At 33.1% G+C, this 112,966-nt stretch overlaps 12 protein-coding genes and 1 non-coding gene across 22 annotated transcripts; 6 read left to right on the top strand and 7 right to left on the bottom strand.

The window, feature by feature from the left end:
* Positions 1–3,360: 3,360 nt before the first annotated feature.
* LOC101207187 (B3 domain-containing protein At2g31420) lies at positions 3,361–4,633 on the bottom strand. Its single transcript, XM_004147508.3, has one exon. It carries the CDS (start codon positions 4,345–4,347, stop codon positions 3,523–3,525), a length of 825 nt encoding a protein of 274 aa, XP_004147556.1. The 5' UTR covers positions 4,348–4,633; the 3' UTR covers positions 3,361–3,522.
* A 156-nt stretch (positions 4,634–4,789) lies between these two features.
* Positions 4,790–5,797, bottom strand: LOC101221009 (NADPH-dependent aldehyde reductase-like protein, chloroplastic). Its single transcript, XM_004147483.3, has one exon. The coding sequence runs from the start codon at positions 5,670–5,672 to the stop codon at positions 4,896–4,898; it is 777 nt and encodes a 258-aa protein (XP_004147531.1). The 5' UTR covers positions 5,673–5,797; the 3' UTR covers positions 4,790–4,895.
* Positions 5,798–6,257: 460 nt separating this feature from the next.
* LOC101221243 (PHD finger protein ING2) lies at positions 6,258–13,377 on the top strand. Its single transcript, XM_004147484.3, has 7 exons — positions 6,258–6,417; positions 6,500–6,571; positions 6,682–6,884; positions 7,298–7,361; positions 7,601–7,857; positions 11,782–11,820; positions 12,769–13,377. Exons 1-7 carry the CDS (start codon positions 6,372–6,374, stop codon positions 12,877–12,879), a joined length of 792 nt encoding a protein of 263 aa, XP_004147532.1. The 5' UTR covers positions 6,258–6,371; the 3' UTR covers positions 12,880–13,377.
* Positions 13,378–15,847: 2,470 nt separating this feature from the next.
* Positions 15,848–19,042, top strand: LOC101207432 (protein SINE1). Its single transcript, XM_004147509.3, has 3 exons — positions 15,848–16,156; positions 16,651–17,998; positions 18,251–19,042. Exons 1-3 carry the CDS (start codon positions 16,131–16,133, stop codon positions 18,749–18,751), a joined length of 1,875 nt encoding a protein of 624 aa, XP_004147557.1. The 5' UTR covers positions 15,848–16,130; the 3' UTR covers positions 18,752–19,042.
* Positions 19,043–19,210: 168 nt separating this feature from the next.
* On the bottom strand, positions 19,211–22,692 carry LOC101207678 (protein NDH-DEPENDENT CYCLIC ELECTRON FLOW 5). 3 transcript variants are annotated; one of them, XM_004147510.3, is made up of 3 exons: positions 22,105–22,690; positions 20,508–20,933; positions 19,211–19,623 (listed from the first exon to the last, which is right to left on the bottom strand). In XM_004147510.3, the coding sequence occupies exons 1-3, from the start codon at positions 22,606–22,608 to the stop codon at positions 19,429–19,431; spliced, it is 1,125 nt and encodes a 374-aa protein (XP_004147558.1). In that variant the 5' UTR covers positions 22,609–22,690; the 3' UTR covers positions 19,211–19,428. The 3 variants fall into 3 exon arrangements, with proteins under 3 accessions (XP_004147558.1, XP_011653472.1, XP_031740206.1); XM_011655170.2 differs by having other exon boundaries at positions 19,503–19,638; positions 22,105–22,692; XM_031884346.1 differs by lacking the exon at positions 19,211–19,623 and adding an exon at positions 20,088–20,406 and having other exon boundaries at positions 22,105–22,692.
* Positions 22,693–30,505: 7,813 nt separating this feature from the next.
* Positions 30,506–38,274, top strand: LOC101221479 (casein kinase 1-like protein HD16). Of its 5 annotated transcripts, none has more exons than XM_031884206.1 (18): positions 30,506–30,881; positions 31,218–31,276; positions 31,636–32,072; positions 32,331–32,456; positions 32,544–32,617; positions 32,718–32,787; positions 32,870–32,925; positions 33,020–33,091; positions 33,385–33,479; positions 33,612–33,678; positions 33,757–33,886; positions 34,239–34,457; positions 34,606–34,736; positions 35,732–35,906; positions 36,004–36,094; positions 36,607–36,764; positions 36,902–37,090; positions 37,635–38,274. In XM_031884206.1, the coding sequence occupies exons 3-18, from the start codon at positions 31,659–31,661 to the stop codon at positions 37,692–37,694; spliced, it is 2,127 nt and encodes a 708-aa protein (XP_031740066.1). In that variant the 5' UTR covers positions 30,506–30,881; positions 31,218–31,276; positions 31,636–31,658; the 3' UTR covers positions 37,695–38,274. The 5 variants fall into 5 exon arrangements, with proteins under 5 accessions (XP_031740066.1, XP_031740067.1, XP_011653470.1 ...); XM_031884207.1 differs by having other exon boundaries at positions 31,188–31,276; positions 31,633–32,072; XM_004147485.3 differs by having other exon boundaries at positions 30,507–30,881; positions 31,188–31,276.
* Positions 38,275–46,669: 8,395 nt separating this feature from the next.
* Positions 46,670–48,692, top strand: LOC101221716 (putative H/ACA ribonucleoprotein complex subunit 1-like protein 1). The gene is made up of 4 exons (XM_004147486.3): positions 46,670–46,919; positions 47,202–47,350; positions 47,461–47,576; positions 48,295–48,692. Exons 1-4 carry the CDS (start codon positions 46,769–46,771, stop codon positions 48,461–48,463), a joined length of 585 nt encoding a protein of 194 aa, XP_004147534.1. The 5' UTR covers positions 46,670–46,768; the 3' UTR covers positions 48,464–48,692.
* A 348-nt stretch (positions 48,693–49,040) lies between these two features.
* Positions 49,041–53,009, bottom strand: LOC101221948 (glutamate dehydrogenase 1). 4 transcript variants are annotated; one of them, XM_004147487.3, is made up of 10 exons: positions 52,813–53,009; positions 52,577–52,644; positions 51,527–51,672; positions 51,017–51,130; positions 50,553–50,774; positions 50,379–50,453; positions 50,180–50,296; positions 49,760–50,086; positions 49,599–49,685; positions 49,041–49,491 (listed from the first exon to the last, which is right to left on the bottom strand). In XM_004147487.3, exons 3-10 carry the CDS (start codon positions 51,632–51,634, stop codon positions 49,306–49,308), a joined length of 1,236 nt encoding a protein of 411 aa, XP_004147535.1. In that variant the 5' UTR covers positions 51,635–51,672; positions 52,577–52,644; positions 52,813–53,009; the 3' UTR covers positions 49,041–49,305. The 4 variants fall into 4 exon arrangements, with proteins under 4 accessions (XP_004147535.1, XP_031740155.1, XP_011653469.1 ...); XM_031884295.1 differs by having other exon boundaries at positions 52,929–52,946; XM_011655167.2 differs by lacking the exon at positions 52,813–53,009 and having other exon boundaries at positions 52,577–52,786.
* Positions 53,010–68,136: 15,127 nt separating this feature from the next.
* On the top strand, positions 68,137–74,041 carry LOC101222185 (glutamyl-tRNA reductase-binding protein, chloroplastic). The gene is made up of 12 exons (XM_004147488.3): positions 68,137–68,385; positions 68,534–68,596; positions 68,753–68,839; positions 69,010–69,108; positions 69,218–69,313; positions 69,494–69,559; positions 69,654–69,744; positions 69,942–70,009; positions 70,110–70,175; positions 72,227–72,277; positions 72,707–72,771; positions 73,674–74,041. The coding sequence occupies exons 1-12, from the start codon at positions 68,218–68,220 to the stop codon at positions 73,726–73,728; spliced, it is 975 nt and encodes a 324-aa protein (XP_004147536.1). The 5' UTR covers positions 68,137–68,217; the 3' UTR covers positions 73,729–74,041.
* A 1,543-nt stretch (positions 74,042–75,584) lies between these two features.
* LOC116403589 lies at positions 75,585–75,754 on the top strand. Its single transcript, XR_004216394.1, has one exon. It is a non-coding gene; the product is annotated as a small nucleolar RNA snoR138 (small nucleolar RNA).
* Positions 75,755–77,180: 1,426 nt separating this feature from the next.
* Positions 77,181–79,067, bottom strand: LOC101222422 (hypothetical protein). The gene is made up of 2 exons (XM_004147489.3): positions 77,771–79,067; positions 77,181–77,627 (listed from the first exon to the last, which is right to left on the bottom strand). The coding sequence occupies exons 1-2, from the start codon at positions 78,524–78,526 to the stop codon at positions 77,511–77,513; spliced, it is 873 nt and encodes a 290-aa protein (XP_004147537.1). The 5' UTR covers positions 78,527–79,067; the 3' UTR covers positions 77,181–77,510.
* An 8,894-nt stretch (positions 79,068–87,961) lies between these two features.
* LOC101222660 (5'-adenylylsulfate reductase-like 5) lies at positions 87,962–96,513 on the bottom strand. Its single transcript, XM_004147490.3, has 4 exons — positions 95,809–96,513; positions 89,136–89,317; positions 88,714–88,838; positions 87,962–88,623 (listed from the first exon to the last, which is right to left on the bottom strand). The coding sequence occupies exons 1-4, from the start codon at positions 95,974–95,976 to the stop codon at positions 88,202–88,204; spliced, it is 897 nt and encodes a 298-aa protein (XP_004147538.1). The 5' UTR covers positions 95,977–96,513; the 3' UTR covers positions 87,962–88,201.
* An 8,287-nt stretch (positions 96,514–104,800) lies between these two features.
* Positions 104,801–110,530, bottom strand: LOC101222901 (superoxide dismutase [Cu-Zn] 2). Its single transcript, XM_004147491.3, has 7 exons — positions 110,294–110,530; positions 110,033–110,134; positions 109,838–109,933; positions 109,447–109,478; positions 109,163–109,238; positions 108,843–108,896; positions 104,801–105,057 (listed from the first exon to the last, which is right to left on the bottom strand). Exons 1-7 carry the CDS (start codon positions 110,376–110,378, stop codon positions 105,029–105,031), a joined length of 474 nt encoding a protein of 157 aa, XP_004147539.1. The 5' UTR covers positions 110,379–110,530; the 3' UTR covers positions 104,801–105,028.
* Between the last annotated feature and the right edge of the window lie 2,436 nt (positions 110,531–112,966).

Raw genomic sequence — 112,966 nt, 5'->3', positions numbered from 1 at the left:
AATGAAAAATACAAAAATTGTCTCCGTGATTATTTGACACCTAGTGCGCGTAATATATTTAGTAAACAATCTTTTAGATCTGACTATTCTTTGCTACATGATTTGGCTACTCAAATCTAAACGGTTCTTTTTATGATTCTTTGGTACACGATCTTTAGATTTTCCTATTCTTTGGTACACGATTGTTTAGATTTTATCGTTTAAATTTAAGTAGTCAAATCTAAACGATTTTTTTAAAAACAAACAATTGTACATGATCATTTAAATTTGGTACGCGATCATTTAGATTTGGAACGATCTTTTTAAGATTCTTTGTGCACAGTCGTTTAGATTTGGCTATTTTTGGTACACGAACGTTTAGATTTGGCTACCCAATATCCCGACGATTTTTTTTGCCAATCTTGAAAAACCAAATAACAATTTGAAGAAAAAAAGAAGAAAGATGGCAGAAGAAGGAAGATAGAAAGGAATGCAAACTTGAAATATTTTTAAAAAATAACCGACTTCATGGAATTTTTTATTTTGTAACATGGACAGTAAATATTTTAGTGTTTTGTTATATTTGTGAAAATTAACATAATTAATTTTACTTCAGTTACAAACACCTTATACATGTCAAAAGCATCACTTTTATTTTTAAGCAAGTAAATAAAAGTAAAATCAGAAAAATCATTTATAAAGGTTATAAAATAACTCTTACTATTCCTAGTCAGCGTGTCATCAAAGCCACATAAATTAGAATGAATCAATTCTAGAGGCTCAATTAGCCTAGTTACATATTTATGCAAAGTCTTAGTTATCTTAGTTTGACTACAACATTCACATTTTTCAAATTCATGCAAAGATAAGTTAGGAATCATGTTTAACCTACTCATATTGCTAATTAATCTTTCATTTACATGACAAAACCTAGCATGTCAAATATTAAAAGAAGACAACATGTAAGCATTAGACAAGTTCTTCATTTCTAAGTTTAATTTAAATATGTTATCAGTTGCATATCCCTTCTCCATAAATACATTGTTTTTAGTTAAGGTAAATAAGTATGATCCTATTGTTCGAGTGAAGCGTGCTTTGTTGAGAAGATAGTCCAAGACTAGGTTCTTCCAAATTTTAGGAGTGTGCAGGACTTCCTTTAGGATGAGAGTTTGGCCAAATGTGAACTTCAGCTCCAGTTCTCCAATGTCACTACTTTGGTTGTATGGCGATCCCCCAAAAGAATGTTCTTGTCCTTAGTTTTGTTATATTTCTTAAACAATCTAAGGTCATAACAGATATGGCATGACACACCAATGTATAGTTGTCACCAACCTTCAAACCCCCCACTCACATTTGTCTTTGTGATCATAGCTATTAAATCCTCTTCTACCAGGTTCGCTTGCACAACATAACGATTTTTGTTTCTACAGTTTCTAGCTAAGTGTCAAGGTTTATTACAATTATAGTTCACAATATGTATCGTACTTTGGACTGGAGTTTCTAAGAATTCTTCTGGTTGTTAGGACTTTGGTTCTGAACCTTCATTTGGTTCCCTTTCGTTTTCAGGTATGGTTTCAAAAGTGGGCTTCCTCATGGGAACAACGTTCACCTCCTCCTTTTGGTCATGCTTATGGGTCTCATCCTCAATCATTAGTCTGGTGATCATACTCTTCAGTGAGAACTTGTTCGACTTGTGCCTTAGAGTATTCTTAAAATCCTTCCACAGTGAAGGTAACTTGTCAATAATAACAACAATTTAGAACTGCTCATTAAGGGGGCATACTTTCAGTAATTATTTCATGAGAAATTTTTTGAAACTCATGTGATTAGCCCTCCACATGTATATCGTCAGTCAATTGGTACCACAAATATCGACTTACTGCATATACTTTTTAGATCTGGCCTCTTTGGTGTCATACTTCTTTTGCAATGCATCTCAAACTTCTTTTGCGGTTGACATGGTACTGTAGTAGTCATAAAATTCATCAGCAAGTCCATTCAAAATTAAATTCTTACATATGAAATATGAATCTATCCATGCGTCACGGCTTCAGATTTGCTCCTCAAATGAATTTTTGGTTGAAATTGTTAGTTGTACAATAGTGCAAGTGACGATAACTTTCTTCAATATTTGGAAGAAGAACATCTTTTGTTTCCATTGCTTGAAATCAGCTCCTCCAAAGCGAAATTGTCAGTTGAGATTTGAGGTCATCATGACCTTGAATTGTATTGGTCATGGCAGCACAAGAAATGTCTTAAAGTTGTTGTTGCACTTTTATGGGGTAAACATCGTAGTAGGAAAACCTACAAACAGAAGTGCATTAACAAAATGGTTGAGTCATGAATCTCGCTCTCTTTATGAGGTTTCGCAGCTCTACTCGGATGTGCAAACATATGTGAAGTGTCTCATCGTCCCCATGATAAAACAACCTCTACCAACACTCATTAGATACTTAGTTGCTCGAAGACAAAAGTAGAACAAAAAATGCAAGGGAGGGAGATAACACAAGGTAGAAAGTGAGAGGAGAGAAATTTGTTGATCATTTTTTATATAGAAAAATGAGAAGGAGGTGTGTCATATATATATTGAAGCAAAATCTAACGATTCAACATGATAAGTGGTGTAACAGTCAACACGCTAATTAACAATCGTAATAATTGAAACGGTCGAAACGATATGGTAATAGTTGAAATGTTTGTAACACATGTAACGGTAAAAAATATTTCACTAACAATTACTCATAGTAATTTTACGTTTCTAAGAGCATTTTAAGTTCAAATCAAACATTTTCAAAAAGTTTTTGGGTTTTTTTCATTAGAACAAATGCAAATATTTCCTCTAAAAATGAGAAATGACCACAATACATTTTGGTGAATCCCTCGATTACTGAAATTAGAAAAGCTTTTCATCACAAACACATTCTTCCTAATCTAGTTGAATTATGACCGTTTTGTCAATTTTATCTCTAAAGACATTTTGCGTTAAAAACAAACGAATTGATGTATTATGTATATTATTCTTTGCTTTTTTTTCATTAAAGCAACACATGAATATTTTGACTCTAAATACTTCAAATTTATCATACTATCTAAAGGGAAAAAAAAAAAAAAAAGAATCTTCAACTATTAGGATGAAGAGGAAGTAAATTTATCATGTTCTTTTTAGTTTCAATCCAAAATCTAAATTCTATAACGATTACTTTTGAGTGTTTAATTAGAAATTCCCTTGAAACATTTATTATGTGTTCAAAATATTCTTACATTGTTTCATTTCAATAGCATATCATCGTTCGCTACATATAATTGCTATCAGTCATTAGGTTCTTAATGAAAATTAATTGTAATCACAGATTTTGATTATGAATATTAGTAAACATCAGGTATGCCCGATTTCATCCATTTTAGCTCAGAAGAAACGTATGAAAATGTACTTATTATATACAATTAGTTTCAATGAAAACAAACACCAATAGTCTTTAAAAAAGAACTAGAAAAAATTACCAAAATACCCCTCCAAAAGGGGAAAAAAAAATCTCCTAACCACTAAGATTCAGCGGCAGCAATTTCACCACCGTCTTCTCGGATTTCTTCCACCTCCAGAAGCATAAAACAGAGCCGTCCACGGTCGCCGCCGGCACGAAAACTCCATAGCTGCATCAAATCACCTTCCTTCAAATCATTCCTCTCCACCAATCCATTCCACTCCGTTATCAAAACATACGCCACTCCCTTCCACGTTTCCCATTTACTCAGCGTAATCAAACTCACCGTACAATCAGGCTCAATAATCTCCACCATCCACCAAACATCTCTGTTCAACTGCTCTTCTTCTTCAACATCCAGAAAATTCGTTCTCGTCTTCCTTTGTGGAATCAACAGCCGATTTCTTCGTTCCTCCACATCCCCTTTCTTCAGTCGTTTCTCCATCACCAAACTAGGGCAAAAATTCCACGATCCTCCCATGAAAATCATCAGATTCTTGTATTCGTCAGGTATGATTTCGAGGGAATCTTTTTCTGATTCGACCATTTCTGCCAAAACCCTAAATATTAGGGTTTCTTGATTTGGATCTGTATCGCTCTCGCTTTCGGTTTCTGAGTCGAATACGAAGTCCTTGCCTCGTGGTTCTTCTTTGGACTTGGGAATTGGATCGTCGACTGGGTGGATGAGTTGGCGTTTTAGTCTTTTTTCTCTAAAGAGTTTGTGTCGCCTTGCGAGTTGTTTCATTCTGGTTCTCTTTCTCTTTATTAGTGGAAGGTGATCGTCCTGGTCGCTCGGGTTTTGATCGCTGATTTCTTCATTTGTAGAGAGTGTGGTTTCTTGTTCTTTTGGGGGGTCGGCGGTGGAAGTTGAAGGGCGGGAATCCATATATTTTCACAGGCCGAACCGAGGAAGAAGATAAAAAGAAAGGGGGGGTTCTTGAGATTTTGGGGTTTTAGAGAAAATATAATAGGATTGACTCACCCCTCTTTCTCTCTTAATCAAATTTAGATTTAAATCCTTCTTTCCCCCTTTTCGACTTCTTATAGTTTGTGTTTTAGATTTTCCTTCACACCTCTTTCTTTTTCTATTATTTTTAAAACTCCCAATTACAAATTTTGTTATAAACTCTAACATGCCTCTTCTTTATCTAAAACATATATATATTTTTAAATCATGCATTTGAATGACACGTGGGATTCGTTACCATTTTTTAGAATCTCATTTTAAAAGCCTACCCTTGTACTCTTCACCACCAAAACACCAAAGTTTAGTTTGAATCTCAAATCAAAGGGAGGACATTCACTACCTCGATTGAATCTTATCAATGTATGTTGAAATTAAGAATTACGGTATTCATATTTCTATTAAATCATTGTTCAAAAGTTGAGTCATTTTAATTGCACTCCTCGCGGTAGAAAAAGAAGAAAAGAAAATCAAATTACAAGTCCCCCGTTGACCCGGACCACCTGCCCATTCACCCACTCACCGGCATCAGTAACTAAGAACCCCACCACTTTAGCCAAATCATCGGGCTGCCCGAGCCGCCCCATCGGGCAAGCCTCCGCCATCCTCGCCACCGTCTCCTCTGATTTCCCAGCGTAAAAAAGCTCCGTCGCCACCGGTCCCGGTGCCACGCAGTTCACCGTGATTCCCGTCCCCTTAAGCTCCTTCGCCGCAATTTTCGCCATCGCCTCCACCGCTGCCTTCGACGCCGCATAAGCACCGTACCCTGGCGGCAGAGACAAAACGATCGACGTCGTAATCAACACAATACGCCCTCCGCCGCCGCGCTTGATCCGATTCTCCGCCTCTTTGCAGACCAAAAACGCGCCTCTGCAATTCACTCGAAACGTCTCATCCCAATCCTCCACAGTGGTTTCAACCAGACTCGGGTACTTCGAATCGAGAATCCCAGCGGAGTTCACAAGTATGTGAATCTCAGATCCAAATTCCTTTTCGGCCGAATCGAACAGCCGCTTTACGTGGTCTGGGTCGGACACGTCGGCTTGGACAGCGACGGCTCGTCGGAGTGGCGCCGATGACTGGTTGAGTTCCGATGCGAGGAGATCGGCTTGTGTGGAGTTGGAAGCATAGTTGAGGACGAGATTTGCGCCGAGGGAGTGGAGGTGGATGGCTATTGCGCGGCCAATGCCGCGGGAAGCGCCAGTGACGATTGCAGTTCGGCCATCGAGCGGCAGGGCAGTGGCCATGGGTTGAATCAGAAAATTGAGGGGGTTGATTTGATGTGGGTTTAGTGTGAGTGAGGATTGAGGAGCGTCATTGCCCGTTTTTATGGAGGTGGAGGATGAAAGCGATGTTTCAGTGAGTTGAAGACGATGATAATGCGTCACTGCTTATGTAAAATCATCACTTCGCCCTTCACAATAATTTTATTGATTTTTTCTTCCAAATTTTAAATTACTGTTTTTTTCTTTACTTTAACTCTAAATTGTTTCTTTTGAAGATTGGAATTATAAATCAGTACAATTTTAATTTGATAGAATTGTAATATTTTAAACAAAATTTTCAAATATAATAAAATAGACAAAAATATTTATAAATTAGACCAAAATTTTGAAAAAAAAAAGTGAAAACCGAACAAAATACAAATAGAAAGGGTAGAAACAAAATGAAAAAGTAAATACTAATCGAAATCATACGTTTCCTTTTTTCATATATAACGAGACGACGCCGTTTTTTCACTAATCTGTTTTCACAAAATCAGAACCAACCAATCAAACCATTGAAGCCATTATTTCAAAATTTCCCACTTCAATAAAAAGAAAAATAAATAAATAAAAGTTTTATAAACAAAGAAGAGTGGGCGCGCGAAGCCAAGGGCAAAAACTCAACGAAAAACTCCCTTAATCAAGCCCTAGAAATCACACAGCTTCTCTCTTATCTCAACCATGGCGATTGCTCGTACAGGAGTATACGTCGATGACTATTTGGAATGTACGTTCCCTTTTCTCTTCCTCTTTTCCCTCCCTTTCTTTCCCTCTCTAATTTCCTTCTTCTTTTCTTTCTATCTTCATAGACGCCAGCACATTGCCTGCTGAACTTCAGAGGCTACTCAATACAATCAGAGAACTCGATGATCGATCGCAGTGTAAATAAAACCCTCGTTTTCTGCTTTCTTCTTTTTCTTTTACAGATCCTGTGTTTGGATGGATTTATTGCTCTCAATTTTCCTTTCCTTTTTTTTTTTTTTTTTTATAGCCATGATTGATCAGACGCGGCAGCAAACCAAATATTGCTTGGGATTGTCGACGCAGAGTTCGAAGAAAGGATATGGTAATAGTAATACTGACGATGAGGAGTCTGCTTTTGAGAAACTGCGGAAGGATATTGAGGCTAATCAGGATAACGCGTTGAGTTTGTGTACTGAAAAGGTCTTGTTGGCACGTCAAGCAGGCGACCTGGTATCATGCTTTTTGTTTCTTTCGTTATCTCTCAATTATTATCCATGATTTCAGATAGCCTGGTTCAAATTGCTGTTTGTTTCTATCTCCTCTATTAGTTTCTCATTGTTTCTTTCATCTGTTTTTACAATGAGCGATCTTGAATTGCATGATTGTCTGGCTAGAATATATGGATTTTGATTTGGATTATTGTTATTTTTCTATTGTGTAACGAGTCTAGGGGGTTGCAATACTTCAGAGGAGATTTCGTTTAAAATGGGATTGATATCAATTTCTTACAATTTCAGAGAGCTGTTTGCTCTTTGAAATGTTGTACTGAAGAATTTATTCATTAAGTAGCTACATGCCATTGTATTTTAGAATAAATTTTCTAGACTTATCTTATAGGTCTTCATGTGCTCTTACTTGTCCAGATAGATAGCCATATTAAACGACTTGATGAGGATCTAAACAACTTTGCAGAAGATCTGAAACAAGGTACAGAGACTTTAGAAGCCTGGCTATTTCTGGGAAATGCAAGTTATTTTACTATGTAATGTTTGAAGGTTAATTTCTTTGTTATCTGAAGAGTTGATGGTTAGCAAATTATCAATAAACCTCGAAGTCATTTTTTATGTTTAACCAAACAAACAAGTGATATGTATTACTTACCTTTTCGGCTTTTCCTTCCATGCAGTTTGTCTGTATAGATAATTTAACCTTTTACTACTTTTCAGAGGGAAAAATTTCACCAGACGAACCGGCAATTCTTCCACCATTGCCACTAGTTTCGAAGAATGAAAGACGTCGACCAGTATTTATAACACCTCAATCTAAGAGGCCGGATTACAGGGACCGAGATTGGGATAGGGAGCGTGATCGAGATTTTGAGCTCATGCCTCCTCCAGGAAGCCATAAGAAGGACTTTGCACCTTCACTCGATGTGGATCAGCCCATTGATCCAAATGAACCAACGTATTGCATTTGCCATCAGGTTTGATTCATACATGTCTTTCAAAGGATATATTCGTTGTATCATTTTCATGGTTACTTAGTGGGTATGTGAGATGATAAGAGTTGTTTAGGGGGGAAATCAGGGCAAGTGGTTATGATTAGAGGAAGAGGGAAGGGAAAACCTTATTCACGTAATGTGTGAGAAAAAAGTAGCCCTCGTTAGAAGCTTTAATCCTCAACCCTCTCATCTAACCACAACCTTGGAGATGAGAAAGAAAAAGTGACTAAACTGAAAGCTTCAATCTCATGGAACCACTCCACACGAGAGACAGTTTAATAGATAAAAGCAGACTATGCTATGTAAAAAGAAAATTTTATTTCTGGTCTAATATATTTAATAGCATAGAAATTGAATCTTTATTGAATAAAGAAATATAGCTGTACGTTAGAAAACATTTCAGTAGAAAATTCAGTGAGAAGCAAAGGAAATAGGCTGGTTTATCCGTATCAGAAAATATTACACTTTGGAAGTTGGAAGCTAAGCCTATCTCTCAAGATTGAAATTCTGGAGAGGGATAATTTTAGCTTTAGTTTATCTTGAGTGGTGCAAGAAATCATGGAGTGAAGAGACGTGAACAAAAAGGTCAAAGCAAAAGGAAAAAACTAGTTTCAAAGATCAATAATAAAAAGTGAAAACAGAAAGACTATTAGTTTTTTTTTCATCTTCATTCATCATCTTCTTCCTCCTTCAGCTTTTGTTTGATGGAGCTTGTACAATGGAGCAACAAATTCGCTCTACAGTCTAAACAATTTGATACTTTTGACGGTGGGTAGTGCTAGGTATGATTATGGAATAGTTAGTAGGTATATGAGATAGAGTTGGCTTGATGAATTGTTAGCAGCATGGGGTTATTATTAAAAGCGGTAAAAGAGAATAGACACCGAATTATGTGGAAACCCGAGTACCAAGAGAAAGATCATGATCTAACTTTCTTATTATTATCTCTTATTCACAAAAGATACAAAGGGGAAAATTAAAAAGACAACAAGCTAATGATAAAACAAGAAAGTCAATTAGGGTAAATCTTTCCTTGGGCCAAGCCCACTAATTCTAACACTCTCCTTGAAGTTGAGACGTAGATATCAATGAGACCCAACTTGCTAACACATGAATCAAAGCTCTATATGAAAATCCCCTTGATAAGAACATCAACAACTTAGCTAAGGGTATGTAGGGAATGTATATGCTACCATTGTTCAATTTTTCTTTAATAGAGTGTTGATCAATCTCAACATATTTAGTTCTATCATGTTGAACTGGATTGTTGATGATGCTAATAGCTGCCTTATTATTACAAAATAACTTCATCAGCATCTCATGTTCTGATGAAGGTCAGATAAAACCTTCTAAAGCCAAATTTCCTCATGTATCCCTAAACTCGTAGCCCTGCACTCAGTTTCAACACTGCTTCTAGTCACAACCCCTTGCTTCTTGCTCCTTTAGGTTACAAGATTGCCTCAGACAAAGATTCAATAGTCAGAGGTCGATTTTTTGTCAACAACTGACCCTGCCTAGTTAGAATCAGCATAGGCCTCAATAGCTCTCCTGTCAGTCGTCCTGAACATCAACCCTTTACCAAGAGTTGCCTTTAAGTACCTCGGAGTTCTGTTAACTGCCTCCATGTGTTCTTCATAGGGAGCCTCCATAAATTGGCTAATGGCACTCACAACATAGGAGATATATGGTCTAGTGCATGACAAATAACTCAACTTTCCCACAAGGCACTAATATTTTTATTTCTCAACAGGAACTTTATCACCTGAATTCCCAGTTTACAGTTGAATTCAATAAGAGTATCAGTAGGATAACATCCCAAAACACTTGTTTCGGTCACTCCATCCAAGGAAATACTTCAGATTCCCCGAGCCTTCATCACCCATCTTCTTCTTCAGTTGGATGATCTTAGCGGTGTCATCCCAAAATAAAACAATGTCATCAACATAAACAATCAACACGACAATCTTTCCGACATTTAGACTTTCGTAAACAAAGTGTCATTTGAGTGTCACTAACTATATCCTTGGGACTTGACAAAGGTAGTAAACTATGAAACCATGCTCTCGGTGACTGTTTTAGCTCATACAAGAATTTCTAGAGTTTGCAAATCCAATGATCAAATTGGGCTTCAAACCCTGGAGGGGGCTCATATAGACTTCCTCTTCCAAGTCTCCATATAAGAACACATTCTTAACATCTAGTTGGTATAAGGGACAATATTTATTCACAACAACAGATAACAGAACTCTATTTAGTTTTGCAACGGGAGAAAAAGTTTTAGAGTAATTGACACCATAGGTTTGAGCAAACCCTTTTGCAACTAACCTAGCCTTCTGTCTGTCAAGAGTTTCATTTGTCTTGTATTTAAGTGTGCACACTCACTTACATCCCATGGTTTTATGTCCCTTAGAGAGAGTACAGATCTCCCAAGTCTTATTCTTTTCCACTCATAGGACTCTAAAGTACTGTGGATATTTTTAGGTGTCATGGTGAGTTAAGGTAGGTACCACTGTTTCTTACAATGCTCACAGATAAGGATCGGTTTCCTGTTCTTCTTCTCACTATCATGGGTAGAGGATCTAACATCGAAGGCAATGGAGTTAGTAGCAGTTGTAAGAACCTTGTAAGAACCTCATGGCATTCGTACGATCTTCTTCAAGACGGACTTCATAACACACTTCAATTAAGGAGGAAAGGGGTATCTCGCAAAGTATATGACCATAAACAATGTCAAACTTAGGGTTGAGATTTGCAAGAAAGTCATAAATCCGATCAGCTTCTTCAAGTCTAACATACTGCGTGCCATCATTTGGAGTATCCCATACTGTCTCTCTGCGTAGGCTCATCTCTTGCCAAAGTGGTGAAAGTTTATTGAAGTAGGATGTTACATCCAAAGTTCCTTGCATGCAATCATGGACGTGTTTCCTCAATGTATACAAACGAGAGGGGTTTTAACGCTTTCGAATAGAGTTTCTGAGTAGTGACCCATAGATCCTTTGCAGTTGCTGCATAAAGCAAAGACTTGCTAATTTGTGGTTCCATACTATTAATCAACATTGACCGAATAAGAGAGTCCTCCTTTCTCCAGAGACGTTCCTGGACATCACCAGGTGGAGGCCAAAGAGTCTCCCCTATCAGAAAACCGAATTGGTGACGTCTTGCAAGAAACATTTTGACCGATTGAGACTAGGAAAAGTAGTTATGGCATTCAGCTTCTCTCTTGGAAAGACATCTGCCGATGTTGCCAGAGAACTTGTAATATAATTTGAGGATAAAGTAGTGAGCGAAGTTATCGGGTTCTTAGATTCATCGGCAAGTCAGTTGGTTTGGATTGTGCCGAAGATTTACCAACTTCAAATCTTGATTTATCATGGAGTTGAGAAATCAGGTGGAAGTAAGTCGGGTGAACGACAGAGGAATTGGACAGCGGTGCTTGGGCGCTAGCGACAGCTGTCTTGTGGTCAGCTTGGGTTTCACCAAGTTTGGTGTCTAGGGTTTCATATTTTTTCTGCTCTAATACCATATTAAAAGTGGTAAAAGAAAATAGACACCGAGTTACATTGAAATCGGAGTACTGGGAGAAAACCAAGATCTAACTTTCTTATCACTATCTTTTATTCATAAAAGATACAATGGAAAAAAATTAAATAGACAACAAGCTAATGATAAAAAAGGAAAGACAATTAGTTTAGATCTTTCCTTCGGACAAGATCACTAATTCTATCGGTTATAAATTAAAAGGGAAGTCGGTGGGGAGGAAGAATAATTAGATTTAGTGTGGACAAGTTTATCATCCTTTTTTTTCTTTAAGAAGCATTACAAAACAGTCTAAATTTTCGTAATTTCTCTAACTTGATTTCCTGTTACCAACCTATTGACCGGTGCCTCAATTATTCTCTTTTGTAGGTGTCATTTGGAGATATGATTGCTTGTGACAATGAGAATGTAAGTCCCTCCTCTTTTCTATGTTGTGGATTCTTCACATTCTGCTATTTTAGTTGTTTGTTTATCTACAATGCTGTTGTTCTTTCCCCCTCCCCAGTCCCCTCATGGTTGTCTCCGTAGTACCAAAGTTTTCCTGTATGGTAAGAGTAAGTTTTGAGGCTGTGCAGTTTCTACAAATTTTTGGATATTGTCCGTCTTGTGTCCTCTGAACTCGGAAAATATCTTCACGTATTTGATCCCATAGTTTTGTGTGTGTATAATGTGTAATTGTATGTAATGTAGCTGGTCCTTTTCAGTATGATTGTGCATATGCTCTTAAAATTTCTTGAATTCGTTGCTTGTGGGTTAGAAAGGTTCGTCTTTAGTTTGTGGTGTGTTACTTTAGAAAATCTTTTATATATATATAAAAGTAAACAAACAGAAATAAGGATGTACTCTATAGTTAACCTTATCATTGATATAAAATTTACCCGTTGGTTAGGACTTGTCCATACTGGAATTCAGCATGAGCATTTAAAAAAAAAAGAAAAAATCAACTGAGCCCATATTAGACAATGGTTTTAGTTTTTAGTTGAGGATTTGCTAACCATTTGGTTTTTTGTTTTCTGTTTTCTGTTTTTGATAATTAAGACTATGAACATTGTTACTTGTATGTTTTGTTGCCTACATTTTAGGAGTTTTCCAAACCAAAGCCCAAAATTTCAAAACTAAAAGTAGTTCTTCTCAAAAACTTGTTTTGTTTTTCTAAGAAATCAAATGTCTACATAATTCTTATATGAAAATCATGATTAGAAAATGGGAAGAAAAAAAAAAAAGCACAATCTTCAAAAAACCGAAAACTAAATGGTTACCAAATGTTGTCTAAACTACTGAAAGTGCATTCTATGTTATGGATTTCATGACAACCCTTTGCCTTCTTCTTTCTGCTGCTTTTTATGCCATTGACAGTGTCAAGGAGGTGAATGGTTTCATTATTCCTGCGTTGGACTGACACCAGAAACAAGATTTAAAGGAAAGTGGTATTGTCCAACCTGCAGAGACGTATCGCCAAGTCAATAACATACGCTTTCTTTTCCTTTCATTTTGACTTTTCTCTCAATCCCCAAACAAATTGGCTTGTAATTGTACCGTGTAACAATGGTAGTCTAGTAACCAACCTAGACGTAGGCCAATTGGTTGATCATTGATTAAAGTATATATTCTCTCGATCAAGCAATCAGAAGTTTGAATTTTCCCACTTCACACTTATAGTGCATTTGAATGATTTTTTCATTCATTTAGCTTAGGCGTCGATTCATCAACCTTTGTTTTGACATTCCTCTAAAACTAAAATTGGCTTGTAATTGTTATGTGTAATACGGTGGTAGGGTTGTTAGCCAACTGAACATAGGTCTACCGATGGAGTTCTAGTTAGGGTATATACTCTCTTGTTCGAGAGGTTAGAAGTTTGAAATGAAGAGGGGTTAGAAGTTTGAAATCTTCCCACCTCAAGTGTGTTTAAACTTCAAAAAATAAAAAGGCCAATGGCATTGTAGTGGCAAATGAATTCTTGAGTCATCATACTTTGCCCTTTTCGTACTTTTTCCTTTTGTATTTTTGGGATGTGTTTCAATTTGGAACCATTTAAAGCTAAAGATAAAGTACTACAATATTGGTTACAAATGGAAAAAAAAAAGTGTTGAATTGTTACTTTAGTCCTTTTTACTTCTCTTCATCATTACTTTCATTAAAGTGTGTTATGTTTAGTAACAAAGATCTATTGTGTTATTTGGATGGTTATGGATTTTATGGTGTGACATCTATTTTTTATTGTGTTATTTGGATGGTTATGGATTGATAAGTTGGAGTTTGTTCGGATTGACTTTAGAAGTAGAAAACAAAAACGAAGTAGAAAAGGAAAAAATGTATCTAACGACTTTGAAACTTAATTCACATAAGTCCTAGTGTAATTAGGATGAATTTTGATCCTTTTAAGTGATTTGGGATTTGAGTTTCGTTAATTAGATAAATTATACTAATTTGAGGACCCTCCATCTTATATCTCAAATATTGATTTTGATCTTAAACTTTTGTTATAATGATAATAATGATAATAATATGTAGCAAAATATAATTCTATATTATTTAAAACATCTAATTCATAGTGTTGGATTAGAAGTAGATAAAGAGATGTAAAATCTACACATTCATATTTAGGTCCGTCTATTTATAAAAAAGAAAAGGTATGTGAGGTGAAAAAATGGAAAAAAAAAATGAAACAATATTAGTTAATTTGAAAATAATATATTAACATATGGAGGTGGATAGAAGGAAAATTATATGGGTTCATATAATAGAGGTTATTTGGAAGAAGGAGTGTTTTTTTTAAAAAAAGGAAAAATTTGGTGTTTTCAAAACTATTTAGGTAAAAGGAGTGGATTTTTTTGTCATTTTGTGTGGTGGCCCCGTTTCTATAAATTATTCTTTTTAAATATGCATAAATAAGTTACTATAGGGCAAAATTTCTACCCGCATTTGGTTTAAAAGTTATGTCTTTACAGAGTCATCGAAAGTTTTCTTATTCGCCGTCGAAATCTCAATAAACCCTACACTCAAAACTACATTTTCGTTTATTTGCTTACTTAATTGAATATCTATAATATACTTAATATACATATACAGTACTAACCACGAAATTTCTACCTAGATTTTGTTTGAGAAGTTTTGTATTTGTCAGTCGTTGAAATTTTTCTTCTTCATTGGCGAAATCTCAATAAACCATAGAGTGATTCACACTCAAAACTACATTTTTCGTTTAATTACCTATTTAATTGAATATCTAAAATATACATAATGTTTCGTATATTTTAAATATATACCATACTAACCTCAAACTTTCTATCCAGATTTTGTCTGATAAGTTTTGTATTTGTCGGTCGTCGAAGATTTTATTTTTCACCTCCGAACTCTCTAAAAGTTCTCTGTAAAAATTGTAACTCGCGCTTTGGTATCCCACGTCGAAGGAGTAGATGACCGTTTTCGTAGAATGAAAGCATTAAATGGTTTTCCGCTTCTTTCCAAAATAATATCCCACGATTTTTTCTTTTAAATATTTATTATAAATCAATTACATAATAGAAATGAGTATTAAAGTAGTTTGGATGCCCATGTCCTAATTTATTAAAAAATTAAGTTTTTTTTATGTAATTTCATATAACAATTTAGGCCATATGAGTCAAAGACCAGACCCATACCATGGTAAATATCATAAATCTTTATTTTGGAAAATGATTCAAATTTTATCTTTTAAAATAAAATTTAGTATTTTCTTAAAAATATAAAATAACATTTTTTTAAAAAAAATCCATTACGCTTAAGCGTGTATAATTTGTTTATAATAATTTTCTATAAAAATTTAAGTCATCCGAAATGAAAATCTAAAAGGATTAAAGACATAATTGGATTAATATATATATATATATATAAAATGGATTTAAGAGTTTAATTTGAATGAATTTATTGTTGATTGTGAATATTCAAATACATAAAAGAGAAATGTGAGAATATTTGATTTGATTTATTATTGTTTGATAATTAAGTAAAAAGGTGAGAGAAAATGAAAAATGTATTTATTTGAAATGGAGAGAGTGGCGCCAAGAACCGCATCCACCTAATAACCCTAAACTTTGGAGGGAACCGACTAAACTATTCAATCCAAAATTACTTACTTACCCTTCTCTCTCTCTCTCTCTCTCTCTCCCACAACCTTCATCAATTTTTCTTCTTTGGACTTTGTGGAGGAACACTCTCTTCTTCATTCTTTTATACAAAGGTATTGTAATGAAAGTAAATAGTCAGTATCAACTACCAAAACTTTTAATTCACCAAACTAAATCAAAAGTAGAAAAAGGAAAGAAGGAAAGAGCAAAATTGAAGGATTTTGATGAGGAAAAGAAAAAGATAATAAATTTGTTGTTATTTGGAAGGGTCATAATGGTCCATTATCTTTTTTTTAAAAAAGGGATCCACTAGGAGAAGAAGGGATAGCGGCGGAATTTCAAGAAAAGATTTTGAATTCATAGTAACACAGCGCTTTCCATTTTGCATAAACAAAACCCCCACAAAAGGAAAAACAAAATCCCTCAAATCAAAACCCCAAAATCAGACACCACCAAATCCATATATTCAAATCCCTCAACAATCCCTAATCCTTCACTCTCTTTCTCTTTTTCTTCTTCTTCTTCTTCTTCTTCTTCTTCTTCTTCGTCTTCCTCCTCCTCCTTATCTTCTTCTTTCCATTTCTGCTCATACTTCTCTCAAGTCTCAACGCCATGAAAGCAATCTCAGAAACTCAAAGGTATTCTTTCCTTTTTCTCTTGTTCATTCGATTTTCTGCCTTTTTTTCCTCACAACCCAAAACCCATTTCATATTTTGCTTCCCTTTTATGTTTCTTCAGCTCTTTTGTGCACATTTAGTATTGGGTTTTTATTTCTTTCATTTTCTGCTCTTTTTCTGATACCCTTTTGCTCAGAAACCTAAACCATTTCATATTTTGCTTCCATCTTATGTTTCTTCAATCTCTTGTACAGATTTATAATTGGTTTTTTTTCTCTTCTTCTTCGATTTTCTCCTTTTTTTCCGATACCCTTTTGCTCTGATGAAACCAAAACCCCTTTAATTTTTTTGCTTCTATTTTCTGTTTCTTCAACTCGTCTGTTCAGATTTAGTATTGGGTTTTTGCATCTTTGAGGTGCCCATCAGCTGTTCGTTTAAATTCTTGAGTGATACTGTCTGGTAGTTCTTTTAATCTGAACCGTTTGGTTTTTTTTTGTTGTTTTGATTTCTTTCAGATCTTTTATGAGCAAAAATTTGAGTCCAATGCTTCGGCGGGAGTTTGCTAATCTTGATAAAGATGCTGATAGTCGCAGATCCGCGATGAAGGCATTGAAAACTTATGTGAAGGAATTAGATTCCAAGGCTATCCCTGTTTTTCTTGCTCAAGTTTCTGAAAACAAAGAAACTGGTGCTTTAAATGGGGAATGTACAATTTCTCTTTATGAAGTTCTAGCTCGTGTTCACGGTGTCAATATTGTGCCGCAGATTGATCGGATTATGACTTCCATTATCAAGACTTTGGCTTCAAGTGCTGGCTCTTTCCCTCTTCAACAAGCTTGCTCTAAAGTTGTTCCGGCGATTGCAAGATACGGGATCGATCCCACCACTCCTGATGATAAGAAGAAGCATGTGATTTATTCTCTTTGTAATCCGCTCTCGGAATCTTTGTTGGGTTCTCAAGAGAGCCTCACTGCTGGTGCTGCCCTCTGCTTGAAGGCTCTGGTGGACTCGGATAACTGGCGGTTTGCTTCCGATGAGATGGTTAATAAGGTTTGCCAGAATGTTGCTGGAGCTTTGGAGGAGAAATCTACACAAACGAATTCACACATGGGGCTTGTTATGACACTAGCTAAGCGGAATCCTCGGATTGTTGAACCGTATGCTAGATTGTTGCTGCAGGCTGGGCTGCGAATATTGAAGTGTGGGGTTGTGGAGAAAAATTCTCAGAAAAGACTGTCTGCCATTCAAATGATTAACTTCTTGATGAGATGTCTTGATCCTTGGAGTATATTTTCGGAGCTTCAGTCTATAATTGAGGAGATGGAGAATTGTCAGTCTGATCAAATGCCTTATGTCAAAGGTGCAGCTTTTGAAACTTTGCAAACAGCTAAGAAAATATTGGCTGATAAAGGGTCGAAAATGGACAAATCTCCAAGCTCCGTGACGGGATCGAACTTCCTTGATCATAGGAGAAGAAGTCCATGGAGGAATGGTGGAAGCCGAACTCCCTCATCTGAATCTCCAGAATCCCAGACCCTTGATTCGTTCTTCGATTACGGCTCGCTTGTAGGATCACCTTTTTCATCAAGACAAGCTTCACGTAACTCAGGATTTGATCGTAGGAGTGTGAATCGTAAACTTTGGAGTTACGAGAATGGTGGGGTTGATATATCACTCAAGGATGGCTTGTCTTTGTTCTCGGAAGTTACTCGTGGAACTGACGTTTCCGACACCATGTCTATGTACTCTGGAAGTCACAAATTTGGCCATAATGGTGAAGAATATGCAGATGATTTTTCAGGGTTTTTTCAAATGAGTCCTCCTAGACGCAGACTTTCAAGAAGCACTACAACCAGCCCCCTTGTAAGTTCTCTTAGCTAACTATCCATATATGCCTATTTTCTCAGTATTCTTATACATTTAAACCACATTGCTAAGTCTTTTAGGCTCGTCCTTGTAGAATGAAGTTCCTTTCGGTTTCATTTATATCTCGATGGGGATTTGGTTCATATCAATTCCTTTACATTGACGATATTAATGCTTGGACACAAACTCTGGTTTAGTCCTATAATATTAGATAGCTTATTCCAATTTTTCCTATCTTGTGTACTTCAGCGGTCTCGTAGTTACATTAATGTTGAAGATATGATCTTCAAAACGCCTCGGAAGCTTGTCCATTCCCTTCAGGATCTAAACGAGGGGAAATCTGACTATGCTAGCGGAAGTAGCCGATGTAGGCATAGGAGTTTGTCATCAGGGAATTTGGAGTGGAGTCCTCCAAGAGCATTTCTAAATCAAAACGGTTTTGCCGATGAACCAAAACTCAGCAAAGAGGATGAAGATGGCTTAGGCAACGGTAATGGTGAGCAATCACAAGGTAGTTACGAATCGATCTCTTCAGCCGATGGTGCCCCTACCCATGTTGATGTCCAAGCTATACCTGTGGCAGTGGCTTGTCAAAGTAAAATGAAACCTCAATATTATGGCATGGAGATGGCATATAAGAAGACTGCTTTGAAATTGGTATGTGGCTTTTCATTTTTGCTTTTTACAATATTCACTTCATTGCTATGGATTGATGATCACGACCAAGGTTCCTATCTTGTACCAACATAATGTTCTTGTTGTGCTTCAACTAAAATTGGGTTGAAGCTGTTTGTTGTAAGTTTTGTTGAGTTCAAATGTTGTGTCAAGTAGCAAGAAAGGCATATAGAAGTTTGAAGCAAAAGCAAATGTATTAGATTAGATGGATTTAGACAATGACTCAATGTAAGAATCCCAGTGTGGTCAATGAAGTTCTTGACTACAATAGGTATCTTTCTACCTTTGCAAATTATAGAATATGCTCGCTTTCTAGATTGATGTTGTAACATTTAGTTTGAATAGAGTACTTAGCTCAACCAAAAAGTTTTTTTTAGTTATTATTATTATTTTTGATTTGAACAACAAATGAAGTACACAAACTTAGAAGCTTGGCTATGGCCATGCAACTTGTTTGTACAATGTAACTTTGAGGCTTAATTTCTTTGTTATCTGAAGAGTTGAAGGGTTGGCAAATTATTAATATGTGAAAAGTATCGAAGGAAGTATCGAGATAATGAAAATTGAATAGTATGATTACAAGAATGATTGGACTTCAAGGGTAGTTTATACCATTCAGCCTGAAATGAAATGAGGTCAAAATTACAAAAACTAATAATGTTATTATTTATATAAAAAGAAAAAGATGTTTTCAATGAATGAGAATATGGAGATATCCATGGGAGGAAGTTTTTGGAATGAAGATAAAAGGACTAGAGATTTGGGTTGTACAAATATTGAGATCCTCTCCATAGTTGTTGAGGTTGCAAGAGTATTGGTTTAAGCATGGCTGAATGGCCAATGCATACATATGAATATTCTCCATAGTACACATGATTTGATCCTGGACTCAACATGTACACTTCATCAAATCCTTCTCTCCCTACCACCACTGAGTTTCTCCTTCCCTATTTCATCTCAATCTCATCACATAAATTACTCAATTACTGCCAACCATACATCAAAATATATCTTTTGAACGAACAAGAACCCAAATGAATCAAAGCTAAATATATAGACCGAAATAGGATTTAAATCCTTTTTCTAGAAAAAATTATTTAAAATGCTCCTTTACGGTCCTCAAACTTTCTATTTTTAAATATCTATTTTTTTGGATTTCAAACTGAGAATCACGAACACGTACACGACACAACAAGGAAACTTTTATTAAAATATTCATTTTATATATATATATATATATACATTTTCATAGTAAAAGAAAATTGATTCATTTATATGCTTAAAAGAATTAGCTTGATATATTCTATGTTCATAAGTTATTATTATTGTCATATATGTGTCTTTTTAGTCTACTCAACGGGTGTTTCAAGCATGTCTAATACATTTGTTGCACTAGCAAGTATCCAAGAGATTTCCACCAAGTGTCAAAGTGTTCAAGTGTTGGACACGGACATGAACACGAACACACTATCCAAACCGAACTGTCTATGCTTCTTATCTTTCAAGTTTAAAAAATTTTAAAATATCTTTTTTGTCTTGAAAATATTAAAAGTTAAATCACAACTTTAGTCTTCATAACTAAAGATTAGAAACCGAAAAGGAAGAAACCGATTAGTTGAAAAAAACAGCAAAAGTGAGCTCAACTCTCTTAGTGCAACGGTACTTGGAATGACCTTCCATCCTAGAGATTGAGAAAGTATCCAACTTGTACTAAAAAGAGTTCATAAAACCTAAACCAACAATTTAAGAGTTTAGTAATAAAAAATGAAGAAAATCTCAAAAGTGGAGAAACTACCCAACATAGATTATAGTAGAAGAAGAATGTTCTTACCCTGTCTATGATTGTGAAGTTCCTGGGAGCATTAGTGTAGATTCTACTCATTTGGTCCATCAATTGCTTGTAGTTGTCCATCTCTTCACCCTCAATCTCCTCTCCACTCTCTCTTTCCCTGCTTTTTCCCCAACCAGAAACAATCCCTTTGAGTCTTTGAGTCAACCCAGAGCTACAATCTGGAGGAATAATGGCATGATTTGATGAAAATGGTGGCACGCTATGGAAATTTGAACCTTCCAAACCAATAGCAAAAGTTGCCTCAGGAGTACTCAAAGTCATATGACTTAAAATATAGCCTTTCAATTCAAGAGATGTTTGGTTATTGTTGCACACTGTTAATTCTGATGTTAACACATCTTCTCCAAGTGTTACTGTGTATTTCAACTCTACCATGCCTTCTAAAGCTCTGCTTATCAATTCAATCTGTGAGGTAAGTGAAAAAATAAATGTCAGTAAACATGATCGTTTAGGTTTGGTTTGAAAAGACTTTTTACGTGTTTAAAAAAAGAAGAGAAATATACCCTTTCGATTCTTCATTCTTAGTTTTGAGTGTAGTTTCTATAGTTAGTCTCAATATCTCAAAATGGATAGTTTTACTATTCAGTTTTTATTTTAATTTTCCATTTAGTTACTAGGTTTCATAATGTTGCATTTTTATATTTGAGTTTTGAGTTTTGTTTCCATTTGGTTATTGGGTTTCTAGATTTATATTTTTACCCTTGATTTTTCACTCAATAATCACTTGCATTCCTATATTAATGTCTATTAATTAATTGGAAAAGAATTTCATTAATTTTCACTAGTTTTTCTCAAGTATAAAATTTTACACCATAGTTTTTAAAATATAATTGGAAATTAATTTTTAAAAATAAAAAAGATAAAAAAGTGAGCATTAGTGGTAAAAGTGTAAAATAATTGAAACCAAGAAACCAAATAACAATTAAATTCAAAGATGAAAGGTAAAATTATAATATTATGAAATTTAGGAATCAAATGGAAAGTAACTCAAGGCTCAGGAAAGAAATGTAACGTTATGGTTTATGAAACCAAAGAGCCAAATGGAAAATAGATTCAAAATGTAAGAACGAAAAGGAATAATTTTTTAGCTTTTTAAACCAAACTACTTTCTAAGGAGGCGTTTGGTAACTAAGTTGGGTAGAAAAAATCCACCAATGTTGGAGTTCACCAATAATTCAACAAATTTATTTCACCTTAGCTCACATTTATCATCTCAGTTATTTGCTTTACAATTAAGCTTTATTATATATTCATCATTTCAAACATGTCCTAAATCTAATTTTCAATCCTAAAACTTTTTAAGTTTGTTCCATTTAGATCAATCAAATCATTTTCCGTTCGTTTAGAGTATTTGTTTCAACAAACTTATATAATTTCAAAACTGAATGTGGAAAGTTCGTCATGGAACAAATTCATACTTCAAAAAGTTGAAATCAAAGATCAAGGTCAACTCAAGAGTTCAAAACGAAGAACAATCAGACAGGAAGTAAGATCATAAGATGAGATGTGACTAAATCAATCAGAAGAGAGCATTAAGTTTCTGAATGCATAAAAACAATTAAACCATGATCAAAACCTGAATCGATTCGCGAGGATTTCCTTCAACATTATGAAGATCCCAAGAAACATCCTCCAGTCGATGAGTCCCATAGTCTAGGGCAACGGATACGCCTCCTTGAACAACAACATCGCCATTTTTATCCTCAGATACCGAAGAATGAAGCAGCTCTAGAGATCCTCCATGCCACATAGGAGATTTATAGGAGGTAATTAATCCGCTCGGGAACATAAGAATCGCAGAACCACCATTTTCTAATCGCAATTTGGCAAGACACTCATCGCCGATTCCTTCGAATGTTACTCCATGCCCTTGACCGTTGAATTCTTCTTCCAAATAATCGACATTGATGGGTTGATACGGGAGGGAGGCCACTCCGGGAAGTGGGAACGCTCTTCCTCCTCCGCGGCTGCTTGGGGTGGATGGATGAAGACAATGACAGAAAAATGGGCGGGGGGAGGTGGATAGACGCGTGTAGGGAATAGTTGGGGGAGGTTGGAGAAGCTTTGAAGGTAGGCTCATGGCGGTGGGCGGTGGGCGGGTGTCTGAACTTCGCGATGTAGTGGAAGTGGATAAAGTGATCAATTAAATGGATACGTGTTGCCTTTCCAATTATTTCCATTTTATTTTTTTTATAACAATCTTTTAGATGATTTAAATCATAAGATATTTTAAATTTAATTTTTATAAAATTGATTAAATAATAATTATAATTTTATATAGGAATGTATTTTCAAATTTTATAATCAAAATCTATAGATAAAAAAAAATGACACACCAATTAATCTGGACAACAAAATATCGGTAAATAAATCAAATATATAAAAGTATAATTTAAATTTAATTGAAATAATTATAAGTAATTTACAAGAAACAACTATTCACTCTTAAATATATAAAAAGTATATATTTAATCTATTTAGTTAAACTATATTAAAGAGATTGTAGATTATTTGAATTTCTAGTAATTTAAGTCGAATTAAAGGATGAATTGATAAATTGCACTTTAATTTAATAAGATAGTTGTAGATGATCCGATTAAGAAAAGAAAAAATTATGATTAATGTAAACAACTTGTTATCATTAATTTTATTTTAAAAAAAAGAAAAGAAAAACTTGATACAAAATAAAGAGCATAATCCTACTTTATCTCTACCTTTTTTAGTTGGCCCATAAATTATGAGATGATAAAATATTATTCATATGATGTGTGCAACTATTTCCACTTAAAATTGGCTTCTAATTATAACCTAAAAATCTTTAAAAAGGATTTTCACAATCTATAACTCATTGATTTGTAAACGATTGTATTTAATACAAAATGCAACCCATGTTTGGTTGGAAATGACTAAAGACTTAGATAGTGATGGCCACCCAAAGGGTATATATATACAAACAATTCCTCATTTGTTTCGCCAAAATTCGAACCACAAGTTATGTAGTTTATTAACACTTAAAAGTTAATGAATTTTGTTATGTTTAAGTTGGACAAAATTTTCTTCTTCGTTATGTTGTCTTATTCATAACAAATTAAATCACTTTTTGTCATATCTCCTCAAAATGCTAAATATTTGTTGGGTGGACAAAAATTGATAATGAATGTATCCTATTTAGTGTTTGGAAAAACTTCTCGTTACTACGACAAATATCAAACACAAAATAATCGAGATATTAAAAGAAACTAACAAAAATCATGAAACAAAAGAATTTACTTGAAAAGCAAAAATGTATAATTTACTCTGAAAAATCAAACCAAATTTATAATTCACTGTAGTTTTGATCATTTTCATATACTAATTTGTTGTTTTCCTTTTTATTTTGTTTGGTTTGTGAGTTTGTTCTCGATGGATATAGAAGTTTTCTGTCTTATGACTTCAATGACTTGTTGAAGGCATAATTTTCAAGTTTTTAGTACTCCCTCGTCTCAATTCTCATATCCTATTAGATGAGTTTTGTATTTGGTATTGTCAATTAATTGGAAAACAATTACTGAGAAACATGATAATCCTCTCCTCAAATAAGTGTGAATGGAGGTCTTTCCTTCTCTTTGTTTCTTCAAAAGTGAATATGACTACCATTGATGTTGATGGGAGTTTTTGAGCTATTGTTCGTGACTTTAAAGATGACGCTTCTTGCTATCGAAAGTCACAATTTCTTGATTGAATCAACTGAACTTCTCGAGGTCACATAACTCGTATGTGAAAGCATTTCTAAAGTCCTTGAAGTTGACATATACCCTCTTTTTACAAAAGTATATTCCTACATCATTTGCAATACCTCTCGATAAGAAAAGCAAGATATGTTAATGGTGTTCATGAATTTGTTGATTTCATTCATGATATTATGCATCACAATAGTTTTATCCAAAGCATCTCTCTTTGTTAGGCACAAGTTTAACTCAATTGTTCCGACTTTCATGATTGTAAACATAAATTCTCATGGTCGAAACGCTCTATATATGAAGTCATCTCTTGTTACTAATTTTAAGTAGAATGGACACCTGATTTGAAGCCAAATCCTCACAAGATAAGTTTGACCCAAGCCCAATTATCTGCCATTATGTTATAAGTTATCTTAAAGTTTGTTTGAACATTAATTATTATTTCTTTCTTGGTTTAAGTAAGTTCAAAGATGAGTATTGATTCTTTTAATATTTAGTTATAAGCTTATGAACACTTTTTACTTAATTGACTTTATTGCTTCTGGCAAGGTTTAATATATAGTTGGATTTGGGCATTTATATGGCAGAGTTTGAGTGTTTTGTTGATTAATTCATAGGAAATCTTCTAATTGTTTAGCTTAAAAAGATAGGTAATTGGTTTAATTTCACCACTCTGTAATATAATTCAGTCACATGTTTTTGGAAATCTAGGATTAAAATTAATATTTTTCATTAACATTTTTTTTTTGTCAAATTACCATTTATGGATTTTGTACTTTCAAGTTTGTTTTACGAGTTTTTTAGACTCTTAAATGACCTACAAATCTTTAAATTAGTTATCATTATTCACTTCAAGTTTATCTTCCATTCACTTTGGTAAAATGACTATATACGCTATTTTATTTCTTTAAAGAAAACCATAACTTAGGTTTAGAGATAAATTTTAAGACTTATTAAGAATTAAATACTTTTAGTGACAATAGGAGATATAATACACAAACCAAAAGTACTAGTAACCATAAAACGTTTTAGAAAATTTCTCGAAATATATTAGTGGTAGAAATCTACAAACAAAAGAGCCCATAATTGATATATTTTACTACATGTAAAATTCTTTAAAAAATTGTTATTATACCTAACAATGCTACCTAATATAATCATCCAATTTATTTTTATTATGAAATAATATTTATTTCGAGAGAGAGGGGGAGAACCTATTTGTGAAAATATTAATGAAGTTTTTTCAAAATAGAAAAAAAATCAAAGACTCATTCATCGTAGAATAGCTATCATATTATCATATTGCACAATATAAATGATTTAAAATTCCCTCATTGAATAAGGCAGGGAGAGACTCATCCCACCTATTCACTCTATTTTAGAATAGCTTTCGACTCTAATTAACATAGTTAATTTGTCCTAAAATTTATACTACACTACTTATTTCAAATGTTGATGATTCAATCTTTTAAATCAAGGCCTAAAATAGGTAAATTAAATTATTATAAAAAAATTATTCACTCACACCCAATATTCAAAATAAAATCATAAAAAGAATGAAACATTGTGATATGATCCAAAAGTGCAAGAATTGAACGATGACTTTCACAGTCTTTTCTTTTAGCTGAATACTATAGGGTGAGAGAGATGAAAGCATCAGACTTGAGAAGGTTAACTTTAGTGGTAATAAGCTATACATCTTTTTGAAAGATAGAAACCTAACTAATTAATTAAGCACATTAATTTGTAAATATAAATATAAATTTATTTTCCATGAAAAGAGAGGTTAGGTAGCTATATATTTAAATTCAATTTTCAACAATGCAAATTAATGACTCCCTTGTGAATAATGTATGATAGAATAATGAGTCTACCTCTCTATTTTCACATTTCATTGAATAACTTTCTTTCTTTTTCTTTTTCTTTTTCTTTTTCTTTTTTTTTTTTAAATTTTAATTCAAATTGTAAGTTTGCAAAAACTATAAAAGAAAACTTTACTATTTTTACCTAATTAAAATATACAATATATCTTTCCAATAATAATGGAAAAATTCATCATTTAAACATTTTAAAAATAAATATGTTCCTCCCTTCTAAATTTCAATTTTTATCTTTAAGTTATATAAGTTCCAACATATATAGATTGGTTTTTACGCCTTAATTTAAAATTATTTTATCTCTATTTGAAATCATTAAACTTAAGTAATTATTTTCAAATTTGACAATAAAAGGATTTGATTTTTTTTTTTTTTTGATATGAAGAGTTTTAATTAAAAATTACTACTAGAAAAATTAAATATAGGAAGGTTAAATGAGTAATTCAACACTAAATCTAATAAAATCCTTCCAAATTTGAATATTTTGGTCAATAAATTTAAGAAATCAGTTAAGATTTCCAAGGATTATGTTCTCATTGAAATAACAAACAACAAAATTAACAACAAAATTCATTTGAAACATCTCTCAAGAGCGTATAAGGAAGGAATATTTTTTACCATTTCTAAATTCATTTTTAATTGGAAGTTCATTTATTTTCTGTTTTTTTTGTTTTTTAAAATTAATTTTAAAAATATGTATTGGATAATTAATTCTTTTTTAAAAAAAACAAGAAACTGATTTTTAAAATTATGAAGGAAAACTGTAAATAAAAAAAATCTTTAGTATTTGCATTTAACAAACAGAAAACAAAATCACTTACAAATATAAAAAAAAAAAATTGAAAGGGTTACTAAGTAAGGTTGCAAATTATTGATTTTTGAAGAAGTTGAAAACTCTTAATTTATTTAAAATATATTTGAGATTGAGATTGTTATGATTCGTAAACTTCTATGTTAGATTGTTTATTTCGGACTCGAATCTTGAAAATATTTCGTATATTTTAAAGAGTAATTTTGAAATTGTGGAAACCACTTGAGTGAGTTGGTGAATAATTTCAAAACATCTCTTTAGTCACTCAAAATTAATTCAATATTTAACGTTACACTTAAATGTCCTTTTTATATCACTATAATTAATTTTCAACTTTTAACAATACGTTTTGGAATAAAAATTATTTTAATCATTGTTCACTCCCAAAATTACTTTCCACTAGCATTGAGTCTTAAAAATAATAAGAATAATAAGATGATCTTTAGTTGATTTGTCATTAATATTCACCCAATATTTCAATACTCAATTCATCTAAAGAGTTTGAGATTTTAGGTTTGAGCTCACACATTTGGTGGATGTGATGTAATGCTTTAAAAAAAATCTCATTATTTATGAGGAATCATTTAATTTTTTAAATTTGATGTATAAAAAAGAAATGCAACAATATCTCAAAATTGTATTAGTAGTTGTAACTTACATTTTATTTTAATCGAAATCAAACAAATATTAAAACTACAACTACATGATAACAACTTCATTAAATAATCTTTCATCATCTTAACCTATTATTATAGGCAAGTGCCAACACATAGGACGACCGAGGTAGAAATTTTGTGGAAAATAATTCCTAAGAAAAGTTTAAAGTTAAAACTTCACTTTGGTGGTAGAGGAGAGTGAAAGACTTATTTACTATCAAACGAATCGATAATATTGATATGGAGTAGATTATATAAACATCATTTTCTCCCAAATTTACATTAAATTCGTTAAATTAAAAATAGAAAAAAGAGAGATGAAGGTAAAATCATATGTTGTAGATTTATATATTATTCGCAAAATCCAAACAATCGTTTTTTAAATATTTTTCAAATATATTAGGCAGTCAATTAATCGAGGATATTTTTGGTATTTTATTTGGACACGTGGACTTTAATTTTGCTGTTATATCTTTTTTGAAAAGATCACTATTTTTTCTTTAATTTTTGTATTCTTCATTAAATTTTCAATTTCTGGATTAATACGATGAAATCTGCTTTTATTATTATTTTTTTCTCTTTCTTTAATGTGGCGGAGACAAATACATTTATTTTTTAAATATGATTTTATAAAATATTATAAAATTGGATAGATATTTTTTGTTTTAAAAATATTTACACAGATTTTGTAGTTTTAAAATTATTTATACAAATATTGTAGTTTAAATCATTTCAAAATTTTGGTAGTTTTAAAGATACAAAAAATAAAAACTAAATAATAGTGAAAAATCTCTAACTATTTTTTTATTTTCACCTTTTTTGTATTAAAATAATCATATTTTATCTATAGATTCTCACGTCAAAATTGTTAAATAAAAAAATTATTGATAATAAAATCAAATATATTTTGTAAATAATTTTAATTTGTTGCTATCAAATTTACGAATTAAATAAAAAAATCACCGAAACTGATATTAGAAAAAAACATATATATTTGATCTCTAAAAATCTCAAAATCTTAAACCTATAGATATTAAAAGATTTACCAAAATATTTTCCACGAAGAAATTGGTAGATCTTTAACAAAAATAAATTTAAACTTTTTAATATTTGAAATTTGAATAATATATATTTGCACCTTCTAACAATTTGGTCAAAAATAATATAAAAATTTATCTAAATTACCCACAGATAAAAAGAAATAAACATAAAATAAAATTTGTTAAAAAAATTAAAATTTTATCCTAATTTATTTCTACAAAATGATTTTAAATCTAAATTACAGTTAAATTAAGCTAAATTTTGGGTTGATTAGACATCTTCTTGTTTTCTTTTTTCTTTTTATTTTGTTGTTTAAATTTTGTTAACCATTTTTTTTGTTGCATATGATCTCTAAACTTTGCATATTGTTCTATTTTAGTCCCTAAAATTTTAAAAGGGTTTGTTTTCATCATATTAATTAAATTAATATAAATTAGTAGGTTCTAGGTTATCGTATTAATTAAATTTATATATAACAAAAAAATGTTTAATTTATTCTATAAATCATTTATGCCTTAACACTGAGTTCGTCCATAAAACATTAATTTATTACTTAGTCTTTAATTAAAAATTAAAACAAATTATTTGCATCATAGTCCTCTAAATATGGAAGCCATTAATGAGATAGGCATAATAACCACATTTTTTTTAGTTTGAAAATTAAAACAAACCCTTTAAATTCACGAGTAAAAATAGAACAATTTACAAAGTTTAAAAACCAAAATAGAATTTAAAAGCATATATATTAATTTCTTTGAGAATTGTGGACACAATATGCGTTTTCCTATTCTTTAAGATCCTAATTTTTTTCAGCTCCTACCATCATCCACAATTTTTTTACTTCTATATCTTTACGTTTTCTTTTAAATTATTATTTAAGGACTAAAAGTAGCCGAGTGATAACTTGTTTTTTGTCACGATGAATATGAAGTATAAGACTTTTACTTCCACTTATGACGTATATTTCATTTTAAAATGTTATGAAATATATGTGTGAATATAGAGAGGAGTAGGTCTAATTCACTAGACTATTATGAGTTGGTCTAGTAGTGAAAAGTAAAATTAGTCTATTGACATCTAAGTTGGCTCTGAGACCGTTAAAGGAAGTCTCTAGACCTATACTAAATCTATCGGTGTCAATAATGTATTAACATATTTTTTAATGCAATAACTATAAGGAGGAGAGATTGAACTTTCATGTTAGAGTAAGATTATGTTGATTACTATTAAACAAAATTCACTTTAGCATGTATCAATACATTTGCTTGAAACTAAGTCATGTGACTTTTGAAAACATAACTAGAGTTGACACCATAGCTTGAAGATAACTCAAACAATTAAAATTTATCTATTATATTGTCGATCAAAAGATTAGAGGTTTGAATTTTCGATATTTTAAACTTAAAAAAGGTGAGAAACTAAAAGGAATATTTGAAAAAGTTAGAAATTTGGAGATGGAATTGAGATATAAAACTTTTGAAATAGAAGACAAACAAAAAAGGAAAAAGAAGAGATTAAATATGAAGTGTTTAAGAACAAGAATAGAAAGTAAAATTGAGACATTAAATGAGACCTAAAGAACTAAAATTTGAGATATTGAGAAGGAATAACCAAAATAGAAAGTTATGGTAAAAAAAAGATGTTGAAGGACCAAAATTCAAAATTTAAAAAGTATGAGGACCAAAGTGAAAATAAATAAAAGTTAAAGGACTAAAAGTTTATTTTATACTTTTAAAAATGAAAAGAAAATTACAATATTGGAAAGATAGACATATTTGAAGTGGAAAACATGAATGTAGCAGCATCATCATCATTCACAATCTCAATTTTTTTTTTTTTTTCATTTCTAGAATTTCCTTTTTCTTCTTAAATTTTACCTTTTGGACAAATTAGAAAAAAAAAAAAAAGAAAAGAAAACTAAATCTTGAAAATCTCAATCTCCACTTGATAATAATATTAAAAGAAAAAAAAAAATAACAAAGTTTAGGGCAAGCAAAGATAAATTTCTTACAGCGTTTTCCATGTCCAGAGCTTATCTTTGATTCCAACCCCATAACTCTAAAATACACAGGAACAATCGAAAAAGCAAGTTTTGTGTTTCTGCCTGACTCTTTCCTTTCAGTCACCCAACATCAAAGACTCCAATCATACCTTTTTTTTTTTTTTTTCCTTTTGTTGGGGGTAAATCTTCGATCAGATCCAATTTTGTTCATCTCCGATCATCAGTCTCTCTGTTACCGGATCTATTTGTAAGTTTTTTCTATGATTTTCTTGGTTTTTTTAAGACCCTTTTGTCCATTTTTGTTACTTTCATCGTAATCGGATCATTACTGCTTTTGGGTTTGTCTGTTTATCTGTGGATGATCGGTTTCTTTTTAATATCTTAGTTTGTTTGTGATGAATTTTTTTTTTTTTTTTTTTTTTTTTTTTTTTTTTTTTGTGTTGGGTTCATTTACTTTCATGTATGATCGCTTGACGAAACTTGTTTTCTTTGTAATTTTTACTCTTGCTTGGATGTTTAGTCTGATTCGTGTTGTTGTTATTTTTCTTATCAGACTTTGTTTATGATTTATCAACTTATGAAGGGTCAAGAAAGCGTAAGGACCTTTAACATTTTGCAACGGAATCAAGCAATATTTTTTAGGTACATTTTGCTACTACTCTTTGGTGTTTAAATGAACAGAACTTTTCAACTGTTTTTACTCTTGAATGTGTTCTTCCCCCATTTTTTTTTGATAGTTTTCTTTTTTACTATGTGGTTTTTGTTTCTTTGCTTGATATTTGGATACTTGTAATCGTCAAAAGTAGAGAGTTTCTTTCTCTTTGTTTTTGTTTTATCAGATTCTTTTTGAAATTTATATCATTGGTCTCAAAATATAAGGGGATGGTGTGCAACATGTTTGTTTTTATGCCCAGCCCGGTAAGGGCTCTATCTTTGTTTTCCAATATTATTGGATTTGAAATTTTTTGGATATAATCTAATTTTTTGGGTGCATAAAGCAGGATGTGATGTGTATGGGTTGACAATGCCTGAGTTGCGAAGTGGAGCCAGGAGATCTAGACGGCTTGATGATCTTCAGCCTTGTACACAACCACTCGATCAAGGAGAAAATTTGGCAGTGCCTGCCCCTAATAGAACCAGAAGAAGGGTTGCTGGTGGAAGAGGAAGAGGTGGTAATGCGCAAGCCGTAGCAAAAGGTCCCTCAGTGGCTATTCCTGCAAGACCAACAGCTGCTCGGAGAGGACGTGGAATCAGATTGATAGACTTAGATCCCGAACCTTGTGAGGTTCTTCCTGAAGCTGGTGCCATTGGGGCAGCAGAGCCTGTTTTCAATCGAGTTGAGGCCGTTGCAAATAAAGATATGGCCATAGAGGGTGGAAGTGCAGATAAAGTAATGGGAGTTGAAGAGGAAGCAGGCACAGCCCCTGTTCCTGATAGGGTATCTCTTGTCTTCTTATGACCTTATTCATTTGTTGCTGTATATCATTTTTAGAATAGTTACATCAATATGGAGGCTTCATTATCAGTTACATTAACATATTCGTTTTATTCTATCATCATTTTTTTTCAAAAAAAGTTTCTCCGAAGTCCAAGGATTCAATCACGGCATACTTGTCCTCTCCCTTCAAATAAAACAAAATCCCAATATGGTTGGGCTGTACAAGTATTCGACTGATGTGTTTCATTTGATCCGTAGGTACAAGTGGGCAATTCTCCTGTATATAAGGTTGAAAAAAAACTTGGCAAGGGTGGTTTTGGCCAAGTTTTTGTTGGTAGAAGAGTCAGTGGTGGAACTGATCAGACAGGTCCTGATGCAATTGAGGTATCACTCACTACATTAATCTTCATTGTTATTATTTGATCAATAGATCATGTGGGAGCATGTTTCCTGATTAGAATGAACTTACAGGTTGCTCTGAAGTTTGAGCATCACAATAGTAAAGGTTGCAGTTATGGACCTCCATATGAATGGCAAGTGTATAGGTAAGAGTCATTGGATAAACATTTTTAAGGTTTAGAATTAAGGTAATGATGTTTGACGTTGCTGAACTTCCGTGGCTTCCTCTTGTTTTTCTTTGTTAAGTGCTTTAAATGGATGCTATGGAATTCCTTGGGTTCATTTCAAAGGTCGCCAGGGTGATTTCTATATTTTGGTGAGGCTTGAACTAGACTGCTCCTTAATGGCTTGCCTTTCAAATTTGTTTATATGTCTGACCTTTCTTAACTGGATACCAGGTCATGGACATGCTTGGACCGAGCCTATGGGATGTCTGGAACACTCTTGGCCAATCGTAAGATAAATGACGTTTCTGTCTTGAATATTACTTTGTGTGCATGCAGATTTGACATATTGTTCAACGTTCTTATTTTTGGCATCTTTAACAGGATGTCACCACCTATGGTAGCTTGCATTGCGGTAGAGGCGATATCAATTCTTGAGAAGCTTCACATGAAGGGGTGGGTTCCCTTAATTCCATTCGTTTACTTCGACATTTTCTATGATACATAAAACTTTTTTTTTTTTATTAAAGAACAATATATTCAGTTAAGAAACAATTGAGAAAAGAAAATCCAAAGGATTACAGAAAATGTTTTACACTTGGATATAGTCATGGAGTAAATTACAGTACTCTCTGGGCAATGAGCTCCAAAGGGAAGCCACAAATACAGTTTATTCTCAATTAAGCCTCAATCATTCATTCTCTCGTTTAAACTTCTAATTATTTATGTCTGTTTTCTTGTAAATAAAGGTTTGTGCATGGAGATGTGAAGCCAGAGAACTTTCTACTTGGTCAAGCGGGGACAGCAGATGAGAAAAAACTGTATCTTATTGATCTTGGTCTAGGTATGCTCTCACTAATGACATAGCATCAACTTATTTTCACAGTATAAGTCTCTTGTTCTTGACCGGGAGTCCCCCACTTGATAATTGACTTTCTCTTTTTTGTTGCTTGTTTTACAATCATATTTGGTCCAGCTTCTAAATGGAAAGATATAGCTAGTGGTCAACATGTTGAATATGATCAAAGGCCTGACATATTCAGGTTTGTGGGACTTCTCACGTTTGTATATATTTTCTTAAAGTATTTATATGTTTTAATATTATATATCTTTTCCACCAGGGGGACAATAAGGTATGCAAGTGTACATGCACATTTAGGTAGAACTGGAAGTCGGAGAGATGATCTCGAATCATTGGCTTACACGTTAATATTCCTTATAAAAGGAAGATTACCTTGGCAAGGATATCAGGTTGATCAGCTTTTTTATTGTAGTAGTAAAATATAGTAACACTTTAATTTCAGGTGTTTCAATCTACTTTAAGTTTAAAGATCAAAATAGTTTGTTTATCAAATTTTGGAACAATGGTTCATTTTTCTTGTTTTGATTTGTTTATTTCTTTATATAAAATATAGAGCAGGTAAATAGGCAAATCACATTTTTAAAGTTTCCAAATTAAAGAACAGACATAATTATCTAAAAATGTTTCATCCTCATCCTACCTTGAAATGTAGTTATTGCCTTTTATGAAATTTTATTAAACTTATCTCCCTCCCTCTCTCTCTAACGAACCACTCTTCTCTTTATGGACTAATAAATGCAGGGTGATAACAAGAGTTTTTTAGTATGTAAGAAAAAAATGGCCACTTCTCCAGAGTTGATGTGCTGCTTTTGTCCAGCACCATTCAAGCAGTTTCTTGAAGCTGTAATAAATATGAAATTTGATGAGGAGCCAAATTATTCGAAACTAATATCCTTTTTTGAAGGCTTGATTGATCCATGCATACCACTGAGGCCAATTCGAATTGATGGAGCATTGAAGGTATCTTCTATTTTCATCCTGCCTGAACTTCCTTTTTCTATCTTCTTCCAACCTGAACAGTAATGTTTTAGTTTGCTCGACTTAAGTTGGGATTTAATTTTTTGTGAAGTGCCTTCCTCATTTTATATGGTTTTCTTGCTATAAATAGGTTGGGCAAAAGCGTGGTAGGCTGCTCATAAATTTGGAAGAAGATGAGCAACCAAAGAAGAAAGTGAGGTTAGGCAGTCCTGCTACTCAATGGATTTCGGTTTATAATGCACGTCGGCCCATGAAGCAAAGGTGCGTCTCATGTCCTTATTTGCTGATTATTTTCAATGTTCTGTGGTCTGCTGTTTTTTTATTGCTTAATGATCACACTCTTTTGTTTTTGCTGCTTTTTATTGAATTTACCTCAGTGGTATAGTGGTTTGACTTTTGAACACCGAAGCTGTGCATTGAGCCAGTTAGCTTTTATGATCGTGTCAATTCATGAATGTTGAAAGTAGAAAGATGGTCATCATTTGGAAAACAACATTAGAAATACTCTTGATAATCAAAATGAGCTTAGCTTAATTGACATTTGTATCTTTCCAAGGACAAGGTATTTCGGGTTCAAATCCCTCTCCCCCAAGTTGTACTTAAAAGATATTTAATATATATATACAAAAATAATTCAAGTTAATATCCAGAGAGTGGAATGTTGAGGTAGTTTGGCATTTTCTTTGGTTCGTAACTAGGAACTAAGTTGCATTTGAAAGAACGAAATTGATGAAATGAAACTTCCCTTCGAAAATAGCATCGCACAATCCATTCTTCATTCATGATCATGATCATGATCATCCAAGGAAATTACATAGTTGGTTTCAATTGGCTCTGACAGAAAAAGGAGAATGGAGATTTTTTTGTTACAATGTTATTATGATAGAACTTATTTCTTTTGTTTTTAATATCATTTCAATGCAAAAGAAGACGATTATTTTTTGGATTCTATGTCTTGATCTTTGCCTCTGATTGAGAGGAAAAGATTTAACACCAACTATTAGTAATATGAGAAGATGAGTGCACTGATTCATCAATTCTTCATTATAAATTAAATTAATGAACTACAATTTGTATTCATTATTCTTTCCTCATGAACAGATATATACAATTTATAATGATCACCTGCTTCTATCATTTGAATGTTCCAAATATTACTGAAACTTCATTAGTGTGTTTTTGTTTTGCAAGAGAATAATCTAAAGATACAATGTGTTTATTCATTATACCTATAAAGGAAGTTACTGGACGTGTAGGTACCACTACAATGTTGCAGACTCAAGGTTGCGCCAACATATAGAAAAGGGTAACGAAGATGGATTGCTTATAAGCTGTGTGGCCTCAGCATCAAATCTCTGGGCTCTAATCATGGATGCTGGAACAGGGTTCTCTTCCCAGGTTTACGAGTTGTCATCTGTGTTCCTTCACAAGGTTGCATTCATCACAGAGCTTTATTTTCTGATTACTATAGTGTTTCCATATAATTTTATTGTGTTAAATCATCTTGATTTAATTGGATTCTTATCAGGATTGGATTATGGAGCAGTGGGAAAAGAACTTTTATATTAGTTCGATTGCTGGAGCAGCTAATGGAAGTTCCCTGGTTGTTATGTCAAAAGGTCAGTGGCTTGGTACTCGAGTTTTAGCATTTCAAATTCAGATATAGTGATATATGGAATTGTATGATTCCTCTATTTCTTCTCGTCATGCCAACTAGTTTACACGTAATTTTTTACTTAACTCGTATGGTGGTTTTGACCGCAAGAATACTAGACCTTTTTTATGATAGTCCTTTTAACTGGGTGTTTCAACTGATTCTATTGTTGTAAGTTTATTGAGAAGTCCTTTTTACCTCCAGTGAAAAGCTTCCCCTCTTTATTTAGCAGCAATACACTTACGTCTCAATGGGTTCTCAAAATTATTGTCCAGGTCATCATTATACAGACTTCTCATGTTTGTCTCCAAGTGCTGCTAATCTTGTTTTATAATAAAATATAATTTAGCAGCTGGATTATTCATGATATGAACTCCAAAATTTATCTTTCTGCTTGGTTTTTGATTGTTTATTTATGATCCAATAATAGGCATTTACGATCTTTTGTTCTTATTTAGTTTCGGCATTATCTTGTAGGAACACCTTATACTCAGCAATCCTATAAAGTTAGTGAATCTTTCCCTTTCAAGTGGATAAACAAGAAATGGAAAGAAGGATTCCATGTCACTTCCATGACCACTGCAGGAAGTCGTTGGGGTGTGGTTATGTCTAGAAATGCTGGCTTTTCTGATCAGGTATTACTTCTTCCTAATTTACGAATTGTTGGTTTATTCAAACTTTTGCTGTTTTTTCTTTTTTATACAGCTATTTGCTGCCTTCTGAAAACTATTTCTTGGGTTCTTCTTGTCCTGTATGGAATCGATTATTCAAGGTTGTGGAGCTTGATTTTTTGTACCCAAGTGAAGGCATTCATCGTAGATGGGAAAGTGGTTATAGGATAACATGCATGGCAGCAACTGCAGATCAGGCTGCCTTCATATTAAGCATACCGAAACGAAAATTGATGGACGAAACTCAGGAAACCTTGCGAACATCTGCATTTCCCAGCACACACGTGAAGGTATGAACACACCTTCATAATGAAATTTATCCAACACTTACGTGCATCCCCATGCTGCATTTATCTTCATAATGAAATTTATCCAACACTTACGTGCATCCCCACGTTGCATTTATCTTTGTGCATTCTAGGCTGCAACTATCTTTATTCATCCCCACTATATTGTCCAATTATAACTTATCAAGTAATAATTTGTTATCTTTTTTGTGAAATGTTTTTTTATTGTTTTTTGAGTGAGATGCATAAAGATGGGGCATCTCCATCTTGGATGCACTCAAAAATTGCTCAATTGGACTTTCTACCTTATCTTGAGTTTCTTGCATTGAACTTTTACCGATCGTATGAAAATGGAAAATTCTTGCTGAAAATGAAATGCTCATGCATAACATTGATAAAAATCTGAACATGAAATCGATTATACCTTATTGAAACCTGATTTATTCAAACAACTTTTGTGGTACTGCTGAACACCATGTTTTCAATTTTGGCAAAAGTTTACGACTTACTGTAGTAATGGTTGGTTTCTACAACATATGTTTTGCAGGAGAAATGGTCGAAGAATCTCTACATCGCATCGATATGTTATGGGCGGACGGTTTGCTAATTTATGATTCATGAACAGTGTAATTTGTATGTATATTCTGGCAATGCCCCAGCAGAAGGAGGGGGCAAAAAGTGAACAGAACAAACCTTTTTTTTTGAAATGTGGAAGCTGAGAGAGTTGAGTTGATTCAAGATGTGGGATTTGAGAGAGAGGAGGGGGATGAGGGTAAATGGTGGAGAAGAGAATATGAATTATATTTTTAATTCTATTCTCATGGGCTTGAAAATGCAACGTGTCTCCATTCCATTAGTTAAAGAACTTGTAATGGTGGTGGAAAGCAATGGAAGAGAGGATGGATTGTGATGGAAAGGGCAAGAGAAACAAAGAATGTTTGTGGAGAGGTACTTGCATTTGTGGCCAAAATTATGGTCATAATGCCAAACCTCCATAATGGGATTCTAAATTGAAAAAATGAAAAGAAAAAGAAGAAAAAGAAAAGGAGACGAGTTTTGTACAACTTGATTGCAACCTCTCTAGTCTTTTACCATGTAAAGTCTTCAAAACTAACATTCAAAAAATTGAGCTTCTCATTCTTCTATCCAATATTTGATTAAACCATTTTTAACAATGGTTAATCCAATTCTTGCTCATTTATTTTATAAGGATGGTAACACTTTGAAATTCTAGGGACGAGGATAACGATAACGGTGATAGTATTGTATTTTTTTGGGTTACGTTTGCTATTCTAATGACATTGGAGTCCTATGCATTATTATTTGGTAACGGAAAATATATATAATATGTAAAATGATAACATATGGAATCTTTAAAACTTAGAAACTAGTAATAAGGTGTAATATCATTAGTTTGATAAGTAAGGATTTGGGTTGATCTAAAAATTATCCATTTGGGATTGGATTTCAAGGTAGGAAAATCGTATGAATTATTGAGAACTATTTCAAGGAATTATTTAAAAATGTTGTAAAAAATGATAAGTAAGGAGGTTACCAAATCAGTTTCGAAGAAAAGAAAATTAGGACTAATTCCCACTTAGAGGGTAATCAATAATTTATTGGCGTGATTAGGCAACAGTTTGATGATTATTGCTTTATGTTTATGTTTAAAAATAAAAAGTTCAATAAGCTTTTAGTCACCTGCCTTGTTTGATTTTCTGACTAAGGTTGCTCAACCATTTGACTCATTGAGAGGCCGTTTGAGCTCTAGTTAAGGTTGGCTGACTTGTTCGACGAAGCGTTATCATAACGCTACTTTAGAGTTTCATAAAAACCTCCTCAACCTGTCTCACATTTTCCATTTTGCCTTCTCAATCTCTCCTCAACTCCCCTGTGACACTACCTTTCTCTCCCCTTCACTGTCCATTTTTGGGTTTCATTGACTAGCTTCATTTCCACGATTGAGACCTTCGAAGCCCTTCTAGTTTGTTGTATGATTGGTCTTCTAATCTTGTCACTCCAACATTTTCTTACTGCTTAGACTTTCACTTTACTGAAAATTGATAGATGCTATATCTAGAGTGGCAGTGGATCGTTCCGAGCAAAGTAGGGATGAAGGTCAACGTTTTCACTATTTTTTAAATTGTTGATGGTGAGGTCCTCTGAACGGAGCATTTTATGATTTCTTTTCATACGTGTTATTTTTTCATGCTCATTTTATGTTATGTGAATTCGTTACATTTGGATTACTGTTCGGTTTTCATATTTACATGCTTATATATGTTGTTTTGTTCTTGTGTTCACTTTGACTACACAATCTACATTTTTTGATGCTGTTGTAATGACTTTTTATTTTCGTAATTTCTATGCCATTCTTCATGCTTCTGTCTTTTAATACCCGTGCATACCATTTGATAAACTATTTTCGTAATATTTTTTCTCTGTTACTGATGCTTCTGTTTCTTCATATCTGTGCATATCCATCCTGTATTTTTTGTGGTAGGATTGGTGGATTAAAGTTTTAACTATCTTTTCTGTTTCTTAAAGTTTTGACTATCTTTTATGTTTCTGAAATATATCATTTCCCCCTTCCTTGTGTTATCTACTATCATTATCACAATGCTTGTTCATATTTGTTTGTTTATGGGTCTTGAATGCATCATTAATTTAGCCCATCCCCACCTATATATACATGCTTCTACATCCTGCCTTTTGTGTGCCTCCTTCGTTTCTCATCCTACAACTTCATTTCATGATATGTTATTATGTAGTCAAGCTAATGGAGTCGTGTATGTCTGTGAATGCATTCATTCCTTTGCGTGTATGAAGAAGTATGAAAATGTATTATTTCTTTTCCAAAGTCCATATTCTTCCTTCTTATAATTTGCGGTGTCACTGTCATTTTCTCTTCAAATGCGAGTTTGCAAATTATCTCTTCTTCTATAACGTCATTGATTTCTTTGCAATTCAACGTAGAAGAACATTTTTTCCATTACTTGTTATTCATTTCCATGCCTACAATGTTCTTCATTTCGTAACATTGCATATTTGAAGACACTTTTTCCACTATATGAAATTCAAGTTCAAATTCTTGAACGAATTTCATTCCTCTAAAGCACCAAAATTTTTTCTTTTATTTATTTGCTTTTTCCTGATTACCGTTAATAGTTTTGTTTTTTTTTTTTTTGTTTTTTCTATCATACGGATACATTGCGGATAGGAAACGATATGTACTCGAAACCTTTTTTTCTCTTCTTCTAGCAACAATGTGTGTAACCAACGTACTTTTCTTCTTCATTTTTGCAATATGCCCAAGATTTTTGTAACTTTGTATATGGACTGCCATCAATTTTCTAATATAGTTTACAAGTTTCTTTTTCATGCGTTTTATGCAATTTCAATTCTTATGTCTAATTTTGTAGTACGTATCCAAACACATCGAGTTTAGCTGATTTTTTTTGAAAATTATTTAATTAATAAAATATGGATGAAATTTGAGAGATTTTATCCAAAAACATAACATGTTAGCCTATTTTGTTGGAAAAAAATTAACTTTTAAAAATAAATTAAATTAAGAGCTTAATAAGAAAACTAATTTTAATTTTCAAAATAAAATTCAAATTTTAAAAATAAATTAAGATCTAATACTAAATCTAATTTTAATTTCTAAATTATTAAGGATTGAAAGATTAATAATTTAATAATTAAGAATATATGTATTCATTATGGACGTCTATAATTCATTATGGACCAACATCTCACACAATCCACTTTTTCTATTAGGTTTTATGTATTCATCAAATGACAACACCTAGCCCACTTTAGTTACTGAGATTATCAAACAAAATGTTGGATTTTCTCACTAACTTAGGTCAAAGGGCGAAAAGGTCATAAAGTCAAAGTCAAACTTTGGCTTTTAAAACCGAAAATATGTCTATCTTGACTAATTTTGACCTTCTGAGAATGAATCCACATTCATTTTCTCAAGATTCAAATCATATTTGAATATATTTCTGGTCAAAGTTTGACTTTTCAAAATCAAAAGTCAACATTTTGATCTTTTACAACTTTGACTATTTCCATCATTTTTGAGCTTTTGAGTATGATTCTGTATTCAAATCTTTAATATTTAAATTCATTTAAACATAAAGCTCTATCTCTAATCTGATTACTGATGACTATATCATATATACTTATCATTTTCTTTCTCCTCACTTAAGTTGAACAATTTGACTTTTTCTATCATACTGTTCTAAGTTTATTCCATATGAGCTAGCAGGAGAACCTATAGATCATGAGTTCGAACAATATGAGATTTACTGGCTAAATTCTTTTAGACCGAGCTAATCAACATTTGTTAATTAACAATTATTTTCAAAGTCCCATAGTTGCACTCCCCTCATTTGATATAACCATGATCAGTAAGTTAATCCTTTACAGGTTCTTCATAACCTAGACTAGATCAAATTACAGTTTTATCCATGAGACTACATCTTGCTCTTTAAGTCTCATTCATCCACTATTGAACAATTGGTTTAAGTTTCAATCTATAAACTGAATCCCTCTCGAGCAAATGAGAGAGTAAGACCCCTTGTTCAACACTTGGATTAAGTCCTTAAGAGAACAACTTATCTACTAACCCTTAAGTGAGTAGGAGTGAATTTCGTCTTGCACCCTATGTCCCCAAGTTCCAACTATTTAACGAGTCTTACCCCTAAAATGAGAGGCTTATTGGGCCAGCGTTGAAGCGATGCCCTCACCTATAGAAACCTAAGGATAATCTCGTGTGAACAGGAGTGCGTAGTTAGCCCAGGATTAAGATTAAGTTGCCTAGGTCATCAATAATCGAAATAGTTAGTTTTAAACAGTAAACGATGTTGTAACGTAAAAGTGACTATTTCATGGTTAAGTCTTATGTAAACTCTTTACATAGGATGCTCCAACTTTCATGTCTTTACATGAACGATTCAGGATTACATCGTTTAAACTAATTACAAAGTGGGTCGCATCTATAGTATCCCCAAACTAAGGTGTCTAACTTTATTCATATACTATAGACTATTTAGGCTATATACTCGAACTTGATCCATATTTATGTTTTTACATAAAATTCAAGTTTACTAAAAAATGGTCTTGGGACCTTAGTTTATTGGATTTAAGTCTATAGTATTTAATTTCACTAATAAATTCTCAATAACGACTTATTAAATAGAATATGATTACAAACTACAAGTTTTATGACATAAATTCTAACATGCGTATGGCCGATTAATCGCGTGTTGACTGACGCATTTTTAGTATTTTCCATTGTGGGCCTGTGAGCATTTTTCATTTTCAAAATTGTTCTATACAGTGTAAATATTTTGCCGATTTGGTATATTTTTGAAAAAACCCTAAAAAAATTATATGCTCTAGATTAATTGTAATTGTTAAAGAAAATAACTTTAATTTTCTAAAAATATTATTATGGTATACTTTAAAAGAAAATATTGCATTCATCTTATGAAAAATAATGAAATGTATTTTGTAGGGGTGTAATCGAGTTGGGTTGAGAGACATTCTCAACCCAACCCATGTTTTCGGGTTGTTTTGATTGACAATTCGAATAACTCGAATTAAGTTTTCAACCCAATCTTTAAAATATGGATTGAGTTGGGTTGTCGGGTTGGAAGACGGACGACAAGGAGAGGGAGGTGACGGACGACCAAGATGAACGACAAAGACAGAAGATAAGGGATGGATGGTGAGGAGAGGGACGAATGGCGAAGATAATAGATGGGGGAAAATCGACGAAAATAGTAGATGAGAGACGAACGACGAGGAGAGGGACAAACGACAAAGAGGGGAGGAGATCCGAGAAGACGAACGACGAAGAGAGAGGAGATCTAAGAAAACGAACAGTTGGTGATATCTGAGAAGATGAACAATCGACTAAGATGGAGGAGATCTGAGAAGACGAAGGACCGACGAAGAGGGATGAGATTTGAGAAGATGAACGATGAAGAGGGACGAGATATGAGAAGACGAACGACAAATGAAGAAGGAGGAGATTTGAGAAGACGAACGCACAAGGAAGAGAATGAAGGAAAGGAAAGCGCATGATCTGATTTCTTAACCTATTTTTTTTTTTGATCTTATTAAATAAATATTAAAATATATAATATAAATATATTTATATATATTATATGAATTCGAGTTGGGTTGGGTTGAACTAAAATTTTCAACCCTCCAACCCGAGACCTAACCCAACCCAAAAAATTCAATTTCTTCAACCTAACCTAACCCACATTTTAACTTAACTCCATCCAACCCATATAGTATAGGTTGGATAGTCTGAGTTGTCAGATTACTCGGGGTTATTCTTACACTCCTAGGGTGTGTTTGGAGGAAGGGTTGGGGTATGAAAGGGTTAGGGTTATGATAAAACTAGTGTTATGATAAAACTAATTTTATGATAAGATGTGTTTGAGGGAATGATTATTTAAGTAGTGTTATGATAAAATGTGTTTGGGGGAATTGTTATGTTGGTAGTGATGTGATAGATTTATTTTTTAATTAATTTTTTTTTATCAAATTCATATTTAAAATCCAATAGTGAAAGTAAATAATTTTTTTTTACCAAATCATCCAATGTCGCTTGAAGTAATTGACTTAGTTTATGGATTGGTAACGTCCATATTAAACATGTTGTCGATTAGTTGTTGATTACATTTACAATTTCAATTATTTATTGTGACGCAACATGTAAAAGTGGAATAAAGAGTGCAAATATGCATATATATGTATATACATATATACATATATACATTTATATATAAATAAATATGTTCCCACTGGGATTTGTTCAATATGATTATACTGATTTGTTCTCACTCCGATTTGTTCAATATAAATATACTCCTACCAAAGTTTAGGTTGTCTCCTCAACTGAGATTTGTTCAACATGATTATCTTTGGTATGAGTTAAATATTTTGTTTGCTTTAGCCATAGAATTCTCAACAATGCCTTTGCCATTATTTAAGTAAATAAACAATAATATTTTGAATTATATTAAAATTAAAAATAATTCCATTTGGAAGAACAAACAAAAACTAAGAAAGCCCCTCACTTCTTTTGTGTTCTTTTTTTTTTTTTTTTCCTTCTCTTCTTCTTCAATAATGACTCCTCCTCATCTCTTTTCAATTTTCCATCCATTTTCTTCCCCAATTATAAACCCTAATCTCAATTTCACTCATACATTCCCTCTTCCTCTACGCCCTCAAACTCTACATTTCATTTCCAATTCTTCTTCTTCTCCACCACCCCCACCTTCTCCTCCTCCACCCGATCCCATTCCGGAGAAGAGGTCCATCGTCGTAGCTACTGGAGAGCTCGTCGTAGCCACCGGGGAGCTCTTTTTGGGTATGCCTGTGAGGTTGATTAAGCACTCTTCCGACCAAACCTCCAACTTCGTTTCTATGTTTGATAATCGCAGTGGGAACGTATATATGTATGTTTGAACTCCTGTGAGCGAAGCCTTCAACGAAACTATGGAGGACGAAGAGTGGGAGAGAAACAAAATTACAGGAAGAGAGATTTTTTTTACCCAGAAGAAAACGAAGGCCAAAGAACAATTGAAATAGGTTGAAGTTGAGTTGAGGTAAAAAGGGATTTATTTTTTTGGGCCATTAAACCCAAATCAGTGTGGTTGACAAGGATTGAAGAGACGGGATGATTTCGTTTGAAAATTGGAAAAAGGATTAAACATATTAAGAAAAGGATGAAGTGAAGGTTGAGAGATTGAAGACGAGTGGAGAAGGGATGAATACGAGGTGAGAGGGAGAAAACCGGGAAGAGTTGAGAATGAAAGACGATGGATTAAGGGAAAAAACGGGATAATGGAAACCCTAAAACTATGATTTCCATTACAAGGGCTCCAAACGTGAGTTATGGTTATTATAACCCAAGTCCACACTGATAACATGGGGTCCAAACACACTCCTAGTATTTTGGTCATGTAAGAAATATAAATCTTAATGTTTTAAAGAATAAATAGAAGATTGACATTTGATTTGCTCGTAGTTTAAAACTCACTGCAAACTAATTTTAAAAATAATGTGGAGCTATTGTGTGATTTAAAAGTGGTTTTAATAAAATTACTTGTAATCTCTTATACCAAACACAAAAAATCACTTTAATTATTCCAAAATTAGTTCCAAATGTAATTCAACTTTCATTCAAACTACTAACACGAATGTTATGTCCTACCTACTTTTATTATTCATATTTTGTTCGTTCACATATTATCCTTAGAAGATATTATTAACTTTTTTTTTTTAATGTTAGACTATTAATGCAACTTCGAGGTGGTGTTTGGACAAGAAGTGAATTATTATAGTCCTAAAAACTTATTGTAAATCTTTAAAATATAGTAATAAAAAATTAGAAAAATACATTTGTCATTGGAGAATGGGTAAATCGTTAGCACGTTTTTAAAATTCTAACATTGAACATTCAGAGGCCATTTGGGACAAAGATTATCTAGGGTTATAATATCTCACCTCTTGCTATGATAAATACTGTTTAAAAATCTTCAATTAGCTACAATAAACACTGTTTCAAAACTTCCAATTTGCTACCATATGTACTACTTCCTAAACTTTTTACTATTCAACCTTCATCATTTTTTTCTATTCCTTTCTACATTGTTTACTATTTTCTTATCAAACTAAAATAGTTTACATACCAAATACATACTATCATAACCAAAACTAAAATGATCTACACCCCAAACACAAATTAGAATAAACTAACATGTAGATTAAACTAACACTAAACCAACACTGCTCGTGCAGTTATTGCTAACTTATAGGTTACCTTATTCCCCTAAATACAAAATTATCATAGATGGTTACTTTACTTTTCTAATTTAGGCATCAACATAGTACATGATTTATAAGATTCAAAGAAAACTATACTATAACTTTTTCTTGGTGGTGAAATATGTGTTATTACAAAATTATGCAATGGTTAATTTACCAAACCTAACGAGTTTACAAAGTCTTTTAAGTGGTTATTTTCAATTGAGTGAGAGAGGAAGCTTCGTTAGCCATCCAAAGTGGAGTTGGGGATGAGCATTTAGTATAGTAAACAATCAGTCAACTTAGCTCAGTTTAAACTTTTGAAAATTTTAAAAAAATGTTGTTACCGCAAAGTCAAATCCATGATGGTTACTACGTCATTTCTTATTCAAAAATTCAAAAGACAAGATTGTTATAACGTGATAGTATAAGAAATAAATCACTATCAAATGAATAATTATTCAATCCAGATGGTTACTTTGACAAAAGTTACCAAAAGGGATTTTCTACCCAAATAAGAACAAATAAACAATAAATAAAAAAATTATTTTAAATGACAATCTTTTTAAAAATTAACAAAAATATCATGTCTATTACACAATAATCTATTTTTTTTTTATTATATATATAGACTTCAATAATTTAATTTACGATAGAATTTGAGTTTTTTTTTTTTTAATAGAATAAAAAGAAAAGAGGTAAAGAAATAAAATGGGCAATTGGGTCAATTTAAGAAGACCCATAAAACCCTAAAAACCCTAAGCGAGAATTTTGCAATGAGCCTCCGATAAACAAAAGCTCACTCCTTTTTTCTCCTTTCCCCACATCAAGAGCAGAAGAATGAGACCTCCAAGAGGCGGCGGCGGCTTCAGAGGAGGCCGTGATGGTGGTAGAGGAGGTGGACGTGGCGGCGGTGGCAGGGGAGGTGGCCGCTTTGGTGGTCGTGGAGGCGGAGGCTTCCGTGATGAGGGTCCTCCATCTGAAGTCGTTGGTTCGTATCTACCATTATTTGCTTTTTCCTTCACCTTTCGCTTCTTTTCTTGCTACCTTGATGTTTTCAGAAAACAGTTTTTGTTACAATGCGATGTTCACTTGGGCTCCTTAAGGCAGACTAGTTATCGGTTTTTGCGTTTGTATAATCGGAAATAACGATGGATTCTGCTTTTGAACTTTCCCTCTCTCTAGCTGTTTGAACTTTGATGTTTCATGTCTATGAATGAATCACACAAGTTCACCTATATTCGTCACTAAAAATTTTTTTTCCTTGCTACAGAGGTTTCTACTTTCCTTCATGCGTGTGAGGGAGATGCAGTCACAAAGCTCACAAATGAGAAGATTCCTTTCTTTAATGCTCCTATTTATCTTCAGAACAAGACTCAGATAGGGAAAGTTGATGAAATTTTCGGCCCCATCAATGAATCTGTGAGTTCACTGGCCTTGATTTTTGTTGTTGTTTAGTTTTGATATATGATGAATGGTGTTGTTTTCATTAAAATAATGATAAATCATTGCTTTTGTTAATCTGATTCCAGTACTTCTCGATCAAAATGATGGAAGGAATTGTCGCAACCTCTTACGCTTCTGGGGATAAATTTTATATTGATCCAGCTAAACTCCTACCACTTGCTAGATTTCTCCCACAACCAAAGTACGTAACCCATCTCTTTCCTTTTTCCCACCTCAAATGAGGTCTAGAATTTGAGTTTGATCATCGAGATGTTTATTAGCATCAATTTCCAAGTTATTGCTTATGTTCATTTGTCTTGAGAGGTTTCATAGTGGCTTTTATGGTACCGCAATAAAAAAGAAGAGCTTTTTTGGTGCCCATTGCACATAGCTTTAGGTTTATTGTTCAGGAGTATGGTTTGGATAGAATTTCAGGGGTTTTTTTTTTTTGCATTTTTCTTTGTTTTTGTTGAATCTTGAACAGAGGTGGGGTAATTAGTAAAACAATCTATTATAGTTGAAACTTTGGCCTCCGAATTGAGTATAATCACGAGTAACTTGAAATACTGGTGCCATCCTGAATAGAATTTTGTCAGTTTTATTTTATTTTATTTTTTAATCTTTTTTGTTTAGATAGTAGATACATCGTTCTCTATAGTTTCCAAATTCTCGTAATTTAAACTAACAATGTAGGTTCATATTATGGGTCTGATGTGACGATGAAAAATTCCAAAACCTGTCTTTTGTGCTTCTAATATCTTATTGCTTCATTACGCGGATGTTATACTTCAGTGGCCCTATTTTGTGTTGAGAAAAACAAATTTTTAAAATTGAAAAAATCAAGGAACAAGTGAGCAATGCTTCACAATGTTTGTGTTAGATTCAGTATAGAAATAACATTTGTCTGTTGATTATTTCAGGGGACAGTTTCCCTCTAGAGGCGGAGGTCGTGGAGGGGGCAGAGGTGGCGGCAGAGGTGGCCGCGGAGGTGGCGGTTTTCGTGGCAGAGGTGGCCCAAGAGGTGGCAGAGGTGGCCCTCCAAGAGGTGGTGGCCGTGGTGGTGGCTTTAGGGGTAGAGGAAGATTCTAGATTAGCATTATGTAACATCATAGTTTTACCAATTTTCCATTTGCAATGTTTTGAGAAGCGCTTGCAAGAGTCTTTTGTTTGCACTGTATTTTATTTGGAATTGAACCTCTTAGTACTGAAGCTACTACCTAATTTAATTCTGCTCCAAATTTTAATGTTTTACCAACCACCTCTAATTTTGCAATTTGTTCCTGAATATATACATGGATCAAGGTTGTGGAAGATGAAATTTAGTTTGTCATATTTCTCATACAGCTGAATTTCTGATTGCTGCGCTTTTTGAACAGAATAAGACCAATGTCCATAGGCTTTGAAACTGGTATTTTGTAGTTATGCCATTAGATATTGTACTCAGTCCTTGATGTATTTAGTGTTATCTTTCGGACTGGAGTTAGTATTAGACTCGTCATTTTTTTGAATGAAGGTTTGGTTTCTTATATAAAGGAACTATCATCATATGGTACTTTAAAAAAACCACTTCTTTGTATGAAATTTGTATGCGTTGGACTGACCTTTTGAACTAAAGAAGGACAAGAATTCATGAGCGGGAAAGGCTAAAAGCTTGGAAGCAAGTGGGTGGCTGAAGCCTATAGAGGAATCCTTCTCATCCAAAATCAATTCATAAATTTCCTCTCAATATGTATTGGGAGGAAGCAAAACCATACCATGTACTTGACATTTTTAGGCAGAGATAATAATGGTTGCATGTGTGTTCAATAAAAATAACTACTGCTATGAAATGGAGAGTTTTGTATGCAGAAAATACAGCAGAAAAAGAAGCAACAATATGGTGAGGGAGTGGAGCGTCTCCCCATTTATTTAGAGCTGAGAGAAGCAGCTACTCAGGCTTCCCAACCCCTCAGCACTGTGGCTCTGGCAACTCGGTTAACTCCAAGTGTAAAAGCTCCCATTCGAAGGTCACAATTATGGTTCTTGCACATCTCCTTCACATCTTTGAAGCCCTTTGTCATGTATGTCTTCAGCTCATTGTTTACTTTTTCTTCCTCCCACATGAAACCTTGGATGTTCTGCATTTGTATTGTTTGTTTCAATTGAGTTATATTATCATGTGTGTATCCGTTGTCCCTTTGTCAAAGGAGTTGGTAAATGAATGAACAAAGGGTGGGGGGTGTACCTGAACCCACTCGAAGTAGCTAACTGTAACGCCCCCTGAATTTGCATAAATATCTGGTAGAATAACAACTCCTTTTCTTGCCAATATCTACAGATGACAAAATATAATGAATAGCTTTTGTGATTATCTTAATTTGGTTCGATGTTCGTTTATGGGCTCACCTCATCAGCCTCTGGGTCTGTTGGGTGATTGGCTGCTTCTATTATGAAGTTGGCTCTGATTTCATTAGCATTTTCCTTGTTAATGACGCCTCCAAGGGCTGCTGGTATTAGTATGTCACAATCTTCAACCAGAATAGATCTGGGGTCAATTGGATTTCCTCCTTCAAAACCTTTCACACCTTTGTGTTCTTTTGCATGCTTTAGTAAGCTTGGAATATCTATTCCATTGGTGTTCTTTATTGCACCTGTTACATCACTTATTGCTACAATCTTCCCTCCACTTTCACTTATCAGTCGGGCTGCCCATGACCCCACATTGCCAAAACCCTAACATATCAGTCCATATTTGTAGTTAGCATATAATGGTATATATAATTGTTAGCTTGACTGAGAAATTTTAGCAGCAAGGTAAAGGTGTGCCTGAATGACAAATCTTTGGCCGGATATGCTCTTTCCATACTCATTTAGTAGGGCCTCTGTTGCATACAGCACGCCTCGTCCCGTTGCTGCATCTCTGCCCAGAGATCCACCTAGATCCTAGTATGGGGAAAGTCAATTTTGATTAGTTTTTGTTTTATTAGTAATACATGAAGCGGAGTTGAGCCTTATATAGACTTACAATAGGTTTCCCTGTTACCACTGCTGGTGAGTAGCCATGAAACTTAGAATATTCATCTAGTATCCATGCCATTGTCTATTCAAAGCAACAAACTCAATTATGAAGAAGCAAAGCTGAACCTTGAAGAATTAAACTAGACTTGAAACTATGTGTGATTGTGTATGTGTAGTCAACCTGTGGACCTGTTCCCATATCTGGTGCGGGAACATCAGTGTGGACGCCAATAAGATCATGTATCTTTTGAGTAAAAACTCTTGTAAGACGCTCCAATTCCGATATACTTAATTCTCCAGGATTGCATCCTATCCCTCCCTTGGCTCCACCATAAGGTATATTTGCAACCGCTGTCTTCCATGTCATCAATTGTGCTAAAGCATTTACCTCATCAGGGTCAACCTGCATTGATATGCATATTGCTTTCATAAATATGACTACAAATATGACTTCGGATCATCCAATGTGTCACAAGTTCAAACACCAAGTAAATTTTTTTGTTATCTCCCAGTGTTTGACATAAGAGTGTGTTAGGACTTCCCGGATATTGGTGTAGAGTTGGGCCATTAGTAAAATACAAGGAGGAGCCCTCAAATCTTCGATTATTGTAAAAAGAAGACTGGATAAGAAGAAAAACAACCAACCTCAGGATGATATCTGATCCCTCCCTTCATGGGGCCTCTTGCATTGTCATGCTGGACCCTGAAACCAACAAAGGATGCCAATGTGCCATCATCTTTGGGTATGGTACACTCAACCTGTCATATCCAGAAGGCTGATTAACGCTACTTTCCAAAGATAAAAACTTACGAAGAAACTATAAATTTTTTGAAAAGAAAAATCACATAGCAAGAACTGGAATATATTGAAATATAAAAATAGCGACTACGTGATAAATCAAGTACAAGACACTTAGATCCTCCCTGGAATTACTCAGCAATTGCTTGCTTTCTAACCAAAGAAGCTAACTCACTCCTTAGCTAAACTACATTTATGCCCTTACTAATACCATTCCAATATTCCCAACTAAACTACCTAACACCCTTACAGATGCATTTCCCTTTGCGCTGTTGAATTAGTATATTTCTGTTTCTGATTGTATCAAGTGAATAGAACAAACAAACAGTTATAAATAGTCACCAGAAGAATCAAACCTTGATTTCTCTAAATGGGATGAGCAAGCTCTTTTCGAGCTTTGAGTCGAGACCGAGAAGCCTAGCAGCAAGCTTGAAGTTTCTGTTTGTAGCTGCTAGTGCGTTCATGGTTGTATCCCAGGATTCTTTAAAAGAGTAATCTGCAGCTGTTTTGTATAAAACAGAGTAAGTTTTCTTTGGTATGTATAACAAACTACTCACTGTAATGGAATCTAGTAAGTTTTCTTTGGTATGTATAACAAACTACTCACTGTAATGGAATCTTTGACTTACAACAAAACGAAAAAGGAAAAAGGAAAAAACAGAGAAGAAAGATCGAGGCAAAGTTCGTTCAAATCTATCCTTAGAACCATTCAATGAGAAGCTTTGAGGACTTATCCTTTAAGAATTATAGAAAATGTAGAAAATAAATTGAACAGAAATGATAGTTCCAAAGTACAAGGACGATAATTTAACATAAATCTATATTAGTTATTAAAAGATGTACAAACATTACAAGTTCCTACCCATAATGTTTAACAAGAGTCTTATTTAAAAAAAGAAAATTACAACCACGCGGGCTCGATCTAGTTTCAAGTTTTTAAAGTTAGTATCAAATAAATCTAAACGAGAACTGCCCTTAAAGTACAAATGTTAGAGAAATTAGGTGATAAGGTAATGATTTGGAATAGAAATTGAGACTCGAGCATTGTTAGGGCTCAGTTAGAATTTATCCAAAATTCTAAAGGATTTCTACTTTGATGGTCCTTTATAAAAAGGTTCTATTGTAATACTGTAAATTCAAAATGAGAGCATTTTTTAAACAAAGGGGAAAGCATAGAGGGTATTTTGTAATTTAGCGTAGAAAACAGTGAGTCTGAAAATATAATTTACAATAAAATTTTGAAGTAAAGTGAAAGTTAAGAGATCATAGTATAATAAGGATTTAAACTAAATAGAGAAACCTTTACTATTTGTTTACTAATACTTTATGGGAAACTCTGTTTCTCATTTGGAGAGAGAGAGAGAGAAGAGAGAGAGAGTGTATTGTATAAAGATCGAGTTATTTACCTTAAGAGTAAAGAAAGACAAAAATGGAGAGCTGAAGCCTAGGCCCTTCACAGAAAGGAGAAACTGTGCTGAAAAAGTTGAAATACAGAAGAAGAAGAAGATCAGAACATTAATTTTTCCTTGATGAATAACGAGGTACACTCCAAGGTATCCATTTATAAACACAAAAAACCCAACACAAGAACAAGAACACAACAAATGGTAGAATCAGATTCCAATTCCCCCAAAAGAGTTACCCTTCTCTATTCCAAGTCTCCACCAATCTTTCCTAAACCCCTATCAAATTGCAGTTCCAACATGCAAAATTTCAGCGAAGCGAATGTGAATATGAGAATATAATGCCAAAACTCACACTCTGACTCACACACCCATTTGTCACTCTGCACTCACTGACTTTCTTTCTGTTTTATCTTTATATAGCTTACTTAGGCCAGGGCTATGTTGTTGAGTGTATTCCAAATCAGATTCCCACTATTCTTTTTTTTTTTTTCCTTCTCTTGTGGCTGCTCTCATTTTTTTTCTTCTTGCTGATGTGATTATTATTAGCAACTATGATTGCTTTTGTAAAGGTATTTACCACTTCCTCTCTTACTCATGTCTCAATTAGATACATCATCATCTGATTGTTCTGCTTCTTCACCTTTATTTTTTTTTGGTTTCTAATGTAGTGCCTAAATGCACCATTAACCTAAGAGGTATGGACCTTCTAGCTTAGCTAGCGTATCTGTCTGACACCTGAGCATTCCAATATTTATTGGACACATATTAGACATTTGATTGTACATAGTTGATATAGGTTCAGTTTTTGTAGACATGCTTTAAAAATACAGTAAACTAGTCTTTTATTCATGTAAATATATAAACTCATTCACCTTGAAGTTCCCTCTTGTACAAAAACTATACATATATTTTAAAATGTATATTTTAGTCACCGTGTTTTTGTTGTTTCCATGTTCTTGATTTAAAAAATATGGTGTCTCGTCGTGTCGTATTCATGTCTTGTATTTACATATGTGCTTTTTAAACATTAACCTAATAATATGATATTGTCTTCTTTTTAGTTTAAGAGAATATATTCTTGAGCTTACACTAGTATGTTGAAACAACGTTGACACTTGAGGCTAAAACGTTAAAGTAGGAACAAGTTTAACTAGGGGACCAGGTTACTTCAAAGATTTTCAAGATCTATAGCATTTTGTGATTTTGTTAAATTGAAGGGGAGGTTAATTTAGGGGTAGAAATGTTTCTTATTAATGAATCAATCTAAGATAAGCTAAAAAAAGTGTACACTTTGAAGAAGGCTTTGTAAGTCATTTAGAAGTATAGATTCTTTATAAGTTGCATTAGAATGTATTATTATATTTCATCCATTTATACCTTCGTATCACTCAATTGGTTATAACATATAGAATTAAATGTCTTCAAATATTCGAACTAATACTCTACACAGATAAATCTAAGAGTTTGGGAGTTCCATCCAAGGTCGAAGGAAGTTTGTGTCCTACGACTAAAAATCACCCATTTTATGTATTGTCTCAATAACTTATTAAATTGTGGGATCAAGAGTTCACAACTTCACTTTCTTATTCCAAATATCTTTAATATAAATCTTTCGTATATTTTAGTATTCATTGTTATCAATTAAATTAGAATTCAACAATTACAGTAATGACGCAGAATTAAGTTGTTCACAATTTTCTTTTTTATATGATAATGAAACAACCACAATTACCACATCCATTCACATCATAATATCATTGATTTGGATGATATCCAATTATTTGTCTACCTTTTGGCTCTATATATGGGGAGCAACTTAAGGTGGATGATATGTGTGCATCAATTCATGTGAAATTTTGATTATATATTCATATATATATATATATATTTGGAATAAGTTCCCCATTTGAATAGAGACAGCTATTGTGTTATTTATTTTTTTTTAAAAAAAATTATTTTAACATCATACCAAAAAGCTGCTAAAAAGAATAAGAATATGTTCATCAGCTACCTTGTCCAATTTGGCCTATCTTTAACTTTATATTACAACATTAATTTTCCTTTCTCCAATTGCACTTAAAGTTGGAACCAACCAATCTCATAGGAGATTTGTAAATCAATTGGTATTGTGTTACAAAAAGGATATGCTTCAAACATTCAAAAGATGTACCATTATTAACTCCACTTATTAAAGATAGTTAGTTACCTAATTGGTTTTCACTCTACAATTACAATTCATGTATTTTTTTTAATATACCATAAACGATAAAAAATGCTTGGGATTGATTAAAAAATAGTTAGCCCGACCTTATTTTTATGTTTAAAATCATTCTAAAAGATGTGTTGATAGGTTTGGGAGTGATTTTAAAATAATTAAAATAAACCAATTTTGATGATGTAAAAATTGCATTTAAATGTATAAAATTAAATATTAAAATAATTTTAAATAATTGTGAGTATATTTTGAAAATGACACATTGATTTTAACATTCTAGAATTACTTACAAATGGTGTATTATAGGATTTTTGTTTGGTCATTTTTAAAGATTGTTTTAAAAGAAAGAAGAAGAAGAAGAAGCAAAACACTTTAAAAAAGGGTTCATATGAAAGGTTATGAGGTGTAAACAACTTTTGAGTCTTCCGTTTCAAATGAACATTAAATGCTTTTCAACTTAAGGTCAAATTGTCAAAGATCATTGGTATTGATTAGATGAGCACTAGACATGAGTCCAAAAAATTCAAATTTCACTCTCATTGAACTCGACAAAAAAAATAAAAAAAAAAAGAAAAGAAAAGAGATTATTAAAAGGTTTAAAGCCTATTGATGATGGTTCAAATTTATAGCATATTAGAAAGGAACAAGGGAGTGCACGTTTCGAAAGTCGGTACTAGTAAATATACACTAACAAAAAAACAACAAATTAGAATAAAGATCAACACTTTACAAGTTCTAAGCATGTCTAACATCATAACTATTACACATGACGAGAGGAGTGTTAGAGAAAGACCTATAAATAGTTTCTTGTGCGATTAACTAAACTTTTCTATATTAATTTAGATGTCATAAGGTGGTGGTAGTAAGCTCAACATCATAAATTTGTTAAACATATCTAACTCAAAATAAATTGAAATAAGATAAAGAAAAAAAAGGAAGTGAAAGGTAAATTGAGACATCATCCAACAAAAAGAATCCTACTAGCATCATAATATTTGCCTATAATTCATAAACTGAATATATAGATTCCTTTTGAGGTTCCAATTAAGTGCAAACAATGGTATGATCCACTCAACAATGTTTTAGATGATTGAAATTCATGAATCCACCCAACATTCAATGATTCATTTATAATTAGAACTCAATAATATAATCATATATAATTAATGTGGTTGAACCTTATTATTGGAATAAAATATTCTAACAAATGAGAAAAGCACTTTAATTTTGGTTTATAATTATGGCCACTATGATCCAAAATGTTAGGTCAAAGTTCACTAACCAAAGTTATAAGCTTTTCCCCGTGTTATTTCACTATCTTCCCTTTAGTATTGCATAAGCAATGCAAATTGATGCATTGGGTAAAAAGGAATATCAACTTTAGTAAATTGCAAATAAAAAAAGACTTCTTTTATATTTTTAAAAAATAGTTTCTAAAAATTTTCTATTTTTAAAAAATCTCCTAGAAAAGAAACTATATATATAATTTTATTTATGTTTAAAATTGTTTATTATTAATAATTATTTAAAATTTGAATGGTTGGTTTGGTCTCCATCACACACACACACATGTAGAATCTTGGTACAATTTGAAGTGACCCAAAATGAAGCTCATGTCACCAATAACCCAAGGAAATTACATAAAAGGCTTAAAATATTTCCCCCTACTTATTCAAAAATCTACACCATTAATTTTATTCTATGTTTAAATTTTGGATTTAAATGCATATTTGAATACATTTTTAGGGTATAAATGTTGATGTTTATGTGAACTTTTCAAAATTAAAAATTTAGTTTCTAATAAATATTTCAATATTAATAAAGCTTAACTTACTTTAGCAACCATGTGATGATTCCACGTTTGTTGCTAGGAGAAGTGTTAACGAACCTTTAGTAGTGAATCAAACATGCTAGTTATAGTGTTAAGGTGATTGTTCACATTGACTACTCATAGGTTCAAATCCGACCTAGAGAGGATGGTTATCTTAGATCATGAACGTCACTCTTATTGTATGAAATATATCATGCCCCCGTCCAAAATACGACCCTAGCAAGTGACATTTTTGGAGAACCTTTTGGAAAATACAAGTACATGCATAAAATCATTTTACGAGTTCAACGCCTTAACACGCACTGAGATTAAGAAATATTGCATTAGCCTTTACTTATTCCTTCAGCTTGGACATTGAACCTTCTCAACGCATATACTACTGTCATAATTCTCATTTTACTACTAGCATCTTTGTGAACCCTCATTCAATTCTAGTTGCTTCGACGTCAGCTCGAATGCAAATCGCTCAATGCACCCAGCGACCTTTTCAACATGCAAACCACTTAACGTATGGTTGGCACTACTCTTATGTGCACATAGCAACTAGCTCATGGTAGGAATAAAACTAAAGGTTTATTAACATACAAGCAACATAAGAACACATACTTTAACTCAAATAAACCTTCAAACATTCATGGTTTTCATGTAAATCATAAACAAGGTTATAACATGCATTACATTATTCATAAAATTAACATGACTTCGAAAGAAAGGCTTTAGAAAACTTTGCTTGATCTCTTTTCTTTAAAAGGGTCACCCACCAAGCTAATACGTTTCCTCCTAACCCCCTTCTTAACGCCTCACTTACTCCTCTTGTTGTCTGAATTCTCTTGGCAGAACTTAAACACTTTTCATATGTGAGACTCGTGTTTGGAATAAAATGATCAAATATTTAACTAAAAGTGTTGAATGGAAATTTTGAGTAGAAGCTTGCGTTTTGAAGTTTGTGTTAGGATGACGTGAGACAAGTAGGCGTCAGAAGATGTCTAAATTGACTTGACAATGGTTACATGTTAAGTTGGAAGTTAAGTAAGATTAAGTGAAATATTATGCTTACATGTGTAATACCTTAAGTAGAAGCTGAGAATATTTTAGAAGCTTTGCGATGACTAACACAACTTAAGAATTATTATAAATAGAGGACGAAGACATAATGTTTTAAGAGTTTACTCTAAGAATTTGTGAAGTGAAGTGTTACTCCGCTGAGTTGCTTCGAAGAAGAAGTGAAGCTACGCGTTCTGCGAGAAGGGATAAACCAAGTTTTTGTGAGTGATATTTCAAAGTGTTTGTATATTTTAAGCTTTTCTTTATGCTTTGAGGTTTGTAAAGAATGATTTCAAAGTATTTGAAATGAAAGATTATGTTTTAAACCTAATGTTCTAACATTAAGATAATTGCTATGTGCACATAAGGTTAAAGACAATCATGTAGAAAAGGCCTGCATGGTGGAGTGAAGTCGACCAATGTATAAAGATGTGCATTGTGTAAGGCAGTCTGAACAACGAGAAAAGAACCCATAAATTTTCGAATGTTGTTGATGAAAATGTCATCATAGTAGTCTAAACACAAGGCGATGACTCTTGGAGTGGGGAATGGTTCATATTCTCGGTAAAAGAGATGCAAGACTAATGTGTGTTTATGCAACATGATATGTTTACGCAATTTGTTATGAAGTGATGATTATAAAATGTATTTTCAAAGGGTTCCTCTTAAAACCTCACTAAGTCTCTTGACTTACATTTTATGTTTTCACTTCCTAGGTGACCAGACGTTAAGGCCAAAGTAAGGAAGAGTTGAGAAGCTGTTAGACGAAGAGAAGCTGCTAGGCGTTTTATTTAAGTTTTTGTAATCAAGTTTTGTATGTAAATTGTATTGTAGAACTCATGGTTTAAGTTAATAAAATTTAAGTTTTTGTTCTTCCGGTGTGTTATGATTCTTAATTGTGAGTAAGGAAAGATCTCAAAGTAATGTTTTATCGCCTAAAGTGTAGTTCAAGTTTGATATTTAAGGTACTAGGTGATTAAACAAAGCTTAAGGACCTAAGCTGGGCTTTCTGGCGTTTAATCATGTCAGAAATACTCAAGTCATACTACGTAAGCAAAGTGTTGAGGTGCTTGCGGGGCAGGGCGTGACATCAGAACTTCCTTGTAGTTTTCCTTTTGAACTCATTAGCTATTTATGCTAATCTCAAACTGAATTAGTCACCCTTAAACTCATCTTTGCTCGCCAGCGCCCACTTAGTGCTTTACACATGGTAGCTTAGTATCCTTCTTAATCCATGCTTAACTTAAACTTAACGTGTGTTTAGCTAACTAATCATTCAAATTTAACACATAACCGACTCCTCCTCGCCTAGTTCGTCACTTGATAATTGATTAAGTGTTTGTTACCACCTTTCCTTCTCTCGTTATCTTGTTTTAGCGTGTCACCTAGCTTCTTTACACATACTATCTTTCCTCGCATCGCCTAGCTATAACACATGCTTCTTTTTCAAAATGCCTAATTCTTACCCTTTTCAACTTCCATCTTTACAGAAATCCTTCTTCATAGTCCCTCTACTTCAGAATGTGGGCTTCACAAAATGAGTCCTACAAAGCAAATAGAACATCAAAGTAGGATGATAGTTAGACTATTCTCCTATAAGTATACCAAAAAGACAACGATAGAAAGTTATGTATATTTATAAAAGATATTGAAGGTATCAATTAGTTCTTAATAGCAATGAAGAACCCTTAATTTACGGATATACCGATGTACCGACATATATTTAATCCTTCTAAGCATAAGCAATTCCCTAGTTAAGTAAAGTAGTAACATACTACCTTACTGGGCGAAAGGCAACTCACAATAGTCTATCATTTTAGATCAGCCTCTTAAACAATTTTTTGTAACGCTAAATGTTTAGCCATTAATAATCTGTGGGCAATTAAAATGGGTAACAATTTTAGAGATAATAAGCAAGAGAGTATACAGTAACATTACAAAATTAAATAAATATAGCAAAATCTATTACTCTTAGTCTATCAGTGAACTCCTATCACTCATAAACTTTGCTATAATTATATATTTTTAAAACTATTATTATATATACCAATACTTTGAATCTAATTACTATATTTGCAATTATCTCAAAATTTAATGTGGTGACACGTGGACGCAGAACTTATGGCTAGAGATGTTCACACGCTCGATACGGATGAAGTTTGTTTATTGGCATTGGCCTTCATTTAATTATATTCATTCTAAAAAAAAAAACTATCCATTAAATTGTACATCAAATTAGTGTGAAGATTAGCAAAAGTTAAACTAAGTGTTAAAAGCATCGCTAACATTGGTTAGATTTAAAAGTTTAATTAGGATCTAAATTGATACATTACCATAAAATTTGAGTCAAATTAATTTAATTATTCTTTCCAAAAGGTTATATACATGTGCAACATACATTAAAATTATACACGATAACAATTTGTTATATTCAAAAACAACTTTTTGAAATTATTTTGGAGGGCAGGTAAGATCCCACCTCACTTTGCCTTGCTTTTTTATATGTGTTTAAATTAATGGCTATGATCCTTCTTTTACACATATTCTTATGAATATACTTAAAGTAGTATCTCTTTGTTTTCTTTTTCTATAAAAACAATAACCTAATTAAATGCATTCCAAGATTGATTAAATAATCTCATTTACTTTCTGGGTCCCTCTAATTGGAGAAGAGATTATTGGGTGTTAGGTTTAAGCTGGAGCATATACTTAGTAGGAAAGTTAATGTGTTTAATTATAAAGATTACTATAATTTTTTCCCAAAAGTTACTGTAATAAATTGATTTATTTAATATATTTGAAAACAGTTCTACTGTAATTTAATTATAGTCAATAAGTCAAGTATTAGCTATTAGGTACCATCTTAGGGATCGAATATTTCTCGGCCTCCATCCTTATTGAACCAAAAGGTCTAGAGAATTATACTTCGTTCGAAAACGATTTTGCTTTTAGTTTTCTATTTCGAAATTTATGTTTTGTTCTACCTAAATTTCATTGTTTTTGCATTAAAAAATTCATAAGTTTTTATGTTATTTTATTTAATTTTTAAAGTTTGACTTAATTTTTGTAGACACCAGCAGTACAAAATCAAGAACTTCTAAATGGAACCATTAGAAATTGTATTTATAAAAGCTTAATTTTTAAAATAAAATGTATATTTTTCAAACGTCTTATATTATCCAATCTGATCATTTTTCAAATTTTAAAATGTTAATTTGAATTTTTGATTTAACTTTTTTACCAACTTAATATCCATTGCAGCTATGGGCTGCCACCCTATGTGATTATTATTACATTCTTAATTAACATGTTTAAATCATGCCATCAATTTACTAAACAATTGTTCACACAACAAAATCCATTAATTCATTCATTTAAAGAAAAAAAAAAACTAGAAAACAAGTCATTTAAAATTTAATAACTCAATTAATAATAACAATAATATATAAAATTTTATGTTTTTTATTTTTTATTTTTATCAAAAGTCACGATCTCAAAAGAAGGATAAAATTGAAACAATGATAGCTGAATGGCTAAAGGAGAATGGTAATTTTAATGATAATTATACTACAATTACCTTATTAGTTTGACATTAAAGATTGAATATTTTAAAATGAAAGAATTTAAACTTGAAAGTAGGCGTTAAGTGGCGTATCCAAAAATCATATGATGAGTTTTGAACCCAAATCTTAGGATTTCAAAGGGGGACACAATCACTGTACGAAAGACATAATATAATAAAAAAATGTATTTTTAAAAATATATTATAATTTGACACTTAAAATACAAAAATCGAAAATGTGAAGCCCCTCAATAAATCGGCCCATGGGTTAATTTTGACATCTCACGTTGGTTTTCCAAGGTTTGTTAATTTTACTACATACAAATTGTTTTATGTGCAACCTTAATTTTAATTTTTAGGACATGAAATATACAAACCTCTAGTTTTTTTCCTTTCTATATATATAAAACAATAGTTTGTTTGAAGGGTCAAATTTAAAATTTATTAAAAGAAAGTATATCACTCAAAAGCATAATAAAATCTGAAGTATAGACTAAAATAACATTTTCTAGAACTTTTATCGATTATTTGGTAAGATTTGCTTTTAAAAGAAAAATGTCTCAAGAAAGCAGCAATTTTTTTTTGCATGAATGACATAAATTTAACGAAGAAAAAAGATATTTGACCTAGATTTTGGAGATAAATACATATAACATTTTGCTTCCATCACTGTCTTGTTTTTAGGCTTAACTAGTAGAGCCACTTGTTAACTCACTCTCAAGGCGATAAAAGAAGTTAGCAAGCAATTTAACTTAACAAAATGTTTTTCGTTTTAGACGTGAAAAATAGATATCAAATTAAAACAAATAAGTTTCATTTAAAAAAATAGGAGGAGATACAATTCATTTTTATTTTTGTATAAAAAAAGAACCGGAACCAAACCGAATGGTTCAAACAAATCGGATCCATGTAGAAAGAAAGCTCACCTACTCCCCAATTTCCGAAATTAATTACATCACCACAAGAAACGAAGCACAAAAAAGTATGGAAGTAGTCAACCATGGCGCACAACACAAAGTCAATTAAATAACAATACTCAATACCATTCCCAAACCTCATCAATTCAATTACGCGTTCTTCCCCATTTTCAATTCAACATTATAAAAACTCAAATACACCCTAAATCCACTAATCTTCCAATTTCTACCCCCAAATTTTCACTTCTCCAATGTGTCCTCTCAGATTCATCCTCCTTTTCCTCTCTGCAATTCTCGCCGGATACTTCGCCTGGAGATCCGCTTCTTCTTCTTCCTCCTCCTCCGATATCTTTCAAGCGACTGAAGCTTCCGATAAATCCGCGCCAGAAAACGAGAATCGGAGCGGGACGGAGGACCGACTTGGAGTGAACAGGATGGTTGAGAAGGGATTCTGGACGTTCGTGGACATGGCGAGCGGGAGATTCTTGTGGAGAAATTTGAACGGTTCGATTCTCAACAAGAACAAGCAGGTTAAGGAAGATTGAGAGTAATTACATTATGTTCATTCTTTTAATTTGATTATGTTGTTGGATTTGGATATATCGCTGTTTCTTGATCTGATGGAGATTGAAATGTTCATCACATAGAGAAACATAAAAGAAGATTTTAATGAAATGTAAATGTTTGATGTTTATATTTTCTTTTTTGAATAACCAATTATATATTGTTCATTTAATAATAAATAGAGAAAACGAAAATTATGATATATTTAATGGACAAAAATTAATTATTGACTTTAATCACTTCTTAACGAAATTGTTATTTGTTTTTCAAGAGCTTGTTAATTATTGATTGTTAGACTTTTAATTTTTTTAATACAATCTTTCGGGTGCATGTCCTGTGCCATGTTTACTATTGACCTTTTTTTTTTTAAGTCTTCAACACTATATGGGTTATGAATTTTTCATTCAAGATAGTCATTTTATGAGTTGTAGGAATAATGGTGCCTAATTAGTTATATTCAATGTGTGAATATAAAAACAAACAATGAAAAGAATTAGTTTAGGGTGTGCATTCCACATATTTTGATTTTCTTCCTATTTTTCGCTGAAAGGAAACTTTATAATAAACGTGTATAATAAGGGCTATAATTATTGATATTATCGTAGAAACTACTAAATACAAATTCAAAATAAAAGAATAAAACACTCGATGTGAAGAGATTATTAGAAACAAGACGATCAAAGATTATTTGTCATGCCACTCGATGTAGGAGACCATTATGATATAATTGATATTCAAACTCAAAAAATCTATTTTCGAAAAGACTCGGACATAATGACATCGTTGTTCTCATAGTTGCATTCCTAAGAAAAAACTAAAACAATAAAATTTAAAGAGTAAGTTTGAGTTTATTTAGTATTGTTGGAAATAACTTGTGGGTTTAGGAACCTAAGCAAAGAACAAGATCCATAAGTAAACTTCAATGCTTCGGTCCTATATTGGAGAGTTTAGCATTGTAGGGTATAAACACCAAGGTATGCCAATTGTAACGAGAAAATGTGTCGGTGGTGATAACATTATTAACTATGCTATTACAAGTGTGCCATTGTTGTTTGTTTGGTCAGACGAGGAAGGTTGAGTTTTATTTCCTATTTGTTTAATTTGTATTTATTATTTTCTTACAATTTTTCTTCCGTTGAAAAATCCTAGTCGAACGTTTCTCTTTCTCTTGATTCTATTTCTTATTCTGATGAGTGCACGTTTGAATAGTTGTCACGTCACAACAATTCCTTTCGACATCCATTTACAACAAGTACAACTACAAATAACTTAGACTAGTTTTTAACCAATAAAACTTGAGTTCCATAGCATTTAGGTTTCTTCCCTTAATTTTGGATGGATTCAAGATTGGGATAGTTGTAAGGAAGAATTTTGGATGATATTCGGTTTGCCAAGGTTGCTTCAACTCTGGTCACGTAATGATTGAAGCTACTAAAGCTTATGGGGTTGTTGAAGGGATTCAATGGGAGAAGGAAAAAGGGTTGGATGTTGTTTGGTTGGAGATGGGTGCTAAAACCATTGTCGCCAAAGTCCTTAAATTTAAATTTTCATTGGCTACCAGTTCAGAGTCATTGATGTCAAAGTTGTTGAACTAATTTGCTAAAGGAGAGTGTAATAGAGTGGCTTATAAGTATTTTGGCTCATGGTTTGTCTTTGGGGTCTTCCTGTCTTTGGACTTGTGATTTCAATTGAATTATCCCTTTAATATCCACATTATAAGGAATCCATTGGTTTTCAATTAATTACTTAATGAATTTTTCCCTTTCTAAAAACGAAGTATTGTACTATCCATGAGTTACCATTGTAATCAATTTATAACCATACATGTTTTGGAAAAAACTATCGTATGACCACTTATTTAAAATTATGTATATAAAAATGATAGACTTTAAGTTTCTATTTTTTTTTCTTCTTTTATTTTTGTCTAACAAGTTTTGTTCACTAGGTTCATCTAGTTTTCCATTATTTTTATAAAATTTATACACACGAACATGCACACACACACGCACATGACATGTATGTATATATTATGTGTGTGTACATGCATATGTACAACCTTGCGTGCATGCCACGTCTCTCCCTCTCCTGCTGCCTAGCTATGCGTTTGGTCATCTCATATGACACACCAAGGCTAAAAAATAACATCTTTCGCTTACCTTGCGTGATCAACAAAACCTTCCACCTTGATGCTTGACCAATCTCAACAATAACCCAGAACACTGAAATTTTCCAAAAAAAAAAAACTACTATCAACTATAAATGTTCATAACCTTTAAACTAGAACTTCATTCCTCAAACTTGCTTAGAAATGAGTTAATTATTTTACCTCAAAATCTCAGCTTCAAATTCGAAGAATTGAGTTCTGTAGCTTACAGAAACTCAACCTTGCTCAAAATTCGACCTTCAAATATTCTTGATCTTCAAACTCAAGCTTCCCTAAATCTTTTTCATATGGCATCCTCATACTAGAAAATACTCACGAAGGAAGCTTCTCCAACTTGAATCACACTCAATTTTCAGAAGATAATTGTGAGAACTTTGATTCTAAAGTGAGCCTATTTATAAAGTTTTTTTAAAAGTGGACTTTGCCACCTCCTCCTTGCATGAAACCACCATTTGCATGCTTAAGAACACTTGGAAACCACTTCACCGTCTACCCAAAACGCGTAAAAGTAACCTTCATCGCATAGCAATCAAACTTCTCATCAAGAACATGTCTTCTCACCTAAGCCTCATCCCCAAACGTATGGTCATGAAACTCTTCACTTACAACCTCTTTGGCCGCAAGTCATCGTCTCGCCTATGTTTGCATAACACATCCTCGCAAGCCTATGACTTCCTCTCAAACTAGCCCTTTCTCGCGTAGATAAGATCTTCTCCCCAAGCTCACATTCACGAACCACACATAACAAATCATGTCTCCTACTAGCCTTCAGCACCTAGATAACCTCTAAAAGAGGTTATCTCGCCTAGCCTTATCGTCCAAAGCCAAGCAACTTCCACACCCAACCTTGTCTCTTAGAGATTCTTCATGCCACATCTTCTTCTCGCCTAGGCCTTCATCAAAACGCATAATCCTTTACAAAATAACCTCTCAACACTTAGTCAATTTTCAATCATCAAACCTTCTTTCTTTTTTGGCTACCAACTACACCTGTCATACTTAGCTAAATTTCCTTTCTTCTTCCCACCTAACAAAGAACAATAAACAACTTAACTTCTCATAGTACTTAACACTTAAAAGAAAACCATTCTATAAGAAAATTAAGGAGTAATAACTATCAATTTTTTGTAATCCAAGACTAGCCTCTCATGTTATTCCCCATTAACCTTGGCTACACCATTAATCATTTCCTTTAGAACTACTCCATAACGTTATGTTGCTTGGTTCTTCACAAGGTTCCAACCAAGTCCGAATCCCTTAAGAAGCTAGTAAGGTACATTCATCAGGAAAGAGGAAATTTGGCTTGAGCGACAGAACATAAGACGAAGCATTAGCCTTTAATATATGTGTGTATATATATGAACGCAAACAAAGAAAATATTTTATAGTCAATGTTCACACTTTTTATAGTTAGTGAAAACAACTCTGTGCAAATGTATGACAACTAACATTTCAATATTAATTATAAATGTGCTAAATGGAAAAGAAAAAAGAGAGAGGGAAGATTAAAAACCACCATAAACTTATCCTTAGAAATACCAATTAAACAATTTATAAAAATAAATATATTATTTATGAGTTTAATAATGGTAATATAAGGATCAACAATGGTGACTTGTGAAATGGTAATTATTGATGATATGTCTCTCGAACTTAGCAAAACCTTATGGAGATGTTTGCCCAAGGATTGAGGAATTAGGGTTATTACTATTCTCTACCCATCCCTAACTCTATGCGACATTATTCCCTAATCTTCCCGACTCCATGTAGCACCGTTCCCTACTTCTCCAACTCCACGCCAGTTCTTCTAAATCTTCTCTCCCTTGTCGAAGGATCCCTCCCCCTCTCAACTCCACGTGGCACCGTTTCTTACTCCTCCCACAACTTCACGTCGGTTCTTCTCCATCTTCTCTCCCTCGTCCAAGAATCTCTCGCCCTTACAACTCCACACCCATCCTTCTCCATCTTCTCTCTCGCCGGTCTTTTCTTTCTCTAAAGTCCTCCATCTCCCTTCTTTGTTTTGCTTCCTCGAATCCTTCCAGAGGTTTGTTCTTAGAAAGAGTGTAGTTTAGCAAGTCCACCAAGCTAAGGTGAAAAAAGTAAGGAAAATGTTTTAAAATTGGGACAATAAATCCTTCGATTACACGACAAGGTGATTTGATTTTGTTTGTTTTATGCCATTGTCGTTCTCACGTTTGCATTGTTAAGGGCATGTGCCAATTTTATGGGAAACTATACAAAACTATGGAGCTTGGAAATGCCAAATTTTGTAGGCATTTAATTTATGGCTTGGTGGTTTGAACAAAGAGAGATTGAGATTCTGCCCCACTTTTGTTGGTGGTTTTACCAAATTTTGGAATATAGAGATCAATGTGTTGCAATTTGTAATAGACATATTAGTAGTTAGGAAGCTTAAATTGTATATTATATTCTCTCACTTCTTTGTTTTGCCCTAAACCCAACTCAACCTACATTTTAACCTTAATCCAACCCAACCTATATAATATGAGTTAGGTAGTTTGAGTTATCGGATTCTACCCGTATCTTACACTTCTACCCTAGTGTGCTGTTGTTTTTTCTTTTTTTCTGTGTGTCTTGACTTTGAGTCATGACGTCCCTCTCTCTTTTAGCAATTCAGCGTATTTGCAAAAAAAAGAAAAAAGAAAAAACACAGGTTGACATAACCTCTCCACTCCGTAATTATTGTGCTAAAAAAATGTTTTTTAATATAAAAATAATTTTAAAAAAGAAATATAAATTAAAAATATAAATTTTATTATTTTCAAATAAGTAAGCAGGTGTATTATTTAGAAGTTTTAAAAAATTTATTTTTTTATAAAATATAAATATTTAGTCTATTTTACCATTTCTTCTAAGGTGAAACTTATTTTCTCTATTTCATAATTTTTATACTGAACTAGAAATATTAATTCACTTACCAAAATTATGAATATTATTGGAAATGGTAAAACATTTAAAAATATCTATAAAATATAATAGTTTCTAATTCTATTCATAATAGACACCTGCCAACATATGTTCATGTGGACAAGAAGTTTCGTGTTAAAATCTTTACCTAATCATTTATTACAATATATTTGCAAAAAAAACACCCTTAAATCTATCGTAAATTTGAACTTAAAAATCAAATATCTACAAAAACCATGAAAAATTGGAGACATAGATGGAAGTTTCAACACATAAATTCTATATTTTTATTTGTTTATTTTTTCATAATATAAAATGAAAATATTATTATTTTCTTTTATTTGGTAAATCTTCAATTTTGGAAATCAAGCCGCGTGGAGTTGCTTGAGCCGGCGGACGAGGGAGTCCGGTGAACAATGGCGACGGTGACGCCACCTACCTTAACCTTCCGAATTCCTTCTCCAACTGCCTTAAATGGCCGAATCTCCTTTCACTTTTCTCGGTCTTTGACCTCTTCGTTCAATCTTCGTCTTCGTCTTCCACTTCCGCTTTCTATGGCTGCTTCAACCGACTCCACTTCTCAGGTACTTCCTTCTCTCTTTTTTTTCCAGCAATCAATTCGCTGTTTAATTTCTTGTTTCTTGTTGATTCCATTCCTGCGGGAACAAATTTGAATCATTGGCAATAGATTTACCATCTTTCCTTTCCTTTTGTTTTCATTTTTGTTATTAGGCTCCGTCTGGCTATGCTAATAGCGACGACATTGATGTATCGAAGTTGATTCAAGCTCATCAGGTATTTCTTTCTTTTGATATTATCTTTGATGTTTCCCCAGTGGTAGTTTGATTATGCTTATATTTTCAATCTCGAGATTTGAAGATTGTGCGGAGTTATTTGTTGTGTTTTGTGTGTTTATCAAGTTATTGCTGTGTGTGAATGATGGTGTTTTAGGAAAAGGCGGCTCGGCTTTCGCCAGTTGAAGAGATTCGAACATTGCTGGATCAGAGTGTGCGCGGGACGCTCTCCACCTTTTCCCGGGTTTTCACTCTCTTTTGATCTTTAGTCCTCTTGTCTTTAGTGACTTTGGAATTTGCTGCATAATTATGAACATGTGACTTTGACTACTTGTGTAGATCTGATTTCTCCATTAGTCATTTGCATTTTGGTTGGTTTTTTAGTTCTTAGTAATAATGTATGCACCTTTGCAGAGCTTTGAAGGTTATCCGTCTGGATCTTTTGTCGACTTTGCATGCGATGCTGATGGTACTCCTATACTTGCTGTAAGCAGTCTAGCAGAGCACGCTAAGGTATCATTCATCTTTATGCTCCTAGTCCAGAATTTTGGTAGCAATTGAAAATTTTGTGTGTCAAGTGATTGTTAATCATTTGTAAGTTTGGTGTTTCTTTTCTGTGTAGAACTTGGAAACTAATCCAAAATGCTCATTGCTTGTGGCAAAAGAACCCGAGGATAGGGGAACTTTAGTGGTCACTCTTCATGGTGATGCTGTGGCTGTAAGATATATAGCTTATGTTCACTATTTATTTCTTCTTTTCATGTGTCAGTCTATCTCTTTGCCTGTATTCAATCATCAGAAGGGATAGATATGTTTCTCGTTCTTGTGTCTTATATGATAACTGTTATTGTTAGAATGTTATGGCATGGCAATCTGAATTATGCTCTTCGCAATTTAGGTTTCAGAAGAGGATAGACCTGCTGTTCGTGCTGCATACTTGTCCAAGCATCCAAATGCATTTTGGGTAGTAACCAATCCTCAGAATACTTAAGTTTATCATTGAAGGTTTCTTCAATTTATGCATAAAAGATGAGTGAATATTTCCTCTCTATGTGAAGGTTGACTTTGGCGACTTCAACTTTGTGTATATCAAACCAAAAGTGATACGATACGTGTCTGGGATTGCAACAGCTTCTTTGGGTTCAGGAGGTTTGTCTTTTTTGAGATTTCCCTTTTCGTTTGCTTTTGCACATAAAGGTTTGGTCATATCTTACGTCATAAACAAAAACAAAGAGGGAACTTGAAGCTGGTCTTTCACCTTCTGTTTAACTCTAAACTGTCTTATTCTTTATATCAGGCTTGTTCTTGTCAAGCTGACTTCTTAATTTTCTACCTTTTTATCCAAGAACTAAGCAGTGAAGAGTACATGGCAGCACAAGTTGATCCAATAGCTCAATTTGCAAAGCCTGTGACGGTGATAACATAATCTTAAGATCTTGCTTATTATTTGAACATATTTTTTAACTGTGAATAACCTATTTTCTGAATCAGTTTTTTTCCCTCTTAATCTTTAGTCTCACATGAATAGAGATCATGCTGAAGATACAAAGAACATTGTGAGACACTGGACATCCATTCCGGTAAAATTAATATTTTCTAGATAAATGTTTTGTATAATTCATCTTTACGTGAAATGATTTAATATTTTATTGGTTTAGTTTTTTTATCAGATTCTGGGCTATATGATCGGGAGTGAGTGACTGGGTCTAAATTGGACCAAGTACTTGGGTAGCTTTTGTGAATAATTTATACCCTGATATACTTTTATATCAGTTTTAAGATTTTAACCATTTCAATTTTAGTAACCGACCCCATAACTACAAAATAGCTATTACTTCGCTTGGTGTTAGACCCTTATTCCATGACCATCACCATAGCTTTTTTACACTCCTTTCCATTTTCCAATTGGAAAGACCTTTTGTAGTTTTCTTGCTAGGATTTCTCATTCTTTTGTAATTTCGGTTAGATTTTAACCAGTTTGGTCATTGAGTTTGTAAACTTCAGAATCATTGTATGGGCTAAAACAGTCACCAAGAGCATGGTTTGATAGATTTACTACATTTGTCAAAGTCCCAAGGGTACAAGGGGCACTCATATCAAACCTTGTTTACAAAAGTCTCCAAGACTGGGAGGATTGCCGTGTTGATTGTTTATGTTGATGACATTGTTTTATTTGAGGATGACCCCGCTGAAATCATCCAATGAGAAAGAAGATGGGTGATGAGTTTGAAATTAAAGGCTTAGGGAATTTGAAATATTTCCTTGGGTGGAGGTAGCTAGATCAAAAGAAGGTAGCTCCGTATCTCAGAGGAAGTATATCCTTGATTTGTTGGCTGAGACAAGTATGCTGGGATGTCGTTTTGTTGATACTCCTATTGAATTCAACTGTAAACTAGAAAATTCAGGTGATAAAGTTCTAGTTGAGAGAGAAAAATATTGGTGCCTTGTGGGAAAGTTGATTTGCTTGTCACAAACTAGATTGGATATCTCCTTGATGTGACTATCATTAACCAGTTCATGCAGGCTCCTTGTGAGGAACACATGGAGGCAGTTAATAGAATCCTAAGGTACTTAAAAACAACTCCTGGTAAAGGGTCGATGTCCAGGAAGACTAACGGAGAGCTGTTAAGTCCTATACTGATTCTGACTAGGTAGGGTTTATTGTTGATAGGAAATCCATCTCCAGCTCCTGTACCGTTGTATGGGGAAATCTCATAACATGGAGGAGTAAGAAGCAATGGGTTGTGGCCAGAAGCAGTCCTGAAGCTGAGTACCGGGCCATGAGTTCGAGGATATGTGAAGAAATTTGGCTTCAGAAAGTTTTATCTGACCTTCATCAAGACTGTGAGATGCTAATGAAATTATTATATGATAATAAGGTAACTATTAGCATTGCCAAAAATCCAGTTCAACATGATAAAACTAAACATGTGAAAATTGATCAACACTTCATTAAAGAAAGACTGGACAACGGTAGCATATGCATTCCTTACATCCCTTCGAGCCAACAGGTTGCTAATGTTTTTACTAAGTGGCTTCTCAGACAAAGCTTTGACTCGTGTTAGCAAGTTGAGTCTCATTCACATCTACGTCACAACTTGAGGGGAGCCTTAAAATTAGTGTGCCTGGTCCAATGAAGGATTTACCCTAATTTCCTTTCTTTTTTATCATAAGATTGTTGTGAGTTTATTTTGCCCGATCTTTTGTTAATATGATAAATTGATAAGAAAGTTAGGCAGTGGTTTTTCTCCTCTTTCGAATTCCCACCTAACTTGGTGTCTGTTTTACTGCTTTTCACAATTTCATACCATGAATGAAATTGTATCTTATCAAAGTATAGTTTTATCTAGAGAGAGAGAGAGGATGCCCCACCTATTAGAGTAATTGAGTAATTAAATATTTTACTAAATTACCCTTACTCATCTTAAAGTGGTTAGTTTGTTACGGGTTTGTTACAAGTGTAGTCTATAAATAACCACAGCTGTATCGATTATGAGTGAGAATATTCAGTTTCTTAAAATACAGTTTTATAACCACCCTGCTCTTTTTCTGATGCCTTTTCTGTATATAATTAATATGTACATATATTAATGAGGGATCCTGTGGGACTGTGCTTCTATTCTATCTGCAGGTTGATTCTGCCATCATGCTGGATTTGGATAGCCTTGGTTTTAATGTTAAGGTATTGTTACTATTAATTAAATTATTTATTAGACCTTGTTGACTTGTATTATTTCACAAAAAGTTAATTATTTAAGTTCTCTAATTCTTTTCTAAAATATGTCGGAACATGTTAGGGTAATTAGTAATTTATTACGTCAAAAGCTTACGTGTTAGGTTAGCAATAGTCGGCTCATACCTGATCATGATATTGTGGACCATTAATCTTGACCGGAGGAAATGGCGATATGGATAATTGGACGCGGACTGGCATTTATGCTAATGTTATATTCAATGAATTTACTTCCAATCTATCGAGCTATTAAATTAAGATTTGCCGGTGATATATACTTTACAAAGGATGTATTGACTTCAGTTCTACTTTCTAAAGGGCATATCTTGTTTTATTTGTATAACTTACTTAATTTCCTTTCTTCTTTTGTTCATTTAGGCTGATTATCGAGGGACTTCATTTAAGCTTCGTGTGCCTTTTCCAAGAAGAGCAGAAAGTAGAAAGTGAGACTTCTTATCCTTAATTGCGAGTTTTGTTGATCAGTTGCTTCTATTGAAATAACTGTTTCTTTTTATTCTAGGGAATATTCGATTTTATCAGGTTCAATCCTTAACTCAATAAGTGAAATTCAAAACCTACCCAAGGCCAAGTTAGAAAATTAATAAAAAACCAAACAATCAATCGTCCATAATCTTACTCCAAAAACACTTAATCCCAACACAAAAACACCCTACATTCAACTATAAATTATAATATAAAAAGTAGAAATAATGATGGAACTCAGAGCCAAAATGCTCATACCTAATAAAGTAAAATAAAAGCACAGTTCCAGTTTATAACCATAATAGTAGCCCTGTTTGGTCAGAGTCACAAGAACGCTGTCATCTAGCCATACATCTTTTAAGCGACGAAATTCAACCAATAAAAGGTTTTCATATAAAGGCAAGAGATTTAGAAGTAGAAGAGTTTTTTGTAGGCCTAATTTTTAAAAACAAAAAACAAAATGCTTACCAAATTAGACCGACCTTTGTTTTGGTTTTTGAAAATCATGTTTGTTTCCACTCATATTCTTACATTGGCATGCATTTTTAAGTACAAAGCTGACACCTTAGCCAATTTTTTTCTAAAAACTATATATATATTTTTTTAGATTTCAAAATTTGACTTTGATTTTAAAAACAACCCATGAAAGGTGGTACAACCCATGAAAGGTAGTGTAACCAACAAAAGTTGAAACTAAGGAATGAAAGTGGGGTTTGTAGAGTTAATTTTCAAAAACAAAAAAACTAAAAGCCAAATAGTTACCAAATGGGGTAAAAAACTTCATGCACATCTCGTCCATTTGGAAATTTAAGCCATTTTCTGTGCTGCATTTCTGCTCACTGTTTTTCTTCCTCCTTTTTAGGGATGTCAAGACTCTTGTGGTGGAAATGGTAGAAGCTGCTAAGCCTCAAGTTTAACCATCTTCACAGGAAGATAACCAATTAATTACTTGTTCTCTGTCTAAATTCCTGAGATTGCTCTTGGCATCTTTAAATATTAACATTGCTTCTCATAAAATAGTTTCAAGTTATACATGGTATCTGAAAAACAAGCCATATATGTAAATCTGATTACAATTTTAAATGATCACTTGTAAATTTATTTCACTTTTTCTGAATGATTTGCCAGGATATAGATTTGAAGGACCATGGTGATCATCATATGTGATACAAATGTAAGCACTTTTTTTAAAGAGGGCTATCATTTGTTTGATACATTTTTTTTACTTAATTCTCGTAAATTAATCTTCTCCAGAAAGTTGGATCATTCTGATTAAACTAATAGTTTAAAGTTGAGGTTTGAACAAACTTTGTGTACTATAATCCTTGATCTTTCAATTTGTGTCCCAAAGTGTCAAGGTATCAAATAGGTCTTTGACTTGAAGTTGAAGGGCTTATTAAATGTTTAAAAAGTTCACAATCATTTGAGAGTCACCTAAATTTGTCAATCATTTGAGAGTCAAATTCAAACTAATATTGTCTAGGAAACTTCCTATCAGGATGCATAGTTTCCATTGGAGTTATTTGAGCTATTTTATTCAGTTGGTTTGAGTCATCTTAACTTCAACATCTAAACTCTTTTTATTTAGTGTATAAAGAAGGTAAAAGAAAGAAAGAAAGAAAAAGAATAGTAAAAGTTGAACATGAGGGAGTTCTTCGAGCCATATAACCAAGTGTCTAAAATGTTGAGCATAAGTTGTTAAGTCATAAGTGATTAGACCAAAAGAAGTTTGATATAACCACATAAATGAATATATCTAGTACTTCATTTACAAATCTAGAATTTTCAAACAAAAGGCTCCAAAGAAATTTGTCGTCAATGTTGACACAAAGTAGTAAAATGTCAACCTCAAGAGCTTTAGTAATACCTAACAATGATTTTTGTGAGCTCCAAGTAACTTGTCAAAGAAAAATGACTCCATAAGAGTCGTTACATAATTTTCGTGAACAATTGTTCTAATATCTATTTCACCATCCAAAAAGGTAAGATCAGATATCTTAAGGAGAAGACTACTTAATATTAACTTAAGATCAATTTTTTTTTACATACATTTGAAACATACGTGAAAGGAAGCAAGTGCATGTTAGATGCCAAAACCAATTGCAAGGGCTTGATCTAAAATTTGGAAAATAAGAATGATAACCACTATTTCTTTTATTTTCTTTTGAACGGACATCTAGCGGACATATAGCCTTAAAGCACATCTCATCAACAAAAAAGGTGATACAAAAATTACCAACAATATGGCCATTGCCCAATGTCTATCTAAAATTCTTTCTTCACTGCTTCTTTTATAGATAGTATACATCGTCATAAACCTTTCATATAATGAATTTATCTATCCTTCCAACTTCTGGGAGAGAGAGAAAGATTAAAAAGGAAAATGTTTCTGTTTATTTCTTTTAAGGAGAAAATGTTTTTATTTTGTGGCACTCCAAATGAAGGGTAAGGTAATATGGTAATTTCATTTGTTAGGATCTAGGCCCAGCCCATATTTAACACTCAGGCCCGATTCAGAAAATCCCAAACCCTAAAAAGAAACCCTAAATCGAATGTCGCTATTAAAATGTTCCCGCCCCCCTTTCTTTAATCGTTGTGGATTCACCTAAAACTTTCCTAATCAAACAACCAATTTTAGCTCTTTTTCTCTCACATTTTGTATTTTCATTTCAATTTCTGCAATATCTTTTTTTCTTCTAGTGTTGCTTATGGTATTCGTTGTTTAGATTTGGGGGAAAGCAAATATGAAACTGCTAATGGATTTGGTTTCTGCATAGCCTTTCGAATAACCAGAAGGTGCTAATTATTTTTCCACACCATTTGGTTCAGACAAGGGCTTACATCAATTCATCGGATTATATAATATTATTCCGTCGCCGAATCCGTTTGAGGGAGTCGAACGCTTTTTCCTTTCGTTCCTCTCCTAGATAGATTCGAACATTTCTCTGCCTACCCCCTTATCTTTTGCAGTTTATTCGTCTTTTTTAGCTCTTTTGATAAGGCATCTGATCTGGGTTTTGTTAGCCTTTTCGAATATTGGGTGTTCTTTTTCTCCTTTTTAAGTGAATCTGGGAGTGTTGGATGCAGGTTTTGATGCTGTTGCGAATTTTTAAGGCTAAATAGTGATTAAACAAAGCTTTTTAGATCTGTGAAAATGATATTCTGTAATTGGATTTTGATTTAGGGATTTAATCGTTTTTCGCAATCTGATTGTGAAATATGTGGTTGATTACGTAAAGGGTTTGCATTGTTTGATGTTTAAGACAATGTATTTTGTCAATAATACAAATGGGGAGGTTTGATATTTTGTGAATAGTTCAAATCCCACCATTGATCTTTCACTTTCTGAAGTGGGTCATGACTCATGAATCTCTTTCCCTTTCATTGTACTCCTGGTTTCTTCCCTTAAGTTTTTTCTCTATTGAATTATTTGATCTGATCGATTTCGCATTATTGTTTGCTGTTCCAATCTAGGAAAAGAAATAGAGAGGAATTCTATTTTAGATTTTGCTTGTTCTGTACTATTATTTAGTGGGTCACTCTCTCTCAATTCAATTTCATTATTTTGGCCTGAACTTGGTTCTTCAATGGTTTTGCCTTGTATGTAAGCAACATTAATTAGTGGTAGAATAGGGTAAGTTTGCTTGAACACTGCAGAACAACGCATGAACTAAATGGGCCAAGGAATAATAAAAAATGCATCTTTCTTGTCTGGTAGCTAAGCTTAACTTGGCTGTAATTCGATTTTCTTTCCCAGGGAAAATGCCTTGATGTTCAAGAGAATTTTTGGTCCTGTCATTTGTTCTCTTCTCGCTTCTAAAAAATTGAAATTGCTCTTTTGATTGAGGTGTTTCCCAGACAGCCAGGAATCTAAGAAAAAAAGGCTTAGAAGGGTTTGAAGGTAAATTAAGATTCACACATTTAAACAAGATGGTCAAAGCTATGATAAAAGCAACATCCTTCTTTCCTGGTAGCTAATTTGATTATCTTTCACACGGCAAGCACCCTTATGTTCAAGAGAATCTCTGATCTTGTAATTGTTTATTCTTTTTGGTTCTAAATGATAAAGGGTGGAAATTGCTCATTCTATTGAGGTGCTTCCAGTCGGTCAGGAATCAAAGAAAAAGGGTTTTGAAGGGTTTGAAGGTAAATTAAGATTCAAGGCATTCTTTAATGCTAAAGACTTGCAAGTTTTTTTTAAAATCTCAATACTTTAACATTAAGTATTATTTTTTAATGCTGAAGACTTTTTTGTTGTTTACATTTATTAGAGTAAGACAAAGGTTATAATCTTGAGACCTTGTCAGAGGAGTTATTGTATACGGACTAAAATGGCATTCTAACCATCAAGTATTGAGGCTTCCACAAGTTTTTCTAAAATAATCTCTTTCATTTCAAATATATATTGTGTAAAATATTATACTTCTCCACACTGACCATTATGGATGACACAATAAAATCATACAAACCTTTGAAATTCATAGTTGAACAACACTGGGTATTGGCTTAGACTAGGAATCCGTCCAGTATGAAACCAGGTTGGACTCCTGAACCTATTTTTGTTCTTAAAGCTATAATCTCTATGTACAGAGATGGTAAACTTTGCATAGAAAAATAGAACTGGGCTTTGGCATATCCACCTCAATTCATCCTCTAGTGTTAGAGTTCGTCTTCAAGGCAGCGCGAACTCTTAGCTTCCTTAGATCCCATCATAGTGTCCACCACAGGTTATATGAGCTCTTGTCTGTGGAAGTCCTCTTGCTGCTGAGATAGCTTCATTTAATCTAGTGGCTTGCTGAACTGCTTGCTTTAATTTCTGCAACAAATGCTACGAAAATAAGCTTTACTCCAGCTTATGGGTTACATAACTGAACATTTTCACTTAATAGTTAATTCTCTAGAAAAAGTTGCTTGTTTATTACAATTTGAGGTAATATTACATAATAGTTTTGACCTGACCTTATCATGGGTATAGATCTGGATTCTCAGCTTGTGTTGGTTGCCTCCATGAAACAGAATACAAATAGTGGCAGCTGCAACACCGAAGGAGCAAATGGCTCCAATCCCATTTAAACTCCACTTTAATATGTTTAACCCACCCACGGATCCATCCCAATTCATCTCATCTTTGTTTGCATCAATCTCTTTGTTGCTTTTCTGGCTCATCAAGTTCATTCTAGGGGAGTTTGTAATGTTCTCTTTTGATTCACCCCCATCATCAAACTGATAATGCCCAACATCAATTTGAGGCTTTGTTCCTTTGTTACTGGATCTGGGTGAGTCTATTTTCATGTCGACGAATTCATTTTCCTTCATTTTCTTGAAGAAAACTTGAGTAACAGTATCTTGATCTGCTTCCCCAGCTCCTTTCTGATCCTTTTCACTCATGGCTGATGGCACAACACCGATCACGATGGACTCCTTTTCTTTTTCTTTTTCCTTCAGTGCTAGTGAATCATCATCTGGGATTCTGATAATTGGTGAATCCAATTGAAGATGAACAGGAATCGGCTGTTTAACCAATCTTGAAGGAGACGGTTGGCTGATGTGCTGCTTGGAAGAAGAATCCATTGATGGACAAAGGAAGTAGTTCATATCAAACACAATCTTAGCATCAGAACCTGAACGTCTCTTAGAGGAAACAATCTTCTTTTGATCATCTTTGTAATCATGCAACCCATCGTCTGATAGAATTTCCCATTCATGGAGGTCCATTTTTTTTCCTTTTTCTCCAGAAGAACTATGAATAAATAGAGGATGTATGATTGAATGATGAGAAACGAAAGAAAAGTCACAACAAGGTGAACTTTATATGAAACAAAACTCAAAACTTAGAACTTTTTTTTTTACAGAAGTGCTTTAGCCAAAGCCCTCTAAGGAGTTGTGTCTTGTTGCTCTTGGACAGGGGACTGCCAAAAGCAAAATGATTTGAAGTAGTTTTTTGAGTGCTTATCCTTTTTTAATACTCTCAAACAGTAATGACAAAAGGGGGGCGATGGGGTCAGTAAGGACCCACCAAGAACTCAAATGATAAACCCTCTTGGATTCTTCTAGCTTTCTTCTTTGTGCTGCTTCATTTGTGAATATATTTAGATGGGCAGAAGAAAATTCTTTCAGAAGATGGTTGTTTGGCGAAGAAAAAAGAAATGAAAAACTTGAGAGAGGAAGATGAGAGGAATTTGATGATTTTGTTGACTTGGGTGGGTGAATTTTTTTGGGTGATTCGAACAAGCCACAGCCTCACAGGAATGGAACCAAAAAACTAATTAAAAAGTGTGTCGGTTGCTTGCTGGGATTGTCTAGAAATGATAAGGATAGGATAAGTGTATTCTTTCTTTCTTTCTTTCTTTCATTTTTAGAAGGAAGAGGAAAGTTAAAGGTTATTATGTAATTTGCAGCTGTCCATACCTAAGAATCTTCTCATTGACAATACCTAGAAAGACTAAAAACTTTAAAACGTTTTTCTTTTTTAATTACTTTCAATTAGATGTCCATTTGCTTAATTTCTAATTTTGTCAAACATCTTATATAATTTTAGAAATGTCTATTTATAAATATAGTAAAATAAACAAAAATAATTATAAAATATTATCTGTCATACACTATTATTTAATGTATTACAAGTAGATTTAAATATTTTTAGAAGGATTTTTCAATATAACATATGAATTAAAATATTTATAATAAAATATGGATAACTACGAGTACTATTATTGACAGACAATTAATAAAATTGTGTCACAATTTTGCCATATTTTATGAAAAATTAAAATTGAATAGACAATCTAGATGTTTGGAATTGATTTGTGGATTGTCTAGAGTGGTTTAAGAAAAAAAAAACTACTTTTGTATGGTTAGTGAATCTATTAAAATCATTTCAAAACAATAATTTTACAAAGGAAGAGCACGTTTGACTTAAATGTATGTATTTAATTTTGAGAATAAGCAACTTTGAAAAAATTAAATAGGATTTTAAATATTTTGAAAGTTTATTATAAAGCAGCTTTATTACAAAAAGAAAGAAATAGTTTGAATAAAAATATTTTATGCAGTTAGTTAAAAAAAAAAAAAAAGGTATTGAATTAGTATTCTCTTCTCACCATTGTTTTAATAATTATAATTATAACTAATAGAGGGTTGGCGTAATTTGAATATTGGAAAGTTTCCAATTTTCAACTTTTAATTTTATTAAAATGAAACGTAAGACTTTGGCTTTTTTTGTTTTGCCCTTTTTGTGTTTGTTATTCATTCTCTCTACTTTTTATTTTATCAAAACAAAATCTAATGGAAATCTATTAAAATGTGTTAATTTTATTATAACATTAATCCTCTCACACTATTATTATAGGATAGGTTAAAATACTATTTTAATTTATTTATTTTGAAATTTGTTCAAGTTATTATATTTTTAGTAAAATCTTAAGTTTAGTCCCTCAATCAGGGATAGTTTTTATTGAAGTTGATTAAATATTCATAATGATTTTACATATATATTAAAATTTTATAATGAAAATGCTAATAAAATATAAAAATTAATAAAATAACCTTTTTTTTAAAAAAGCAAACTATTTACACTTCGTTAATAAAAACCACCCCAAGACAAAATTATATAATAATTATTTTTTTATGGATTATAAATATTTTGTTTATTTGGTTATTTTTTGTAATTTCTCTAAAATAAATTATAATAAACTAATAGTAAAGACTAAATTTAATATTTATTAAAAGTGTAAGAACTAAACTTAGACATTTCAAAGTAAATATTAAAATTGAACCAACTCTAAGACTAAAATGATATTTTAACCTTCAACCGATAAAATCTTTATTAGAAAAACAAAAGATTTTATTTAGTTACCTTTTAAAGTTAGTCCGTATAATTTATTATATGATGGACAACTCTCTTTGGTGGGACTCATGAAAAAAAGTAAAGGTTTTTCATTTCATCATTCTTTTGTTCATGTAAATTTTTTGTTTTCCTAATTTCTTTCAAGATCCTTCCATTTCAAGAGCAACATCAATCTTGGTTAACAATGGAGTGCATATTCAAGTGAATAGATAGAAAGCAAAAGGATCGACACACACAAAGCTTTAAGAGGGATTCGACGAAAGCACCTACATTCTCTTTGAAGGCTATCAATTCATTTCTTCTTGAAAGGATTACAAGATGAAGAATACAAATAAGTGTCAAGAAACTCTTCTTTTATAGAGTGATAAAACTACTAAAAATTAGTTAGTAATTAACCATAATTAATTTGTAATTTTTTAATGTCTAATTTTTTAAATTGTTTTTTTAACAGATCCAACAAGCAAAAGAAGTTGAGTTCAAAGATTAACAAATTCTCCCTCTTGAATGAAGAACTTCCTTGATAGTCTTCACTTCATGTATTTATTTTTCAACATACAAATCTACTACTTTGAGTAGATTTAGACCGTGACTGAACTTAGCTTTAGGTAAAGCTTTAGTTAGGAAATCTGCTGCATTATCTTCTGTGCTGACCTTTTATATGCTCACTATTCAATAATATCACAAACAAAAACTATTTTAACATCTATATGTTTTGTCCATTCATGATACTGCTGGTTTTTGTTAAATTGATTGCACTTTGATTGTCACATAGGAGTTCTATGGCATCTTGAACATAACCTAGCTCACTGATCAAACCTTTTAGCCATATAGCCTCCTTTACTACCTCTGAAACTGCTATGAATTCTGCCTTAGTAGTTGATAGAGCTACCACTGATTAAAGATTAGACTTCCAACTAATTAAATTGCCTCTCAAAGAAAAAGAGAAACCAATTAAGGATCTTCTCTTATCACAATCTCCTGCAAAATCTGCATCAACATAGCCTTTTAGAAGTAATTTAGTTCATCATGAGCTGCATATAGAAAGCCTCTGTTTACTGTTCCCACTAGGTATCGAAATACCCACTCAGAGTAGCTGCATAATGATTTCTCCCAAGATTTTTCATGTACCTGTTGACTAGGCTTGAGTTGTAGGCTAAATCAGGTATAGTACAAACTATTAGATACATCAAGTTCCTAGTTGCTAGAGTAAGGAACTTAGACATAGTTTGTCTTTTAGTTGATTCTTTAGGAGAGTCTTTAGCAGATAATTTGAATTGTTAGCCCATAAGAGTAGACACTACCTTAGCATTATCCGTATTGAACTTGGCTAGAACTTTCTTAATTAGTATATTGCTTTTGTGATAGAAGCAATTTCCTTCCGCTTCTTTGCCTTGTGATTTCCATTTCTAGGATCCTTTTAGCTAACCCTAGATCCTTCATTTCAAACTAATTCTTCAATTGTTCTTTTATCTCATTTAGCTTAGTAAAAATTTTACTAGCCAGTCGCATGTCATCAACATATAATAGTAGATAGATTAACCTTCCATTAGTTAACTTCTTATAGTAGACATAAGGATCATATAGACTTCTTATATAGCCTATTTTGTTGATAAAATCATCAAACCTTTTATACCAACACCTTGGTGATTGCTTCAATCCATATAAGGATTTCTTAGTTTTTAAATTAGATCTGTTTTTCCATTAGCTTCAGAGTCTTTAGGTTGTTCCATATATAAATCTTCTTCTAGGCTTCCATGTAGAAAAGTTGTAATGACATCCATCTGTTCTAACTCAAGGTCTTCACAAGCAACAATAGCTAGGAGAACTCTGATTGAGGTGTGCTTTACTAGTGGAGAAAAAATTTATGTATAGTTAACTCCCTCTTTTTGTTTAAAGCCTTTGGCAACTAGTCTCGCTTTGAATTCACCTTCTCATTCTTTTCACATGAGAATTTCTTCTTGTAGACCCATTTGCAGGGGATAACTCCTTTGTTAAGATGTCTAATAGTCAACTCCCATGTTTCATTCTTATGTAGAGTATTAATCTCACCTTTCATTATTGCAAGTCATTCATCCTTTTCATTACCATTTAATGCTTCTTCAAAGCTGCTAGATTCTTTATTATCATCTTCTAGAGAGTAATTAAAAATGCAATCAGCCCTTGCATATCTTGATGGTTGTCTGGTTCTTCTTTCTATATCTCTTGTCAAAAGATAATCTTCTAGGTTTTCAACTTGTCTATCTGTTATGTTTTCTGAGGTGCTGGGAGCATCAGATGATTGTGGTTGATCATCAATATTTATAGAATCTTTATGACATAGATAAATTTTAACATAGGAACTAGGAGTATGATTCTGCACTTCTGTGTTGCCTGCTAGTTTCATAGTTCATGTAGAACTCATTTTCTTTGAAAACTACTTCTTTACTAATCAAGCTTCCGTTTGAAGTAAAATCTCAGCACTTATACCCTTTCACTCCTTCAGGATACCCTATGAACATACATTTTAAGGCTCTAGGCTCCACCTTACTTTGCTTAGTATGTACATAAGCAATGCATCCGAAGGTCTTCAAATTTGATACATCAGAAGATGAACCTCTCCACATTTCTTCAGAGGTCTTCAGGTTAATAGGATTACTAGGACTTTTATTAATGGTGTAGGTTGTTGTGGCTAAAGCTTCTGCTCAAAAGACTTCAGAAAGTTTGGCTTCTAATAGCATACATCTAACAGTTTCCATTAGTGTTCTATTCATTCTTTTTGCAACTTCCTTCTATTGTGGAGTATACGCCATTGTCCTGTGTCTAGTAATTCCACACTCATCACAAAGAGAGTTAAAATTGTTGCCTAGAAATTCTAGGCCATTATCAGTTCTAAAATATTTCAACTTCTTTTCAGTTTGAGTTTCAACTCTAGTCCTCCAAATTTTAAAACATTCAAAGGTTTGATCTTTAGATTTAAGCAAATATTTCACCTTCCTTTCAGTTTTGTTTATTTTGTTATTTTTTACAATTTCTTTAAAATAAATTATAATAAACTAATAGTAAAGACTAAATTTAATATTTATTAAAAGTCTAAGAACTAAACTTAGACATTTGAAAGTACATACTAAAATTGAACCAACTCTAAGACTAAAATGATATTTTAACCTTCAATTATTAGAAAAACAAAAGATTTTATTTATTTATCTTTTAAAGTTACTCTTATATGATGGATAGTTGGCCGCTCTTTTCTCTCTTTGGTGAGACTCACGGAAAAGTAAAGGTAAAGTTTATTTTTTCTCGTTTCTTCATTCTTTTGTTCCTGCAGAATTATTAATTTTTGTTTTCCTAATTTCTTTCAAGCTCATTCTATTTCAACGGCAACATCAATTTTCAACAATGCATTGAAGGATATTCGAGAGAATAAAAAGAAAGCAAAAGAATCAATGCACACAGAAGTTTTAAGACTTTGGAGCCAAAAAGACGTCCAACTATCCACTAGGCTAGGATTAGGAGCTATAGTGGTTTAGCAAAAGCACCTACATCCCCTTTGAAGGCTATTCATTCATTTCTTCTTGAAAGGATTACAAGATGAAGAATGCAAATAAGTGCAAAAAAAAAAAAAAACTCTTCTTTTATAGAGTGATAATACTAAAAATTAATTAGTAATTAATCATAACTAATTTCTAGTTTTTAATTTCTAACTTCTTAAATTTGTTTCTGAACGGATCCAACAAGCAAAGAAAGTTGAGTTCAAAGATTAACGTCAACATAATTCTTCACTTTATTCGCTTGCTTTTTTTTGGTATTGTCCATAGTTTGCCATTTCTCTAATTTTCATATTTGAAACTGAGGTGTCCTATCTTTTAGTTTCTAGTTTTAAATTTTAATACAATGCATCGTACGATTAAGATTCAAATAGTGGATTCGACATCTTAAGCCTTATAACATTTTTTTTACATCTTTTAAGATATGGCAATATCATTTTTATTTGTCTTGAACTACTTCTAAAAATAAAGATACCCATAAACTAGCATAGATGTTGAATGAAATTAAATTTTGAATCAATCACAAATTGTCACATCTTTTACCAAATTAATAATGAAATTACAAATAATTAAGTTCATGACTAATTAAAAGTTGACATGTGTCTCAAATTGAAATTGAAGACTTAAATTTGCAAATTTTGATGATGTCATATGCTTTCGTATTCATCGTTGTATCTAATTAATTATTTAGATTCAATTGAATATTAAGATTTTGGTTGAAGTCTAATTTAGTGAAAATACACTTAATTTACTACTAATTCTTAATAAGATACAAATCCAATATGGTTGGCTTAAAGAGTTAAGTTCATGGACCAACCAAACTCAAACTCATCAAGCCACCTAGAACTCTATCAATAGAGGAGTTTGAGAGGTCAATTTTTTTTTACTAAGGCTGCTCACTAAGAAAATTGTTATTAAACAGTTTAGTTGTTTCATTTTTCAATTTAGTTGTTATATAGTTTTTTTGTTTCTCTCGTCTACTGTACATTTCCCTTTATAAAAGGAAATGCATTGTATCTAAATAATTCAATTCAAAAAAATATATTCAAACCTTCCTTCTCTAGATCCTCTCTTCCCGTAAGCTACTCTTTGTTTAAAAGACAAAAGTTCATTGAAGATACAAGCTTTCTAAGACTTTGACTTCAAGAACATAACATGCTATGCTTCCTCAAATCAAGCATACACATATAAACCAAGAGAGAATTAAGGAATCAGTACTAGAGATTGAACTGCATTGCATCAACATCAACACAAATTCAACTCCACGAAACACGTTTCTCCAAAAACTTCGTGTAAACAACGAGTTTCTTCATGATGTTCTTTTACTGGCATATTTCTTAAAAGAATTTTTAGAAGTTCATCCAACACAAAACTACTTTAAAGCAAGCAAGCTTGTGGGCTCGATATATGAAGAAGAAACCAAAAGTGAAAATTAATTTTAATTGAGAAGAAAATAACATTAGATTGACTTGAACACCTAATATTAACTTGCTTTTTAGGAAGAAAGAATAATATTATTGTATTTCTTTCTTTTTTCTCCTACTCTAAAACAACCATAAAGTATTGTTATATAGAAGAAAGAAAATCAAACAAATAAAGAAAAAAATATATTACATCTAAATAATAAATATATACAAAATACACTAAATATTTTAGAGAATATAAGAAAATTCAACACTTTCAAATCTTAAGAATATAGTTTTGATATGATATTCCTTAAACTATGTACCTTTCTTGATCTTGATCTTGACTGTTACAATTAAAATAAATCCAAAATTGTTTGAAATCCAAATCTCAGCTTGGAAAGTATAATTTTCTTTTCTTTTTCGGTTTATTTTGTACCTAATTTGAAATTTTTCATGATTGATTTTTTAAAGGTAATTTTTTTAAATGATGAAAATGCTCAAAATAGTCGATGATAAGTTTAGCACAACTATGTACCTTAAAACCGAACAAGAAGTCTATGATTTAAATCTTCACTCTCAAGTTGTATTACAATACTTTCTCTAACAAAAAAAATAATTGCACAAAAGTCACCATCTTTTAACATATGTGTACTATACTTAATTACTCAAAATTCTTTGTGATTCATGGATTGGATATGAAAAACAATCTATTTATGTTTGGTAACCAATTTGTATTTTATCTATTTGTTTTTTAAATTTAAACTTATTTCATCCGGTAGTTGAAATATTAGTTAAATTTCAAAAACAAAAACATATTTATTAAAAAAAAAAAAAAAAAAAAAAGCTATGAGTAGGTTTTGAAAACATATAGATAAAGAGTAAATTAATGAAGAAGAAATTTAGAGGTAAAAAAAAGTATTTATGGTTTGAATTCTTATACACTAAAACCAAAAATCAAATAATTGGTAAAGATTTAAAATGCATTTAATTACAAAAAAAAAAAAATTAGTTAATTCCAAAGTCAAATTTGAGTAGAGAAAATTTAAAGATAAAGTTGGGCAGTAATTAATGATATTTCTCCTAAGAAATAATAGTGATGGTCTAAAGTACATTTATTTCCACTCTTTAAAACAAATAACCAAAACTATCTGCAAAAATTAAATCTCTCTTTCCTTTGTCTTTTTCTTTCTCTTCTCTTTCCTTTCTAGAACCAAATAAATAAGAACGTTATCAAACGAGCTCGTAATAGTTATGAAATTTTGTGGCAATGATGTGAACATGTCCCAAACTCTCAACAATACAAACACTATTTGAATAAGCAAACTCTCCAAAAGTTTTGGCATCTGGCCATTTATAGAGCACAAATATCTTCAATCACTTTCAAATCACATAAAACCACTTTTTTTTCTTCCTTAGAAGCAATCTTTGAAAATGGTTTACACAAAACCAAACTCATTCTCAATATGGTCCCTAATTCAATGCCCCCACAGCCCTTCCCCTCTTCTTATCTTTTCTTCAAATTCTTTTTTGAATTCCAACCATTACATCCCATCAAAGATTTATTAGCCCAATTCCCAAATACAACTCAATCTTGTTCTAATTTCTAAACATGGAATAAGGCAGGATTGATAGTGAATTAGGTAAGAACAAACTTGGAATGAAAACAAAGTTGTATTTAATGTTTATTTAGAAATTAGATTCTTAGTCGTTTAAAATGATGAATTTGATCCCTGAATTTTAAAATGGTACATTTTTTTATCTCATGAGTCATGTTTTATAAGAGGCTCCTTGGTTTCTCAAATTTTTAAAATGTATCTTTTTAGTTTTCGAACTTTTAAAAGTAGGTTTTAAAAGTTTTATTCTTGTTTTATTTTATAAAATAACTATATCATATTTAAGATTAGAAAAAACTGGTTTAAAATTTCAATTATTTTAAATAAAAGTATAAATTTATTTGATAAACTTCTTTAACCCTACTTTTAAGGATTGAAAATTTGAAAACCAAATGAGTCTCTTTTTATAAATACACAAACTAAAATGATACATTTTTAAATGTAAAGGAATAAATCCACATATGTTCAAAACTTGGAGATTAGAAAAATAATTTCTAGTGTAAAGAAACAAACCCACGTATATTCAAAACTTGGAGATTAGAAAAATAATTTCTTTTTATTTTATATTATCGAATACTAACTCTACATCTTAATTCAAAATTTAGAAACAACAAAAACATAGAAATCATGTTTTCAAAATCACAAAATCCAAAACATCCAAAACAGTAATTAATCTAAAAACACAAAAGAGTTCTAACCACCGATATCGAATATCGTACAATGATATCGTTAGGTTCCAACTATCATGAAAGGACCCATCATTAGGACAGCCAGGTTGAATTTACACATGTTCTGATTGTGGGTAAAATGTGTAATATTATTAATTATACAAATATAAGAGAAACAATTTATACATGCCTTCAGAAGAGGAATCAAAAAAGCCTAACTACTACTCTCTATTACTTCTAATTGCAAGAAAAATACTTGTGTTTCATCAGAAAGAAGGAGATGGTTCTATCATCAAAAGTTGCGATTTTCATTTTTACAAGGTTTGAGTGAACCTAAGTCGATCTCGAAGACGAGGATTCACCCAACGAGACAGAAGCCAAAGACGATGCCCAAACACGTGCATTCCTTGCTCCCTTGTGGATGTTCTTCGTCTTGTATAGCCTTAGCTTGGCCCATGCCCTTCTGATATCGAGCATTTGAAGAATGCGACCCATTAGTTGTCGTGTTTCGCCAAATATTTCCAAGTTTAGGTGAGGAACACAAGATCTACAAAGATTGTTTAGCTGATGCAGGACATGTGGTAATTTGAACATTGCTACACGAAGACAGACGAATACAAAGGAGAAAGCCAACAGTGGATCACTCTTCAATATGTTGTTTGGTGAGGAAGGCTTTGCCAGTTGGATAACGGGCCTTCCAACACTCTCGATAGTAACTAACTCAGCGTTGTTATAGTACGGGATTGGTTTTAATCCTGATATAACCAAACAAAACTCATTTGAGCAAGACCACCCACACACACACACACACACACACCACATGTGAAAAAACAAGAGAACCTTACCTGTTATTCGGTTATAGAAGCGAACAAGTGAAAGTATATTTTTTCGACCGCGATACCGAACACGTGATGTCCCATTGACCAGCAATATAGATGGGAAGCTGTGGACTCCATATTTCGAGAGTACACTAAAATATGCAAGGATAAATGTATAAGTAAAGAGATTATAAACCAGCATATCTATTCTAGCTTCAATGCCAAAAGAAAACACCCATATGTATATGTAGATCACTTCAATTTCTCATCTCATTAGTTGGTAATTTTTACTAGATAAAACATAGAGAACATAGAAAGGTTCATGATGCACAAACTTGGAATAATTATTTAGAACTTTCCCAGGAAACAATCTGAAAATGCAATCGTTACAGAAAAACAGAACACAAGACAAGAATTTACAGTAAGCAAGAACATCAAGAACTACTTACTTTGGTAGTGTAGAAGATTGTTCAACCACCAAGTGTTCCATTTGAGGAAACAAGAAACTGAGAGTTTCAAATGTGTGGCGCAAATGGAGAGAAAATGGACACCATGAAGCATAAAAGAACACAGAGGTGTAGCCGATCTTCTTATAAGAAGTCAAAGTCCCATCAATGTAATCCCCATCCACCTAAATATGAGAAAAAGAAGAAGCAACTTAATTAATGTTGTAGCCTTAAAGGGGGCGTTTTTAATGGAAACAAACATTTTTTATTGATAATGAAAAGAGACTGTTGCTCAAAATACAAAGAGACATAGATCATAGAATTCAAAACGAACATAACAAAAGATCAACATGATCAATTTTCCATAACAAAGATGCCACTTACACTGTACTCCAGCTAAACTAAATTTCACCTTTCTACATAGAAACAGATAGTTATGCAAAGATAATTGTTTTCTATGAGTTGCTCTCTGAAAATTCGGAGGTAGAAAGGTCCATCCGATACCTCTGATGTGTTTCTTGTCTAAAGTTTGATATACCATCTTTGATAAGTAGAAAAATTACAAGGGAAATGCATCAGCTTCTGAAGAAACAACTGCAGTTATTTTTAAGAATAAGTTGATCACATAGACGGATACATAGACGTGCAAAATAGAAATCATATGGCACTCAGCACTACCTCCCACCTAAATAGATCTAACCAAATGCTACCAGAAATAATTTCAAAAGGGGTGAAACTACAGGAAGGGTAGAATGATTTTTTGAGTTCAACAGCACTTGGAAGTGGGTGATTCTAACCTCTAACTAAGAATAGGGAGATATGCTTCAACTATATGCTGGAGTGATTTGAGTTATCTGTTAGAACTAATCGATGAAGTAACTCCCATCATAATTCAGAATGTAGATATGTATGTATTTATTGTTAGACCAAGCTTTCTTTGAGAACAATGAAAAAGTCATTATTCAATCATTATTTCAATGATGATTACTCGAAGTTATAAAACTTGGATTGACAAGGATGACAATGATGCCTCCATTAGTATTCCACTACAACATGGTAAACAAAATGATGGGAAGGATACATTGTGTAGATCTAGATATAGAGATGAATTGGAAATCATCTCCTAGTAATGGTTTGGAAATTAATTCCTTTAAATACCGTGTTTGTCATAAATTGCAGGAGAGATTTTTGCATTTCCAGTATCTCCTCCTACTTTATCTTCTTAATTTTTTTTCCCACAAAAGGGAGAATTTTTTGTTCTATCAGAAGCTATTTAGCTCCTAAAATGGAAAAGGCTTTGATTTGTACACATATAGGATTCACCAAATTAAAGAATTAATTTGAGGTGAGTTTGAATATCCTTCAAAAACTGAACACTAATGTGATAAGGCCAAAAATGTCTGAATTTATTGATATTTCCTTAATCGATGTATCCTTTGTATGTGCACGGGAAGTCCCAAATTTGACAATGCTTCACTTTAAATATGCAAACTCTAACTCAATGGAGAATCTAACAAATTTAGAATCTCTTGGAACCTTTCATTGTTGGTACAAGAATTCATTGGGGGGGGCAGTTAGGCCAGGGGAATAATAATGGAAGGAAAGAAACAGCAGAGTTTTCAAATGAAGATGATCGATGTTTCATTATAATGAGTGCCTATGAAGATGATTGATGTTTTCCCTTTTTGGAACTATTTAACTCTGCAGCTTCATATGCATTGCAAAGCATGCCTTTTTTAGGAGAGAAATTTCATTGATGGAATGAAATAAAAGAGAAAGGGCCTCAAAAACCTAATGGTGGGTCTAATGAAAGTTTCCTAATTAACAATTAAAGTAGAGAGGTTATAATCAATAAAAGAGATTCACATTTACAACAATAATTCATAAAATAATCAAGAAAGAAGTACCCCCAAAATATGTCCATTCCTTTCTCCCCAAGGAAAAACAATAACAATGACTCCACAACTCAGTCTGAATCATGCCAAAAAGAGATAGATCTTCTACTATGCACTCATGAGCAGGACGAACAACGAGGCCCAATGTAGAACAAACACATCACAAAGGGGATATGCTAGAACCACTCCTAATCTGATGAGGCCAGACACAAACAAGCTGCGATTGAGAATACTTGGCAGCAATCAATTGGCACCGTAACACATTACCTTCCGTTGAAGATCTCCAAATCCACTTTGCCAATAGACTCAAATTACGGTGCTGGAAATTGCTAATACCAATGCACCTAAAAGTTTAAGAAGTCAAGTTGTCTTCCAATTAGCATTATAAATCCCTCCATTGCCTCTAAAACCTTCCAAAAAGAAATCACAAACAAGCTTTTCCAATGTCCTGGAAACTTTTATTGGATGTTTATACAAAGTTAAAAGTAAGTTGGCATGCTGGACAAGGTAGCTTGAAGAAGAGTGTGCCAACCTCCTTTCGAAATGAAAGCATATTTCCAGGTATGAAGTTTATGCTGAATTTTCTAAATAATAGATGGCAAAAAACCAGTGGTTTTTGGATGTAGCCCTAAAGGTGGGCCAAGTACCCCTTAGACGACCAAACTTCAATATCATTATCAAAATGCTCAAATCATCATCAGCAATGTGAATCCCCAACAGCTAACTCTTAGAAAGGTTACTAAAAGTAAATTAAAAAATTTAACAACTTCAAAAAGATTCTCCAAGGCTTTTATGCCAATAGTGGAGAACAAGAGCATATCATCGAAAAAAGAGAAAGTGAGTCAAACAAAACTGAGATTTTTTTATAGAATGAGTTGCAATTTTACCCAAATTAGCGCTGTGTTTAAAACTTAAAAACCTGCTTAAACAAGTCCAGACCAAAATGAAGATAAAAGAAGAGAGAGGATCACCTAGACACATACCTTGAATCGGAAAGATTTTACCTCTAAGACAACCATTAACAATAATCAAATAGTTGACACTGAGATGCAACCACAAATCCATCTCCTCCAAGTGATACCAAAACCTTTGGCATGAAGGGTAACATCCAAAAAATCTCAATCAATTTTCTCAAAGGCCTTTTCTAGGTCTAATTTAAGAACACGCCTTTCTTGTGAGAGGTGGTGTCCATAATTTGTCTATTAGACACAAAGGGCAATTGGCTCTCAACTACAGTGGAAGGCAATACCAATTTCAATTGGTTCGATGTAACACAACTAACAATCTTGTATGCATAGGGCAGAGACTAATTGGCCAGCAGTCAACAACGTATTCAAAAGCCAAACTCCTTGGAACAAAACAAATATAAGTTTCATTGAGAGCCAAATTAATTACAGATATCATAAATCATAGCCATGAAATCATGTTTAATGGTATTCAACCGGTATTTGAAAATTTCAGAGGTAAAAGCATCAAGCCCAGGAGACAGTAATTATACCCAATGATTTCATTTCACTATTTGGAAAACTTTGTAAATATAACTTCCAGTCCAGTAGATAGATCCACAATGATAGGACACCAATCATTATTAGTAGGAAGGAATTGAGAATCATCATCTTTAGTAAATAATTTCAGAAAGAAATCAATGAATTCAGCCTCAATAGCTTCTCCAACTGTGAATAAACTAACTCCATTCACTAACACCATCCCAAAACTCACTAATCAAATACTTTCTTCTGTGAGCAGCTAAAACACAATGAAATCCCCTATTATTTTGATCACACTCTCTGAACCAATTCAACTAACGATACTGTTACCAACAAATTTGACTTAAGCAGTCAAATTTTTCAATCTCTCCTAGCAAAAGATGTCGAGTCTCCTATTGATTAGGTGAAAAAGATAGTTTTTTTTCTTGTTCGACTAATTCAATAGTGAAATAAGTTAGGCAAGTGGGATGCAGCCAGAGGTTGGAACATATCACATTGAGATCCCCTTGATCACCCCCTATACCAGCCACTCGGAGCTCTCACTAGAAATCATCACAAAAATCACTTTGTATGGCCCATTGACTGTTGTTAGCCAAAAATAGAAACCACCAGATATAAAGGCATGAATAGAGATTTGATAAGTTCCTTTTGATAACGTCAAGCTCACTCCATAGAATAAGAATGCCCCAGAAGTTCCAAAGGAATCAAGAGAAGTCCGTGAAATATTTGAAGGCCTCAATATAGATTTGACAAGATAGGTGTCAATGACTGATAATTTTGTTTCTGCAGAAGAACGATGCCCAGATGTTGTTGTTGAAGAGTTCGTTTAATCAAAGAAGAACATACCTCGTACATTCCAAGAAATAAATTTCATTGACTCTAATATGATTGCTCAGTCATAAAAAACAATAGTAAGAAGATTATGCAACTCCCTTTTCACTTTGGATTTCTTCTCATCAATAGTACAAACTCTCTTTTGTGGTGGTTCTAGTAACAGGGTATAACCATGATACAAAGACCATGTTCATCGAGAAGGGGAGTTAAGCGTTGAAGGTATGTTGTTAAGGAAAAAGGAGATGGAAAATTAGTTGGTGAGATGGTTGAGGTGAGATAGTAATTTCAAACGAGAATAGTTGGGGTGGAAGAGATATATTTGGTAGAGGGGTCAGAGTCTCTTGTGGGAAAAATGAGGAAGAAGGATGGCTAAGGCTTGGAGTGAAAATTCGGTCGCTTGGTCAATATGAGGGAACTGGGACCTGCAAGGAGAGTACACGAGGGTTGTATAAAAGGGGAAAGGCTCATTAGTGAAGGCAACTTTTTGGCAAAACAGGAAGATTTTAGAGGTAGACTATTCCCAGGGTCTTCTCTAGAAATTTCTGAAAGTGTAAGAGAAGAAAAAGAAGGATCCACAAAAACAGGGAGTTTGAAAGCAGTGGATTAATAATTTATTTTGTTAGAACCAAGGTTGTAAGATGTCTCTGTCCCACTTTGGTTAGAATGGGATGACCAATGTGGTACTTAAGTGGCTTAGCTCTTCCACCCAAATAGCCGGTTTTGGAGTGTGATTCTCCCAAGTGCTTAAGTACCTAACAATGGCATCCAAGCCGATTGTCGACATCTCATAGTGGAATCGACAGAGGGTTCTGACCAGGTGTGGCCATGGAGTTTTGCCACTTCCAAGGGCATGACAGTTAGGTTGATCTGTCTATCTTAATGGCCAAAGCTCAGAATGTACCTCCGCACTTGTTTCTAGTAAATTGGAAGATTTCTTCCATTCAAGAGTAAGGGTAGAGATCGAGTTTCAACTCAACCCCCAAAGGAAGATACCCTTTCTTTGAATAGAAACATTTCCAAAAGAAAATATCTTATTGTCACAATAGAAAGGTTCTGTTGTTAGGTTGTAGAACAATTGATACTTTCCAATCATCGTGGAATCGGTTTGGTTACAAGGGTTGGTGGCAAGTGTCTAATCATAAACTTGAGTTATTGCTTTGTTGTCCTGGAAAGGGTTTGATGAGATTGGTGAGGATCGATTCTTGAATGATTGGCCATGAAACACATTGTTAGCATCATCAGACAACATGGAGATTGTTCCAATCTACCATAAATGAAGAGATATTATCCGGAAGGACTGTTTGTCATTGGTTTCCAAATGATTCTTCGGTTCAGGGGTGTCTTTGCAATAAACAGGAAGGAAGTGGACTTTGTTGGCTGCAAAACTTATGTTCAAGCCCCCCCATTTAGCTAAATACCTTTGTTCTCTGATGGGATAATTAGGCATTGGTGACTACCAGAGTGAAGGAGTTAATTGACTTCCACATAAAAACAACATTTGTTACTCTATTTTTCAGGCCAAAACACATAATTTCATTTTGAAATTCTTTGAAAATCTAGAAGGCACAAGGTTCTTTGACAAGGGTATGGAAGGAGGATACAAGGGTTAGAGGAAAAATACGCAGGTGGAAGAGTGGAGCACCAGGAGACAATGTTTATGAAAATGATACAATTCAACCTAGTTTTATCAATGGAGTTAATTAAACACTACATATATATATATTCTCTTGGATTTAAATAATATCAAATCAGTGAGAACAACCTTCATAGTATTATATTTTGAGTTTTTTGTCTATAAGGAAGGCCAATGACCAAATCAACCCAACTCTAAATACATAATTTGAAATTGATACTTAAACCATTCAAATTCAATTAGGTTGTCGTATTGAAATCAAAATCCATCCTAACTCGACCCAACATTGAGTGTAATGTTTGAATGAAAAACTCCAAGTCATTTCTGTTGACTTTCTCGTCTACACAAAAATTGGATTAAAAATGAATTAATCATCCCAGCTCAACATGATTCAAGATTAATCTCTCCCACCCGATTTTCAGCTAAAATTTATAATTTTTCAATAGTAAAAGAGAAAATCACAAATAAGCATAAATTTCTTTACCTACCCTCACCTGAATGTTCATCATGTACAAAACAATCAAGAGCTCAACACAGCTAAAACCATTAACATTTCTTCTAACAATCCAATTCTAAAGGAATAATTGAACGCCCTACAAAACATACTTCAATAGGGAAAACAAAAGAGCAAACCTCCAAGATTTTCAAAACTAAAAGTAGAGAACAACAAGGGAATCCCAGGAAAAAAAAGCTTCACAGACATCAACAGCCTCCCAAAAGGTTAGATTCAGACAAGAAAACAAAAACACCACAGAGAAAAGTGATAACAGCACCTAAGCAAAAGGAAAATCAACACAAAATTAAGAAGATGACAAAGAAAATCATACCTGCAAAGGCGAGCTGGGAACAGCAGAGAAAGGGCATTGAGATCGAACACCATAGAGAAAGAAATCAGATTCTTTAGGGCAAATTGAAGATCTAGAAAGAGATGATGAAGACACAAACCCAAAAGGGCAAAGGGCAAGAAAATAGACAAAAAGAGCAAAGGCAGCCATGTTGGAAGAAGAGATTAAACCACAACGATGAAGAGGAAGAAGAAACAAGGGTATTACAGAAAAATCGAAAAGCAAAACCAGGGATAAACCAGAAATGAAAAATCAAACAAAAAAAAAAAAAAAAGTGATAGAACAGATAAACACCCACAAAAAAGTGGGGTTAAGGATTTGTTTTGTTTCCTCAAGTTTCTAAAAAAAGGGGTGTGCTTCGATCTTCTTTATCTGGATCATACGGTGGCCGTTGGGAGGTGGCGGCGGCGGCGGCAGCGGTGGAGGGTTTTTGTTGAAAATCCAACCGATAGAACTGATTCGATCTCCTTTTTTGTGGATTATTTTGGGTTTTCGGTTCTTTAAAAGTTCCAAATAAAGGTACGATTTTTAAAGCTCCAAAAAAAGTCAAATGAAATTACCCATTACAGTATTTCCCTTAAACATCCATCCAGCTGAGACTTTGCTGATTGATCTTAAAATATCCAAAACAACAATGAACCAAAATGGAGTTTATACTTTGTAATATTTTCTCTTCTCTCCTTCCTATGAATGTGGAGTGATTATAGATAGGAAAAATTAAGAAGTTTAGTCATCTTGGATTTATATTTCATTGATTATTATGGGATTGTATTATTGTTATTGTTATTGTTTTGGAGAAATATGAACTCCAACTTGTTTGTCATGTCAAAGGTGGTTGAGGACTGATTCTACTTTGGTAATCACCCTTTTTTGGATTTCCCAATGTTGCATTTTCTTTTCTTTTAATTTCATTTATATGATGCTTCTCTCATACTTTCCTAATCTATAGAATCCAAATTTTAATATTAGTTCTGAGTAGATAAAGAAAAGGAATTTATTTGCAGTGGTTGAACTTAAATAACCTCAATTTGGAAATGTTTCTTATTGTCCTATTAACAATCTTATGAAACCAATTATACTTTTGGGCCAAAATCTTTTAAGATTGCATGTACATTTAGTTTTCATATTTAAATAAGTGAATGATAAATTATGGCAACTTTTGATGTCAAAACTCTCCCTAACATAACTTATTATTGAATAGGAAATTTGGAGATTAATTATAAATGATAAAAAAATATAAATAATTAAATTTAGGACTAGTTAAAAAAATTGACATGTGTCCCAAATTAAAATTGAAAACATAAATTGCTCCATTCTAATAATGTCACATGTTTTCAAATGTTGGATCAAGTTAATTATTTTGATCAAATTAAATATTATTTTTTTGATCAAATGGAGACTCATGAAACTATTGAATCGAGTTAAACTTCGGTTGTCAAAGGGGGGTGACAAAGGAAAAAAATGTGTTGCAAGAAAATCAACCACAACAACAATTAGCTTTTGTTGCTTCCCTCTCAATTCAACAGCTATAGGATATGATCGCAAACTCATTAGAGCTCAGTATGGAGGACTGCCACAAACTTCTTTTATGTACTCTAGTTCGTACACTAAAAGAATCGACAACTTGAGAATGTCGCTTGGGTACCAGCCTTCAAAATTTCAACAATTCGTCGAAAAGGATAATCCAAAGCAACACATTGCTCATTTTGTTGAAACATGCGAGAACACAGAATCAAGAGGAGATCAACTAGTCAGACAGTTTGTTTGAAGCTTGAAAGGAAATGCTTTTGAGTGGTATATCAATTTAGAGCCAAAAGTCATTAACTAGATAATGAGTTCCTCAACCGCTTCTACAGCATCAGGCGCACTGTAAGCATGATGTAGCTTACAAACATGATACAACGAAAGGGAGAGCCAGTCATTGACTACATAAACTGATGGAGAGCTCTAAACATGGATTTCAAGACAAGCTCACAAAACTATCTACAATGGGGATATGCACCCAAGGAATGCACTAGGAACTTCTCTATATTTTGCAAGGAATAAAACATCGTACATTTGAAGAATTAGCGACTTGACCCACGACATAAAGTTGAGCATCGCTAGTAGGGAAACTAAAGATGTCTTAATCTCTGAAGTAAAAAATGGGAAGAATGAAATCAATGACACTAGAAAGGTCGCAAATAATGTCATTAATGAGTCTATGGTTGTTCATGAGTCCATTGAAATCTTTATCCAAAAGAAAAGAAACAAAAATTGAAAGAAAGCATGATGGCAAAGAGAAGCAATGTTCTTAAAGAAAGGAAGGAAAAAGTTTATCAATTTTCTAACTCTGATGTTGCAGATATGTTATAGCAGCTGCTAGACAAAAAACTTATTCAGCTACCAGAATGCAAACAACTGAAACAATCAGAAAGAGTAGATGATACTAACTACTGTAAGTATCATCGGGTCATTAGTCATCTTGTTGGAAAGTGTTTCATATTGAATGAGCTAATTCTAAAGTTGGCTCGTAAAAAAAAGATCAATATGGATATGGATGAAGTAGTTTAGACAAATCATGTTGCAGTCGAGATGACTTGAAGTATTCCACCACACAACTTTATGATCAAAGGAAAAGCTTGATTCAGTTTGGGACTTTCGAACCTATAGTTGTCCAATTTCAACAAGGGACCATGACGACAAACTCCCAAAACAAAGAAAATCCTGTTAAAGATGATAGTGAAGGATGGATAGTCGTGACTCGTAAAAAAGGGAGACAACTAAATTCCATTCAAACAAAGTCTCACTTCCATCAGAAGCATGGAAAAAGAAGCAACTCTCATAAAAATAAGGAGAAAAGAAACAAGAAGATGTGAAAGCCTAAGTCTATCAAATAAAAAAACGAGGACTTCTTTCTACCTCGACGATCTATAACTTTAATGAAATTCCTCCTAAGAAACTTTCTTGATGATCATCTGGAAAAGTATTAGAAGTCACTACATGTCATGTTGTCAGCATAGTAGAAGTCGACAACCATTATGCATCTTTTGAAAAAGTCGACAATCCAAATGAAATTAAGCAAATGACTTCTATCTTTGATCGTATCAAATCCTACAACTACTCAGTCTTCAGTCTTTCAAAAGGTTGAGTATGACCACGAAAGAAAAAGAAAACAAATTTTCTATGTCTACTTTTACTCGAACTTCAGCTTTCAAAAGACTAAGTATTTTGACATCAAAGAAATGTCGATCTTCAATATTTTTTTTTGATCATCTAAAGATATCAAACGATCAACACAAAAAAAGAGATGAAAACTTTGAAGGAAAAACCATTTCACAATCGTATCCCATCACGCATGAAGAGGAAGTTGTCTGTTGACATAAATATAGAAGATTCTTTACCAGTGAAATCATGAGTTATTATATTCACCAATTCTACAAATAAAAAAGGTGAACAAATTCTTGATGTAAAAGTTGTTAAATATGCAAAACTTCTTATTGCAATAGCCTAAACTGCATGGTGCTCCTAGCCCACAAGAGATTAAAAGATGAATGGTAAAAAAACAAAAATTGAACTACGTTATGACTTGATCTCTATGTTATAAAAGGGTACATAGGCAACTTAAAGATTACTTTAAGTTTAGTCGCACACAAAAAAAAAAAAAAGCTTTATTATGGTCTCATAGTAAAGAATATGTAAGCAGCTCAAAATGAAATTTGGGAGTAATCACACTAGAATAAGAAAAAAAAGTCATTATTATTTAACAAAAATCTGACATTTACAAGAATTGCAACAAAAAAAAGAAAGAAAAGAAAGAGGGCAAAGGGGGCAAAGAATTGCAACAAAAAAATGAAAGAAAAGAAAGGGGGCAAAGTCAAAGTAGGGAGCTTTACCTTTTCTTTCATGTGTTACATCTAAGAGGATTTATCTTCATCTTCTCCCATGTGTCGCAGCTGAGAGGATTCATCCATCTTCTCCTATGTGTTGTAGGCGAGAGGATTCATCTCCATCTTCTCTCATGTGTTACAGGCGAGATGATTCATCTTCATCTTCTCCTATGTGTCGTAGCCGAGAGGGTTCATCTTCATCTTCTCCCACTTGTTGCAGCTGAGAGGATTCATATTCATTTTCTCTCATGTGTTGCAGTCGAGAGAATTCATCTTCATCTTCTCCTATATGTTGCAACCAAGAAGATACATCTTCATCTTCTTCCATTTGTCGTAGCTAAGAGAATCATCATTTTTATCTTCCATGTTTTGCAACCGATAGACTTCTCCATCTTCAAGCTTGGTATGATCCATTATAAAGTTCAAGTCAAAATAATGATAAAGTCAAGTGCACTTTCATCTTCAATCAAGGTCGATGTACTCCATCTTCAAGTGCTCCATCTCCAAGCATTAACACCCTTGCTTTAAAAAAAAAAAAAAAAGGGAACAAGTTATTATTAGAAAAAAAGTTGGTGAGTGAAAAAATAGAAAGATAAATGGAAAATAAATTATTGAAAAAAAAGGAAGAGAAAAGAGAGAAAAAAAAAAGAAAGAAAACAAAACAAAACAAAAAGACGAAGAGCGAAGAAGCTTAATCATTCCTACCAAGGAAGTGGATATGATGGCAAAAGCCCGATCGTCCCCTAGTAGAAGTTGGATCGTTGACGGCAAAGCAGAACCAAGATGTCTGATCGTTCCTACTATGGAGGTGGATCTGACGACAAAGGCCCGATTATCCTCTAGTAGAAGTTGGATGGCTGATAGAAAAGCAGAACCAAGATGCCCGATTATTCTTACTAGAGAGGTGGATCTAACAACAAAAACTCGATTGTTATCTAGTAGAAGTTTGATTGCTAACGGCGAATTAGAACAAAGATGCCCAATAATTACTACTAGGGAGGTGGATCTGACGGCAAAAGTCTGATCATCCTCTAGTAGAGGTTGGATCACTAACGACGAAGCAAAACTTACATGTCCGATCATTCCTACTAGAAAGATGGATTTGACAGCAAAAGTTTGATCATCCCCTAGTAGAAGTTGGATTGCTGACGACAATGCATAATGAAGAGGCCTAATCGTTTCTACTAAGGAGGTGGATCTGACGACAAAAGCTCGATCGTCCCCTAGTAGAAGTTGGATCGTTAACGGTGAAGCAGAACCAATATGCTCGATCATTCCTACTATGGAGGTGGATCTAACAATAAAAGTATGATTGTACTCTAGTAGAGGTTGGATCGTTGACAGCGAAGCAGAACGAAGATGCCCAATTGTCTCTACTATAGAGATAGATATGACGGCAAAAATCGGATTGTCCCGTAGTAGAATCGTTGACAGTGAAGCAGAACCAAGATGTCCGATTTTTCCTACTAGGAAAATGGTTCTGACGGCAAATGGTTGATCCTTCCATAATAGAAGTTGGATTGCTAACAGCAAAGTCACCTCTGCAAACAATTGCAAAGAAAAAAAAGAAGAAGAAGAAGTTCTTACCTTTAGCTCCTGAAAAAAAAAATGAAAAAAACAACAAAATAGAAAAAGAAGAAAAAAAAAAGGAGAAAGAAAGAAAGAAGTTTTTCATAACTTTCTTTTGCTTGATGGGGAATAAATGATTAAGATATAGGTCGATTTATAAGACCAACAAATCTAGTTTCAAAAGGATTGGAAATTATATTTAATTTTTAAATAATAAAGAAAAAACAATCCAATTATATTATCTTATTTCTTAAAAATAATAATAATAAAAAGTTTGTAATAAATCTTGAATTTCATTTTTGAGATAATCAAAATATTAAAATATTTTAAAATTTTCAAATATTTAAATTTTATTCCCAATTTTAAAATTAAAATTTGGGTTCAAAATCCAAGTCAAATTAACTTGCATGTATGATCTTTTTTTTAATCTCAAATTTAAATCAGAGCCATAAATCCAACTTTATCTCGAGGTTGATAGTCTCTTTTTTATCTCAAATTAAAATTGGTCATTTCAAATTCTGGTGCATTCTCAAGATAAATTAAGACAGGATAGAAAGCTCATCCTTATTACAAATTAAAATTTGGTTATGTTCCAAATTTTATTTTTAAAAAAATCAAATTTAAATTTTTATACTCAAATCAAATCAAATTGCGGATAAAACCTCAAACTTTTCTCAAACTAGTTAAGGTTTGGTCATATTTCAACCCTTATTTCAAATTTAAATCTAACTCATTTACCAAATTCATAGTTTGATTAATTTGATATATTGAGTTGAGTAAAAAAATGCTCGTATTTTGACTTCAAATTTATCTTTTTCAAGATTCATTCACCCATATACATGCATAAATCTTGAAAATGGGCATTTGTTTAATAGAAAATTTTGAGACCAATCATAAAATTGTGACATCATTTATTAAGTCAAATTTGACACGTGTCTCAAGCTAAAATTGAAAACATAAATTAGTCGATTCTAATGATGTCACATATTTTCATTATGACCGTTGGATCAAATTAAGTATTTTGGTCAAATTAAATATTATTTACTTGGACTAAGTTCAATTGAGCCTAAAAATAAGCTTAATTTAGCTCAAATGCTAATTATGACCAAAATTCATGTGCTTGAGTCCATGGGTCTCGTCAATGGATAACCAGACTCAAATCCATAAAACCCACAAGAGAACTCTAATAAATAGAGAAGTTCTCCTCATTTGTAAGGGTTGAAAATTTTTGACTCTAGAAGGTCAAAAGAAATATCTTCCAAAGCTAAAAGATTGTCTAACTCTTGAAATCGATCACCCTTGAAGATTGAAGCTCCTTTGAAGATACAAACTTTCTTCTAAAACTCCAACTTTAAGAACATCACGTGCTTCACTTCCTCAAATCAAGCGCAGACGTTCAACCAACGTCAAGAACATCACGTGCTCCGCTTTCTCAAATCAAGCATATGCGTTCAACCAACTTCAAGAACATCACATGTTTTGCTTCCTCCAAATCAAGTGCAGACGTTCAACTAAGAGAGAATCAAATGATCAAATTTTAGAGATCGAACAACATCGCATCGAGTCAACAAAAATACAACATCAACTCAAGTTCAACTCCACGAATCAAATTTTTTCGGATATCTCGTGCGAACACTCATCTCACCTTCAAATGTCACCAATGATGAATTTGTAGGTTGTGAGTGAGGTCACCAGCAAAACAGTTAAAACAACATAAAGATTTGGTGTTTAGCACAAACACTTTGATGCTTAAGTCCCCACACAAAGGTCAAAGTAAGCAATTTAAGAAAAAAAAAATGAACTTACTCAACGTTGAACTGTCCTACTTTATTTATGGAATTAAGTTAGGGATCTTTCTCGTCCTTTTATGATTGTAATATTATGTCGTGCTCGATGGTTGGACAACTAAAAAGGATGAGTTCTAACTTCTAATCAATGATTGAAAAAAAAACATGACAAACGATTAAAAGTGCATTCATAGACTCATTTAGCATATGTTCAAGGAGGCTCGAGCCCTCTCTCAAACATTTTTACAAATTTACATTTTTTCTCAAACATATTATTTTGCGTGCATTTACTTTTGTTGTGGGAGTTCGTCTTCAAAACTACTTGTTTTTCCTTTTTTTTTCCGAAGTGTCTTACACTTCAAATGAACATGTTAATTAATATAAGATATGAAATGTTGTATCATCCGAGGATGGTTCTAGTTTCATTTCATCGTTATATTTCATAAATTCAAGTTATACTTAATAATATGAAACCATATAATTCAAATTGGAAGAGAACAAAATTAATACATATATAGAATCTAAAATTTTACTCAATTCTGTAAATAATTTTAGCAATTTTGTAATATAAGGTAGGAAAATAAATTATTTGAAACTAAAATTTTGGGATGCATACAAAAAAATTACACAAGCTCTAGCAAATGAACATTAAATATTTCACTCTTACTTAAAGCAATAATGCACATAGTGTATCTATACAATATAAAAAGTCTACAATCTTTAAAAACATTCTTGAATAAATATGTCATTGTTCAATTTTTATTTTATTACAATTATGTCACTTTTAAGTATTCAAGTGGAATATGAAACTTCTTTTTCTAAATAAAATAAAATAAATAAACAAATTCAACGTTTTGTATAACAAGTAATTATTATTTAAAATAACAGTTACTATATTATAAATATATATATATATATATATATATATATATATATATATATATATATATATATATATATATTTATAATTATTTATTTATTTATTAATTTTCATAATATAGTTTTTCAAAATAAAGCATTTTGCCAATTGAAATTCTGATTGGTGCACTCTTTAAAATGGGAATACTTTCCTGCAATACTCATGCCCTCTTCTCCAACGTTATAATATCTATGTCACAATCCAACTCATCTCCACCCATTGAACACGTGAAGAATCCAACTCATCTCCACCGACGATAATATGAGATTTGAGATATGAAGATATCTTATCATGTCAATGATGGTGTAAGGTGTAAGAATCGAACCTTTAACTTTAAAGTTGACACTACAAACGCGGTGTCCGTTGAGTTATATTCCTGTAGACATGTTTGATAAGTTTTTTATTCAAAATTTAAAAAACGAGAGTGTTTAATATATAGCTTTTTTTAAAAAAAAATCTAGTCTCTCTTTTAGACTTTGTGGTTATTCTAAATTTAGTATTGTAGTAATTAATTAGACAATATTTGAAAGTAATATCCATTTCAATAAAATTATCATAGGATAATCTTAAATTTTAAAATTCAACAAATATGTAAAACTAAGATATAGGTAACTTTTTGGGAAGTAACATTCTGTCAAAACTCTTGTTAAGATAATGTAAAGATCACTCTAATCCAAATTAAGCTATTTTAAAATTAAAATGTATTTAAGTAATATTTTAAAATAGCACATGTTTTTTTTATCCTTAATAATAATTACATATATTTGAAATCCAAAACACAAAGAAGTTCATATCCTTGCAAAAAAGAAAAAAAAATGACAAACGGGGGCTGAGTGACAAAATTATACCATATCTTTTATAACTATAGTATTTTATATAACATGTGGCATGGCTTTCAAAGCCATGAGTGATTCTTCTTTGGCACTTCACATTTGGATATTAATAATTTCATATTATAACTGCATGTTCTACAATACTAAACAAGTAATGAGAGAGAGAGAATCTAACAAATTATCTTTCTCAATTACTTGTTTATTTTTCCAGCTCAACCATCGCCTTTAGACAGAAGATTGAATTCCAATAATGCCTGCCCAATAAGCAAGAAAAGAAGAAGAAAAAATTATAACAAAACTACAAATGAAAAGAACAAGAGAGTCTAACGGGAAGATGGCTTTAATGCGAAAAGGCCTCACATGGGTCAGTAGCTTTAAACCAAAATGAGATCATTATCATAATAATTAGTGCTTTTTTGAAAACCAGTGTCAAGATGAAAGAGAGGTGGATATGAAAAATGCTTATAATATATGAGGTTGGTTGGGATGATGAAATGAAATAAAAGGGTTGGACCCATCAAAGATCATTACAAAAGGATTCTCCAATTAGCCATAAGTGTAGTATCAAGAATAACAAAAATGGATTTTTGTTGTTTTTCTCTATCTTCAGTGGGGAAAACCTTCTGATGATGTGATCATTTTTACACCAATATACAACCAAGAAAACGCTTCTCTATGTTTTTCTGAACAACAACCGTGCATGGTGGGTTGAACCTCTAGATTAAACCTTCCACTTCTAGAGTGGAGATCATGACCAATACCACTTCGCCAAACCCACTTGGGCTTCTACACTTCTTGTAAGTCTTAGTTGATTATGGCATTCACTCAAAAGGACCCAACTAAAAGCTAAGTTCATTTCAAACCATTAAACTTCCTTTCAACCTTGAAAGGATGATCCTCGAGCACTAAATTCGCCAATCCTTCTTTATGGGAGTGCCAAAGGCCAATTAAAGAAAAGTTACATATTCATTATTCACTATAATTACGATCCATATCCGATGCCCTGGTAATACAGCAAATTTTTTAATTAAGTCAGTTCAATATGAAATTATACTTTTGTGAGAGCACTGGTTAGAGATAAAGTGGGATTACTGGAGAATTTTAGTATGGTTATAAGAAGAAGCATTTCAGTCCATAGATAGTAAATTTGTTAAGGCTTTTAGTTATAAACAGAGGGAGTAGGATTGAGAGGAGGGTGTGACGAAATTTTGGGATTTCTTTAAGGGGAATTTAGGAGAGACCAACTCTCTCAAAGGAGGCTATGTTATACTGTAGTTTTTTCATTGATATTGCAATATATATTTCTATCTTTAGTGTTCTTTGTATTTCTTAAGTGTTCTTATTAGAAAGTATATGTTAGGATCCCTTCCCTGAGTAAAATTCCAACAAAAATATGGAAACAGAAACGGTACTCTGCTTTGATTCTATTGGTGATAAATTCCAAATGAGTTTACAAAATATCAGCAGAATACTCTAAAGGACAGCACAGTAAAATAAGAAAGAAAAGACAGAAACAAATGCTAAGGTTATTCTCCAGCTCCTTCAAGAAGGCTGGAATCTTCTCCTCAAAAACCTCAACAGCCTATACCGAAAATATGACCTTTGCTAATTCCCAAAATATTCCTCATACCTCATCAGGGTGGGTCCCCCCAAGAAACTCCCCACCCTTGGTCCTTTTTGTAATTCCCATCATACACTTCCCCAACTTCTTCCTCTGGTAGGTGTAAATGATTGGAGGTCTAACAATACCGCTTGGTTCGAAGTGTACCTGTACCTTGTTCTCAGAACAAGGGAAACTGTTGATTCATCAAATAAACCGATTCCCACATAGTCTCACTTTCTATACATCCTTTCCACTTCACCAGCCACTCATTGGCCCCAGTTCACTACTCCATCAGACTCCCAAGACTGTCTCGGGTATCACCTGCAGCTCAAATTTTTCTGTTAAGGCCAGTGGTAGGTGATGCAGTTTCTGGGTCTGTCCCAACTTAAGTTTTGGTTGAGAACTGTGTAAACATTGTGAATTGAAGCTCTGGGAGGTAGGTCCAATCTATACACCACTTTCCCAATAGATTCAATCACTTTGTAAGGCCCATAGAACTTGGGTGCTAATTTTCCACTCTTCATCTGTGCTAACGAACGTTGGTGATAACGGCCTTAACTTCAAATATACTTCATCCCCTACCTTAAATTCCAGCTCTCTTCGATGCAAATCAGCTTGCTTCTTCATTCTATTTTGGGCTATCACCAAATTTCCTTTAGAGTATTAATTACCAAGTCCCTTTCCATCACCAGCTGTTCCGTGCTATTATTGGTCGTCTTCCTATGTCCATAAGACACTAATGGGGGTGGAGTTCTTCCAAAGACAATTTGGAACAGTGTGGTCTTTGCCGATCCATGAAACATGGTGTTGTACCACAATTTTGTCTAAGGAATACACTTATTCCACTTGGTTGGTTGCTCAGTGCATAAACAACGAAGGTAAGTTTCTAAACAAGGATTGGTTTGTCCATCTTTTTGAGGATGAAAAGTTGTGCTTCTTGAGTACGGTACCCATGGTTGAGAACAACACTTTCCAAAAACTACTCATAAATATTTTGTCACGATCTGTGATGATTATTTTGGAATCCCATGTTTACTCACTACTCGCTCAATGAAAACTTCTGCCACTTGCTTCATAGTAAACAGGTGTTTAAGTGTCATGAAGTGAGCAAACTTGCTCAATCAGTCCACTATAACCATAGTGGAGTCAAAGCCCCTGCCTTAACACTAGCAGTGGTCCTGTTCGAGTTCGGTCGGAAATTCAAGTATTAATCGGAGTTTCGAATGTAAGTTTACTATTTACCCTAAATTCGTTTTAAATTAGGGCTTTATGCTTGTATTAACCAATTGCATTTAGAATATTATTTGTGGTCTTTTTCCGCTGCGCATGCTTAGCTAATCCTTCAAATATGACCTCATTTGCTGATCCCCAAAACATTCCTTATATACCTCATCAATGGTGGGTCTCCCCAAGAACCTCCCCACCCTTGGTCTTCAGTGTAATTCCCATCATAACCTTCACTGATTTCTTCCTCTTGTAGGCGAAATGATTGGAGGTCCAACAATATCCTAACCATTTTCAATAATATCATGGTATAGATCACATCGTTGAAGGGTGCATTGACAAGAGTGTTGATTATATTGATGGGAGTTTAATCGGGTTGAATTTCTCCGGTCATTGATTGGAAGAAAATGTCAATATTGCATGCTCTACATGGAAAGCTAAGAGATGAGGCGCTAGAGCTTTTCTATTTTCTTTTATCCTTTCGCTAAGTTATTGGTACATTTTGTTTTTCTTTAGATAGTACCTCCTCAACTAAGACCAAAGGGTTCGTTAGAACAGCGGTTACATGTGAGATTTGATTGTCTTCCTCTCAGGAACCAGGTATTTATGGTACTTACTAGTCAAGGTTCCTACTAAAGAACTAATCAGATCATTGGATTATTTTGTTTTCCCCATATTTAGACCTACTGTCGAGGTTTTTTGATTTCAAGTTTCAACCTTCAAATGTTACTGGTTACTCTTAGTCTTAGCTTATGTGAATATTTTCTCAACCTTACCAAATTGAGCATCCTTTGGAGTAGGAATGACTTTTCTATCATGATTCATGCATCCTTCAACAAAAAGCCCTGTGGAGATTAAGATACCTAAGAAAGTGAAGATTTCACAAGGAAAATTTTGCTCGGGAGAGCTAACACCCAATATCATCCATATGAATTTTTCCTTTGAGTTGTGGCTGCAATGGTGCGTCCTTTACAGGCATCATAACGTGGATCTTGATATCCTATTGTGGGGTTATCAGTTGCTCACTTCCCATGAACTCTCCCTTTCACGACACGGAAGTGTGTTGTCAGAGACTTGTACCTTCACTATTTTGTGGGGCATGTGACCAAATATAGATTATTGGAGCCAAATCTATCCGACTTCACCCCGCTACTTTTCAAGGATTTATTATATTGACAAACCAAAATCAAGTGTAGAGGATAAAATACTAACCGCATCCGATTCTTGCACCGGCATTTCCAGTTGTCTTGCTAAGTTCGTGCCCACCTATTGCATTTAGTGTGTATGATTAAGCCATGAAGCCAAAATGTGAAAAGACGAAATAAACATGAGTAGCAATAATAAAATCATAATTCAAATACAATCTTTCTGACTGACAATACAAATTCACACTCTCATTCTATGATCAACCCGAATAAAGTCGGACGAGGTGTTTTGAGTGCGTGGAGAAACTGCATTACTTTGAATAAGTTTTCCACTTCAGGATGTTAAGAAGTAGAATAGAATAAACTCAGTACAAAACAAACTCTTACCTTTGCCAAGATCATCAGGATCGGCGTGCACAACGACTGCCCGACCAATTACCGAATGAGGTCCCTTAAGTGAAATCTACACATCAAAATAGAAAAACAAAATGAAAAACACAATCCACAACTTATATAATCAAAATAAATTGCATTTGAAAAGACAAAAGGTGACTCATAAACACAATAGGCAATTAACGAAATGAAGAAGAAGCAGGACCGATACAACAACTCACTGAATAAGAAGCACTTTAAAAGGACCGGCAAACAAACAATCCATTTAACAGACTTACCAGCCTATCCGAAATGGAAACTTCAGCAACCCCTGAAACAAACCACTGCTACAATGTCACAATTTTTTTTAGTAGAAGAAACAATCCATTGATAAAGAATCAGATCCACACATTACAAGGTGTTACAGGAGGGAAAGTCAATTACTGACTAGAAAGGATAAACTAAAATGAGTGGAAGAATGCTTCGTTTAAACGAGTAAAAGAGGAAAAATAATCATTAAAGAGACGTTTGTTCCTTTCGCCCCACAAGCTACAAAAGGAAGCACGAACAGTGGCCAACCAAATCGTCTTCTTAGTACCAAAACGAGCAAAAACATAAGAGGAAGAGAAAAATCTACTGTCTATGTTTCTCAAGAACATTCTAAAACCAAAATGTAGAAACTCTACTAACCATCTGGACCTGCATAGATATTCCCCAAATCCCCTACATGACGTTCTGAATCCCCAGGACTTCCATGGTCCTTCTTCAACGGATTAAAATGAGGTCCTAACAGAAAAAGAAAACCAGCAAAACAAAAAGCCTATTCAATCAGCACAAAGAGATGAATCTATGGCAGAGAGAGAGAGAGAGGGAATGGGGGATTACCAGTGGAGTTGCAGCCGTTTGTGGTATCGCCAAGAGCATGGATATGGAAGCCATGGAGTCCAGGAGAGAGTCCGCTTATTCTTCCATTGACATGGGTTGCCCCTGTTCATATTCATCACAACATCAATCAACAATAAAAACCCACCTCGAAACTCCAAAACCCTTGTGAGAAATTGGATCAAACGAAGCAAAAACACAAGCATCCCACACAAAACCCTTCAAACAAGCATCGCAAACAAAAACCCACATACAGAAACTGACCATTTGAATCTTGGACGAACTGGATTGTGCCTCTGACGTTGGAATCTCCTCCAGCGATGAGCACCACAGCTTTTAGAGCACCCATTTTACTAGGCTATCGCCTAACTGAATATTTTAGCGGTTAATGGGTGAGCGAACGATGAGCGGTTTGCGTATTACCTGCTTCTTTGAAATCTTATATGGGTATGTTTTGTCTTTTGTATTGATCTCGAAAAAATAGAAAGAACAAAAAAATTCCCCCTCTTTTGGTTCCTTCTTCCTTTTCATTGAAACTAATGTCAGTTGTCCTCGTCATAACTACCAAGATAAACTCTAATCTACTTTTTTAAAAAAAATAAATAAATGAACTCTAAATTGTTAGAATGTTTGATGGAAATTTTTATTGAGGGTATAATCAATGCTCCTTTTTTTGTCATCAAACTTATTATAGTTTTAGTTAATATGAGTTTAGTTCAGTTACACGTACTTGAACACAAATGGTTTCGAGTTTGATTAAAAAACTTATTGTAATTTTATCCTCTTCTTAAATGATTTTATGCAAAACTTACTTTTTTCTTTAAGTGTTATTGGTCCACTCCTTAGTCGTGGTGTTGCTTCGTTGTTTGTCTTTGCCAGGTAGCCCAACATTTTGTATAAGCACCAAAGGTGTAACAAAAAATGTATAAAAACAAATATTCACAATTCCATAGATTAATTAGTTTGATTTATATTATAATTGTCATCTACTAATTTTCATGTTTTGAAATTGATCAAAAGTGATTGAATAGAAAAATGTAATTTCGAGACTAACAATACCTCTTTTTTTTTAGAAACACGAAAGAAGTAGCAATACTATTTCACTTTGGAGTAAGAATTGGATGCTCCTTCCTGATATTAATAATAATAGAACAAAACTAAAGTTCATTCATAAATCAAACTTTTAATTTTGAGATAAAAATTTGATTCTCCTCCTCATACTATCAAAACAATAATAATAACCATAGAAATAAATACCTGTTATTTTGAAGTAAGTATATATCAATATTTTAAAAAAATTACAAATATAATAGATGAATTTCAAACTTGGGAGAGACACATAATCCTCCATACCTTTTGGTAGAACCGTCTCTTGTAATATCAACGTTATAATTATTTAGTTTTAATGTTTCAATCAGAACTTAGATCATCTAGCATTAGCTTTCGGTTGAAATTCTCTACTTCCAATTTATGTTTTAAAAAAAACTTAGTTTTGAAGTAAACGGAGTACTTTGAATAATTATTTTGGTTTAGAAATGCATGTATCAACGACAATATTTTATAGATGCATTACTTCTTTTTCTTTTTTTCTTTTCAATCGAGTATTTATAAATTTCAAGAAAACACAATCAAGTAAATTTGTTATCTATAGTCTAAAATGTTCGGACAAAACTAACCTTTTTTAAAAAAAAAGAAAGTTAAAGGCCCTTTTACTTTTTCAAATTTTAATTTGGATTCCACCATCTCACACAACTTTTTCTTTTTGTACATAATTTTAGTTTTAAAACTTTAAACTTTAGTTTTCTATTTTGTTTTACTTAATATTTTGGAAGTTTCTCTCATTATTTGGAGTAGATTTGTTTATTTATTATTATTATTTTCTTTTCAGTCTTTCGAACTTCACATAATTGAAAATTTTGATGTAAATGTCAATCATTACGAGAAATTTGTGAGAATTTTTTGGAGGATGTTTTTAGTAATTAATGACAAAAATAGTGTAGTTTGTGAAGAAATGATAAAAATGGGTAGATGCACAAACTAAAGTAAAAAATATGGTAGTTTTTTTTAAACAAAGAGGTATCCATTTTCTTTAGAAAAAGATTATGGTTTAATTTTTAAAAAACGTAACAAATCAAATATATAATTAAAAAAAAAACTTAATTTCAAGCTATTGTTAGGATTGTTATGGTTTAATTTCTTAGAAAAAACTATTATATTTTTTAAAAAAACTTAGACATTTAAGGGCTGTTTGGGCCCCGGTTTATTACTGTGAGCTTGAGTTATAATAACCCAAACCCACGTTTTAGGGTTTCCATTACGCGTCTTCACTTCGTCTTCCATTCGTTTTTCTCCCCGGTTTACTTCCTCTCAACTCGTCTCTATCCCTCGCAACTCGTCTTCAATCTCTGTACACTACTCGTCCTTAAAGTTGTTTAATCCTTCCAATTGAAATCATCCCCTCTCTTCAATCCTTGTAACGACATTGATTTTTCTTTCATTTTGGAAAAAACTTTTCCCTTTTTTCGTCAACTCACCTTCAACGTATTCCTGTTTAGGTTTGGTCGTCATTTTCTTCTCGGTAAAAAATCTATCTTCCTCTAAATTCCTTTCTCTCCCACTCTTCGTCCTCCCAATTTTCGTTGAAGGCTTCGCTCACCGTGTTGCCTCCGAAACAAATGGGTTTTCTGTCGGTTTCGTTGATCGGCTGTGTTTTACATTTTGCCTCTGAAACCTTTGCGCTTGCATGTTCACCACTGTTATTGGTGAACATGCAATCCTACTCGGTTTTCCCCTTCCAAAAGACCTTGCCGCTTGGACTCCCACTTGCCGATTAGGTAATTTTTTTCCTATGGATACTATCACCCACTGCATTTGGGATGTTCGAGCAAGGTATGGTTGGAGGTAAGTGGTTGGATTTCGAGTTTCTTATGATTATTG

The sequence above is a fragment of the Cucumis sativus genome, chromosome 4 (genome assembly GCF_000004075.3).
Source record: "Cucumis sativus cultivar 9930 chromosome 4, Cucumber_9930_V3, whole genome shotgun sequence".
Classification (NCBI taxonomy): domain Eukaryota; kingdom Viridiplantae; phylum Streptophyta; class Magnoliopsida; order Cucurbitales; family Cucurbitaceae; genus Cucumis; species Cucumis sativus.
Note: the sequence above shows the minus strand (reverse complement) of the source record. Positions and strands in the feature narration are given on the sequence as shown.

Excerpts from the sequence above, each read along its gene's own strand:
- LOC101221716 (XM_004147486.3), top strand. The coding sequence starts at position 46,769 with ATGAGACCTCCAAGAGGCGGCGGCGGCTTCAGAGGAGGCCGTGATGGT. Across the intron at positions 47,351-47,460 it reads TCGGCCCCATCAATGAATCT|TACTTCTCGATCAAAATGAT; the intron begins GTGAGTTCACTG and ends ATCTGATTCCAG. Across the intron at positions 47,577-48,294 it reads AGATTTCTCCCACAACCAAA|GGGACAGTTTCCCTCTAGAG; the intron begins GTACGTAACCCA and ends TGATTATTTCAG.
- LOC101221948 (XM_004147487.3), bottom strand. The coding sequence starts at position 51,634 with ATGAACGCACTAGCAGCTACAAACAGAAACTTCAAGCTTGCTGCTAGG. Across the intron at positions 50,775-51,016 it reads GGATCAGATATCATCCTGAG|GTTGACCCTGATGAGGTAAA; the intron begins GTTGGTTGTTTT and ends ATATCAATGCAG. Across the intron at positions 50,454-50,552 it reads ATATGGGAACAGGTCCACAG|ACAATGGCATGGATACTAGA; the intron begins GTTGACTACACA and ends TGCTTTGAATAG.
- LOC101222185 (XM_004147488.3), top strand. The coding sequence starts at position 68,218 with ATGGCGACGGTGACGCCACCTACCTTAACCTTCCGAATTCCTTCTCCA. Across the intron at positions 68,840-69,009 it reads CGCTCTCCACCTTTTCCCGG|AGCTTTGAAGGTTATCCGTC; the intron begins GTTTTCACTCTC and ends GCACCTTTGCAG. Across the intron at positions 69,314-69,493 it reads TTCATGGTGATGCTGTGGCT|GTTTCAGAAGAGGATAGACC; the intron begins GTAAGATATATA and ends TTCGCAATTTAG.
- LOC101222660 (XM_004147490.3), bottom strand. The coding sequence starts at position 95,976 with ATGGCTGCCTTTGCTCTTTTTGTCTATTTTCTTGCCCTTTGCCCTTTT. Across the intron at positions 89,318-95,808 it reads TTCCCAGCTCGCCTTTGCAG|GTGGATGGGGATTACATTGA; the intron begins GTATGATTTTCT and ends TCTCATATTTAG. Across the intron at positions 88,624-88,713 it reads CTTCTATAACCGAATAACAG|GATTAAAACCAATCCCGTAC; the intron begins GTAAGGTTCTCT and ends TGGTTATATCAG.
- LOC101221479 (XM_011655168.2), top strand. The coding sequence starts at position 31,659 with ATGCCTGAGTTGCGAAGTGGAGCCAGGAGATCTAGACGGCTTGATGAT. Across the intron at positions 33,679-33,756 it reads CAAAGGCCTGACATATTCAG|GGGGACAATAAGGTATGCAA; the intron begins GTTTGTGGGACT and ends CTTTTCCACCAG. Across the intron at positions 34,737-35,731 it reads CGTCGGCCCATGAAGCAAAG|GTACCACTACAATGTTGCAG; the intron begins GTGCGTCTCATG and ends CTGGACGTGTAG.
- LOC101207432 (XM_004147509.3), top strand. The coding sequence starts at position 16,131 with ATGAAAGCAATCTCAGAAACTCAAAG. Across the intron at positions 16,157-16,650 it reads GCAATCTCAGAAACTCAAAG|ATCTTTTATGAGCAAAAATT; the intron begins GTATTCTTTCCT and ends GATTTCTTTCAG. Across the intron at positions 17,999-18,250 it reads GCACTACAACCAGCCCCCTT|CGGTCTCGTAGTTACATTAA; the intron begins GTAAGTTCTCTT and ends TGTGTACTTCAG.
- LOC101221009 (XM_004147483.3), bottom strand. The coding sequence starts at position 5,672 with ATGGCCACTGCCCTGCCGCTCGATGGCCGAACTGCAATCGTCACTGGC.
- LOC101207187 (XM_004147508.3), bottom strand. The coding sequence starts at position 4,347 with ATGGATTCCCGCCCTTCAACTTCCACCGCCGACCCCCCAAAAGAACAA.
- LOC101222422 (XM_004147489.3), bottom strand. The coding sequence starts at position 78,526 with ATGGACCTCCATGAATGGGAAATTCTATCAGACGATGGGTTGCATGAT. Across the intron at positions 77,628-77,770 it reads AGATCTATACCCATGATAAG|AAATTAAAGCAAGCAGTTCA; the intron begins GTCAGGTCAAAA and ends CATTTGTTGCAG.
- LOC101221243 (XM_004147484.3), top strand. The coding sequence starts at position 6,372 with ATGGCGATTGCTCGTACAGGAGTATACGTCGATGACTATTTGGAAT. Across the intron at positions 7,362-7,600 it reads TGCAGAAGATCTGAAACAAG|AGGGAAAAATTTCACCAGAC; the intron begins GTACAGAGACTT and ends ACTACTTTTCAG. Across the intron at positions 11,821-12,768 it reads TTGCTTGTGACAATGAGAAT|TGTCAAGGAGGTGAATGGTT; the intron begins GTAAGTCCCTCC and ends TGCCATTGACAG.
- LOC101207678 (XM_004147510.3), bottom strand. The coding sequence starts at position 22,608 with ATGAGCCTACCTTCAAAGCTTCTCCAACCTCCCCCAACTATTCCCTAC. Across the intron at positions 20,934-22,104 it reads ATCCTCGCGAATCGATTCAG|ATTGAATTGATAAGCAGAGC; the intron begins GTTTTGATCATG and ends CTTACCTCACAG. Across the intron at positions 19,624-20,507 it reads ACTTCACAATCATAGACAGG|GGAAGGAGAAACTCAGTGGT; the intron begins GTAAGAACATTC and ends GAGATGAAATAG.
- LOC101222901 (XM_004147491.3), bottom strand. The coding sequence starts at position 110,378 with ATGGGTGCTCTAAAAGCTGTGGTGCTCATCGCTGGAGGAGATTCCAAC. Across the intron at positions 109,479-109,837 it reads TATCTATGCAGGTCCAGATG|GGGTTGCTGAAGTTTCCATT; the intron begins GTTAGTAGAGTT and ends GGTTTGTTTCAG. Across the intron at positions 109,239-109,446 it reads TTTCCATTTCGGATAGGCTG|ATTTCACTTAAGGGACCTCA; the intron begins GTAAGTCTGTTA and ends TTTGATGTGTAG.